Here is a 144,179-nt window from a genome sequence, read left to right on the forward strand (position 1 = left end):
AACACATTTTGGAATGGTTTGGCAATATTTTATTAAGGATTTTTACATCTATGTTAATCAGGCATATTGGTCTGAAGTTTTCTTTTAATGTGTCTGTCTTAATTTGATGTCAGGGATCTGTACACTTGGTAAAAATGGGAGTTCATCACCCACTTGAATCAAATGTATGAAATATGATATGTCAAGAGCATTGTAATGTTTTGAACAATAATAAAAAAGTAATATTGGCTTCATAGAGTGAAATTGGAAGTGTTCCTTTTTTTCTATTTTATAGAACAATTTGAGCAGGAGTAGCATTAGTTTTTCTTTAAAGGTCTGGTAGAACTCAGGTAAGAATACATCTGGTCTTAGGTTTTCCTCTTTTGAAAGAATTTTAATTGCTGTTTTAATTTCATTACTTGATATTGATCCATTTAGTTTTTTTTATCTTCATGGTTCAATTTGAACAGGTCATATGTATCTAGAAATTTGGCAATATATTCTTGATTTTCCAGATTAGTGGAGTATAATCTTGTTAAGATAGGTTCAAATGATCCTCTGTATTTCAGAATCTTCTATGGTTACATCTCCTTTTGTTGATTTGAGCTCTCTCTCTCTCTCTCTCTCTCTCTCTCTCTCTCTCTTTATCTATTTATTTTTGGTTAGGTTGGCCAAGAAGTTTTTTAACTTATTTATCTTTTTGAAGACTAACTCTTCATTGCATTGATCCTATTTTTTATTCTTTTTTACTCTCAATTACATTTGATTTTGGCTCTAATATTAATTATTTCCAGTCTTCGACTGATTTTGAAGTTAGTTTGTTCTTTTTCTGAGCTCCTTAGATGGAGTACAAGCTTATTTATTTTGGATCTCTATGGGATATATATATATATATATATATATATATATATATATATATTTTTTTTTTTTTTTTTTTTTTTTGATACCTGAGATTGAATCTAGGAGCCCTTAAACACTAAATCACATCCCTGAATCTTTAATAATTTATTCTGAGATAGGGTCTCAATAAGTTGCTTAGCATCTCAGTAAGTTGCTGAGTTAGGTGTTGAACTTGCTATTGTACAGCAAGGTGGTGCATTCCTGTAATGTAGGCACCCAATGCTGTAAATTTTCCTCTCAGAACTGCTTTTATAGTGTACCACAGATTTTGATAGGTTATATCTCTGTTGTTATTTGTTTCTAAGAATTTCTTGATTTCTGTCCTCATTTCTTCTCTGAACAATTCTTCACTTAAAAGACTTGTTCAAGTTCCATGTTTTTATGTGGTATTATTTATTTATTATTTATTTATTTTTGCTGTTGATTTATAATTTTATTCCATTATGATCTGTTAGCATTCATGTGAGGGTATCATTTTTTTTAACATGGTAAGGTTTACTTTGTGACAGAGAACATGGTCTATGTGGAAAAAATTCCTTGAGCTGATGAGAAGAAGGCAAATTCAGCTGTTTTGGGGCTGAAATATTCTGAAGATGTTTGTCAGATTCATTTGACTTATAGTATTATTTAGTTGAGGATAACTTTATTGATTTTATGTTTTCATGACCTCTCTATTGGTGATAAGGGTTTAGTGAAGTCACCCAGTGTTACTCTGTTGGGATCTATCTGGAAGTTAATAACATGGAGTATATTTTTTAATACTTTTTAGTTGTAGATAGACATAATGCCTTCATTTTATTTTTATATGGTGCTGAGGAACAAACCCAGTGTCTCCCACATGTGAGGCAAGCATCCCGGCCATAACATGGAGTATATTTTATTGAATTTGGGGAACAAATATTTACTTTTGTTGTATCTTCTTATTGAACTGTTCCCTTTACTGGGATATAGTGGCCTTCTTTGTCTCTTTTGATTATTTTTTGCCTGAAATCTGCTTTGTCAGATATGAGGACAGCTACTCATACTTATTTTCTGTGTGTGTGTGTGTGTGTGTGTGTGTGTGTGTGTGTGTGTTCTTTTATCTTCAGCCTATGGATGTCTTTTTCTATGAGTTTCTTGCAAACAGCATATAGATGGATCTTGTTTTTTGATCCATTCTTTGAAATTAGGACTTTTAATTTGGAATTTGATACCATTAACATTCCGTATTGATAGGATGTTTGTGGTTTCCTGCCATTTTAATATTTTCATATATTTAATATTGTCTTGATTTTCATTTATTGTATTATTCTTCTGTTGGTCTTCCTTCAATTGAGAGCTTTTAGATTTGTTTTTGAGTTCCTCTGTGTGCAATTTATCTTTGAGTATTCTTCATAGTGTTGGCTTGGTGGTCATTAATTCTTCTAGTTTATTTCTGTCATGGAAAGCTGATATTTTCCCCTCAAATTTAAAACATAATTTTTTTCCTGGATATACTAATCTTGCTGGCAGTTTTTTTTTTTTTCTTTTAGAGGTTGAAATACCTTATTCCTGATCCTCCTTGATTTTAGAGTCTGAACTGAGAAATGAGAAGGAGCCTTATTGGTTTACTTATAAATGTGAACTGATGCTTTTCTCTTGCAGCTTTTAATATTCTTTCCTTATTTTGTATGTTAGGCAATTGATTATGATATGTCTTGGATAGCTTCTCATTTTAATAGATCTATCTAGGGTCCTATAAAGCCTCCTGATTGTTGATGTCTTTCTTATTTCTTATATAAGAAAAAATTTCTGTAACTATCTCAATGAAAATATTTTTATGTCTTTATCTTATATCTCTATTTTCTTCAATCCTAATGATTCTCAGGTTTTGTCTCTTGATATTGTCACAGAATTCTTATACATTCTGATGTTCTGTAATTTTTCCCTTTATTACATCCTGTGTACTCAAGAACATATACCTGTTTTCAGTGCCTGAAGCTCTGTCTTCAAGGGCTGATGTTCTATTTCCTATGCAATATCATCTGTCAGTGAAGATTTCAAGTGAATTTTAAATTTGACTGTGTCTTTTACTTCTTGGAATTCTGATTGGTTTTTTTTTTTTTTTTTTTTTTTTACTGTTTCTATTTCTTTATTGAAGTGATTTTTCAGGTCTTGTATTTGCTGCCTTAATTCATTCATTAGACCTGTTTTAGTTAATAAAACATTTGATTGATCAGCATTTTTTAAAAAATAATCTTTCTCCAGACTATCATCCACATCAGTATCTGTGAAATTCTTTGTTGAAGGGTTGTGAATTGGTGGGGGGTGAAGTATTTGCCTGTTTCCTCATGTTTTCAGAGGTTTTAGACTCATAATTAATTGAGATAGATTCCTCTTCTTCTTTTTTACATGTGTTCTTACATGTAATTATCTTATTTGTTCTGGGACTTCTCTCTGTTTTTGATGTATGAGTAGTTATCAAGGAAGAGGACCAGAAGTCCTTGTCTGATTATCCCTCCTTTGGTCCTTGTTGGTTTAGGATTTTTGTCTCCTCAATTCTTTGAGTTGGAGTAAAGTTAGTGCTCAAGTGGGGTTAGATTGTGTGTGGAAAGAGCTGTGAGCATTTCTCAACTACATGATCTCTACGCAGAGATCTTGAAGGGTTCTAATCTCTCTCCAGCCCTTCTTAAAGTGAGAGGAGATAGGAATGACACTAATGTCAGCAACAGATGTACAACCTTAAGATAAATGTCCGGTGTCTATATTGACATTTATAACATTAATTGCCACCTATGTTAAAATGGTGGAATCAGCATTTAGCAACAATTCTAACAACAACAACAAAAAAAAGTGAACTGGATTAGACATTCAGCATCAGTTGTCTACTATGTTTTACACTATATTAATAATCACAACAACTTAAATGGGATTGGAATAACAGTTTATATAATCTCTATTATTAAGTGAAATTACAGTTTCTTAAGAAAAGGAAAATAGGTAGAAGGGCAAGAAAGTTTGAAGTGTTTTAAAAAGTGACCCTAAGAGAAGCAGGGGAGAGCAAGGATCAGCTTTAAGGAAGAAAAATAAGTTAACTGAAATGAGTGAATAAAAAAGAAAGAAAGAAAGAAAAAAGAAGAGGAAGGAATAGGAAATTTTAAATATTCTTGGGGAAAAAAAAGAGGATATAGAGGGCCTACGGGTAAATGAACCAGTAAATGTAAGATTGAAACTACACACACACACACACACACACACACACCTCTCTGCACAGTGAGAGCATACACAACCATACAACATGTACACAGAATCATGCATAATGAAAAAAGTAAATAATAACATAATAAAAATGATAAATAACATAATAAAAATGATGTTTGAAAAAAGTTAATACTTAATATTTCAATAGTGGAAAAAAAGGAATATGGAGGAAAAAAGAATAACAAGACAAGAAAAAATAATGAGGGATAAAAGGCTTGTTTCCGCTATGATGGTCAAATCTTTTCTCAGGGATGAATTTTCAGTCTTTATATTTATTTTTGGTTCTGAAGTTTTGGTCATTGTCCTTGTGTTCCTTTCCTGGTTGCCAGTCAGGTATAGACCCTCAGCTTCCAATCTCCCAGTATAGGATGGGATAGACTAGAGAGTGTTCATAAATTGTTTAATCTGGGTATCCACACTATGGTGCAAATGTGCTTGTGTGGAACACTACACGTTTTCTCAATAACTCTTATATGGTGCCAGCTATTGTTGGATTTTTCTTCCTTTATATCCAGAGGGTGAATAGTTTGGGTAAAATGATCTATGTGCCTGTTTCAGTCTCTCAGGTTCAGGAATTCTCTGGGAATCCTGCTGTGAACTGCTCATAACTTCCTTTCTAGTTCCCAGTCCTTTCTTACTCTTTTCTCAGCCGTGGGAACTGAGCGTGGAGAGCTTTCAACTTCTGGGAAACTTTTCCTCACCTCACAGGTGTTCCATGCTGAAAGAGGGCTACAAAGGCCTCAGTGGGTAGGGGTTACCTGCCATGATCACAGAGGGCTTGCCACTCCCTTAGATGGCTTTCACTGCAATGGACTATTTTGCATTTGTTTTCACTGAGATGCTTACCCTATCAACTCTGTGTTTATTAAATCAGTCTTTCTCTCTAAACCACAGGTATCACTTTGCCAATTTTTCCTTATTTTTTAATTTCTTTATTGACTGCCCTGTTTTGTCTGTGTTCCTCACTCTGCTTCTCTGGCAGCCTGAACTATCACATCTCTAAGGTATTATCTGTTATGTTCATGTTACTGACTCTCTGAAGTACTATGAAAAGAAATGTTTTAAAGTATAATTCAGTATTATATTTCAGTGATGTTCCTTTGTTACTCACCTGACTGAGGATACTTTTCCTATTTTATAAGCCTTATTTTGAGGAGCTGCTAGACCTTGCTTTCTTACTCTACTCTCCCTCCGTTTGGGGAAGTTTTTATGATCAATTAATTATAGTGAGTTTTCAATAGTTTAATTATTGTGCTTTATGCTTTTTTTTTAAATCAGTGTTGGTTCAGAAATCAGTTGTATTATCATGGGCTATCTAAATAAGACTATCTAAATTCTTTAAAATAATATTGTGATTAATTGGTTGAGATTATGGGAAGTAAATTGAATTCTAATTCTTTTTAAATGTAATATCACATATAAAGTTAACCTTAGTGACTATATAATTTTAGAATTATGTTTGATTATAGTATTATATATTAGTATTATATATTTGATAATAGTCTTGTGAAATGCAAGAATATGCTAATCATTTTTAAACTAGTATTACTCCATTCTGTTACCAAGAGGTTAGGAAATTATAAGTAGTTTGATGTCTCTAGAAAATTTAGTCCTGTAATCAGTAACATAAAAAATGAAACTTGCTTTTTTTTTTTTTCAGAACTAAGCTTTGGCAGATTTTCAAAGCTGGAGGCAAAGTACTTATGAGAATGCCATATGCACTCTGACAATCACTACTTTACTATGTAACAACATGTGAACATGGTAGAAATGACAGGAAAAAATGCTGAATAAAATGCATTTGTAATGTCTTGGTGTCTATGCCAATATTTCAGGTACTAGGTTAGGAATATTTGTGTATTTCAACATGGTAGATTTGAGAAGACAAATGGATGTGATTGTTCAATATGGAAGGGTATTAGATGTAGTTAATTTAAAATTTATCCAACATATAATTAGTTGATCACTAATTATTAGCAATAGTAAAGAGAAAAACAGAATAAAACTTATTTTACAAAGACAACCAGAATGAAAGGAGATACTCTGTAGATAAGATTATATATTAATCAATGATTTTCTCCATTTTCTCCTTCCACTATCCTTAATCTTCAAAGATCTTTAGCAGTCTATGCTCATTTTCTTGGAAAAATTTCAATACAGAAGATAGGGTAAAATCTAAGAGCCTTCTTATGTATGAGACTTCAGACCTCTGTTGAAAAGTGTTTGAATGATGCTAGAATCCAGGTGTAAATATGCTCCATCAGAGTATGCATTCAGTTCATTCAACTACACACAAATTACTCAGCAAGATGATCATGACTACCTAAATATGTTACAGAAAATACATCACTTTTATTACATATCTTTAAGCATTTGGGAAACTAAAAGGCTGCTTTTCTCTGTTATTTAAAATAGCAGTAATAATGACATTAATAAAACACTAATATTTATTGATCAATTATGCATAAATTTGTACCTAGTAAACTGATCTTGAAACCAGAGTACTCTTATTCAGATTCCAGCTCTCTCTATTACATACCATGTAAACTTAGGAAAATTATGTACCTCTGTTCTTCAGTGGTATGATTCCTAAAATGCAGATAATAACATCTATCTCCCATAATTTTTTATGAGGATTTAATATTTTCAAGGCATTTAAAATGGTGCCTATTATATAGTAGATGTGGCATAAGAGACAATTTAACATCACACTGTTTCAGGAACTTCTCTTATTTCTTTTTAAAACTTTTATATTGGTGTCTATTAATTATACACAATGGTAGGCCTCAATGTGATTTATTCATATATGATTAATTAATATTTATGATAATCATGAAGGTATGATCAAAGCTCCTATTTTATATTATAAACTGAGGCACACATAGATTAAGAAACTTGCAAAACTCCACAGAAGATATGGGCAGCAAGACACTTAAGCTAGTTGGTTAATAAATTTTAATAACTCTATTGGTTTTATTATTTTTTATTTCAAATGTGAGTTTTCTCTAACAGAAATCACAAGTTTTATTACTAGTCAAAAAAACTGTACATTTTTCACATCCAGTTCTAGATCCTTCTAGTGTAAATAAGCAAATAAAGGGAAATGAATCCTATAGAAGCAAAATAAATTTATTTCAAGATGGTAGTGGAACCAGAAAATAATATACTTTCATTTTTATTTGAGACAGAGTCTCACTGAACTGCCCAGTTTGGCTTTCAACTCACAATCATTCCTCCTCAACTCCCAAGTAGCTGGAACTATAGGCAACTGACTCTAAGTCATAATGCGAAAACAATACAAATTATGGGGATATTTAGTAATGTTCTATAATAGCTTTTCCACTCCATCTGAAAGAGGGGAAATGAAGCATTATTATTCTAATGAAAACAAATTTGTCTTTTGGATAAAAGAAGTTCCTTAGTTGTTTAGTTTGCTATAGTATATAGGAAGATAAACCTATGGTTCTGGTTTTTATGTTTTGAAATGAAGGCACATCATTCTGACTTACCCATAACCTTAGAATCCCCCCCCAAAAAAATGCTTATAAGGAAAAAAGAGATATTCTCTATCTTTATATTAATTTCCTATTCTCAAAGAGCATTATTCATGGATAAAAATGAAAATAATTTTCTACAATTCAATAAGTCTTCCTCCAAAGACGATGCATGTAACCATTAAATTACACTAAGATACTAAATGCTTCTTGGTGTAATTCTTACACAAATATTTTATTACAAGAAATGTTTAGAGAATTTAAAATTGACCATATCACAAATTTTTAGCCTGTCTTCTAGGATAAGGAATGTTATTCTTAATGTACCTTGCTTGAAGTACAATTAAAAAATAGAAATTATTGCATCTCTTTCCCACAAGAAAAAATAATTATTTATTGATAGTTTTGGAGGATTTTGTGCTGTATGAATGAAATTTTTTACAGAAGGCCAGATATAACTCAGAGAAATAAAACATTGATTTTAGATATGTGGTTTGAGATATAATTTACCATTCAGCCATTAAATAGTTATATCCCCCGAAACTGATAGAGAGAACTTTTGTATTTGATACACAGAACCCAATGTTGTGATTTTCTTTAAAAAAAAAAAAAGGATTGGAGATGTAGTTTAGGTTCTACTAGATAATGAAGATAAGGCCATCACAAGGGAATTAATGTCTTTAAGAAAGAAGAACAAGTATTAGATATTTCTTTTGCATGTGAAAGTACAAGAAGCCAACCATATGTGAACTAGGGAGACAAATCTCACCATTTACTAAATTTGCTGGCACCTTGATACTGAACTTCCTAAGACATGGAACAGTGAAAAATAAATGTATTTTATTTTAAACCTATGGTACTTAGCTATGGTAGCCTAAACTCTTTCTCCGCCGCCCCCCCCCCATCCTCCTCCTCATCATCTTTACCCTGCAACCTGCACTGTCTTCATGAAAGAAGGTTTGAGTCCTGAGAAACCACTAGGGAATTTTAAATTAAAGAGACAAGACTCTAATTACCTTTAAAACCAGCTCCAGGATGGCTCCTCCTAGTTCCAACCTTAAGCTACCTATTATGGTAGCAAGGTTTACTGAAGAGGCTAGCGAGAGAGAGAGAGAGAACATGCCAGAGAGAGAGAACATGGACATTAATTGGGGAACAAAAAATTCTGGGGTAAATCCCATCCAATGAAGATTAAGGGGGGCAGCATCCCAAGGTCAGGAGCAACAATTAGGTCTTCGGGATAGTGACCAGACACGCCCCTGCACAGACAAGCCCTGGGACCTGGAGAAGGGTGGGGAAAGCTCTGACACATCTGTGCCTAAGTGCCTCTTGCCCAGCCAGGGAGGTAACTCAAATCACCTGCGAATCATCATCATCATCATCATCATCATCATCATCATCACCACCACCATAGATGCAAAGACTTCTAACTCTAACTACCTAGAATTAGACCAACCTTCACAGCCTGAGAGAACAATTTTCCACAAGATATCCACAGATACTCACTTCAGACATGAGTTACAAGTTAGGGAGTCCTATGCTCACCCACACCTCTGATCAGGTGGCTAAAATTTATAAGATATTTACCACTCGCTCAGGTTTGCAAATTCACTAGAATAATCTAGAGCACTCTGGAAAATTTTATACAGTTAAATAACCCATTTCCAATATTTAGTAATTTTTTTGAATTTTTTGAAATATTTACATATATAATAAATTTTGTTGATGATGAATGAATGTTTAAACAGGAAATTTGGTTTATGTATACCTTAGACATGTCATCTGGAGGAAATTATACACAATATTATTACTCCTGTACTCTGATGACAACCATCACACAAAGTCAGACATGAAGATTAACTATTGTAGCAGTTTGTAGGAGCTCAAAGTTTTTGAATTTTGGAAGATTCTGCATTTTCTATTTTCTGATTAGAGATGTTCAATCTGTACTTACATTACTGAAATAAAAACTAGAACCAGTAAAGGAAAGAAACATAGAGCAAGGTCTGACAGTGTGTCAAAATGAAGCTTCTGTCTTCCTCAGGGATGTATTATCCTCCAAAAAATTGATGTGTGACAATACACAGAATATAGCCAACCAAGGAAGCTCACTTGGTTTTCAATTTTCATACTCATCATTGACCTTTTTTTTTTTAGCCTGATTGATTGAATCTTGGCTACATGATCATGCTCAATCTCCATCTTCCCTCCCTCTCTGGAGGTAAACTAGGCATCACATATTTGAAAGCCCTAATCCTTTAGTCTTAAGGTTGGTCTTTCTCATGAACCTATACTCTATTTACTTCATTAGTATAAATTAGCTAAATGACCCAATAAGTCATCTTTTCTTGTTGGTCCTTTAGATATAAATGACAATGGGAGTGTATTTTGACATATTATACATACACAGAGTATAACTTATTCTAATTATGGTCACTTTCTTGTGGTTGTATTATGATGTGGAGTTTCGTTGGTCTTGTATTGACACAACCATAGGAAGGTTATATCTGATTCATTGACCCATCTTTCCCATTCCCACCCATCTCCCTTCCTTATATTCCCCTTGTCTAATCTGGTGAATATCTCCCTGACTCTTGTCAGACAGCATCCCCATATCATAGAGAACATTAAGCTTTTAGGTTTTGGGGATTGGCCTATTTCGATTAGCATAATATTCTTCAGTTCCATCCATTACTGGCAAATGCCATAATTTAATTCTTCTTTATGGCTGAGTAATATTAAATTGTGTATATATTTCACATTTTCTTAATTCATTCATCTGTTGAAGGCCATCTAGGCTGGCAAATAGGGATAGTTTGAGCTCTTTTTTTCCTATTTGTATCCCTTTCATTGCTGTCCCCTCCACCCACCCATTGTTATGGTTAGGGTTTGAAGATCACGTCAAGCAGAAGTGTTTCTTCCTATCTTTAGAGGGAATGAAATATTTTATTAAGTATATCTTATAGTATAGGCTTAGTGGTTATATATTGTACATTCTTTTTTGGAAGTGGGTAGCAGGAATTGAATTCAAGGGCTTTCAACCTCTGTGCCACATTCCCAACCTGTTTTTGTATTTTATTTAGAGACAAGTTCTCACTGAATTGCTTACCACCTCAATTTGCTGAGGTGAGCTTTGAACTGGAGATCCTCCTGCCTCAACCTGCTGAGCCGCTGAGATTACAGGCTTGCTCCAACATGCCTGGCAAATTATGCATTCTTTTTTTTTTTTTTTTAAAGAGAGAGTGAGAGAGGAGAGAGAGAGAGAGAATTTTAATATTTATTTTTTAGTTATCAGTGGATACAACATCTTTGTATGTAGTGCTGAGGATCGAACCCGGGCCGCACGCATGCCAGGCAAGCGCGCTACCGCTTGAGCCACATTCCCAGCCCCAAATTATGCATTCTTTTACTTTGCATTTTGAAGACTTCTAACAATTTTTAAATTTGGCCTTTTAATGCTATTCCAATCTGGTCATGTTTTTTAACATTTTATTTATTATCAATATTAATTTCAAGATTATATACTTTGTCGTCAAGGCCTGAAAATTTAGATTCGAAGTAGTTTTATCTACTGGTGATTTTTTTTAATTGAATTTTTATTTTATTTATTGAGACATTAATTTCCAGGATTTTCATTTGGTTCTGTTTTAGAATATGTAGTATTTACTGAAATTATCTTTCACTTCCCATGTTTTCTCTCTAAGCAAATTCCTTACATCTTCTTTTCTTCACTGAGCATTTTAGCTATGAACTTTCCAAATTTCTTCTCTATCATTTCCTCCATTTTGGTGTCAATGGGATCAGTTGATGAAGGTTGGTGGGATGTTTGATGTGGTTAGTTCCCTTTTTTTTTTTTCAAAATATTTGTATATATATCCATTTATTTTACTCAAGGTACTACTTAGTGAGCTTCATTCTTTTAGGAATCCTAGGCCTGGTGATTATTCAGGCATTGATGTGTTCACTCTATATTACTGTCCTACCCAATATCAGTACACCTTTTAGAGAAGACATTAAACCCTGTTTACTACAATCAATTTGGAGAAAAGCCACATAATAATTCACTTTAGGTAAAAAAAAAATATTGATAGCATTCTCTATAGCTCCTGTAATCCAGGTGTAAACTTGTAGTAATATTTTGGAATAGGGTAAAAAACTAAGTACTAAAGATGGTAAAATTGACACTAAAAGGGGAGAAGAAAACAATTAGAAGAGAAAAGAAAGAAAGATAGGGAAGAATAATAGAAACTAAGGTAAAAAGAATAAAAAGGATGACTTGATCATGGGGCCAGGGGCTTGCAGCATTGTCAGTAATGTGAGAGGGAAAAGAGGGACTAAGAGCAATAAGTGTTAATGTGAAGTAGGAAAAGTTAGAAGGCTTAAAACATTATAAGAAATAAAATTAATGCTTTAAAACATTATAAGAACTACAATCAGATGGGTTGAACACACAATATCAAATACCACTATCAAACCAAAATGAAGAATAATATATGTACAGTCAAAGTTGATGTTAGAGCTATTTAAAGTAAACCATGCAAAGGTAGAGAAAATTCTTTTGACTTTTCCTTGTTTGGATTTCGTCTGGATTTGGGACCTTTAGAAGATGTCTATCACTTTAGCTTTGGATCATTCCCAGAGGTGCTAGGGAACAGGATCCACTCTTCTGGTTGCTTGCTATGCCATCCCCACTAACTTGTTCTCATTTGCTGACCCAGGGACCTGACTGGTGGGTCTGCTGCTTTTTATATTGTGTAAAGTAGCACAGGATGCAGGGTTCAGGGCTGTTGCTCTGACTGCAGTGGAACACCTGCATAGTGTCTTTTTAAAGGTGCATACAGTATGGTGGCTGTCTTCAGGAATAGGACCTGTAATTGTGGACTCTCCAAGGGTAGTCTGTGATGCAGAAGCATCCCCCTAACTGATGAATACTGCAGGGACACTGTTCCTGTGACTGAAAATGCTACAGCTGCTTTGCCTGTGTCTTAGCTTTTACTGTGTGGGGAAAAGTGCATGGAGTACTGCATACATGGCACACATTAAGGGTATATAAGTGGCAGGCCACTCCCCTTGTGCTAGGTGTGTGAGCAGCAGGCCGCTTACCCCTTAGGTACAGCTCTGGGGGTGAGGCCATGTGTTGCAGTGTCTGTGCTTGCTCCATCATGCACTCCTTGATTGGTTGCTGCAAGAACAGTTAGCAGACATTGCATTGGTGGCTGCCTGTAATCTGCTTAGCTACTGCCTGAGTAAATATACATCGTAACTGTGCAGTAAAATTAGACCTGCTTCCTGCTTGGTCTCCTGAGGTCTTGATTAGGGACTCCACAGCCATATTCTCCTATACCCTGTTCTGTGGACCTCCTCGCTGGATGAGAGAGAGCCCATGCATTACTGCTTATGTTTTTGAATGTTGGCACCATTCCCTTTCAATGCCTGGAACAAAGAGAGTTGCCCTCCCCTCATTTGAATTCTTATTATCCAAAGACATGAAATGTGGGTGTCCATTTCCATTTCTGCCTGAGCTCCTGTATAGACTGTATGGAGTCCTGGCATATGGTTAGTACTTCCTAGGAGTGAGTAACTCTCCAACACTCTCCTTGTTCATGGTGTCAGAGAGAAGATTCCAGCAACTTTGAACCAGCCAGGATCTCTCTACAAGTTCCTTCTAGACAAATTATTGAGACATCCCACTGCAGAGGTATTTCCTCTGATTTTATCTGTTGCTATCTGAAGGTGGGGAGAAGTTGTATTGATTTGATTATCTTCTAGGGAGGCTATCTAGCTGTGGACTCTACAAAATGGGGTGCCATGCCTGGCATAGCCTTTATTCTACAATTTGGGTTAAACTGCTTGATTTCCTTCACTGATTTTGCTTTTCCTGTTGCATTTTAATTTCATCTGCTTTTCTTTCCATCAGTTGTTGAAGAAGTAAATTTATGTGATTTTTCTTTCTTTCTGTTTTTGTTGCCTCTTCCCCTCCATCCCCCACCCCACACCCCACCATCCACAAACCCCACCCAGGTTCAAGGTTAAGGAATAGTGTCCTTATTTTTCACTCTACTAAACAAGTTCAAGTCTTTCTAAGTCTCAGACTTTCCAATATTGCATTTCAGAGGATTTACTCTGTCACCTACCTCTGGTCAGCTGTTCTTTCATTGCTTCCTTTCTGGGGTCACTGCCTCCTGACACTCCATCCTATTCCTTTCAAAATAATATAAAGTATTTACTAAGTATAGGATATATCATCTTTTTTATTCCAAAATAATTCTTTAAATTTTTTTATTAGCTAGCGCTTTACACGTGAAGAAACTAAAGTTCAGAATAATTATATTAATGACAATGAAATCATGAAATGGTATAACTGGCATTGTTCATAACAATCTAAACATAATAATGACCATAAAGGAAGAAAAATTACTTGGATTATAGAATACAAATGAATAGTGTTAAATATTCTATTTGGGATATTTAATAGGTGAAAATTATAAGCATAAGTATATATGACACAATAGATAATATACTAGTTTCATTAGCATGACTTATGTAAATGACTGTAAAACTAATTATTGTTGAGAAGAACAGCAAGAGAGGTAAATTATTAGTTAAAAACTAAAGAATTGAATATGTTTATTTCAGTCACAGAAGAGCTAGACAATTTTAGGAATTTTCTACAGAAGTAATAGTTAAAACTATTGGGAGTAGAAATATTTACTAGTGGCTATGTATTTTACTAACATAACATAAACACAGAGTTTACACATACATACACACACACACACACACACACTCACATAGTCTATGTATATCTTTTATCTATCCTATAGATAGATACAGCACATCAAGAAGAGAGCAAAGATTTAAAACAAATTCTGTATGATTTATAATGTTTTTAAAATTGTGAATGGATTTTAAAACATGATGAAAAGACATAATATGAGAAATAGAACTTCATAATTCTAAAATTTTTAAGCATAGTTCATTTCCCTTAAAATGAACTACTCAATTCACTATAAATTCTTACAATGAGTATACATATTAAATGACTATATAGTAGGATACAGAGACTGGCCCAATTTAAGGAAAAATAATCCCAATCTAAAAGAGATAATAATATTCCCTAAAATATTTTAAAACTGGGAATGTGCAAATTTCTTAGAAGCCTAGTACTGTTTTACTCTCCAAACACATTTCCAGATTTAAAATAATTTACATATGCAATTCTTTTTTATACTAGAATCCAGAGGATAGAAAAATAGCAATTGTGATCTCAGCATATATATATCATAACTTTCTTTATAAATAAAGATAATTCCATTAGAGAAATTTGGAATAGTCTTTATGTTTTTAAAAAGCATATCTTAATTTCTAAGTATACTTGCACATCTAAGTATACAAGCATTATGACCACAACATAGTATTTTGAGATATTCTCATGTCATGAAATTTCAAAATGTTGAGACTTTTTTGATGCTATCTATAGTTTTATCTATCTAGTAGAACCTCAGTCTTTATGTATTTTTAAAGTATTTATGGTAATTTTATGAAAAACTTAAAATGGATTTAGTAAATAAATAAAAATATTTAAAATGATTTCATTATCCATTGTGTTACTATTATTTTGTTTGACTTGAATTAGCAAATATTTGGTGGTCTGCAGAAAAGAACATTTAAATTTAACTTGATATCTAATGGCATTTAAGAGAATATGTCTCTTAAGCCTTTCCATTTAATTCCATAATTTTCACAAGTGTGTTTATATGTGACTTATATTCTACTATGATAATCTTAGGCTATTTATCTGTGAATGGCTGTATTACAGGCATATACAACAAAATGGACTAAATTATTATATTAACATTTTATAAATGAAATTTGACATCTCTGGAAATATTGCTCATTTACAAAGCTTGAAAATTTTATTTTTTTTCTTAGTTCTGTGTTTCTAGGTGCTACTTGCAATGTGTCATAAGCATTAAGCAAAAGCCCCATTTTTTACTTTCCTTCCTCCAGCATACTGGCTAGAAGTGATCCATTCTGCCATAATATTCAATGAATTTTTCATGAGATTCTTAAGAGCAAAGCTATTAAGTACAGCAGTGGGCAAAAAGTCAGATTTGTTAATAGAAGTTTTTTTTTTCTTTCTTTCTTTCTTTCTTTTTTTCCTGAGTGCTTTTGGAAAAAGCCAATGTTCTTTCTAAAGTTCTGGGTCACTTAAGATGGTTTCAACAACTAAAGGTTAGTACACCTGACTTCTTTTCATTGGTAGATGTAGTTATTTTTTAAAGAAATGGCTAAAAATATTTCATAAGAACTTTTTGGAAATACTCTAAACTTTTAAAGAATTATAAAAAGAACTCTATAGGAGTCCTCTATAAAGTTCATCCACATACTCAATAGTATAGGCTACTTAACATACCATTTAATAGATTAAGTAACTGAGTATATAAATTAAATTTAATATATCAGCTCTGCTACATTAGCTGATTAGCCTCCCAGTATGTCTCAAACATGTAGATATGATTATGGTTATAGTTTTAAAAAGTTTTCATTATGGCAAATCTCATTTATCAATGATTTTGGCATTCCATTTGTTAAATAAAATGTTAGAAGAACAATTTCCTCAAACAGCATATACTGTATAAAATATTATTTAAAAGCAAAGAAGAAATATAATTGGCATTTTTAAAAATCATATTAATTTTTGTCATCATGATAGGATTTATCTTAATGAATTTCTACTGTATGTTCAAGTCATCTAATATATTATTTTGATCATGTGATAAAAAGGTACTTCAGTTCTTTAGCTGGCATTTTTTATTTGTTCTTCTTAGATACCAAATACACAAGAGTGTATTTTAACATATTATACATACATGGTGAATAACCTATTCCAATTAGGATCCCATATTTGCAGTTGTATATGATACAGAGTTTCACTCATTGTATTCATATATGGACATAAAAAAGTTAAGTCCAATTCATTCTACTGTTTTTTCTAGTCCCATTATTCACCTTTGCCTAATCTAATGAACTCCTATTTTCCTAGTCCACCTTATTGTGTCAGCATCCACATATCAGAGAGAACATTCAGCCTTTGGTTTTATGGCATTGGCTTATTTTACTTAGCATGACGGTCTCCATTTTAATTGCTATTGTAATGTGCGAAGAAAATATGTAGTAATAAAATCTTTCTTATTTTGTTGTTTCAAACTTATAATTCTATATTTTAAACATATGTAATATTAATCGAGAAAAATATTTAGAGATTTATATATAACATGTAGCTTCGAGATTAGACTTTGTAATTGACTTGACATTATAATGCTCAGTGGATGATGTCAACAAGATAGTGTAACAGGAAATTCTACAGCTGTATCACCTCCATGAAAACACTGATTCAACAATAATATATGGAGAAGTTCTATTTGTGAGAAATCCAGGACACAATTGTAATGCTTCTTCATCTAGGTGATACAAAAGCTAATCACATTGAAGCCTATAAGAAAAATATAAGGCCTCCTCTATCTATACTCCTTATTTCCAATATGGCACCACATCATTGAGAGGGAAAAAGGGACAAAGTAAAATAAAAGACAGCAAATAATGAATGAAATAGGAAGAGTAAATTCTTTCCTATTTGCATTTACTTTAAGTATCAATGTGTTAAATTCTCCTATCAAAATACATCAAGTGGTGGTTGAAAGAATTAAAAAAAATAACAAGATAAAATTATATACTGTACACATTGGATTCAGACTTAAGGGCATTTTCAGTGGTAAAGTAAAAAGTTGAAGAAGATATTCCATACAAATGGTAATGAAGAGAGAAGATGGTTATACCTAATCAGAAAAAAAATTAACTCTAAGATGAAAACTGTCATGAGAGATAAATAAGGTCCCTTTCTAATGATAATAGGGTCAACTTGAAAAGAATGTAAGTATAAACATATAGCTTCCCAACATCAGAGCACCAAAATATATGAAAAAGACAATGGTATTACAGAAGGGAGAATTAGATACCAATGCTAATAAGAGACTACAGCAATCTGTTTATAATAATGGAGAAAACATCCAAACAGAAAATCTATAGGGAAATGTGAGGTTGAACAATACTATACATCAAATGAAACTAATAGCCATATAGAGAACATTACAAGTAACAGAAACAGAATATTCATCTTTCCAAGTGCACATGAAACATCACTCAAGAGAGATTATACAGGTGTTAACAAATTTCAGAAGACTGAAATGATATCAAATATATTTTCTGGCCACAGTGGAATTAAAACTGGAAATCAGTATCAAAAAGGCAACTGGAAAATTCAGAGATATGTAGAAATTTGAAAAATACTCCTGAAGAAGAAAAATTTCTTTCTCTAATAGGAGAAAGAAAAGAGAAAGGTCAAAAACAGTACAAGAAAACCATAGACCAATGTTCCTTATGAAGACACATTAATATAATCCTCAATCAATCAGCAAACTAAATTCACAAAGTATAATACAAAATAACCAAGTGGAATTTGCCCCTGGATGGCAAGAATAATTCTCCATATGCAAGCCAATTAATATGATATACAACATTAGCAGAATCAAAGAGAAAAATCCCATGATCAGCTTAATAGAGGCTGAAAAAGCATCTGAAAGAATTTAACACATTTTCATCATAAAAACTTCCAGTAAACTAGATATGAAAGGATATCATGTCAACATAACAGAAGCCATATCTGAAAAGTCCACAACTCATACTCATTGGGGAAAATTTGAAAGTTTTTTTTTTTTTTCTGAGATCACAACAAAGACAGAATACTCTTTCTTTCCACTTCTACTCAGCATATGACTAGAAATCAACATCAGATCAATTAGGAAACAAAGAATAAAATTTATTCAAATTGGAAAGTAAGAAGTAAAATCATCTCTGCTTGCAGATGCCATAAACACATATATCAAAAATCCTTAAGAGTTCTTAAAATAATTAATAAATTTAATAAGTTTCCAGATAAAACAATGAATATAAAAAAAATCAGCTGTGTTTCAATACACTAACAATGAAATATTCAAGAAGGAAATTAAGAAAATGATTTTATTTAAAATAGTATCAGAAATAGTGCTGAGGTTTAGCTCAGTAGTAGAGCAATTGCCTTGAAAATGTGAGACCCTTGGTTCAATCCTCAGCACCAAATAAAAATACAGTAGATGGGGTAGAGAGAGAAGATGGGAAGGGAAGGGAGTGGAGAGGGGATAGTAGAGGATAGGAAAGGCAACAGAATACAACAGATACTAGTATGGCAATATGTAAAAACGTGGATGCGTAACCGATGTGATTCTGCAATCTGTATACCGGGTAAAAATGGGAGTTCATAACCCACTTGAATCAAATGTATGAAATATGATATGTCAAGAACTATGTAATGTTTTGAACAACTAATAATTAAAATAATAAATTAAATAAATAAATAAAAATAAATATATTGTGTTCATCTATAAGTAAAAAAATTAAAGTATCAAAAATAATAAAATAGGAATAAACTTAACTGAGGAGATGGAAGCCTTTGGACTTGAAAATTATCAACATTCATGAAAGAAATTAAAGAAGACTCAATTAATACAAAGATATCCTGTACTCATAAATTGGAAAAGTTTATGCTATTAAAATTGCAAAGTTTTCTGTAGATTCAATGCAAACCATACAAAATTCCCAAAATATTTTCTATGAAAATAGGAAATATATTTCTAAAATTTTTAAGAAATACAAAGGACTCTAAATACACACAACAATATTAAAAAGAAAAAACCATGCTAGTAGCATTACATAATCTGATTTCAAAGTTATAGTACTACAAATACAGTGTAAAAATTTTATGAATCCACTATAATTAAAATATATAAGTGGAAATACAGGCTAATGGAACTGAATACAAACCTCATTAATAAAGCTATGCATATATCGTCATCTAATTTCTCAGTAGGGTGCCAACAATACACAATGGGAAAATGAGACTATCTTCCACTAATGGTGTTGTGAAAACTAAACACAAGCAAACAAATGACATTAGGTTCTATTCTTACATCCTACAAAGAAATCAACTACAAGTGGACTGAAAAAATTAGATATAAATCCTGCAAATACAAAATTCTTATTATCTGGTTCTAAGAGAAAACTTCAGGACATTGGTTTTGGTAATGATTTCTTGCATAGGACATCAAAAGTACAAATAAAAACCAACCAAACAAACAAAAGCCAGAAAGAGATAAGTGAAACTATATCCAACTAAAAAGCTCTCTATAGGAAATGAAACATTTAAATGGCAACATATGAAATGGTAGAAAAGATTTACAAATCATACATTTTATTAGAAATTAAAATCTAAAACATAAAAAATACAACTCAATTACAAAAAAAAAAAAATAGCCCAAATTAAATTCGAAAAATATCTGAATAGACATTTCTCCAGAGGAGATATACAAATTGCCAACAGGTATATAAAACAATGGCCAACCGCATTAATTTCTAGGGACATAAATATTGAAACAACCATGAGATATAACCACACTAGTGTTAAAATTACCAATAAAACAAATGTAATAAATGTTGTTGAAGATGTGGAGTAAGAAAACCCTTCTATAATATTGGTGAGAATGTAAAATGTTGCAGACACTAGAGAAAATAGTATGGAGGTCCTCAAAAAGTTAAAAATAGAACTACATGTTATTCAGTAATCCAACTTCTGGATATTTGTCCTAAAGTATTGAAATGAGGATGTCAAAGAAATATAAAAATTTCCCTCTTCACTGCAATAGTATTCACAATATTCAAGATGTTAAACTACATATGTCTCTCAAAGATTAATGGATAAAGAATAACTGCCATATACATATATTGGAATATTATTTAGCCTTTCAAAAGAGGGAAAACGTGCAATCTGCAGCAAAGTGTATGAACATTGACAACAATATTCTAAATAATATAAGGCAGCCACATAACAAATGCTGTATTAGTCCACTTACAATCATTTACTGATCTGTTTTGCATTACTATATCAAAATAAGTGAGGAAGGCTAACTTTATAAAGATCTATATTTAACTCAGAATTTTGGAGGTTCAAGGACATGGTGTAGGCATTGCTTGACCTGTTAAGATTCTTCTGGGGTGCATCATAACATGGTATAAGTACATACATAAGAAGAACACCACATAACAAAACATGAAGCCAGAGTGAATGGATGTGGTCAGGTTTAGGATTTTCTGACAGTCCTTTCACCAGAACTAATCAGATTCCGATGAAAAATAATTTGATCACTTCCAGGGGCATATATTTGATTGAAAAAAAGGGATTTCCAATAGGACCCATCTGTTAAAGCAGCCTAATGTTAATGTACAAGAAATCAAGCTCTCAATACATGAACTTTGAGGAAACAAACTGCATCTAAGCCATAGCAATGAGGTATTAAAAATGGACAATTTCATAGAAGCTATTATTCAAAAAAAATGTTCTAAATGATGTACTGTCTTACATCATTACTATAGCTAATATTTTATCCTACACTTAAAAAATTAATGAGGACATGTATCTCATATTAAATGTTATTAATATAATAAGAAAAATTTAGAGAGGGAAACTTAATTTGTTTTATTATTTGATACATTATAATAAATTCATTTATAATTTGGGATTAAGCAGAATTCTACAGCTATTACTTAAAAAAAAACTTTTTTTAATAAAGAGGAGTACTATAATATAATTGTTTGTGGCTTATCCAAACAGTATCCAATTGTGCTTTGAGTCAATGGAAGAGATTTCTAAAGTGTGTAACATTAAGATTAAAGGGTTGAAGGATATAAAACATAGAGTCATGGTTTCCTTATGAGTTCCCCCAAAGCTCATGAAACAATGTAGCAATGTTCAGAGGTGAAATGATTATATTATGAGAATTGTAACCTATTCAGTGGATTAGTTCATTTACTGGATTAAGAATTTGAAAGGACTAGGTGATAATTGTAGGTGATTAGGGTGTGACTAGAAGTAGGTCACTGGGGGTGTGCCTACGATGTTCAAATTTTTTCTCTGGTTCCTCTCTGCTCTCTCTGCTTCCCAGCTGCAATTAGTGTAACAATTTTCTTCCACCATGCTTTTCCATCATGATGTTCTACATTGCATGGGGCCTAGAGAGGTGGAGTTGGCTGACCTCAGGTTTAGGTTTCTGAAACTTTAAGTCCAAATTAAACTTTTCTTCCTCTAAGTTGTTCTTTTTAGGTATTTTGATCACAGTGACAAAAAGCTGACTACACAGATACTGGTACCAAGAAGTGGGGTTCTTTGACAAACCTGACAATGTGATTCATAAGGCTTTGGAATTGGTTTGATGGAGAAGTTTGGAAAAATTTGGAGATGCAGAATAGAGAAGCTGTAGAAGGTTGTAAGCAGATATTAATGGGAAATTCTGGTGGGAACTCCAAAGAACAGTATGCCAATAGGAATGCAGAGAATAAAGACTGTTCACATGGGGTTTCAGAAAGGAAGGAGGACTTTACTGGTAACTGGACTGGAGATTATATGTGTTACATTTTGGCAAAGAATTTGTCTAAAATTTACCCATGTCCTGAACTTTCTATGAGGCTGAATTTAAAGGTAATGAACTAATCAATAAAGTGGAGAACATTTCAAGGCAATACAGCATCCAGTCAGAAGCATGAATATTGCTGGTTAGAACTGGATAGGAATCAAAGAAGAAAAATTTGAAAAATGTTGAAGTTGTCCAGAGAAGAATTACAAATAAAATTAGGGCTAAGGAATGATCAGTTGCTGAGATTAGTATCATTAAAAAGAAGTTAAGTGCATTGCACAGAGATAATATATAGGAAAGATGTCTTGAGGGCATCTTGGGAATAGGCAGGACCACACCTATACAGGGTCTGAAAATGAAAACTCACTAACAGAACTTGGGGTTACCCTGAATGTAAAGAGAAGCCCTAGGAAGTTTTTACCCCACGCTTCATTTCACCATGCTCAACCACCCAGGCATTCAGAGACTACTACAGACATGGATCATGGAGACTCAGATGATGTTCAAGCTGATGGCAGACTTTGATATCATATTATACCCTTGTACTGGTTTTAAAAGATGCAGAGCTCTGGAGTTGGTATGTTCACAGAAGTTGCTACTGAGACTTCAAAGAAAGGTCTGGGAGTTCAGGCAAAGTACATTACAGTCAGAAGCCCTATGGGCATCTCCTGATAGAGTGATGCATGAAGCTGTGTGAAGGAAGTTGACATTGTAGTGGAGACCCTAGGACTAAGAATTGCCAGAAACATGGAATTTCTGTTGAGGAAAGCTACTGGCTGAGGAGAGATACAGCCTAAGAGAAAGATTATGTGGGATACAACAAATAAGGGCAAAGGAAAGGGACCATCCAAGCCATTTTGGAGCTCTCATCTTTATGTCTTTATACTAACTATATATAACTTGGCTGTGATTTTTACAGAGTCTCACAACCAAGAGTTTCTGCAGTGATTCTTAGAGAAGAATTTGGACTTAGACTTTTGGGTAAACGCAAGACCAGAACACTCCCTATAGACGTCTTCCTGATGGACTAATACAATTTACAATGTGAGATGGACATGATATTTTGGGGTTCATGAATGTACTGTTATGGTTTGTATATGTGGTGTCCTTAAAATCTCATCAGACAATGTAGTAGTGTCCAGCGGTGAAATGATCAGATAATGGGAACTGAATACTAACTCACGGCTTAATCCATTTAATGTGTTAATAATTTGAAAACTATACTGTATTGGATGAAACTTGTTAACAGATAGGATGTAGCTGGAAGAAGTAGATCCCTGGGGGCATGTCTTTGGGATTAATATTTTATTCCCAGTACCAAAATTCCTTTCTCTTCTTTTGGGCTGTCCTAAACCTAGCAGCTTTCCTCCACCATGCATTTCCCTTATGATGTTCTGAGATGTTCCATTGTGCTCAAAACTCCTCTATGTTTTTCTTGTCAGGTATTTTAGTCACATTGACAAAAAACTAACACACACATGTAGGAAATTTACAAAAGTAAAAACTTTCCTGTCTCAAAAACTTTCTTATTATTGCCCATTTCTAGCGGTTTAGATAAAATTCTTATTATCTGAAAATAAATAGGAAGAGACTGATTATGGGATTAAAATTAGTACAAACTTTGTTTCAGGGAAATTTGGCAATCTCCATCCAAATTAATAACTAATACAAATAATTCTAATAAGCCATGTACATATTAGCATAATTCTAAAATATCCAAACTAATTTAAATTATTTTCTTGTCTGTTGAAAGTCAAACTAAATGAATAAAATTGGAGTAATATAAATGGGCCGATTGTAAATGAAGTCTTCAATCTAAAGTAGAAATTAACAAAAAAAAAAATAATAATTGGAATTAGTTTAGAAGTAACGGGAAAAAGAAAAACAAGTCTCTGCCATTAATTAATTAGAAGTTGTTCTTATACTATGAATAAATGACAAGAAAGAGCGAGATATGATTGCATGAAAATAGTTAATACCAATATAGATAGAGGAAAAACACAGTTTAATGCTCCCAGTATCACCTTTAATAGTTGCAATGCTTGCTTCCTACTGCTTTTTAATGATATAAGCCTACACACTAATACTTACACAGCCCTCAATGAAGTTACAATATAGTAGTATTAATCTTTATATTTAATTGTTTAATGAATTTTTAAAAATGATTCTACTATTATAGTTCATTTTATGCTCAAATAACATACTGTGAGATGAAGATTCCAAAACTTCATCAAATTAAAATGTTTAGTGGTATTTTAAAGAGGAGGTATTTTAGGAAGTACCATGATCAACATGGGTGTTTAATTACCTGTAATTTATAACTATCATGAAATTCATACTTTAAGCAAACATAAGTTATGCCTTCAAATATGTTTAGTAATATTTATCTTCTATGTTACTAATATAAAAAGTATTAGAAGTTGATAATATATGTAAAAACTACAAATAAAACAATTTATTTTTTAGTTACAGGAATAAAGGGATGTCAAGTCACATTATGACAATATAAGGCTTATTGGATTTTAATGATTATTAGCATCCTTCTTTCTCATGAAAAAGCTATGTATATCATTTGATTACCATGTATTTTAAAGATAAATTGCTATTTTTGATAAGCTGAAGAAATAACTGTTTTGTATTTATTAGAATTTGCTATTGAAAACCAGAAAGAGATTTGTGTTTCAAGTGGTCCTTAGTTTTACTGATTAGGTAGCATTTCTCTTCATGGTGTTAGGCTAAGGTGCCTACTGGCATTTTATCCTATCATTGATACTACAAAAAATAATATTGAGACCAGATATACTGATATTATTAAGAAAAGTTTTAAATATCAAATGCTATTTTATTTTCTCTGTCTACGTTGTGAAATGATGAAGGAGATTTAATCTACCTTTTTTACTTAATCCAAACTTCATTGGAAGGTTTCTTTCATGTGTAAACAGAAGGAATAACCACTATTCATGTAAAATATTACACATAGAATGTTCCTTCAGTTCCATATTATTTATACAAAGTATCAACTTGGCTACCAATTCTATTTGTTCACAAAAGAAGTAGTTCTATTTATAAATATCAATATGAAATCAATTTGGTTAATCAATTTTACATAATAAGTTAATTCCTGCTGTATGCTAGATCCTTAATATTGCCTGAAAAACAAAATGAGAAAAATGTTCCTCAATTTTGAAGCTTAGTGTTTTACAAATTAACCATTATTAATTAAATAATTATATGCAATTGAATCACTATTATATAGAGTATGGACTAAAAAGGTATTAATTTTATTGGATACTATAAAGGAGTTAATTATATGCAGAGATCAGATGTTTAGGCAAATGAGGGTATGATTTTATTCCAGTCCAAAGGAAACCAAACATGAAATTTGTGAAGTTTGAGTAAACATTAGAATTCCCCCAAACTATGAAAAATTGTATGATTGAAATGGAGAGTTTCAGGTTGAGAGATGCAAACATTATATGAGAATATCAGATCATTTGACAGTCCAGTACCCAAGATCATCATCAGCAAGTCAGAGAGGAAGAAAATTATATACTTAAAACAATATATTTAAATATTCTATCTATCAATCAATGCCTCTAGGTTTTCAGTGTTTCAATTTTACATACACACATTCCATTTGGGAATAGTCGTTATTCCTTAACAATTAGCTTCTTCTAAAAGTTGTGATTTAGTTATGTCATTAATTTTCTCATTTTTAAAAAATTTCCTTATAAACATGGGATTATGTATTCAAATTTAATATTGAAATAAAAGTATTATCAAGGATACTTCATATTTATCAGCAGTTTTATGCAAAGGTTCATATGATTCTATTTATTAAAATACATTGTTGTTAGTTCTGAAAATACAATTGAATCCTCTTTCTATAAAAGTTTTTTATAAAATAATAATAATTTTTCAAAATAGTCTGTGTTGATTTCTGTAGCTAACAAAGATGTTTTTATTTCAGCATATCCTCAATGTTTTTAACATTTGTTTCCTCATTCTGCCATTGGTAATTATTTTTCTATATCCAATGAACTAATTAGCATATGTGTTGTACTTCAAATTACCACATATTTTGTGTATATATAGTGTCTGTTCACTCAGTTATCTAATATAGCACAATTAACTTTAAAATGGTTGAGAATCATGCTTGTTATGTAAATATATTCAGTAATAGAAACATTTTACTATGAAAGTCCTATGAAAAGTTTTGCTTTCAAGTACAATGGTATTATATACTGCTTTATTCTCTCTCATTCAATGATTGGGTTAAACATTGTGATAATGAAATTTTAAAACATAAAGAACAAACTAAATTTTTTAGAACAGTGTACATAATCCATTTGGGGGTACATTTTTTATATTTCTTAACTCTACATATCAGTGTAGCAAATGCTATGGATGCTCTAGATATTCACTGGTTTTACTATTTCAGACATGTTTCACCAAATTCCAATGTTTTTATCCTCTTACTTTGCCTTGTAAAGCCCACTCAGCATGCATGAATGGCAGAAACACTGTGAAGGTCACCTCCAAACAATGACTAGTAGAATTTGTTAAAGTCTTAGCTCCCTGACCCATCCAATAGCAATAGTGTGACTCAATGAGGGTACAATTTTTTTCCCCAGAGTTCTCCAGAAGGGTGGAGTTTCACCTGCACACATGGTTAAATTACTTGATAACATATGTTATCTTATATACGGTTCTTTTTTTCAAACCTTCTCCACTCCTCTGCTTTCCTTGAAGAAGGTGGGGGTACTTCTAACATAAACTATCTGTATTCAAAACTTTGTTATAGAATCTGCTTCTTTGGAAATTCAAACTAAAGTAATCACTGCAATTATATTTTAATCTGCCTTTTAATTTGAATACTGTGGATACTCATTAGTTCTGTTTCATGTAAAATGTCATTTCTTTTGTTCTTGCCTGTTTAATATTAGTCTTGGAAGCACTGCTTTCTCATAAACACATTTTCTCATTAGCCTTCCCATTTTCTACTAGAAAGGTTATAATTTATATGTCTTTTGCCAAATATATGATTTCATATTTAGTCCCATATTTTAGCCTAAGTAATAAACAATTTACATTATAATTACAGGCAAATTATAGGGGATAATGCTAAGGAGACTGCCTTTCGAGTGAGACAAGAAAGGTTTAATCCCCAATTTTTCCACCCCCTTCTTGTTATAAGACTTTGGCAAATCATCTACCTACAGCAAATGTTAGTTTCCCAATCTTTAAAATTAAAAAAAAAAAAGAAAGAAAGTGAATCTCCAGGATACTTGGTCAAGAGAATGCCTTTTTTTTTTTTTAATCTTATAAGATTTGACACTTTGAAGAGGGAAAAATTCAGAAAGTAGCATTATTCAAAGATCCAATTGTTGGAAGAAAGATAATGGAAGAAAAGTTATAAAACAGTAATATTTTTTATTTCTTTACTCACTAATTTTCTCCTATTGACTCTAGTTTCCTTAGTCAGATTTCCATCAAATTCACCATATTCCAACCACCTTTGTTTCCTCAAACTCTTCATTTGGCAATACATTCCTCTTTTTGCAGATAATATTTTTCATATTTAACTAAGCAAATATTAGCCACAAATTATCTCCTATTTTTGTGCCTCCACATAGATATTCAGGTGCCTCAACAAATATTTTTCCTTCATTTAAATCACACTGAAATGATTGAACCCCATTTTATACAGCATCTTCCTGGATTCTCATTACCATTTCTTTTATCTATCTACGCTTTATTTCATGGACTATAGCTTCTACTTCTCTCTCTAAATTGAAATTTCTATTCAATATTTCAACATTATTCTTAAATATCTCCATTTGTAGTGCCAAACTAACACTCTTGAGATTGAGGGTTCTCTGAAATAAAAATAAAAGGGTTTATTGAAATACTACAGATGCAAGAAAAGCACTAGGACCTGAGAGGAGTTCAACCACTACTAGAAAGAAGTCTACAAGTAGTTGGAAATACATTCCTGAAATTAAGAGTGAAGAACATTTTTGTACAAAAATCTGGGAAAAGTGACTTAATAGTTCATAGAAGAAAAGTACCTGCTGTTTCTGGATTGATGGGTTCTAGTGTTTTAAAATTTCATACACAACCAGGAGACCACAGCATCTGGGATCCTTTGTCAAGGATTTTAAGTCATATTCAGTCATATTTTTAACACATATTTAGGAATGTAGAAGATTCTTTTACTGGTTTTTGTTTGTAGATGTTAACAGATTAACTTCCCTGTTCTCTTCACCCTTGACCCTATGCCTTTGTAATTAAATTTAGAATATTCATTATTTTCTTCTATATGAATAATACCAGTCACAAAAGTGTGTGTGTGTGTGTGTGTGTGTGTGTGTATACATATATATATATATATATATATATATATATATATATATATATGTTTGTGTATGTGTGTATTCTTGAACTTCACATTCCCCTTTATCTACCACTTAACTTTTTTTTTAAGGGAAAAGTTTTGGAAAGAGTAATCTACATTCACCACTAATATGTCCAAATCACGAGTCATACAGTGACTAAATCTCATTTTCCACTTATTATCTATCTGTAATCTGTTCCCCATCCACATTCCATTAACCCAGGTTTCAACAATATCATTAATATTTATTACATAGAGTCTCTGCCACATTTAACATTATTTATAGTCTTCAGACTTAAAAGAAAGGTTTTTCTTGTTTCTATGACAGTAAATACTAAATTTCTTTGACATTCTTGACTTTTCTTTCTAAAATCATTTATATTTACATTCCTCTTTCCAAAACAGACATAAAATCCTGTTTTAGAACTTTCCTTTACCATATCCTCATTTTCTTTATATTTGAAATCTTATATTCAACCTTTCTACTTCCACTCTTTTCTCTCTTTTATACAGAAAAAAAAAATTCACAAAATTATTCCATTTCACAAGTTAACTAAGAGAAAAAATTGAAAAACATTGTGATTTATACCACAGAAAGACTTAGTTAGCAGGTTCCCAGTTAAAAAGTGTACCCAAAGATGTTATAATATTGTAATCAGCATGTTATTTTTCCAATTCAATAAGATGCATTAGATGAGAATTTTATGATATTAAAAAAAATTAAAAGAAGTATTAAATTTATAAGTAGGAGGTTTCCTGATATTTGTGTAATTAATTATTTCACCATATCTCCATGGAAGCATTTTATGGAAAAGTAGTCTCCAAATATACTTTTGATAATAGTTCTATTTACCAACGAATATATACCTTCCAAAATTATTTTATTAAAAACAGTTTTCTTTTCTTGATTTGTAAATAACAGCAATATTGTTTTCTATGGTCTTTGGATTTTGTTTTTTAAAAAATACTACTTAAAATATGAAGATAAGTTTTATTTGATTAATTTATCTTTCTCAAAATTTTATAGAGCATGGTAACTTATTTGAAAATTGTGAGAGAGTAGATGACAAAAATATGTATAGGTCAATTGCTTCTGTTTTTCTATTAATCAACCATAAATAATTTCAACTTAAATTCCTAAAATGTCTAATCACTATTCAATACAGCCAGCATAGAATAGAATATTTGTTATATCGTGATTTTTTTCTCAAGGATAATAGGCAAAAAATAATTATAGCTCAGTATCATTGAAATATGTACATTTTAATATTTTATACTAGTATTCATTGCTCAATTTATTTATCTTTGCTTTCAAAGTTTCATTGAAAATGGTGCATGTTTTCCATGTGCACCAACTTGAATTTAGATTAGTCACATTTATTTTCAAAAAGAGAAGAATTGCTGTGAGGCTTGTATACTCTGTTGTTGAATTTCATATACAGTTTTCTTTTGCCTTAATATTATATTACATTTCTACAAAATTACTGAAAATAATTAGAAAATATTAGGTTTATCTACTCTCCTTTTTTTTTCTGACAGCACAAAATTATTTTATACTTCTTCAGAATGATTGTTTTATAATCAACCATATTGTTTAGTTAAAACTTTAACTAAACCTTGTTCTCTGTAGAACATTTTATTATCCAGGCAGTCATAGATACATAAATATTAAGATTATTTCAAAAGTTGAATTATTTCTGTTATTAAGTAAAATAGTGATTCCTTTTCCTATCCTTATTAAATTGGGAAATATAAAGATGAAGAAAATGTAACAGACCTGTAAATAAACAAGAAAGAAAGAAAAAACTTCAAGCTATATGCAAGTGCTATTGTATCGGAAGAAAAACAGCATTCTTAGTGCATACTGTCTAACTCAAATTTTTGGAAAATAACACCAAAATATCAAATTATATCTTTCCCAGAAAAATATGGAATGATATCATTGATTCAGATTATTTTCACAGTATTTTATATTATAGCACTGTATATATTCCTTAAAATGAGATCTTTGAATTACCACTCTATAATTGTTTAATGATTATTTAAACAAGTTTCAAACCTGTTTAGATATATGGACACAGCAATCTCTCCTTTACAAACACTTCCAATCTGATAGTAAGACTCTTCCAACTTGGGATCAGAATTTTATAACAGTATATTTTGTGCAGTTGTAAAATTTTAGTTATTTTATAACTAATTTCATTGCAACAACTTCTGTTAATTATGAAGTCTCTGGGCTAGTTAAAAATTCATCCTAACACATTCATAACATGCAGAACAATAAAAAAAATCCATATATGTATATGATTATAGTGGTAATATAAGTTAATTATCTCTATTTATTAATATTAATATGAAAGTTTATTAGAAGATACTTTAGCAGACACTTAATAAAATCCACTAAGCTTTACCACTTATCCCCTTTATTGGAAAAAGGTTTATGGTTTTATTGGAAAGTATGGAAAAATATAATTATATTGTGACTAGTTCCATCATGTAGAATAGATTTTGGTGATCATCCAAGTAAGTTTCCATTATGTCTTACCCATGTTAATGACATTGAACATAAAGCCTATCAGGTGATGGAGACAGGTATTAGAACTTGAAAGAAAAAGCCAACTTCACTACCCATGCATGCCTTATATAAGATTACAGAAATAATTTATATTTATTTTCTTGGAAAATAAATATGCACTGATACGCAATAGTTCTATCTTCAAATTCAACTAGTGATAAATTTTTAAATTAATCTTCAGATAGTAGTGAATACACTCCAGCCAATAAAATTGAAACAAATTATTAAAATTAGAGTTATTTCAGGCATCTTTAGCTGTCCTGTCAATTGACTCAAGTAAGTGGCTTGTGAAACCTAATGAGGTTGGAGATTTGAGAGGGTGAGTAGCATAAATAATGTTCATACTCGGAAGTTTTTTGTTTGGAACTGTCCAGAGTACAAAAGGTCAGAAGACAGGGTGTCAGGGGAGTGCTCAAAAGTTTAATAATTTCATTCATTGGAAAATAAGTTGTTTTATCCTGATAGTTTAACTATAGCCATTTCTCACATTTCTTATTCAGTCTATTCCTTTTGTATCTATCTAGACAATATAATATATCTATTTATAGAAAGTTGATAGTTTCTATATTATTGTCCACTAAATATGTGAAGGATCACATACAATATTATCTTCCTTGTTATAGAGACTTAGTCTATAAAGCTTAGAGAGTATTATTTCTAATAGACGATGACAAAGAAAGGAAGTTCTATCTCTAAAGTTTGCATTTGAGCATAGTTACAAAGGTAAGGAAAATCTTTGGAGATTTATTTCAAATGACAGATAGCACTACATTGGCAACCGTTGATCAACTTTGATTGAGAGCTGTGGAGGGGCATGTGTGACAGTGTGAGCTGATGAATAAATAAGAAATGTGGGAATCTTTACTGCCAGGTTATTTCCTATGTGTCTCCCTGAAATGAACAAATTTCAACTAAATGTTAATATTAGCAAAATTATAAAGTTTTAGAATAACCTAATTTTAATTAGGAAACAATCATAGCTTCTTTTATTTATTTTCTGTTATTTTACATGAAACATTAAAATCATTCAATAAAATAATAAAAAGAATGATAATATTTCTGTCAATACTTTTGAGATGACAGAAATTGATAAATTTTAAGTGTCAGTATTCTAAAAATGAGATGTGGTGTAGCTCTTTCTAAGCAGAAGTTGTGTTTGGACTGTCAAGACTTAAGAGGCAGTGCCACAAATAGTGACAGGCCCTGCAGGCTGGGGATAGAGTTATTACTCAAAGGACAAACCATGTCTGTAATTAGTTCATTCTCCCTGCATCCCATCATAGTCCTATTCATGGAAAACAGTGGCATGAGGAGGAGTACGACATTCCTGTATGACAGATACAAGATGGAAAGTTGGGTGAGTTGTGTGCATCAGCATCAATGGGCAACGTGCTTTGTTAATATCTAAACTTCCACAGTGATGCTCATCTATTTCTTCATATAATTTTAAACTGATCATTTTAATTTTATAAATTTTTAATATATCAGGCCTTTTTTTCCATGAAGGCATCATAAACAGCTAGTTCAATGATTTATACATTTTTTTGTGAAAGGTGATATCTTTTGTATTTTTTATTACATAACTTCCTTTTAAAGAAGAATTCCTGTTTTATGTGAAATATATTTAACCCTTTTAGAAACTTTCCATTTTTCTCTTAAAATTGTAAAGGAAATCAGATGCCCAGTTCTTTTAGATATTTGGAATAAAGAATCACTGAAAAGCAAACTAAAAATGAGTTTTACCATTACATATTTTTTTCTTCTTTGGAAGTTAGAAATGATCCTTTTTAAAAACACTATCAAATTAATTTGAAGTAATACAATGTATAGTTATTTTATTTTAAATACTATACAGAAATTCAAGTTCTTTTTTTTAACCTATCACACTTTATTCCTTAGATGTATAATAGAACAACAACTACCTACCTTGCCCTATGGCATAGAGTAAATCAATACTATCCACTGGGATGGCCATGTTTTATCATGAAGAACTTGTAGTTTCCAAGAAATGCTTTTACATGTTTTAGAAATAATCTAACTTATCCTTAGAAATTATTAACCGATGGGAAAATATTTTATTATTTTCCTAATAAAAAACAAAGCTGGAGTGTTGACATAATTATTTGAGCCAAGTGTGAAATAGGATAGTCAAGCGATTATTCACACCTTTGCAAGCAAATGTTGTAGCTGAACAATTTTTAAAATGTATTTAGTTCAAGATGACAACTAAGAATAAATGATAGCCACCTTCAAATGTTGCTTGTGGGATTTGTAAATATGTTTACAATTTCTAAAGAATAATTTGAAAATGTGAATCAAATGCATTAAGGTATGCATATGTTTTGCCTGAAAAATTAATATACAAAAGCTTCCTAGTGAAAAAGGTATTCATAACGCTATAGTTTAAATAATATTAATCTTGGCATTACTTACATTAACAAGAGATTTATAAATAATGCTCAACAATACTAGTTTAGAAAGTGAATTGAACTTATTGTTTGCCAACTCAATATCAAAATGTGTTATAGAGTTAATTGTATTTAAGTGGTAGGATATAAAGTTGATTTAATAAACTTAATTACAACACTCTATATAAAACTATATAAAACATGTTTGTATTTTGTTAATGCATATGCAGAGAAAGTTTATCAATCATAAATATGCGAAACCTTTTAAATTGTTGAATTTTTTTGGTAGTAAGAGTGGTTCATTTTTAGGTTTTGATTTATTTTCTATCTAATCTTGGTTTTGTAGATTTGGGGGACTACAAATTGAACCCAGGATCCTTTATCACTGAGCTGCTAAGTTATTCACAATCATTTTTTTTTTTTTTTTTGAGACAGGCTCTCACTAAGTTGCTTAGGGTCTAAATTGCTGAGGCTGGCCTTGAGCTTTTAATCCTCTTCCCTCAGCCTCCCAAATCACTGGGATTACAGTGTGGGCCACCATTCCCAGATCTTATTATTCGTTTTTCTAAGATGAATTATATGAGACATTTTTTTTTCAAAAATTTAATAATGAACTATCAAAGGCAGACAAATTTTATAAATAAAAGAGGATTATTTAGCTCAAGTTTTGTATGCTGAAAGTTCAAATAGCATGGTATAGGTTCTTGAAAAAGCCCTCCTTTGGCTGCATCCTCTCATTGCAGATAACAATGGTCAGAGCAGATGTCAGAGGGAGAAATCACATCTCAGAAACAGAAAGCCAGAGAGGCAGGATTTCCAAAATCCCTTCAGAAGGCAGGTCCCCTATGACATGTGGACATCTCATAGTCTCTACCTCTTAAAAGTTCCATATCACCTCTACACCACCAAAGTGAAGACCAACTTCTCTGTTCATGTGTTTTGGACACATGTATATAAAAATATATTATGGTAAAAAATTATAAATTGCAAAATCTTGATAGATTTTAACATTGGATAGATGAACTAAAATATGTAAGAGTGATGAACATGTTATATATCATTATTGTAATATTATATTATTATACTTTAAATATTATAACACATATGTGATATATTAGGAAAGGTATGGTTTGTTGCTATGCCATCGAAACTATCTAGGAGATTTGGGGAAGTAGAATTCCTCTTGAAATTATTACATAGAGGAAATGAGTACAAATAATATGTCCAAAATTATGTTTTAATCTCTAGACAAAATAATATCCTGAAAGTATTTCTATTTACTTGAAGATTTCCGTCATCAGTTTCAGAAAAAAATAAAGATAAACACATACCATAAGCTCATTAGAATAGCCTGGATAAGTATGTATTTTTATATTTAAGGGAACAAATGATCTATATTATTAAAAATTATATAATTAAATGAACATTTATTATATGGTATATTTTGTGGATATCATTAGCAGGAGTCCATAAACCAAAAAACATTATAGAATATATTGGGATATATTAGTTCCCCAAATCATCAATAAATTATTTATTAATTTTGTGTAAATTTACTAACATATCTCTCAAGCTTACTAAAATCACTCTCATTTGGATAAAACAGTGAAGATATAAGAGTGATTATTCCACTGTCTCCAAAAATGTCAAGTGCAAAATATCATCAAATTTACATATTCATCATTTAAACATGTATAATTAAAATATATTTATTTTTATTGTGCCAAAAGTTTATTTTGAAAATTAATATTTTAAAAAATAAATAGAAGAAATTTTCATTTTTACTTAATGACTTTTTTTGACACTTTTAAAGTAAAGTTAACCTCAATATATGCAACAAAAATAAAATATTTTTACTATGGTAAAATTCAAATGACGCAAGATTTGCCATTTTAAACATGTTTAAGTGCACACATTTATGGGACTAAGAACATTTGTGTTATACACTATTTGCCCTGTTATGATTCGCTTATTTCACTTAGCAGAATGTCTTTAAGATTCATCTTTGTTGTAGTATAGGTCAGGATTTCTTTTCAAGATAAATTAATATTCCATTGTGTGTATATATCACATTTTATTGATCCATTAATTCATCAATTGATATTCAAGTTGCTTCTGCATTTTGGGCTATTACTGTGCTGTGAACAATAATATTCAAATATCTGCTGGAAACTTTGCTTTCATTTCCATTGAGTATGTATCCAAAAGTGAAAATATTGGATCATATGATCATTCCATAAATCAGTATTTGAGGAATCATACTGTTTTCCATAGAGCTGCATCATTTTGTATTTAAACCAACAATTCACAAAACATCTAATTTTTTTTCACATATTCTCCAAATTCTGTTTTCTTTCTTTCATCTTTCATTCTCTTTTTTATATCAGACATATTATTGGGTATAAATTTATATCTCATCATGATAAAAATATTTTAAAAATTAATCAAATAAAGTCCATTTCCCAGGATACAAGTTAATGCTATTCTTTTTTCTTAAATAAATTAATTACTATATCTAGAGACTTGGTAATTATACTAATATATCTTTTCTATCAACAGAATTCCTTGTGGTTGATAAAATTTTTTTCCTGTACATTGTTATAATACGATTTTTCCCCTTTACCATGAAAACTATTCCTTGGCTTCTCTGCAAACTCTAGTTACTCTTTTAAATATGATTCCTAACTTCTATGTTTCTAAGATATCATAAGCATTTATCTTTTGTTGTGTAACACCAACTATGCATTGTTGGTGTATAAATTGTTGGTGTATAAAACTTTAATTGTCTCATACCCAAAGACCTTCATTGGCTGATCAAATAATCTAGATTATTCTTTGTGTGTAACTGCTCTATACTGAATAATTTCTGACCCATTGTTGACATTAAAAGGCATTTTAAGTGCATATAAATCTTTGTTTATGCAACTTGTGAGTTTTGCTTATGTCCAGTGGCAAAAGATAAACCTTCTCAAGGTTCAAGAAAGGAAGGGCAGAATTTATGTTTTAAAAAATAAGGCAATTTTAAATATGAACTATGGTGTTCATTTTCTGGAGACCAAGATTGGTAGCTAGTTGTATCTTAACTAATACATTAGTTGTATGTAGAGGAAAGCAAAAAAAAAAAAAAAAAAAAAAAAAATGATGGTCTGTGATTGGATTGACCAGGTGGATGGCAATCCCTTTCAGGATGTTATGTAAATAATATACCTAAATCAGTTAAGCAGATTTGGATACATAAACTAAGGATTAATGATAGTCTATATTTTGCTATAACCAAATATTGAATACATAGTGCTTTCCTAAATCTAACAGTGGTTTTACATCAAGAAAATTAATATGTTCAAACTAAACTTACATGAGTTTAAGACAAGAAGCTTTTTCACAACTGTAACCCTTTAGATCAAAATAACTTAAAATCCTACAAAACATGCTATTTTGCTTTTCAAAAATAGTTTAAAAATTTCTCCTCATAACTAATCTGTATTTTCTATCATGTGGGTAGTTGATAATCTCATGAGTCAAGATTTTTAAAATGTCATAGTGTACTTTTATAAATGCCTTATATAAAACACCTTTATAAAATACCTTCTATTAAAGAAATTCTTAGAATGGACATTATCTTTTCATTATGTTTTGTGTTCCAGGAAAAGTGTAGATTATGAGTGCACTTATGTGCCAAAGCAGTAAACTCATATTTGGTTTGTGAAGTATCCCAAGTTATCCTATCTCTTTTCAAACATAGTTAATGGAATTTAGAAAAGATGAGTAAAGAAGAGCATTTGAGAGTGACATCATAAGACTAGTGAAATCACTAAAAATCTAATATAAATTATCCTGATAAAGAATTTGTACAATTCATCTAGACTATGGACATGCATTAATAATCATCTTTTTAAACCACTGGCAAATGACTTTCCCCACACAGGAAAATTTTGTGTTATTTCAAAGAGAATAATGGTAATCATCAACCAGGACCTTAACATAAAACAAATGACACTCTCAAATTGTACAACTTGAGGAACATTAATGAAGAGATTTTTATTAAATGGATGGTGTTGGGATAACACATGATATAATGTAGTAGCTCATGGTAACAACTAGCAGTGTGCAATAACATTCCCTGTATCTTAAGAAGCAAGTAGAGGGCACAGTTATGTGAGCAGAGGAGAGAAGCATTAAAGATTGCCTGGAAGAGCTGTGCCAAATTAAACATTGGTTTGAGGATTACAATACTAAGGTGGGTTTTAAATGGATTACTCAGAAGTAAACATATCAATCTTATTACATTTTCTATATATGATCTGTTGGGGCTTTCCATTGTCCAAGTCCATCTGGAAACCAGGCTAGAGACCCATATATGAAAGAAACAAGATAGTGTTAGACCTGAAGAACAGGGTACAGTGGGACAAGGATGTACCCAACTTGTGGATCCATTGCCTGTAAAGTGAACAAAGGTTTCTCATTACATTGAATGTATATTACTCACTTAACTGAATGTTAAATTATAATTATGGAACATAAGGAAAATGCAAGAATACAAATTAAAGTTCTATCTTCAAAGTGCTTGCGCTTCTTCTGGTATACACATAAATTCTTTGTCAGCATGAGAAAAATGGAAAAACTTGACAGAATGTTGTTGTCTATTCAATATAAAAAGTGTTTCATCTTATTTTTGTTTCTAACAAATTTTTTCTCTTCAACTATTCTGCTGGATTTCAGAATGTGATTGGTTCCAAAAAACTTTAAATTAAATTTGAATGTATCCTATTTTAAAAGTTTAAGCCAGTCCAAAAAAGAATTTTTTTCTTTCAATATTCAGTCAAATTAGAATATCAATTGATGAATTAATGGATCAATAAAATGTGATATATACACACAATGGAATATTAATTTATCTTGAAAATTGTGAATTATTGCTACATAAACCCAGATATTATATTTTATCTCTCATCATTTCAGAAGTGGGAAGACACTTATGATGTTGTATAGTTTGTATTTATAATACATTTTTTCAAATAAGCATGCAATTTATGAAAATTTATGATATAATTGATTTGAAAATTAGATATCATCATAATTATAATAAAACAAATACTTGAAATAAATCATTTTATCTACCTTTCCCAAAGTAGAGCTAAAATAATGGTCATACAATGAAAAATAATTGAAACAATGAATTGAAAATCTTATTTGAACCCTTAAAATTAGGACAACTGCTGGAAGCCCATTTTGGAGCTGACCAGGTACTACCTAATTCCCTTTTTCTGACACATCATTCCTGATCAGTTCCTTCTCCCAGATTCAAAGACAGTATAAATTCATATCATCCCTAATTATTATTTACTTGCACTTAAATCTGTGATTTTTCTCAGTTATTTTTTTGTCTTCTAATCCCAAATTATATTTTGGAGGTTTATTTTTATGACTATTTTAAACTAGAAAGCTTATATAAATTATTCAGTGTGTTTGAATTTTTTAAAGGATATCTTTTTAAACATATATTTTAAGTATTATGAGCCAAAACTTAATAGGAAAAATATAAATGGCCCATGGCATATCTTTTCTAACTAAATATTTTTATATGAAATTAGTGCTAACATGTGCTAAAGCGTGAATGAAAAAACTAGGAAATAACCTGTAGTCATTATCAAATTGTTTCCTTTTGGAAACAATTTGGTAGTGGTTTAAAAGGTGCTAATTGGAACTTATGCTACATATGGCCTTCTCTCTATTTACTACAATTACATAATACTGTCATATTTTTCTAATATTTATATTTCCAGTAATTCAATGAGATTCAAAGTGAAAATCTATAGCATTTTTATTTTGCTGTTATAACCTCTTTTACTTTAACACTTCTTCTCTTTCAAAGACTTGAATTAATGGACAATGAGACTCTTGAAAATGTTGCTCTTGAATTAACTAAAGTACAATTATACCTATTCTTATCTTATATAATAAAGAATAAAAATGAACTAAAATATGTACTCTTACCTACTCTTCTGGTATTTTTATCTCTATAGTATTGCACATTTTCTTCACACAATCATTTTTAAAACAGTGAGAGTAATGCTTTATATACAACTTCATATCCAATGATTTACTATTAACTATATTTTAAAGATAAATACTCAGAAATTATTTTTAAGATAGATACCCTGTATATATACCATATATATATATAACCTGTATATATATATATACATATACATACATATACCCTGTATATAAATGTATATATGGTGTGCATATATGTGTGTGTGTGTATATATATATATATATATATATATATATATATATATGGTGTGTGTATATATGTATATATATGGTGTGTGTGTATATATATATATATATATATATGGTGTGTGTGCATATATATATATATACATATATGTATATATATGATGTTGAAAGAATTTAAGGCATTTTAAATATTTAAGCAGTGATTTCAAATTTGACTAAATTTCCTTAAATATTATAAATTTCAATATAAATTTGAATGTTTGATCTAGTACCATGTATATAAAAAACTTTGGCCAAAAATATTGAGAAAATGTTTTGGTCAATTTTTTTCACTGTGACCAAAATACCTGATAAATATAACTCAAAGGAGAAAACTTTGTTTGGAGTTTATGGTTTCAAATTTTCAGACTATGGTTGACTGACTCCATTGCTTGAGTTCAAGGTAAGGCGGGGAATCATGGTGAAAGTTGTGGGGGAGGAAAGTTGCTCAGCTCATGGCATCCAGGAAGAGAGGAGAGGAAGGGAGGGAGGGAGAGGGGGTGGGGAGGAGGAGGATGGAGAAAGGAGGAGGAGGAGGAGGAACAACAACAACTAAAAGAAGAAGAAGGAGGAGGAGGAGGGAGGGAGGGAAAGAGAAAGAGAAAAAGAGACTGAGGCAGCATTTAGCACTTAAGATGCCAGGGACAAAATGCAGCTCCCACAGTCACACTCCCAGAGGCCTACTTCCTCCATCCACATCCTAAGAGTCTACAGTTATCACCTAATACAATTGTCCTTTCAAATTAATTCAAGAAAGTCCAGGGTTTTATCTAGTATGTGAAAGCTAGAAAGAAAAAAGGAATAAAAGAAAGGGTGGGGGAATGGAAATCTCATGAAAATCAAAGGGAGATCAGTAAGAGGAGAAGAAAAATGGGGAGAGTGGGGAAAGTGCTAGAGGGTGATACTGGCCAAACGGCATGCATGTATGAATATGTAACACACACACACACAAATAATTCCCATTATTATGTACAACTATAATGGATCAATACAAAAATATGGAAAGAAGCCAGGAGCGGTGGTGCATGCCTGTAATCCTAGCAACTTGAGAGGCTGGGGCAGGAAGATCAAGAGTTCGAAGGAACTTAGAGAGGCTGTAAGAAAATTAGTGAGACACTGCCTCAAAACAATTGAAAGGGATGGGGATGTAACTCTGTGATTAAGTGCCCCTGGGTTCAATCTTCAGTACCAAAACAAAACAAAGTTTTATAGAGAGAAAAATTATTAATCCATCAAATGAATCCACTGATTTGGTTATAGCACTCATGTTTTTGTGAGCACTTGGGGAAGATCTCATCTCCAAACCATAAGATAAAATATACAAAAACTGTATTAAAAGTGTTATTATATGAATCAGTACTTGAACATATATATATAAAATAAGCAAATATATATATAAACATATATATATATAATAAGCAAATATATATATATATATATATATATTTGCTTATTTTTTACTATACTCACATAGTATATTACATATAGTTTGTACATGGAATGTCCTGAAATCCATGTGTAATCACGTATTGTAATCATACAATATGCATTTGTTAGTGAACTTTCCATCAGCATAACAAAATACTTGATATAATTAATTCATTAAAAAGGGGATTTATTTTGACTCACAATTTTAGATTTTCCATTTCATGATTGGGTAAACACACTGTTTTTAGACTTCTTGTAGGAGTGGTGAATGGCAATGTAGGTGAGTGTTTAATGGTATAAACTCCTCATTTTATTAGCCAGAATCAAGAAAAGAGTGTCCTCCTGCAACAAGGGTACGTGGGAGACAGGCAGGACCAGCCTGTCGTCTCCAAGGGGCTGAGCGAGAGGGTAAGTGTCATGGCCCAGTCCCTACCCAAGATTGGGAACAAACCACACTGAGCCCGGAGTTGTGTCAGCCTTGAAAGCGCAGAAAATCTCAATATTTATTGCATCTCAGGTGATTTTTATAGCAGAGTAAAGAGGAAGTAGTGGGAGCCAATAGGGAACAAGCACGTCCCTGTTACAGGGGACATATTCTAATTTAATCCTGTTATGCATACGGAAGCCATACCCAGCTTTCCTGTGGTCATGTATACAGAAGCCATACCCAGAGAGACTATGAGGCCACTTTTCTTAACGCCCAATAATGGCTACAGCCCCAAAGAAGGCACAGACAAGTCCCAACAAAGGAAGAAGGATTTGAAATTTCACAAATCCACAATGAGCATTTACCTGAATGATCTAAGGATTTCCCACAAGGTTACTCCTCTTAATGGATCTACCAGTTCCCCAGTAGCACCACACTACTAATAGAAGCCAAGTCTTTAACTCATGAATTGGGTAACATTTAACATACAAACTATAGCATTATTTTTTTTTTTCACTTCTTATAATCACTTTCGCCTAAGTAATATTACTGAGCTCTTTCCATGTTATAGAAAATATCAATAATTTGTGTTTTTACATTGTGTGCATAACCTATTATATGACTAAGGTAAAATTAATACATATTAATTAATACTAATTAATATAGTAGTATTAATATAGTATTATTAATGTAGTATATTTAATATATTTTTAATCATTATAGTATCTTTATATGGTTGCAAATTTCTGTTAAAAAACTCATTTTAATCAGCTGGATCTATGATATATTCTCAAATTAAGGACATAAAGTTTGAAGTCAACATATCCAGATATCCTTTTATTTTTCATTTCATGAGAATGCTAACTCCCTAGAAAGTATGTGGATATTTTTCCAGGCTTAAGGTTCCAGAGTGATTTTGGATGTTGAGTAGTGAAAAGTATGTGTCATTATCAGCACATGGTGCACAAGGAACACACACTAAATATCCTGAAGCACATAGTCCTTTTCCACAAAACAAATAAAAAACCCCCACTATTATCTCCATTGTTAACAGTGCCCTCTTTTGAGAAACATCCAATCATTAATGATGACACTATTGGACATCATTTTCAGTATCTCCTGTTTTGAGCTATAGATTTTATTAACTCATACAGAGTTCTCTGTATCAACATTTTGACATTCAGTTAGGTAGGAAGATATATCAGAGTAGACAGTTACAGATAATGTTTATACATTAAAATCTTAGTTAAATCAAATAAATTATACATTAAAACAATGTACTCTGTTTATATTTCATAATTTTCAATTTTCATTCTTTGATGCTGGAATTGAACCTAGGAGCACTTACCATTAGCTACATCTCTATTTTTTATTTTAAGACAGAGTCTCACTAAGGTGCTGAGGTAAGTGGCTGAGGCTGGCCTAAAACTTATGATGCTTCTGTCTCAGTTTTCCAAATATCTCAGTTACACCATAGCATCTGAGTAATTTTTCACTACTTGATATTATGGACACACTTTTTTCTTGATTTACCAGTTAAATAAATTTATTTTTCCATCATTAATTATCAAGTTGTCAATTTTTACTAAATAGTGTTCCTTATAAATTACTCTAATGGTCTTTTCACTTCCATTCATGACTGGAATCATTATTGTTCTTTGGAACCGGAATTATTTTCATATCTGTATTATTTTTTTTCTTCCTTCAACATGGAATTCTCTACTTTCCAAATATTTTTGCTTTTATTTAAAAATATATGTACTAAAGAGAAAAAATATGGATGTTAGCTTTCATATTAGATTGTTTTGTGTCTGGATGAGTCTTTTCCTCATTGACCATGATTTTGAGATACTTTAAATTATATTTATTTTATGCATAGTTCAGGAGTATCTATCATTTTCGAACTTGAATTTATCAAATTATTTTTGAAATATTTTGTTTGTGTGTCTCTTTAATGTATTTGTAAGACACTAGGCCCATTTTAAGTATTTAACTCCTTATTCTTATTCATTTATTTATTTACTTATTTGTTACAGACTATTGAACCCAGGTGTGCACAACCACTGAGCCACATTCCCAACCCATTTTATTTTTTCATTTGAGACAGGGTTGCTGAAGGTCTTTCTAAGTTGTGGAGACTGGCTTTGAACTTGTGATCCTCCTACCTTAGCCTCCCAAGTTGCTGAAACTACAGGCATGAGCCACCCCATCTAGCTCCCTCATTCATATTTAAAGGCAATTGTTCCCAATTATAATTACTACTTGTCTTATTCTTTAGGTACTTTATTAACATTATAACATGAGAAATTACTTCCAAATCAACTTGCTTTTTAAATAAGAAATGTTGCCTTTTAGGTTATGTTGATAAAGTGTTTATATTTTCATGAAACTGGTTCAGTCATTCTATTCTCTGTATAATATTCTCTTAAGAAGTATGACAATGTGAAAAAAATCTAAATTTGTATGTATTTTATAGTCTTCATTTAAGAATCTATAGACTAGGCTACCAATATGCTGATTATTAGAGATAAAGATATGGTAAAAAACATCTAGTTTTCACAATTTAGCTTATGGACTGTGAACACAATTGTGTATTATTGAAATAATATTTAGGAGGAGAGTTCCTAAAAGGTGGAGACAAATTCATTTACTGTCATCATTGCAGGCATCATTTTTTGAGTTTTAACTGGCTTTAAGTATATTTAATCATATACTTAAAATAGTCAATTGAGTTATTATTTTGTTAGCACTTAGACCTGAAAACATTTTAATAGTATTCAATAAAAATCACCTACAATCTCAGGGAATAAATTATGTCTCAGAGATATTAAATTGGGTCAATGTTTTGGAAGACAACACTGGTAGAGAGTAGACTTTAGAATCCAGTACTTAATTCCTTGGTTCCATCTACTTCCTAAACACCATCTAAGTTTGTTAAATGGTTTGGGGATTTTTTTTTCCCTTAACTAAACTGAGAAACTTATGTATAAAAACAGATTTTATTGCTTTACATGACTGAATTCTGCTCCTTTAGAACGTGAAGTCAAGATGGTGATAAATTAAGAACTAGTTCACTGAAACAAAAACACTTTACTATCTTTCAAATAAACTATAATGGTGAAATAAATTTTAATACAGTCAAGTTCAAAACCCCAAATTTTCTGGACACAGAAAATATAGCAAGAAAGGACTAATACCCTCTGACTCAGTGCCTGAAAATAAATCAAGCACATAACTCAAAACATATTTTCATAGAATAATACAAACATAATCTCCAATAGTTTTTGTATAAGAAAATATGCCAGTAGTTTCATTTGAGACTTATTTCAAATTAATAAAAAAAAGTTAACGTTAGATACCTCACACAAAACCCTTGTTATTAATTTATCTTCATTCCATATGGAGTTTTTTGATGATGTTAGTTCCCTTTTTAAAAGCATTTTTCACAAACTACATTAGAATGCAGTATTTATATATCTCTTTATTTGGGGTTACATTATAAAACTATATCACATGCTGCATAAGATATATATTAGAGTTATAATTAATTAAATTTCTTGATGGTTTGCTTTACTGGCATTATTTAAGGGCAAAGAAATGAATTAAGTTCTTTCACTTGGTCTTTTAAATATCTAGGATTCTATTATTTCATTCACCTTATTAAGACGTTCATTTTAAGTATTTCCTAATTATCAGTGCATCATCTTAACTAAAAACCCTTCCAGCTTACCAATCTACCACTTTTGAATTACCTGAAGCTAAATTATAGAGGGGAATGGATTGTATGGTCATATATTAAGTGCTGAAATCCTTTTCATTATATAACTCCAGAATTGATTGTTAAAGCCTGACAAGGATAATAAACATCCCTAATTACCAAGAAGCACTGTCTCCACAAGCTTCTACTCTTTTTTTTAAAGGCATTTATGTGCTTTTTCAGGCAGATAGATTTGCTCTGCCTCTTAGCCTGACATAAATTATTTTTATATCAATCTTTCAGAAAAGAGGTTGTCCTCTGAGTGATAGCTATGGGGAATATAGTACCTCTGGGAAAAGAAAATTAATTTGTCTCATTATTTTCTATATCTCACTATTCCCTAAGCTGCAATACAGCTCAGAAACTTATAGTGGAAGTCTAAGCCCCAACAGTTAAGTTTCATGAGCAGATATCATTAAAGAGCAAAACTCCTTAAAATAAGGTTAGCTGTTGGGAATTGAAAGCAAAGAAAAGAATAAAGGAATCCAACTAGGATAGATATTTAATCCAGCTTCATTAGTTTTACTATGACACAATTATATTACCTTGTTATTTGGCTAGAAATTGCAAAATATTAGACACCTCATTAGGGAAATAGAATGTACTACTACCTTTTTTGGCAGAAGGAGGTACATTTTTCAACTTGAAAAGCAAAAAGATCTCCACAAATCATAATATTTTATAAAAATATAAAAAAATTGTTTATTTAAATTGACCAGCATGCTTTCCTTAACTCATGCATTTATATTTTTTATTCATGTTAGATTTTTCATGGGGTAGTTTAATACAACAGACATGAACCTCTGAAAAAATAAGCTTAATAAAATAAAAAATAAAAATGCTATAAAAATTAAACTTTGGAAAAAATATCCTTGCTACACTGACATTAATTGATGCCCTTTATGTTTTTTATAAATATGAAATTATTTACTGAAAACAGATAATAATTTTCACCCATTAACATATTTAAATTGCCAAAATTCCATATGTTGGGTTAAGGTATATGTATTTAATGATAGTTACTTCTTCAATAAGCTTATAATAAAGAGCAGACAAAAATATTTTATTTTTTGTTTTAGTTAGATTTTTCGCTGCTGCAATTAAAAGATCAAACCAAAACAAATGTAGAGGAAAGGTTTATTTTAGAGCTTATAGCTTGAGAAGTCTTAGTCCATAGAAGTTCATCTTCATTCCTTGGGGCTCTAGATGAGGCAGAGCATCATGGCAGAAGAGTATGGCAGAGGGAAGCAGCTTACAGAGCCATCCGGAAACAGGGAGAAAGAGATCTCCACTTGCCAGACACAAAATACATACCCCATAGACACGCCCACAATGAACCATTTCCTCCAGCCACACACCATCTGTTCTCCAGTTACCACTCAGTTAATCCCATCAGGGATCAATTCACTGGTTAAGTAAAGGCTATGACCCAAACACTACTCCAAACCTTCTTGCATTGTCTCACACATGAGCTTTTTGGGGAAGACCTCAGATCCAAATCATAACATTTTTATAGAAAATAATTTTAACATTAGTTGCAAATGTAAAACTAAAAGACACAAGGGAAAATAATAGTCATATCTTCCTTGATTAGTAAGAAAATGTACAAAAGTGAGGTTTCTTTTGAGTTAATATCATCAAAATGAGTTAACATTTTCAGATGGAAATTATGTGGAAGAACATAGGCAAATTATCCAGTGTGGCATGTTCAAGAAGTACCACATGTTTAATATTAGAAAAAGAGTGAAATAATGGTGGATAAGAAGACAGAACAAAAGACTTGAACTGTTTTATTATAAAAATTCTAGGAAATGAGAAGCTAGTGAAGTATTTCAAAGGTGTGTCCAACAATCTCTTTTTCTTATTTGCAATGACACTCTAAAAACTTAAGTACAAACAATAGATATGGAAATGGGAAGCTATAAACATTAAAGCCAATTCAAGGCCCCCAATACTTCCAACAAGTGAGCATGTACTCTTGGCATTTGTTTTGCCTCTGTTTTCTCTCTGAGCATGAGATTGTATGCATCAGATTATTTATAGCATTATTACATAAAAAATAGGGGATCATATGTTTAAAATATAATTTCCCTGCTATGATATAAGGGCATGCTTTTATCCTGTGGTATCTTTGTGCAATGCTTATTACATTATAGATACAGAATATAAATTTCTTGATTATATGAATGAATGAAAATGGAAAATGGTCCCTTCTAATAAATATTTACAATTTAATCAAAGTAGTATGGTTCAGAATAATTTTCAAGGTAAAAGTATGAGAAGCATATCAGATGTTTCTTAAGATTTCTTTAGAAAAAAGCAATGGTGTCCCTCACGGAGAAGTATATTTTGAGTGAAATTGCTCAGGCAGACTCCAGTATGAAAAATAAAGACACTTGTGAAACAAAAAGAGAAAGCTAGGTGTACACAGTGGCCCACACCTGTAATCCCAGCAACTTTAGAAACTGAGTAAGAAGAATCACAAGTTCAAGGCCAACCTCATTAATATAGTAAGGACTTAAGAAGCTTAGTGAGACCCTGTCTGAAAAATAAAATAAAATAGTAAAAAAATAAAAAGGACTGGGGATGCAGCTCAAAGGTAAAGTGTCCCTAAGTTCGATCCCAAGTATTGAAGAAAATAGAGATAGAGATAACACTGAAGGGACTAATGATTCATGGTCAGAGATTTAGAAAGAGTTTTGAAGAAAAAAAGACATATCTGGCTGGCGCAGTATCACACACCTGTAATTTCAGTGGCTCAGGTGGCTGATGCAGGATAGCAGGATAGCGAGTTCAAAGCCAGTCTCAGCAACAGTGAGACCTTGTCTCTAAATAAAATACAAAAGCAGGCTGGGGATATGGATCAGTGGTTCAGTGCCCTGAGTATAATCCTTAGTATCTCCCCCCAAAAACATATCTAACAATGATAGATGTTTAAGAAATCAATTCTTTCAAATTAGAAATAGACTGAGTAATGACCATTTTATTTTGTAATCAGGTAATTTTAATGAGAAAAAGATCTCCCAAACAACTGTGGGGAGAGGAAAATAGGTAGTGAAGGAAATACCAGACCACCTATTCTAGAAACTAAGTTTTGAAACATGGGGCAAGTATCAATTAGCTTTTCTCTTTTTGTAAATATTATAGTACATAAAGCGTGGGTATTTTTAGTGGATATGTCCTAAATAATTTCAAGATGGGAACAATATACACATAGAGAAGAAAATAAGAAATGCTGAGAGATGGAATTGTGACAGTATTGGAAACAATGTTTTTTTCTTAGACCTAGATATATCTCTGAAACCCTTTCCTGGAGTTGTTCATCATGTCTTATGATTAGGTGTACCTTTGTAAGAGTGCTTTTTTCCTATGTGATATTTTATTTTTCAGATTTTGTCTGTTACAAATTGAAGAACTCTAGTAGATTACTGTCAGAAGGTATTTGGAATATTAGATCAATTTCCCGATGTCTTCCAAAACCTTCCTGAAAATTGACCAAAGAGTACCTGTTCAAAAATATGTAGTAATAGGAAGATTATTTATTCTTGAGGCATTGTATTAATTTGAGAAACAATTTAATTGCTAAAAGAGGCAACCTACCAGTTCCTCATATTTTGTAAAAATCTACCAATTTGGCTTTTTCGTAGGAATAGTTTCAGCATTCACTGCTAACAGTTATTCTATGTGGTACTTATATATGTAATTGTTATTATTCACTAAAATATTACATAAAGTCTAATTCCTTATGGCATATAGTATTTTTAAAATATATGAAAAGGCTTTATATAAAAATGGTGGAATAAACAAAAGAAAGAACAGTATATATAATTTCTCATTCACTTTTGTTTTATGTATGTAATTAATTCCATGTAATTAGCAAAGACTCTAACTCAGATAAAATTGTTCAGTAAACTTTTGAAATTAATATTATTTTTCTTGGTATAACAACTCTGAATAAACAATAATAAACCTTCTCTCTGTTTCTTTCCAGTCTTACTAAAATGCTTCCTATCATTACTGTCTAATTTCAGAAACAGCACACTTTTAATTCTATAACATAAGTAAACATCTGTACACACATATATCACATATTTCATATTTATTTGTGCACATTCTGATGTCATTTTTAGATTGTGAAATCTACTAGACAATATAAAATATAAGATAAACCTTTAGAAACATTAACTGCATCCTTTTGAATGTATTTCAGTTAAGATTGAATAGAATGAAAGAATCTAAACAAGATTGGTAAGAAGATGAATTAAATGTGGAAAATCGATGTAGAATGTTCTCATGCCATCAAGAGTCAGGAGAGAGTGATTGATCTACAGCTTGAAGTAATTACGATAGCATTACTTAACCAATATGAATGAGGATTCAATACTGGGGAGAATTTTTAGCATCCTGTCCTTGAAGTTAGGATATAATGACTAGAACACAATAGTACTCAATTAGCTGCTTACTTTCTATACATTACTTCTTTTCTTCTAAGTAGAAGAGACTCTATAATCAATCTTCTGCTTAGTTTCTTATACTACTTTGTATGTTGATTCATTGTTCTGAAATTACTGAACTTAGCATATACAATGATTATCAGTACACAAAAAAATGAGAAACAGCATTAATGAGGAAGCTCACAATTCATTTATATATTTTTTCAGATTAAACTTTTAAGTGGCTTAGAATGTTTCTAAATTAAATTAACATATAATTAATGAAGGTGTTTTTAATTATTTTTTCATTATGGAAAATGCTATACTATTCTTATATAGATGATTGCTTCATCTTGTATACTTATATAAATGATTAATCTATTTTAATTCAAGTGAAAGTACCATGATTCTGCATTTTTTAAAAAAATGTGTATATTTAGTATTTTTCATTCTAGTTGAAGACTGAACATTTTCTATATTCTATTTTTTCTGGTTTGCAACATTTTTTTCTTCATCTATTTAGGAAAAATATATGGCAAAATAGAAAAAAAAATGAAATATAAAGATTTTCTTCATCTATGGAGGAAAAATGTTATGACATTTGAGAACAGGGGAATCATAGTTAATTTATGGGTTTTAGAGTAAACCATGAGTTGGCAGAGTTATGGTTTACAGTTAAGAATATTACAGGTTACTTTGTCTGATACCTGCATCCTTTCAATGACCAACATGTTCTTACAATACATCAGCAGACATCAGGCACATAGGAAAGTAATTTTCCCTAAGTCTTCTAAAAGACATTGTTCACTGAGTTGGTTATTTGTTGAGATACTCACACAGTCCTCTGTACAATTATTCTAATTACTTTTAAGAAAAAATGCAGAAGGTTCATAACAGATATTTCTTTATGTTGTATTATAGCCTAGGAGAAATTTAAATAAATAATTTCTTGAAGATACAACCAACATGTTACTTTTTCCAAGCCATCAGAAGGAAGGTTTAAGGGAAATTTTTTTAAAATAGAAAACCTTTCCTTATTGAAAGAATCTAAACAAGATTGGTAAGAAGATGAATTAAATGTGGAAAATCAATGTTGAATGTTCTCATGCCATCAAGAGTCAGGAGAAAGTGATTGATCTACAGTTTGGAGTAATGACGATAGCATTACTCACTCACCAATAGAAATGACGATTCAATACTGGGGAGAATTTTTAGCATCCTTATTGGGGTGTTTAATAATCATCACACTTCAAAATATTCTAAGATAGTAGGGTGTCTGGTTTACAGTGAAATTGTCATAATCAAAAAGTTAAAGAATTTCTTTATCTTAAAAAAAGCTAATGACAAATATCATCAAAGCTTAACAATAATGTGTAATATAGACATAAACCTCTCAAATTTTATCAGAGAACGTAGAGATCAAAATAATTGACCTAATGAGAAGACATAAAATAAAATATTATATTATTTAACTAATTTTGGCTGACTTGTCTGGCTAAATGATAAAGTATGATAATCCCTTAACGTACAGAGCATGATGTCAATTAATATTTGGCATAACTCACTGATTTATGAGCAACTACTATATGCAGAGAAGCACTTCACTAAGCACTCTCCATCAAACACCAAGAGTAATTGATAAAGGACATTAAAATGTGTTTTAGTCTATTCTGTGATGTTCTGGAAAAGATCAACAGCTTTTCAATTTGGCACATGTAGAATGAGCAAGTGTCAAAAGAAAGGTAAATTCGAGGAGGACCTTACAAATACTGCAGATATGAGTACCAGTAGAGACAACAGTCAGATAAATAATAGGCTACACGTGGCATTAATAGTGGTTGAGAGACACCACTTATAATTTGATACTAATAGATGACAATCATGGCCCCTTAAATGCTAGAGAACACTATTCAAGATAGAAAATTTAGTTTAATTAGCCATAAATGTTCTATATTAAAGATATTCTTGTGTTTTTATATCTTTGGGTATCAAGTAGGGCATTTGTAAAGCTCTATTAAAATACTATCATCCACATAATTACTAAATACCAGTGGCAGTAGAAAGTAAATTTGTTCACTAAAGATAAGAATTTTCTTTTAATAATTCCTTTCTAGAGTTTATTTTTCAAGGTTTAATAGAAACCAAGACATTTGTGGGCTGAGGCAAGAAATAAATTACATTTTCTAAGTTCTGTTGAAGGAGAAGGCAAGAGGGAAGCATGTTTTCAAATATTTTATATTAGATTTCTTGCTGTATAAAAATGAATAAATAGCTCAATATTGAATTAATTAATTGTAGAAAGTTGATTTTAAATCCCAAACTGCATAGCATAAATTTCTTGCTGGAGATATTTTTTCATTCATTTTAGAAAAGAAATCTAACTATTTTATCACATTTGGGATTTGGATATTTTAAGTAAAGTGGATTTTTCTCATATTCTCTGGTTTCATGGGTCAATAATGTTATCCTTTACCCTTTAAAAATAATCTCTGGTGTAATAACAACCATCTTATGGAGAAGATTATGTAGGGTTTTGGTGAAGGAAATGAAGTATGGGGATTTAAAACTGACAATTTCCTGACTTTGAATTAATAGGTTTCACAAAATTCGGACAGGGTTTAGAAGTGAGGCAGACTTTGTGTGGAGTAACTTTTGTAACAATGATAGACAGATATTTCATTTAGAAAAACAAACTCAATATTCTGAATATGATTACAATAAATATTTTAGCACTAACAATGAACAGACAGGATTCACTGTAAGATGAGGAATGTATTATTATCATATTGGTTTTGATATTGAGCTTTTATATCTGAGAAATGTATTTTTTAAAATATATATATTTTAGTTGTAGATGGACACAATGCTTTTATTTACTTATTTTTATGTGATGCTGAACATCAAACCCAGTGCCTCACATGTGCTAGGCAAGCACTCTGACACTGAGCTACAACCTCTTAAGAAATGTATTTTTTAATTGCATAAAGTTTGAAACAAAAATAAGCATACCATTTGGGAGGGTAAAACATATTACAAATAACAATTAACATGCTGGTCATTGTTAAATTTTGACCATATTAAAAGACAATGTGTAGGGGCACAAATTTTGCAACCAGGATGCCTAGATTAGATCCCAAGATCTAGCACTTCCTAATAATATCATATGGAGCAAGTTATTAAAACTTTGCATGTTGTATTTTTTCATCTGTAAAATGGAGCTAAATTTATCACATGAGGGATAACATAGAGGAATAAATAAAAGTAAAAGAAAAAATATAGAGACAGGATAATTACCAATGTGTAATGGTTTGAGAAAAAGAAAAGATACAGGAAATAGGAGATCATATGAACAACAAAAGATACAAGCATGTTAAGTGGAATATAACATATTAGGTGAAACTATAAGAAAAATCCAACCAAATTAAAATTGAGTTGGGTTTTTGACTTCCTAAGTTAACAAGGAAACATTTCTAAAGTTATTTAGGGGGAAGTTTGAAATAATGGTAAACAACATATGAACCACTCAGTTTTATTCGAACTGAAGTTAATTATTACAATAAGTAGAATACTGAAAACAAATATTAAATGTTCCTAATATTACCTAAGTTTATTGTATATATCTTTTAGCCCATATGATATAACACTATTATGACACATCATCAGATTATACTGTTTCAAGATTAGCCAATTATGTTTTTTTAAACAAACAGAAGTTCCTCATAGAGAAAAATGAGTTTTAATAATGTACATAGAGTCAAGTACACATTCCATAAAATAGGAAATTAAAGAAAAGGAAAGTATCTTGCAAAACTTTCCTTAAGTTTACAGTCAAATTTTACTCTCTGCCATATAAATAGCAGCCATCTCCTTGCACTACAAACCTGTCACATCTCATAAACTTGGCTGAGTGAATTGAGTAGATGGGAAACCTCCAAGGAAACATCCCTTGCTGCAGTAAGTGGGATCAGTGATTCAGGAGAGTTCACTTGTAAATACTTTTGCAAAGTCCTAACTGTATTGGTAGGAATCAGGATACTGAAGGTGCTATTAAATGAGTTTCTGCCTCTATTTTAGTATTTAAAGCTGTTCTGAGATATTTCTCAATATAACTATAAAATTAATAGTTTTCCAGCTAAATTCCAGTCCAAAAATAAATAAATTAAAATCTCACACAACCACTCTAAATCCTCCCTAAACTTAAAAGTGAATAAAAACTTTTAAGGACTTTTCTCTTAATGCTTGTCAGTACTTCATGGATGTCTGACACTGGAGCAAGCAAGCAAGATGTTTAACTACACGGTGATATTGTACTTACAAAAATGTCTACAGAATTTGGGACACACACAAGTTTTATTCCAGACCTCCAAATAAAAATGTAAAAGGAAAAAAAAAAAATGTAAAATTTATGATGATGCTTCTCTATCTGAGCAGGTTGTAAAGCATAAGGAAGCCAAGAAAAACAGCAATGATAGGCATTAACCTCCCCAAAAAACACGTTAATAAGCTAATTTTAAAGTCAGGTTTACAAACCTATTTGAGATCATGGCATGACAAGTAACTCAAAAGTGTTAAAAAAAAGCCAGGTATAGGTAAATAGTGAGTAGTGGGACCAAAGAGCCTAATAAATTATGCCCAACTACCAATATTCATATTCATGTTATTTTTAACATTTTACTGGTCAAATAAAACAAGTTTGCAGCTGATTCTGGCTCAAAAGGCACTAGTTTAAAACCTTTGCTTTCAAATTCTCTTATGTAAATTTTCTCTTCTTGTCTCTTGTCATGCCTTTTTCTATTTACGTTATCATGTCCTTATGCAAGCTCATCTAATCACAATAATAACTTATATTTTGTATATGCCAACCACCAAGTTCATATTTCCAATGAGACCATGAGATTGTTCATTTTTCTACCATTCTTCATTTAAGGAAATGAGCAGTAAGCCATCTAAAATTAGTCAGTAAGTAAGTGGTATATGGCTATGATTATCTCTTGGTATAATTAAATGACTGCATATTTATTTTGCTGTCATAGAAGGAGCCAATGTTCCTATAATGATGACAAGGATCAAGAATCTCTTCTAAACATAGTGCAAAGGCTAAGTAAAAATAAATAAATAAAAAGAAGACAGAAAGGGAAAAGTACATATGATTGAGAAATAATCACATAGGTGTTTTTTTTAACATTTATTTTTTTAGTTCTTGGCGGACACAACATCATTGTTTGTATGTGGTGCTGAGGATCCAACCCGGGCCGCACGCATGCCAGGCGAGCGCGCTACCACTTGATCCACATCCCCAGCCCCAATATAATTTTTTTTAATATTTATTTAGTTAGTTAGTTTTCAGTGGACACAACATCTTTATTTTATTTTTATGTGGTGCTGAGGATCGAACCCAACGCCCCGAGCATGCCAGGCGAGTGCGCTACCGCTTGAGCAACATCCCCAGCCCATCACATAGGTTTTGATTTAAACAGAGCTGGACTCAGTATGCCAGTTGTGTAGCTCTTTCCAAGTTCCTTACATATTTTAAACTTAAGCTTTCTTATCAATTTTTAAGATCTCTGGGTTAGTTTGCAATAGTTATGTTTTTAAAATAATGATGATTTCTTAATGTTGTAAGTAGGAGAAATAAAATCTGGTCTAGTGTGTATAAAAAATACATTTCATTGTGATGTGAGTATTAATTACCATTGCTCCTAGTGGATGAAATAATTTCCTATAGTAGCAAAACCAAAAATAATAAAAATAAACTCATCTTCAGTAAGCCACCCTACAAGCTCAAATATCGACTTAATAGTCTTAAGCAATAAACTAAGATAATAGAGCATATTTCATACATTCATTTGAAAAGTCAATTAAATGATATATTAGTATAACATATGTAGAATATATTATATCACGTGATGGCACTTGGTAAATGACAGATATATTCCTTCTGAACATGGTTTCAAAAGCTCAGAAATCATTAGGAGATAAATTTTATTAAAAAAAGTAAAAGATAAATTTTCAGTTAAGAAATAATTTTGTAAAATAAGAATTATAAATTATCCATCTTTTTCCTATCCTAAAAATGTGGCCAATTTATTGATTCAATATTGAGAAGCATTTTAGGAACACAAGTTTAAATTAAGATATTTGTAGTTTTTGACTCTTACTTGCCTTCTATAAACTATGTAACTTTGAGCAAATTCCTTGAGTTTTACTTAGCTGTGAAATAAGAATAGTAAAAGTATATATTTCAGATGGTAGTTTTTTTGGTATCTAGTTTGATAATATATATTTAAGGAAAGACCTTATGTGCCTGGCACATAGTAAATGCTCACCAACACTTAAGAGCTTCCTCTTCCTCCTTTTCTTCTCTAGCTCCTCCTTTTCTCTGAACTTCCTCATCTTCTCTCTCCCTCCTTTCCATTTCCTCCACCCTTTCTTTTCATTTACTTTCTTATTAATATTTTCCATCTCCTCCTTGTTCTTCCTCTGACTCTTCCACTTCCTCCTCTTCTTCAATTCTGTGGATTCTGTTACTGTAATGAAGACTGGAAATAAACACAATTATTGGTATTGTTATTATATTTGAAGATAAAAGTGTTATCTTGTTGAATAAAAGTTGTTCTTATGATATTTATGCGCTTAAATGTCTAAAAAAAGGAAGATTCTTTTTTATCTTGCAGGTATAAGACTTCCTTGAAATTTAATAAGCTCCAAAAATCAAAACTTTTCTAATAGTGTTTGAGACAAAGGAGTATTTTGGTGGTGATGATAGTGATGTTAATGCTGATGAAGATACTGGTTGTAGTGATGGTGGTATGACAGTGATGGAAATTTAAGAATATGGTAATGATTTCTTTGACTAAATCCTGGAGTGGATGTAAAAAATATTTAGTCAAATTGGCATTCTCTCTTTTGTCTCAATGGTTCATACAATTGCTTGAGAAAGTATAATATATTATTAATAACTGCATGTGGTTTACAATTTCACTGTTCCTCAATTTAGCAGGATGAATTGTTTCACTTTTCTATGCCTTGTTAATAACTAATTGCAGAAATTAACAGCTCAAAAATCACAGAATTTTTGCAATTGAAAATACATCATGATTTATCATATATGACCTTTGGAAAATATAGCATGATGGCACTAGTGGAATAGTAAAAATTATATTTTGAATCAAATATTTTATTACATGCTAAAGGCAGTATCTAGAATCACATACTGTAAAATGATAAACAAATGTGGTTTTAGTAATATTCTTATTCTTACCTGAAATTGTTCTCTGTAAAAGATCTGGGAAGATTCCAAATGCCACCATCATCTAGTCTGATATCCCCTGATATTCTCTCTTAAAAACTTACAACATAGAGGTTATACAAGATGATCAAATCTTCAGATTCACTTTGTTCCTCCAGAGCCTGTACAATAATAAAAAGAAGACAAAGATAGCATGAACTGAATGTAATTATGAATTCAAATATAAATATCACCTCTTACCAAGCCTAACCATACACATTTATAATGAAAAAAATAAGACCACTTTAGCAAGATTCGTCATACAAACAAATGTTATAATAAAATGAAACAGAAGTTTTCAGCAAATATTAGAAAGGAAATGTAAATATTATGAAAAATATGTCAATACATATATGTCAATGCATAAATAAACTACGTGTAAAGCACAATGATGAAAAATATAAATTGATATAACTGACTTACAAAGAAGAGAAAGTGAATGAACTTAAAATCATTCAGTGAATAGACTTAATAGTTGGGATTCTATCTTCAAAGAAGCACCCAAGAGTTTGTAGGAATGTCCTAAAGATGTTCAATAAAGCCATAATTGCAATCTTACCTTATTCTTTCAGGGCTTAGGGAAGTAAGCACTCTCCTGCTATTTCTATTAAAGCCTACTACCAAAACCATGCAAAGATTTACTTCTTGAAGTAGTTTTGGATTAGAGGATTTATTCTTAGAGTCAGAAAAAGGTTTAGGAGCAAAAGGCCAAAGTTTGAATTTTGGATCTATTACTTTTTAAGTGAGATTGAACAAATACTTTTTTTCTATATTTACTATATTTGCAATTGTATTACAAGATACTTAAGTAAATCCATATTTAATAAAGGTATTCTTTGGTATGTGATATTATGTGATCCCAACATCTCTATTGCAATTATTGAAAGAATAATAAGACTATAGAGATTTTTCATGACAGGGACAAGCCAAGATATGTAGAATACAGGGATTTCCAAAAGCCCTAAGAGATGAAAAATCTGAGACTGGTAATATAGATCAGCGGTAGAGTATGTGCTTAGTATGTGGGAGGCCTTGGGTTCAATCCCTAGCACCCCCTCCAAAAATTAAAAAAAAATAAAAGTTCAAAAGATCTATGAACAAAAACAGCTTGAAATTTGCTTTTGCCAATGATCCTAGAAGATGAAAAAGATCTTTGAACCTTGGAGACTCATGGTGAGTACAGTAAAAATGTGTTTCCTGGTAATAAAAAAAAATTAACCAAATTTGAAGAAGACTAAGAATATTACAGAATTCAGAAAAAAATGAAATTATTTTATATAAGTCAATGACATGAAAATATCATACTGACACAAGTATTGAGATACAGATAGTCAGAATTCAGTAAGTGCAGAGTTCTCTATGATTATTCAGGTAGAAATAAAAGTCATTTCAGAAAATAATTTTTACTCACTATGGTTAAAACATACCACCTTATGGAACAAATTCAAATATGAACAATTCATTTTCATGCAATACCATATGTCTAAAGTAGGAAGGAAAAAATATTTACAGGGGAGAAAAAAAAGATAAAACCCTTAAAGAAATCTTGGCTAACTGAAGTATAGGCTGCTGCATTGACAAATATAAAAATAAATTATCAAGTGGCTGAAAGCATATTATTCTGAGTTGAAAATTTAATAATAAAGAATACAGGGACCAAATTCAAGTTAAATTTTTCATTTTGTAGATATATATTTATATTTACAGATTTGCCTATATATGTGTTTATATGTAATATATACTTTTGCATAATTTGACCACTAGATATTATACAATAAAATGATTATAATTATTTTCAGTGATCTTTATATGGTTTCCTGAAAATCTATATTAACTTTTCCTAATGTTTTTTAATAGAGTAGAATTTACTACTGCAACTGGAGTTTCTGTCAACAGTATTTAGGGTACAATTAATGTCCCCCAGTCAATCCCAAGAATTCAAGCACTGTAGCTTTGAAATTGCAGGAAATAATATATTAAAATCCAGCCTACTTCTTATTCAAGGCCTTCAATCCCACCTGACTGTGATAAGAAATCATTCATACAGTTCTCAGTGGAAATGGGTAAAATCTAGCTCCAAACTGTCTTGATGTATTATCTATGCAAAACAGTTGTTGACAAATGAGAAGAGTTGGTCTTGATGAGTTATATGAATGGAATAATTGAAGAGAACTGCCTTCCCAGAGTTATACACAGTGGGAAAATTTCAAAGTCTTTCAATTGGGTAATCTCAGATCTCTGTCACCTCTCAGACATAACATGGTGTACTTTTGTGAATTGGCAAACATGCAGTCCTTTACACTAGGACACCACTCACAAGGCACATGGTATTCAAGAAGATAGGAGCCTGAGTTTATAGCAGTAAATTATTTGGCTCATAGAAGAGTTTTTTTTTTCTGAAGTATTAAGCTTCTCCCAGTAATATGACAAAAATCTTTGGTTCTGTGATGTATTTGTGAATGTTAAAACCAAACTATCTCAGAAAAAAGCAAATCCCTCAGCTTGTTATTCATTCAAGTGGTACTGACATCTATGCTTGGACTGGAAGCAAAAATTCTTGCCAGGACTTAAATCAAATCAAACATATAAAAATTTCCCATGGTTGATGAGGAATCATTCATTTCTTTATTTTCAAATATATTACTTCTCTTTTTCCAACAGAGATTTATTACTTTTCTACTACTTCTTTTTCCAGGAAAGGAAATTCTCTGGGAACCCTATGTTGCTAAGGAAGGTGATCTTTAGAGATCACTAAGTGATTACTTTTTTCTCTCCATACTATGATGTCATAGAATAAAATATAGGATATGTGATTTTGTTAGTGAGTTTTTTTGTCGCTGTCACCAAAATATTTGACAAGAACAACTTAAATAAAGAAGATTTATTTTGGGGTTCTGATGTTCAGTCTATGGTCAGTAGACTCCAAGGCAGAAATGACATGAATTGTAGGAAGGCATGGTGTAGGAAAATTTCTCAGCTCATAGCAGTCAGGAAGAAGAGAAAGAGCAGGAGAAGGAGAGAAAGAAGGGAAAGGGGAGGCACATGGGGAGGGGCAGAGGGAGGGAGAGATGGAGAGAAAGAGAGAAAGTGGTGGGGGAGTTGTAAGGGTCTGGGGACAAATACCCTCAGCTCTGCCCTCATTGCTCATTACCTACTTCCTCCAGCCATAGAGTACCTGACTATAGTTTTCACCACCTCCCAAGGCCACTCAAACTATTAATCCATCAAATGGATTCATCTACTGATGAGATCAGAGCTCTCATGATCCAACCATTTTATCTCTGAACATTACTGTATTGTCTAACACATTCAAGATCCAAACTATAACAGTGATACAACAGGATATGGAGTAACAAATACAAAGCAGGTACTTCAGGATTATCCTGGAGCATTGAGAGAATACAACACAGAGAACAAATTCATGTTTAGCCAAAATAACATAAACACCTTGAGAGCTTTTACATAGTGAAAAATGGGGATGGTCTTTTCTTAACTACTTCTTGAATCTTGGAAGCAACTGCTTTCAGAAATCAATAAAAAAAAGTTTAGTTGTGCTTTTACATTATATATTTTAATATTAGTAAAGAACATTTTATCATGTGCATAGAATTATATAATACTTAAAAATAAAGTTGATAACTAATACCTTAATTATTTCATTGTAAAAGAATGTTACTTTGAGATTATGAAGAAGTGTAAATATACAGGAGAGGACTTAATTTGAGCCTAAAATGTCATTTACATCATATCTGAATATTTATAACAGATACATATTTATATAACTTTATTTCATTAAGCATTTAAACATTATGACTCCAAACATATACAAAACTATAAAGGACAGTAGGATAAATCTCCATGAAATTTTTCCCCAGTTTCAACAATTATCAACTAATGGTCAAATTTGTTTAAACTATGTGATTTTTTCACCTGAAATATCTGATGACCTGATTTAGAGGACTTCCAAATGCTGATTTACATGAGAAATTTTGAACATATTTCTGGGGGAAAATATAGACAGGCAAAATTTGGTATTAATTCTTCTTTTCCCAAATATGCCCCTACCCACCCCACTACCTTAATCTCAAAATTGATATCTGAATTTTATGGACAATAGGTACTATAAGCAATAGAAATTTTTGTATGAATTTTACTGAGATATGAGAGCATAAAGAACACCATATTTTTCATATCAATGTATTTTAAATGCTATTGAAATATATTATTGTGACATAAAATCCAATCATTATAAGTGTAAAATTTCATGCTGTTAAAAAAGTTAATTTATAGAGTAATACAATCACCAACACAATCTAGTTTTAGCACTTTTCTATCACACAACATTTTTTCTTCTTTTTTTTTTTAGTTAATCCTACTTAACATTCCCACCCCCAGGAAATGAACAACATATACGGTATCTGTATACACTTGTTTTTTCTGGATAATTCACACAAAATGGAATTTTATATGTAGTCATTTTCATCAAATTATTTTCATTTAGCATAATTTTTGATCTGCATCCATGCTTTTCCATGTATCAGAAATAGAGTTCCTTTTGGTGTTCAATATTATTCTACTTTATGAATATATCATTTTTAAATTCAGTTAGCATTTGAGTTATTTCAAGCTTTTAATATTATGAATAATGCTGCTAAAAATTGTTCATGTTTTTGTGTAGACATGTTTTCATTTCCACTCATAGGAGAAGAATTGCTGGGTCATATATAAGTTTGGTTTACTTATTTAAGACATTTTCAATCTGTTTCTCCAGGTAAGTTTTACATATTACTTTCTTACCAACATTTAATGATTGACACAATTTCTTCATTTTTTTCAATATTTTGCAGTGTCCATCTTTTTACAATGTGAATTTTACTTGGTATGCAGTGGTATCTCATTGAGGTTTCAAATTGCTTTCCATAGTGATTAGTGATACCAGTCATCACTTCATGTGCCTATTTCCTATTCATATATGATCTTATGGCTTACATAGAAATGTCTATGGAAATATTTTAACTATTTTAATTGAACTTCTTTGATTTTATTTAAGAATTCTATGAGTTTTGATACTGTGAATGATATTGCTTTATTTCATTTGTGTGAATTATTTATTTGGGAGACATTTGTGTCAAGCAACATGGTTAAAAGAACAAGCAAAGGAGGGAATTTATCACAATAACTCAGATAATGTGGGTTTGGAAGCAGCTGATAAAATTTACATCAGGGCTAGAAGCAATTTGGTCATGAAATAGCTTCCCAGTGGTTTCTTTGGCAGGCAACATCAATGAAAGAATTATACTTATTAAAAAATTGGATAGTATGCATGATTATATTTCCTGAGGCCTCTGAAAGACATTTGGGCCAGGGACTGAGCTCTTAACTTAGACAACAGGGAGAAAGTCCCAGGATACACATTTTTTACCATTAATATCATTATGCTTGTTCTCAGGTCCTTAAAATTAATGGAGATCACTAAAATTCACATAATAGAAGTGGCCTACATGGTTTATAAGAAAAATAAAAATCTCCGAATTAAAGAAATGTTTCAGAATTAAAAATAAATATTTTTGGTATTAGCAAATAAAATGTTAGATTGGATAAATAATACCTATTTAAATTAGAAGAATCAAACAAATTAATTATTTGAATAAATTTAAAAGACTAAGTTTGGAATATATGAGTAAGATAATATTTAAAAAAGGTTTCTGTGCTAGTATACTTCAGGTTTAACATACAGACTTGTTTCTGTGCTAGTATACTTCAGGTTTAACATACAGACTTGTTTCTCAGGTGATATTATAGTTGAATCAATAAGAGAATTTAATTTTTCTGAAAAAGTTACGTGATCAATAAAATCTATACAGTTTCAGCAAATTTAAAGAGAAAATAAATTAACAGTAAACACTGGGCTCACATCACTGACCTACTAAAATTTGTGGATATCATAGGGAGAAAGCATTCGCTATCCTTGTCTAATTACATCACAGGCAGAGAATTTGGGTACCTTCATAACAAAAGTATCTAAGTAATTATATCCATTATCTAAGAAAGAAAACCAGTTTAAAAATATGATAAATAAATTTCTGGAAACCAATGACATCAAGTGTAAGAATTTAAACTTAAACCTGTGATTGAATTCAGTTCCCTTATTCTTTCCAATAAACTAAAACCAAATTTTCAAGTAAATTAAATCTTAACAAATATGAAGTTATGAATATGCATATTCCCCATTCATATCTAACAGTGGGTTCATTATTTAAACATCTAATTAAATAAATTCTAGTCACTGGGTATAGATGATGAAAAATGGATATTACCTGTATGCTACAAATAAAGACGCATTTTAAAGAAATAATTACATAAAATTATATAATTATTAATACTAATAAATATCAAGACATATCTATTTCAAAGGAAAATAGCCTTACAGAATATTTAGTTTATATGATGATTAGTAGAAAATCTAAAGAAATTATGAAAGGATATATTATCATTTGGGATTCAGTATGGGGGAAAAACGTTGACTAGATGATTAGAGAAAAGAAGGACATCATGGAAAGGAAATTCTTGTGTCTACAGACTATCTTGCATGATTAGAGAACTAGCTTTAGTGATCAAAGTCAGATAAAGCCCCCTGTGAGATTGAGTGTTACAGAGAAAATGACTTCCTGCTATCCCCAAGCTGCTGTAGCATCAGCAGTGACCTTGGACCTTCCACATTACTGCTACGCCAATGCACCTGTCATGCATGTGAATTAGATCTGATGATGCAGCTGCTGTCATCCACTTTGGAATGATTTTGAAGGTTTTCTAGTTTTTGTGTTAATATTTTATATGGTTACTGGGCAGACAGAAAATTTTGCCTGTCGTTATTCTATAGGAAAACTAAGAATTTTGGTTCCTGGCATTTTCCTTCTCAAATACTACTTGAGTAGTTCCATGCACAATTTGATAGTGTAATATTTCAAAATTTTTTCATTTTGAAGACTATCCAATTTTTATTACCATTTCTTCTTTAACCCATAGGTTCTTTAGGAATATACATTCTATTTTTCAAATACATTGAGTTTCTATAACTATCTTTGATGTTGATGTTATTGTTTTGCTGTCTTCTTAGATTATTTTGTTTTGTTTGGAGGAGGTCTATAATATATAGCATCTAAAAATTATGTGACTTGAGATATTATATCCTATAATATCAACATTTTGTATTTGTACTAACTATAAATGATATAAATGTTCATTCTGAAAGCATGAAATGCAGTATTCTGTGTATATCCCTGAGATTTGCAATTTCATTATTCAAATCCTTTACCATCAAGCTACTCTTTACTAAAGAATGATATGTAAATATGTAAAAAAATTCCACTGCAATTATAAAGCTATTCATTTGTCTTGGCAATCATCTCAAATATTTTTCAAATATTATAAGCCTGATTTATTTTATATATTCCAAGTTAATTTGTTCAGAATTGTTGGTGCAAGACAATTGCAATTTCTATCAATGTGTTCTGATAAAAGCTTTTCTGTTAAAAATTATTTGCACCTAAATACAGATATTATGACAAGAAGTTAAATTATGAATGCATTGCATATCTGCTCCCAATTCATTCTTCTTGCCTTCCTTGTGAAAATATATTTCATTTATATATATATATATATATATATATATATATATATATATATATATATATATTTTTTTTTTTTTTTTTTTTTTTTTCCTCTTCGCCAGCTAGCACTTTGGTAAGCTTGGATTACACAGACCCTAAAGCAATGTGGTAGGAGGAGAGGGTTTGCTCACTTGGCAGGTTTCTACAGCATCTGCCGCATTCTGGATAGTCCCTCGCTGACTCCTGTAGTGCACATGGTTTCTCCAGGACCTAGATTCTGCTAACCAGATTCTGATTAGTAGTCACTAAATGGGCAAGGTTTTCCCCCACAATCTACTTTCAGTAGTTATATATAAGATACTAGAGTTTCTTGTGCCTTTCCTTGTACTCCAGAGGATAGATTCTTAGCAAGTTCCATTACTGCAGTGTAGGGAGCCAGCGACCACACCCTAAAAATGGCGTCGGTCTCCTTCTTCCGCTTTCTTGGCAGTTGGAGTTGTTGAAGTAAACAACTCCTTGTAAGGCTGTAGAGCTGAGCTCTGACTTGTTTCCGCTTTCGTGTACCAATCAGTTTTTCCCACGTGGCACAAGTGCGTTGGCTGGGCGAGGGATTTAAGCTAGTGCAGACTGGGAGAGAGAGAGTTTTTTCGCCATGCTTCAAGGGTCCTGAATAAACTGCTGAAAGAAGAATCCTGTGTCATGTCTTCCTTGCTGGCGAGGGGACATGACACTGCAGCACCATAGAGACTTACTTCTTTGATATCTAATAAACTGTGCCTGTGACATCTCCAACAGTGTGAAGATTTCAGCAGTGGGTTACAGGGAGATTTACCATGGAGGAATTATCAGGTCTATTTTTCCTATTAGTAGTTATTATTACTTACACCTAATTCTTTATCTTTAGAATTCTATTTACCTCTTATTTTCTAATTCCTTTTAAACCAAATCTTTCTTATTGTTAATAATTTTTAATATTTTTTATTTTTCAAATTATTGTGTGATTTTTTTTTTTCTGATTGAACAAACACTAAAATACCTGGGTATTGGTCAGCATGGGATTCTATAACCAAATACTACAGACTGGACTTCTTAAGTAGGAGAAATTTATTTCCTCGTAGTTCACTGGGATGGAAGATCAGATTTGAGATCTGTTAGAGCTGAAGTTTGAGTACAATTTGCTAGCATGGATGATTCTGGTGAAGGGTCAATTTCTGGCTTTTGGACAGGCACATTCTCTCTGTGTGTCCTCATATAGTGAAGAGATAGCTCTAGTGACTCCTCCTTTTCATTTAAGTTTCAGGGCTCCATTATGACCTGGTTTAATCTTAATCACCTCCTTAAAGTATTACCTCCATTACAAACCTTTGATAGGGGACACAATTCTGTTTATTGTACCATTTTTCTTTTGATTTTTATTTGCCTGTTATAAGATTTTTAAATAATTTACCTTATAAATTTCTATATTTCATTTATTTTAAGAGCTAAAATTTATACAGTCTACCAGAAGATGTTTTCATGTGTTTAGTTATTGGTGGATAGTGCAAATGTCCCTAGCTACTTTTCTATAGGGATTATTTTCAGCCTAATTTTTAAACTAATATTTTAAAAAAATTATTTACTTTTGGTTGTCACTTAGGTGCCCTTCAACTAGGGTCCTCCTTTGACTAAATTGTAAGGTTAGGGTTCAGAACCATAGTAGTAATTTCTGTTCATCACCAGGATATGTGGTTTTACTTGAGAAGCCTCGGGAGATGATTATTAAGAGTTAAAGAATGATTATCTCTATGGAACAAGAACTTGTTCCAATTTAAACAATCAGTGTGCCCTTTTCAGATGCCTTTTAGGAATCTGGATTTAAATATGGAGACTTAAAAATAAAAATAAAAACATGTCCTTTTATTGTGTTCTTTGCCTCCTTTCCTACAAATAATTCACTAAAGTTTACATTATTTAATTTTTTAATTTGTTCTAATCAGTTATATGTGACAGAGTACATTTATGCACTTTGATACGTAACACATAAATGGAGTATAATTACTGATTTTTCTGATTGTACATGCTGTAGAATCACATCAGTCGTACAGTCACATATGTACACAAAGTAATAATGTATTTTATTCTTACCCCCTCTCCTCCCTTCAATCCCCTTTACCTAATTTAAAGTAACTCTATTCTTCCCAGCATCCCTATCCTGCCTTATTGTAAATAAGCATCCACATATCAGAGAAAACATTTGGCCTTTGTTTTTTTGAGATTGGCTTATTTTGCTTAGCATGATATTCTCCAATGCCATTCATTGAAGGGCAAATGCCATAATTCCATTCTTCTTTAAATCTGAATAATATTCCATCATATATTCATATGTATGTATATATTCTATATGAGTGTGTGTGTGTGTGTGTGTGTGTGTATCATTTTCTTTATCCATTCATCTGCTGAAGGGCACCTAGATTGGTTCCATAGTTTAGCAATTGTGAGGTCAGCTGCTATGAACATTAGTGTGGCTGCATCACAGTGATATGCTGATTTTAAGTCCTTTGGGTACACAACCAGGAGTGGGGAAGTGGGATAAAATGGTGCTTCTGTTCTAAATATTCTGAGGAATCTCCATACCGCTTTCCACAATGCTTGCACCAATTTGAATTTCCACCAGCAATGTATAAGTGTATGTTTTTCTCCCACATCATCGCCAACATTTATTTTTGCTTGTATTCCTGATAATTGCCATTCTTACTTGATGAGATGAAATCTTGGAGTAGTTTTGATTTGCATTTCTGTAATTGCTAGATTAGAAAATGTTGAAAATTTTATCATATGATTGTTGATCAATTGTATTTCTTCTTCTGTGAAATGTCTGTTAAGTTCCTTAGCCCATTTGTTGATTGGGATATTGTTTTTTGTGTGTGTGTTACGTATTTGAGTTTTTTATATATCCTGGAGAATAATGCTTTATCGGAATTGCTTATGGTAAAGATTTTCTCCCAATCTCTAGGCTCTCTCCTCATATTATTAATTCTTTCCTTTGCTGAGAAGAAGCTTTTTAATTTGGATTCATCCCATTTACTGATTCTTGATTTTACTTCTTGCACTCTAGGAGCCTTCTTATGATGTCAGATCCTAGGCCAACATGGTGCAGATTTGGGCCTATGTTTTCCTCTATTAGGCACACAGTTTTTGTTCTAGTGCCTAAGTCTTTGATCCACTTTAAGTTGAATTTCATGCAGAGTAAGAGATATTTCATTTCATTTTATTACATATGATATTTCATTTCATTTTATTACATATTCCAATTTTTCCAGCACCATTTGTTGAATAGGCAATCTTTTCTCCAGTGAATGATTTTGGAGATTTTGTTTAGTACAGGATAAAAATATTTATGTGTAAAAATGGGAGTTCATAACCCACTTGAATCAAATGTATGAAATATGATATGTCAAGAACTATGTAATGTTTTGAACAACTAATAATAAAAATTTTAAAAAATAAAAAAGAAAAAAAAAGAATACAAACAACAATAAAATATCTATGTGGGTTTCTATCTGTGTTTTCTATTCTGTACCATTGGTCTACATGTCTATTTTGGTATCCATACCATGCTGTTTTTGTTACTATAGTTCTGTAGTATAGTCTAATGTCCGGTATTGTGATGCCTCCTGCTTCACTCTTCTTGCTAAGGTTTACTTTGGCTAATCTTGATCTCTTATCTTTCCAAATAATTTTATGATTGCCTTTTCTAGTTCTATGAAGAATGTCATTGGGGTTTTAAAAGTAATTGCATTAAATCTGTATAGCAGTATTGGTAGTATGGCCATTTTGACATTATTAAATTTGCCTATGGAGAAGCATGGGAGTCTTTCCATCTTCTATGGTCTTTTTAAATTTTTTTCTGTAGTATTCTGTAGTTTGAATTGTAGATATCTTTTACGTCTTTTGATAGATTGATTCCAAAGTATATTTTTTAAGGCAATTGTAAATGATGTAGTTTTCCTTATTACTCTCTCAAGTGGATTCATCACTGATGTATAGAAACACATTTGATTTATGATTGTTGAATTCATATTTTGTTTCTTTTCTGAATTCATTTATTAGTATTAGAAATATTCTGGTGGAATTTTTTGAATCTTCTATATAAAGAATCATGTCATCAGCAAATAGTGATAGTTTGATTTCTTTTTTACCTATTATATTCCTTTAATTTATTTCTTCTGTCTAATTGCTCTGGTAAGAGTTTCAAGGATGATGTTAAATAAAAGTTGTGAAGGAGGGCATCATTTTCTTGTTCAAGTTTTTATAGGGAATGCTTTCAATTTTTCTCCATTTAGAATTATGTTGACCTTGGGTTTAGCATATATAGACTTTTTGATATTGAGGTATGTTCCTATTATCTCTAGTTTTTCTAGTATCTTGAACATGAGGGATTCTGTATTTTGTCAAATACTTTTTCTGCATATATTGAGATGATTGTATGATTTTTGTTTTTAAGTCTATTGATATGATGAATTATATTTATTGATTTCCATATGTTGAACCAACATTAAATCCTTGGGATGAACCCTACTTGATCATGATGCCCAATCTTTTTTAATATGATTTGTATACAATTTTCCATAATTTTGATAATTTTTGCATCCATGTTTACAAGGAACATTGTTCTGACATATTCTTTCTTTGATGTGTCTTTGTCTGGTTTTGGTATGAGGGTATTATTAGTCTCATAGAATGAATTTGGAAGGGTTCCCTCCTTATTTATTTCATGGACTACTTTGAGGAGTATTGATGTTAATTCTTTTTTAAAGTCTTGTAGAACTAAATTGAGAATCCATCTGGTTCTAGGCTTTTCTTGATTGGTAGGTGTTTGATGGCATTTTCTGATCCATTACTTGAAATTGATCTAAATCGTGTATATCTTAATGGTTCACTTTAGGTATATCATATGCCTCTAGAAATTTGTCAACATCTTTGATATTTTCTATTTTATTGAAGTATGAATTTTCAAAATAGTTTCTAATTATCTTATTTCACTCATGTCTGTTGTGATATTTCATTTTTAATCAGGTATTTTTGTAATTTGAGGTTTCTTTCTTTTTTTCTTTGTTAGCATGGCTAAGGGTTTATATATTTTATTTATTTTTTCAAAGAAACAACTTTTTGTTTTTTCAATATTTTTAGTTGTTTATTTCAATTTCATTGATTTTAGGTCTAATTTTGATTTTTTCTTTTTTTCTACTGTTTTTGGTGTTGATTTGTTCTTCTTCTAGGACTTTTATATGTAATATTAGGTCATACATTCTATACCACCAGAGAATGGAAGGTGTTCCCAAAGGTATTACTGTTTTTGAATTATACCAATTAACATTTTTCTAGAAATGATTAACCTTTTAGGAATTCCCTTTGTTTTCCATTCAGTCATCTATCCATTAAAATAAAATCTTTAAAAATATTTACCACATATTTTTAAAATGCTATGCCAAAATGAATTTCTCTGATTGCATTTTCCATATATTATTCACTTCTTATTCTCTACAAATCATTTGTATCTTACTATTTCCTCTACACTTCTGCCATCATGTGTTTAATACCATTTCATCTTTAATATTTCTGAAGTCTATTACTATTTTAAAGCATAAACATTTTGGACAAATCTAGCTAAATTTTTTACCTAATATCTTTAAATAAATATGAAATTTTAGACCCTGTAAATATTTTCAAATGCTAGATTATGATTACTTTAGGTATAAATCATATGTTTCATATTTATATGAACCATATATAGGATCAGTAACTTTTCTTAAATGCTCATTAAGCAACTATGAACCTGAAGGACTATGTGTTTTCTCCCCAAGGTTGCATTCTGAATAATCAAAACAATGCAGTGAGTCTCTCATAATTACCCATGGAACAAATAATTTTTAAATGTTCCTTTATAAATATAATTAAACAAGTAGATTGAAGGAAAACTTTCTATATTCTTTTATAGTCTCTTATTATTGTGTCTTCTGATATATCCCTTGTAATATTAAATCTTTTGAAGTAAATTAGTAATTTATAAAGTAAAATCAAAGAACATTAAACCTGGGTGTATGTGAGGTATCTAGTTCAACCTTGTCATTTTACAATTGAGAAAATAGAGACGATGGAATTTGAATACTATTCAATTATATCCAGGCTGGTGGTCTGAAAATCTTCAAATATACATTTTTCCATGTGTTTAAATTGTAATCATTTTTGTAGTTATGTTTTATTCTATCTATATTTTATGCTTCAACAATCTGCTGAATGCATGTTACCTAGTCCTCCCAACATTCCTTTAGTTTGGTAGCCTATTGGTATAAAGCAATAATAGTGCCATAGAAGACAGAAACATTGTATAGGGTTTTTATGGTTAATCTGGAAGAAATAACTGGGACATTTCTTTCTGCCAAAATGTTTTTAAGCTTTGCATCTTAGTTTTATTATTTAATTTTAATTCTCTCTCCCTTCAATTGTAATGTCTGCCCTAGTCTCTACTATATCCTTTGACTCTGCTTTATATTAAGTAAATTCTTCTACCAATGCTCTTTTCATCTACTTGAATTTGCCTTGGCAAGGCCTATATTTACTAGGCTTCAACTATTAATAGACTACAAAATAAAATTCAGTGAATTCCAAAAGTAAACTATTCTTTCAACTCAACTCTTCCCTTTCCTGGCTTTGTAATTTCTATCTCTGATAATGGTATGAAATTACAAATTCTCATCAATTATCTAAATCCCTTGATAGTCTCCATGTTTTCCTTTGCAATTCATTATTCTATAATTATTGGTTATCAACTATTAAAAACAATAACTTTTACCATTAATCATGATACCATCATAGTTACAGAGTAATTTCCTACATAAATTAAAACCTTCCTCTAGAAATATAATGTTTCATGTCTTTCGTATTTCTAATTTATGATATATTTACTGTAAAAAAATAAAAAACATAATTATAAATTATTGTAGACCTTATACTTTATGGAACTTGAATATCATGTAGCATTAAAACCCATGTTTGTTATACATAGAAGGCAAGAAATATGTTACAGAGAACTTTTAAAAACAAAGCTTCCAAAATTACATATAAGAGGAAGTGAGGGGAAAGGGGGAAAAAAAAAAAAAAACAAGGGCGAGAAATGAATTACAGTAGATGGGGTAGCGAGAGAAGAGGGGAGGGGAGGGGAGGGGGGATAGTAGAGGATAGGAAGGGCAACAGAATACAACAGACACTAGTATGGCAATATGTAAAAATGTGGATGTGTAACCAATGTGATTCTGCAATCTGTATAAGGGGTGAAAATGGGAGTTCATAACCCACTTGAATCAAATGTATGAAATATGATATGTCAAGAGCTATGTAATGTTTTGAACAACTAATAATAAAAATTTTAAAAAAAGAAAAAAAAAGATACAAGAATGAATATGAATTTCCATATGATCAAAACATTAAAACTCAAGTTAATTTTTTAATAATTATGTTTGGAATTTTTGCTGTTGCAAAAAAATAATAAATCTATATAAAGCTTTTATATATCTAGCTACTTTTTTGTTTTAACAAAAACAAAAGAAAAGAAAACATGGTTTTCTTCCCTCTATTACTATATATTTACTAATTATCATTTATTATAATAAATAATGAATTAAACTTTCAAAAATATTTATGAACAATAAAGACTTACCAGCAGGACATTTATTCTGCACACATCTGAATAAGACCTTTCCTGAAGATTAAAATATTTAGGAATTATTTACAGTTTCTACATTTTAGGTTTCCCCAGAACCTTATCTGAGATGAAAACTGTCTACTACCTCTATTGCTTGCCTAAGTTTTAGGAATTTTCCCTAACCTAAACTCTTCAGGAATTTCATCTTAAAATTTATTTATAACTGATGGGTTTATATATCTGTTCATATCAAATTTATATAAAAATACCACCATTTTTTACACTGCTTCAATTATTATTAGTAATTCAGGTAAAATCTAATAATAATCTTATTTTCTCACTTTCTTCCTGGGTATTTCTGTTAAACCACATAAATTTAAAAGTATGAGTTCATGAGATAGGTCTTTAACCATATAAATAACTTAATCAGTCAGATTTTAATCATGTTTTAAGCTTTCCATTCTAGTTTTATTATTTAAAACTCTAATAGAATATGGCAGCAATTTCTTTCTTTAGGACATTCTGAGTAACAATGAGAATAAAAGAAAACAAACATATCTGAAAAAGGAAACATGTGGCTAACAAAAATACAAACACAGTATTTCTTTAAGTGATACTAAAGTATCTAAATTAAAAATCTTGATAAGACTCATGGAAAATCATAAAGGTGAAGCCAGTTAAACTGTCTAAAGAATAAATATCATCCTTTGAAGTTATCAAAAATTTGAATTAAACATATTACCCCAGAATAAGAGGTAGACATATTGCATAAATTTTATGCAAATATATCTAAGACAAAACAATATCTGACAAAACCCATATTAATCAATATTCATTTGGGAGACATAGTAATTTAGATAGAGAAAGATTGAAGAATTATTAGCTATAACAGAGCTGGAACTTTAAAGGTAAAGTGGAATTTTTAAAACTGTCTTTGGACTGAGGAATACTTCCCAAAGAAGGAGGATCCATTCTCAATCTGGAATTCAAGTTCTGAATATTTGGTTGTAGCCCACTGAATGGTAGAGAAGTTCTCTGGACTGCTTAGGACAGTGGTTGACAGTTATATACTATATCTAGTAAAAATGAAGTGTGATAATAGGAAATGTGAAAAGGAATAAGTTTATTGTCACTTATGTTCAGTGGTTGTGTGGCAAAGGACAAATCAATTATAAGAATATATGAACATAATTTTATTATTACAGTTAAACATCAACTTAAACAATTATATTAAATAAAATTGGAAGTAAGAGAGAAGAAGCATGGAGATGAAAATAAAAATTAATTAATATTTGAATATTTTTCAAACAAAGCCTAAAATATAATTTTAGGAAGTATCTATTTCTATATAATATGGAAATATTTTATAATTTAATTGAAAAAATAAATTCCTTCATTATCATTTTTTTGTTTTGTTTTTTCACTGCTTCTGTGACCAAAAACCCTGACAAGCACAAATATAGAGAAGTTTATTTGTGGCTCACGATTTGGGAGGTCTTATTGCATGCATGCCCAACTCCATTGCTTTGGACCCAAGGTGAGGCAGAACATCATGGTGGAAGACTATGGTAGAGAAAAACTCTTTAGTACCTGGCACAAAGGAAACAGAGTCATAGAGCTTTGCTCACCAGGGATAAAATGTAAAGCCCAAAGGCACACCCCCAGTGACCAACTTCCTCCAGCCACACCTACCTGACTACAGTTATAACTCATTTAATCCTTATAAGTGGATTAATGGACTAATTAGTTTAAGTCTCTCCAAACCCAATCATTTCACCTATAAATTTCTTGTATTTTCTCACACATGAACTTTAGGTTACACCTCATATCTAAACCCTAACATGATCATATTTAAATGGATGCAGTGTATCATCACTAAGTGGAGGTATATCTCTGTCTTTAAGAGATTGCTTCATCCCACTACATGACCATCATCTTCTGAGCGATTAAATGAAGATATTCATAAATTCTATACTTTATATTAATTGCCATGCTTCCTTTGCTGTGAAGAAGTTTCTTTCTTGATATGACTTAATATAGGATTCATGTTAGTGAATGCACTTTATATTCTTTTCTCTAATATTTATGATAGAAGATAAATAATTTTTAATTCTCTTAAAATGACAATCACTTTTACCAAGATTATAAGGGGCAACCTAAGAGTGTGTTATGTTTTTTTTCCCAGAATAAGTCTTCCAACTCAGCAACATATTCCCTAAACAATTATTTTTTCTCTTATACAATTTTATATTCCATCTTACTTGAATCATCTCTTTCAAAGCTTCTGTTAGTAAATATTTTTCTATGATGCCATGTCCTTGAATATATAATTATTTTCTTCCTTTACAAAGACCAACACTTAAGCATCTATTATATTATCTTTTTACCCAGTTATTGATGGCTGGGAAGAAATTGGCGGATAGATCTTGAAAATCATAGGTTTTTCCTCTAGTACAGATGTTGTACATCATCATCATTGAGCAAACAGGAAATATTATTCATTATTCTCTCTTTGTCTATTAATATTGATCCCCAGGGTTAAAAAAAATCTAAGAATTCTCAATAATATCAATCCTGATTTTTTAATTCCAAGACTTACATTCCTAATTCTTTTCAAAGTCTAATTTTCCTGAAGAAGATCTATCAGGATTATTAATTCAATCTGTTTTAAAGACTATTTCTCCTATAATTAGATCTTGGGTATTAGATTTTCTGCTCTCTGTCTCCAGAAAAATTTTATAACTTTATACTTCCAGGGAGACTTTCTTTCACACAGTCATTTATATTACTGAAGAAAAATTATTTTTCAGCCTAAAGACCAGCAACAAACATCTGATACTCTAGTCCTTAAAATTAATAAATATACTCAAGTGTCTAATATAATGGTGATAACATTTATCTTTATTGAGATTTCTTCCCCATTTTTCCATCCATAAAATACATATTAATTGCTTTACAAACTTATGCCAGGAGCTATCAATGTTGCATTTGCTGCCAAGGTGAGATTTTTCTCTGCCAGATGGTTGGCGAGTGATCCAACTCAAAATCCCAATGTAGAGGCTGCTTCCTGAATGAATTTCTAGTATTAATTGTTGCAGTTTACTTGAGTGGGTAACAGTCTTTGAGACTTTAGATATCAGTGCAGATTAAATATCAGTGAGTAATCTCAGGAATAATGAGGAATAACCTGAATGAAACAAAGGAAAAGGAATTGAATGTAGAAGTTGAACTGCAGTGCACATGCAACAGAAACCTTAGCCTATTACTACACTCTGGAGCTTGAATGAGCTTCAGAGTTTTCCCATGTGAAAGAGTGAAGTTTTTGTCTATCCATATCAAAGAATCATTGATATGACAGGCTGCTGTTAAGAGGTGTTAAACTTGGATTTTAGTCGTCATTCTACAGAAGGAATGCTGACCTCAAAAGAGATTACTACATTAAACACAATGATAGTTAATACATATTCATACAGTAATATACTTATAGATAATGTCAAGTGCAATGAAGAAATCTTTGCTGTTTAGCAGAACTCCAAGTGTTTTGACTCCTCTTCCACAATGTAGAGGCATTAGAAAAACTCAAACATCTTCATAGTCAGAATCCAGGCGATACATGTACTCTCATCCTCTTACATTAGGTGGGGGCATATAACTGAGTTATTGACAGTGGATTGAGCATACAAGTGTGGAATGCCACTTTTCAGTCAGAGACAATTTCTGCACAGTCCCTCATGCTTTCTTTCTCACAATGATGGTGAAAAGTACGTTGCTAGTTGATCTAAGAAGGTATGTGTTTTAAAAAAGTAAAGCTCCATCAGCTATACCTGAGAATACATTCTGAAAAATAAATTCTCTTCCCTTTTTGCCCTAGTGAAAATTGGATTCCATATCAGTGAGAAATATTTTTTTAGTGTATTCAGTTTCTGATATTGATAGGAATGTGTTTTAGTCAGCTTTTTCATGGCTGTGACCAAAAGATCTAATAAAAGCAATTAGAGGAGAAAACATTTATTTTGGGGTTCATATTTTCAGAAATCTCATTCCACAGATGGCTAATTTCATTTCTCAGGACCTGAGGTGATGCATAACATCACAGCCAAAGCATATGACAGAAAAAAGTAGTGGAAACATAGCACCAGGAGAGAGAGAGAGAGAGAGAGAGAGAGAGAGAGAGAGAGAGAGAGTTAGTTAGAGTTTTTTTCTCACCAAGGACAAATATATACCTCAAAGGCATGCCCCACAATTACCCACCTCCATTGGCAACACCCTATCTACCTGTAGTCACCACTCAGTTAATCCCTATAGCTATCAATGCACTGATTAGTTAAGGTTCTCATAATCCAATCATTTTACCTCAACTTCTTTCACATGAGATTTTGGGGACACAACTGAACCATAACATTCCACTCATGGTCTCCAAAAGCTCATGCCTATCTCACAATGCAAAAAAAAAAAAAAATTTAGTCCATTTTCAAGACTTGCCATAGTCTCAACAGTTTTAGTATTGCCCAAAAGTTCAAGCCCAAAGTCTCCTCTGAGACTCAACGCAAACTCTTGATGTTAGCCCCTGTAAAAATCAAAAGCAAATTACATATATGCAATAGGTAAAGGCACATAAAAAACATATCCATGTGAAGAAATAGGGGCATAGAAAGAAGGAATGGAACCAAAGTAAGATCAAAGTCCATTTGGGCAAACAAATCATATAGCTCCACCTCCAGCATCTGGGGTACATGATGTTGTCTCCAAAGGGCTTACATAGCTCTGCCCACATGGTTTTATTGATTGCTTCCTACAGGGACTCTCTCATGACTTGTCTCTGCTCAATTCTTTTAGCTTTCCTATACAAATGTTCCACTGTTATGGCATTTCTTATTTTGAGGGGTCTTCAATGCAGCCTGGGCTTCCTTCTCACATCTCTATGAATCACCCTCTCAGGGACTGCCTAAAGGGAATATGACTCTGCTTCACTTTGTCTGGATTCACAGGCCTTCTTCCAGCATCCTGAATTCCTGCAGAATTAGCACCATGTGGTTACGACCAAATTTTCCACCATCTTGAGTAGTAGCCAAGCCTCCAGGGACCATGACGGCAGCAGCTTCTGAGTGCCAGGACAGCTACATCTGTTTTTTTTTTTTTTTCCAGTTGTCAATGGATCTTTTATTTTATTTATTTATATGTGATGCTGAGAATCAAACCCAGGGCCCCACACATGCCAGGCAAGCGCTCTACCATTGAACCAAAACTCCAGTCCATACTTTACACTCTTGAGCCTGAGATGAATGTGGTCATTCCAATTTCTAAGATGCCCTTGTCTTCTTGCCTTTGGGCAAGGTATTTAGAGTTTCTTTAGCGGGTCTAATGTTTTTAATAACCATAGCTTCCTTAGCCTCAGTTTTACTTGCATTTTTCTGAAAAACACTGCAAATTTTTCAATCTTTCTGCTTTGCTTGTGTTCCTGATCATCACTATAAACATGGGTAAAATCAGCCATCAGTACCCTGCTAATGCCTGAATGTTGTGCTACCTATACATTTCTTGCACCGGATTAATTAGTCCATCACATTTAAATTGAGCATCACACAAAGTATGAAGATATGGGCAAAATTTAGACAACTTTTTAGCCAGAATGTAACATGAATGGCCTTTAGTCCAATTTCCAATATAGTCCTCTTTCTCCTATGAAACTTCTTGAGCAGAGTCTTGACTGAGCATGGTCCTATAGGCATACTGGTTTTTTGCACTACCCCAGAATTCCCTATTAAGCTATACGTAAAACATTCTAAATCTTTTTCAGCTTGCCTCTCTAAAGTTTTCAAAATTCCTCCCCCAAATTCTAAAAGGTTTCAAAAGCTTCAGAATCCCATGTTCGGATGTGTCACAGCAACAACCCTATTTCTTTGTACCAATTTTGGCTTTAGTCAGCTTTTTTGCTGCCGTGACTAAAAGACCTACCAAAGACAATTAGAGGAGGAAAAGCTTATTTGCGGGCTGATTGTTTCAGAGGTCTCAGTCTATAGACTGCCAATTCCATTTCTTATGGCCTAAGGTGAGGCAGAACATCATGGCAGAAGGGTGCTGCAGAGAAAAACAGTGGGAACATGGCACCAGGAAGCAGAGAGAGAGAGAGAGTTCTCCTCTTACCAAGTACAAATATATATGGTATAGGCATGTCCCTCCCATGACCTACCACCTCCAGCCACACCTAACCTGTCTACAATTACCATCCAGTTAATCTCTAGAGAGGGATTAATATGCTGAGTAAGTTAAGGCTCTTGTAACCTAATCACTTTACCTCTAAACTTTCTTGCATTGTCTTAGACATGAGCTTTTAGGGGAAACCTCATATTTAAACTGTAACATATATGTTGAAGCAATTGGCATTACATCAAGATTCTAATTTTGTCTTGGAGTTTGTACTATTTCTGGCATTGTATGATGTCAAGTATACAGAAGTGGATACAAATGTACACAAAGCTAAAGAGAGATGAAACCTGGACCTACAGAACAGTATTGTGTATAAATAATGAGTAAAACAAGAGAAAATCGATTTAGTAATATGAAAGGAAGAAGGAAGGAGTTTATTTTAGAAACATAATGAGTCAACAAAGAAGACTGAGAAGGTACTAACAGTGATTTAGGAGTGAAGCCAGGTATGATTATGGTTGTTATGACTTGAATATGAGTGTTTCCCAAAAGCTCATATGTGAGATGATATAAGAAATTCAGAGGCAAAATGATTAGATGATGAAAGTTGTAACTCAGTCAATGGATTAACCACTGCTAGAGATTACCTGGGTAGTAACTGAAGGCAGGTAAAATGTTACTGGAGGAGATAGATCACTGGGACATGCCTTTGGGATTCATACTTTTTCCCTGATGAGCAGAGTATTATTTTCTCTCTCTTCTTCCATATGCCATGTTCTGAGCTGCCTTCCTTTGCCATACCTGTCTTTCATAATGTTCTGCCTTCCCATGGGCCCAGAGTAATGGAGTGAGTGAGCCATCTATAAACTGAGAACTCTGAACCTAAGATCCAAATAACCTTTCTATACTTTAAAATTGTTCTTTTTGGGTGTTTTGGTCACAACACTGAAAAATCTGACTCTTTTTTTAAAGAGAGAGAAAGAAAGAGGGAGGGAGGGAGAGAGAGAGAGAGAGAGAGAGAGAGAGAGAGAGAGAGAGAATTTTTTTGATATTTATTTTTTAGTTTTCAGTGGACACAACATCTTTATAATATTTTTATGTGGTGCTGAGGATTGAACCCAGAGCCCCGTGCATGCCGGGTGAGCACGTTACGTTACAGCTTGAGCACATCTCCAGCCCAAAGCTGACTTTTAACAGTGGTGTAGCTAAAGTCAAGGAAAAAATAACCCACTTGAATTGAATGTATGAAATATGATATTTCAAGAGTTTTTTAATGTTTTGAATAACCAATAAAAAAATATTTTATATTGAGTAAGTCAAGTAATATATAGAGGTCAGTTTATGTGACAAATACAATTTTTACATTATATTTGTACTATTGTACTTGGCAACTTTAGAGCATATAGGTTTTTTCAAAAAGTAGTTATTATAGAGTTTTTATGTTTGAAGTCTATCCTACTTTTTTTATGGCAGAAAATTGAGATAACAAAAATGAGTGAGTATAGATAATGCTCACAAGTACTACTTCTGTTAACTAGTGTAAAAAATAATCAATTAAAATAAAAATGTGGGGACGGCTAGTTTGTTATTTTTAAGATGTAAAACATACTATGTGTTTATATACTGATGGGAATGATGCCCTAGCGTACAAGGAACAGCATGATGGCTTAGAAAAGAAAGGGGTAACTACATAAGGAAAAGCCTGAAGTAGGAAAAAGAAATGGGATCTAATGTAAAAGTAATTGCTATGACCTTTATAAAAAAAGCATTTTCTTTCTTTTGACAGGTAGAAATGAATAATATGGATAAATACATAGACATGTTAGAAAGAATTGGTTAGAAGTAGCCAAGATAATTTTCAAGAGATTGAAAGAATGTGAAATATCAATCCAGGAAAGAGTAAAACAAACTTTCCAGAAATATCTACATAAAAGCAGAAAAGACTGAAAAACCACTTGGAATCCAGTGGTGAATTCAGAATTAGCAAGTTTCACAGTCAAGTTTTTACTTTTACAGTCAATAAACGGGAAGAGATGAATTCACTCAGGGTAGAAAAATGTCTGGATGAGCTCATGACAGAGAGATACCCAGTGCTTTAAGCATAATGCAAAGAAGAAATTATTGAAATTGTTGTTCTGTAGATTTGAACACAGATGAGTATAAAGAAGAGGAAATGTAAAAAATAAAATGAGGGAATGTTAAAAAATGTAAAGGTCCAGATGGGGTCAGAAATGGTTGAACTTCAAGTTGTATTGTGAATGATCTGATACACAAAAGGGTGGCAATGAAAAGTGCATGCTTTAAAATAAGATATTTTAGATGTGGTGCAAATAAAATGGAGTATATTAAAGAATTGGCACAGAGAAGAATATATCTAAGGAGGCAAACTGAAAACAGAAAAGTCAGCTAAGACTCCTTTTGTCCTACAACTATGCCAATTAAATTGTGAACTATTAATGATAATACAAATATACACAGGAATGTGTATGCTTTCTCCTGGTATTACTAATGATACTCCTATACCAAACAGACAAGTGAAATTTTTGTAATAGTGAGATTTTGAGATTTAAAATAAAGAAAAAAAGTAAAAAGGACAACAGCTGCATAAATTCTCTTGCAGTAACTCAAACTTTATATCCCAATAAATACAGGCTTTCAAAGAGTTCTCATGATATTGATTTTAGGGTCATTCTGCTCTTGGAATACAAAGCATACCAGGTCACATAGCTATGCCCTATAGGTTTTCTCACAAGCTGCAATGGCAAACACCATTCTCTTTTCTTAGTAGTTCAAATATGACAATAATTAACTTTGTTTGTGTATTCAGTACATCTTATTAATGTGAAAGGATCAATATATGATGCTGGGATTTATAATGCACTCACTGGGACAGAGAGCTCAAAATAGTCACTACTTATCCTAGTCTTTGGCAAAGTTACAATATGTGTATTGAATTTAATAAGCTTAGAAAACAAATTATATGTGTTTCAACATATCACTTGTGTTGTCAGAAATTAAGGAAAAAAGAGGTCTACCTTGGGTGAAATACTCAGCGAAATTTTATAAAACACATCAACTCTTTTGTTTGACTATCACAAATAAATCCAATAATATCATTTAGTATTGTTATGTTAACTAATGAAAAATTCAGTTTTATGTTTTTAAAAATTATGTTGAAGGAAATGTAAGAGCCTCCATAAAACATATGATACATGATGGGAAATGGGGGAAAGCAGGTTAGTGGAGAAATTGAGTTTTATGGGTAGAGAAATATATAAAGTAAAAAATCAATTATTCTATTTTTCCTTTTATTTTTCTTAATGGTTTTCTTTCAGTTTTTAAATTTATTGCATATGGAAAGAAATTAAAAAAAACAAACAAAAAAAGACTACCTTTCAACATCTCAGGTAATGAATGATGATTAATGGCTGCAAATCACATTTAACACGCATGCCCCCAATGACATTAGTTCTTTTACACAGAAGACCTGTTTCCATATCCTGTAATTGTGTCATTATTATAATTATTTTTTTGTGCTATGAAAGAGTCTCATCTGAAACTGGAAAATGCTTCAAAATAGAGATTCACTACTTTAATAAATAAAAATTAGTAATAAGAAGGTAAAAAAGAATAGAAATTCACATGTTCAATGACTTGGTTAAGCCACAGTAAGTTTTGTCTCTTATTTTTATCTCATAGGACAAAAGGATGGTAAATCAAATCCACACCAACAAAAGCATTCAATTTCAGCAAGTAATTAAAAAAATTCCCTAGCTAGTATAAAATGCTTCTTTAGGGAAGTGACTTTCCAAACTGCAAGAAGGAGTAGTATCACAGAGAGGCCATAGAGATTTCGCTGCTAGTTGTAAAATAAACAGATCCTTATAGAATGGATATATTTTTACACACTACTGTGCTTATAATGAGATTGAATTCAACTTCTCACGTACTAATTGTATTAAACTGTGTACATAAAAGTGATGGAATGGGAGTGATTTGGGGATTAGACAAAGCAATCAAAGGTTTGGAAGAATGATGTGAAATTAATATGGGATGTTTTGTGGCTTTTTGTTTTAAGTTCCTCTATGTGTATTTCTCTACAGATACAGGGCTCCATTTATTGTTGTTGTTTTTTTTTTAATTCTCTTTGAAGAGGAGCAGAAATAATAGTCTTTTGAATGAAAGTGGAGTTGAAATAAATCTGGAGTCATGATATATTTGTTTTGGTTCCTGTAAGGTTTTATTTGTTTTGATTTTGTTGAATTTTGGTTTGGATGTGTTTGGTTTTTATTTTCATGGGAAAATTTTCAATTCAAATATATAAGCAAAATAATAATTTGGAAGGTATGGTTTAATAAAATAAGAACCTCATTCACCTAAAATCTATTACCCACAAAAAGTAATAGACAATAATCAATTTTTCTCATTAGTTCACATTAATGAAAAAATCACATAAATATTCTAAATTACTAGTTAATACATTTTCAAATGGATTTGAAAGTCATTTGGATATAAACAATATTTACTAAATAAAATAATAGAATTATGTGAAAAGGCTATGAGATTTGGTCAGAGAAAATGCCCTTTGCTTTAAATCATCTAATATTTAACATCTGTGCAATAGTAAACCAACTGAAAATATTCATAATATGCAATGATTTTTTTTGTTTATAGTCCTAGTAACTATTTAAATTATTGCTTAATATCTTAGGGATGGATAAGAATAAACTTAATGCTAAGATACCAAGGTGAGTATGCATGTCCTCTCAGCCTACCATTTCTCCAAAAATTATTGTTTATCTAAATGTATTTACTAGTAAATACAATTAAAATGAAACTACCAATTACTCAAGTTCAAGAACCAGGAACATCTATTGAATATTCATACTTAGTAGTACTTCAAGAAAGCTTTAGAGCACAAAGTAAAATTAATTCACATAGTGAATTCACATGCACACACACACACACACACACACACATACACACACATTTTCCCTTAGGTTAAAAAATAAAGTTAAAATCACTCCTGTGGTTTGACTATTTGTCCCCTCTGAAATTCACATTGAAATTTGGCTGTTGTTGTGATGGTATTAGGAGATAGTCTTGGGGAAGTGATAAGGCCACAGTGCTGAATCTTCATGGGTAAGAGTAATGTTATTATAAAGGAGTAAGTTTCACCCTCTGGCTCTCTGTCCTTCCATTTTCCACTCTGTAATGATGTAACAAGAAGACCATCACCGTATCTTATACCTAAACCTTGAACTTCCCAGACTCCAGTCTATGTTATTCTATCCATAACACCATAAAATGGTCTCAAGCAGATGTAAGTTAGAAGAGAAATAACATTTTATAAAAGTGCATAGCATGCATAATCCAAGTATTAAAATTTGTTATTCAGAAATAGCCAACTGTTTTTCCTATAACAATTTAAAAGTTTCATAAGATATTTACACACATTGCAGCTATTTTTATGCTTATTTGTAAATGAGAATGCTTAAAATCCTTTATTTCACTTTGACCTTTCATGTTCTAATTAAGTGTTTTAATTTTTCAGGTCAGTACAATATTCTACATATATGACCAAAAATGTGATGTACATACAATTCCATTATTACACTGGATACATGGTAAATGCAGATTTTTTGTATTTCTCTTCATTGTTTCACTAGTAAAAATGGTGAAAGAGCACAAAATATAAAGAATTAATTTAGCTTTCCATTTTAATTAGGCATAGCTACCTGATTAGATATTAGGTCTGTATTTAAACCTTGGTAACCTAGATTCAGAATTATTATGATTAGGGCATAATTAGCTACTAAAATCAATTAAGTCATTTAAATTTATCAATTTTGTTGCTAAAATTGTTGCATAATTAATCCTAATATTATTCATTATAACTCATCATTAGCCGTCTAGAAACTCTATAGATGAAAACTAAAATAATTCTGAAAAGCACTGTGCAAGCAGAATCACTATCACATTTGTATTGATTACCTACTCCTTCTATGACTAATAATGTAGAAGTAATAGCAATAAATTTAACTTAAACTTTGTATATTATATATTACTAGTTTCTAGAATCTTTTCAGTCATTTGACAAAATGCATTGCATATTAGATGACCTAATTTAATACAGTTTAAAAACAGCATTACATTCAGATTGCTTTTCCTGTCAGCATGAAAAATAATAGTATCGTTGAAGTAAAATATCTCAAGATAAGCATACAACCCTATAAAATATATTAGCAATATAATTAAATTAAGGGTATACAAAGCACAAAGAAATCATCATACTGATTTTATTTTATAAACGCAAGCTATTCATAGTATTAATTTTTAGTATTTATTAAATCTTGTTTAGAAACTAAATTTGGTTGGAAAATATTTAATAATGACTCTAATGGGAAAAGCCTTTCCAATAAATGTTTGAATAAATAGATACCTACCTACATGCAAATAAATAAATTTAGGCCCTCGTTTCAAAGTGTGTGTATGTATGTGTGTGTGTATGTGTGCATGCATATGTATAAATGGCCTTAAAATGAAAACGTAAATATAAGACCTGAAACTTATAAGTACTGGAAGAAAATACAGATGAAAAATTCACTTTTTGCACAAGCAAAACAATATACAAAAACAAATGGTATTATAAAAAATGAAAAAAAATTCCACAAAACAAAGAAAATAATCAAAAGTGAAGAGACAATGCAGAGAACATTAGAAAATATTTTAAAACCATAAAGTTAATAAAAGATTAATGTCCAAATTATGTAAGAAACATAATAGCAAGAAAACAAATAACCTAATTTAAAAATGGTCAAAGGTCAGACTTCAGTGTTGAACATCCATCATTTCAGTACTTGGCAGGCTGAGGCAGGAGAGTTGCTTGAGCCCAGGAGTTTGAAGCCAGTCTGGACAACATAGTCTCAAAATAAATAAATAAAAATAAAAATGGGCAAAGAACCTGAATAAAAAGTCCTCAAATGAAAACATATAAGTGGTCAATAGGTATGTGAAAATGCTTAGCATTGCTAATCATCAGGGAAAATTAAGTTAAAAATACTATGAAGGATCATATCACACTTATAATAAGAGCCTTTATCAAAAAGACAAAAGAGCCCCTGCAAGGTGGTGCAAAGACTCTATACCAAAATAAATTTTAAAAATGATGATGGTGTAGCTGAGTGGTAGAGCACTTGCTCACTCCTGTGTTTCATCCCCACTAGTAACCTGCAGGGGATTGATTCACTGATTGGGCTAAGGCTCTCATAATCCAACCATTTCTCCTCCCTGCATTGTTTCACACAAGAGCTTTTGAGAGACACCTCACATCCAAACTACAACATTCGATCCCTGGCCCCAAAAGGTAATGGCCATATCACAATGTAAAATATATTTAATCCATTTCCAAGAGTCCCAATACTCTCAGCAGTTCCAAGACTGCTCAAAATTTCAAGTTCCAAAGTCTCCTCTGCTAACCAGGGCAAGCTCTCATTGTGAGCTCCTATAAAAATCAAAAGCAATTTACTAGTATCCAATATACAAAAGGACAGGGTACACATTTTCATTCAGAAAAATGGGGGCATAGAAAAAGGAATAGGACCAAATTAAGACTTAAATCTAGCTGGATAAACAAGTCCTAAAGCTTAATGTTTAGCATCCAGGGCATATAGCATGGTGATGTTGTCTCTAAAGGACTTGTGTTGCTCCATCTCTGTGTCCTTGTTGGTTGCAACCCAAGTGGCCTTTCTGTTGGCTTGTTTCAGCTCAATTCCTGCAGCTTTCCTTAGGATGATAGTCCATGTTACTGCATTTCTTAATCTCAGGAGGTCTCCACAGCAGTTTCAGCTTCCTCCTCACATCTCCACACTTTACCTTCCACACTTTTTCCTGCCTGCAGGAATTCCAAACCTGCTGCACTTTTCTGGCCTCCCAGGCCTTTCTTTGAAATCTTGGTGGAAGCCTCCATAAATCCCTAATTCTAGCATCCTACATTTCTGTAGAACTAGCACCACATGGTTGATGGAAAGGTCTGTTGCCATCTAGTGCCATATTAAAGCCCCCAGGGAACCTAGCTGCAGCAGCCTCTGAGTGTCTGGATGGCAAAGTATGTTGAAAAACCTTCCTAGCCCCCTTTGTGCATTTTTACTTTTACACAGTTGAGCCTAAGATGCCCTCAAGTCGTTTTGTTATTGTCCTTGGGCAAAGTCATTAGCATTTCTTTAGTGCCAGTAATATCTTTACATTATAACAAATGCAACTTCCTTATCCCCATTTTTATTCCTGCCTTTCAAGTCCAAGTTTTTCATATCCTTCTGCTCTGCTTTTTGTTCCTGAATATAAAAATAAAATTGTCTAAAAGCCACCAGCAATATCCATGCCACCTGTGGAATGTTATGCTCTCTAGAAATTTCTTCCATCAGATTAAGAAGTCCACAGCTTTTAAAATCACCTTCACAGAAAGTATCAGGACATGGACAAAATGCAGACAACTTCTCAACCAGAATATAACACAAATGGCCTCTAGCCCAATTACCAATAGTGTCTTCCTTTTTCTCTAAAACCTCACACGCCCTATCTTCACTGACCACAGTTCTATTGGCACAAGCTCTATTAAGCTCCATTTGCAACAACATAAAAGCATTTCCAGCTTGCACTAGTACCATCTCAAAATTCCTCCAAACAATTCCAATAAACTCCAAAGTCTTCTGAACCACATGGTTAGGTTAGTCACAGCAAGGAGCTCATTTTTCACATCAATTTCTGTTTTAGTCAGCTCTTTTTTTTTCTTTTCTTTTCTTTTTCTAATGTGACTAAAAGACCTGTCAAGAACAACTTTAGAGGAAGAAAATTTTATTTGGGGGCTCATGGCTTCAGAGGTCTCAATGCTTAAACAGCTGGCTCCATCCCTTAGGGCTTGAAGTGAGGCTGAACAGCATAGCAAAAGAATATGGTGGAGTGAGCAGCCCACATGATGATCAGTAAGCAGAGAGAGAGAGAGAGAGAGAGAGAGAGAGACTCCATTTGTCAGATACAAAATATATACCTCAGAAGCATGTTTCCAATGATGCACCTCCTCTAGCTACACCCTACCCACCTTCAGGTTCTACTCAGTTAATCCCATAATGAGATTAATTCACTGACTGGGTTAAGGCTTTTATAATCCTATCATTTCTCCTTCTTGCAGTTTCACAAGTGAGCTTTTGGGGAACACCTTAAATCCAAACAATAAAATATGTATATGTCCAAAGGTAATGAAATCAGTATGCTGAAACAACTCCACTCCAATGTTTATTGCAGCATTACTTACAATAATGGATACAGAATCAGTTTTCATTAACAGATGAATGGATAAAAAATGTAGCATACATAAGTAATGAAATTCAATTTAGTCTTCAAAGAAAGTGAAATCCCCACATTGGTGAAAACATAGGTGAACCTAGGGGATACTAAGTGAAAAAAAAACAGGTACAGAAAAATATAAATATTACATGATTTTATTTATATGTAAAATCTAATAAAGCTGAACTCACAGAAGTTGAGAGAAGATTGATGGTTACTAGGAGGTAGAGAATAGAGGGATGGGAAAATGTTCAAAGAATACAATGTTTAATTAAAGATTCAAGAGGTCTTCTGTACAATAAGATAACTAACATCAATATAGTATAATAATTTTCCTTCTATTGCTACATTTATAATATTTAATAAAATGGATGTTACATTTGTCAAATTGGATTTTATTTTCCTATTCATTTATTTTTATATCAGTTTTTGCATTTTTACATTGAGTATGATATTTATATTTCTGTAAATATTCTGAACATTTTACTCTGTAAGTTACTGCTAACTTATTAATATCCTTTACTATTGTTTCTTACACGTGCCAAGTGTGGCACCACAGGCCTGTAATCCCAGTGACTGGAAAGGCTGCAGCTAGCATTGGCAATTTAGAAAGACTAATACAAAACAAACAAAACCTAACTAGGAAAGGGGCAGGGAATGTAGCTCAATGGTAGAATCAGTGTTCAATTTTACAGTACTTTGGGGGGAAGGCGAATCTTCTCAAGTGAAACCTGAGCAATATTTATTCAAATTCTTTTATCCCTATTACTGATATAGCATCTTTCTTAGCTTATAATTTGGGTCAAAATACCCTATACTCTTACACATAATGTTTAATTCTTTTTATGTAAATTTTTTTAATTTATATATGACAGTAGAACGCATTTCAATGCTTATTACATATAGAGCACAATTTTTCATAGCTCTGCTTGTATACATAGTATAGTCACACCAATTCGTGTCTTCATACATGTACTTTGGATAGTAACGATCATCACATTCCACCAACATTAATTACCCCATGCCCCCTCTCTTCCTCTCCAATCCCTCTGCCCTATCTAGAGTTCATCTATTCCTCCCATGCTCCCGCTCCCTATCCCACTATGAATCAGCCTCCTTATATCAGAGAAAACATTCAGCAATTGGTTTTTTTTAGATTGGCTAACTTCACTTAACATTATCTTCTCTAACTCCATCCAATGACGTGCAAATGCCATGATTTTACTCTCTTTTTTGCTGAGTAATATTCCATTGTGTATATATGTCACATTTTTTGTTATGCATTAATCTATTAAAAGGCATCTAGGTTGGTTCCACAGTTTAGCTATCGTGAATAAACATGAATTTGACTGTGTCCCTGTACAATGCTCTTTTTTAAGTCCTTTGGATATAGACGGAGGAGAGGGACAACTGGGTCAAATTGTTGTTCCATTTCCAATTTTCCAAGAAATGTCCATATTGCTTTCCATATTGGCTGCATCAATTCACAGTTCCACCAGCAGTGTATTTGTGTACCCTTTACCCAGATCCTCACCAACACTTATTGTTGTATGCACGATAGCTGCCATTCTGACTGAAGTAAGATGAAATCTTAGAGTGGTTTTCATTTGCATTTCTAATTGCTAGTGATGATGAACATTTTTTCATGTATTTGTTAATTGATTGTACATCATCCTCTAAGTAGTGTATCTTCACATCCTTGGCCCATTTATTGATTGGGTTATTTGTTTTTTTGTGTTTAGTTTTTTGAGTTCTTTATATACCCTAGTGATTATTGTTCTATCTGATGTGTGAAGAGTAAAGATTTGCTCCCAAGATGTAGGCTCTCTATTCACCTCACAGATTTTTCCTTTTGTTGAAAAAAAAGCTTTTAAGTTTGAGTCCATCACATTTATTGATTCTTGATTTTAATTCTTGTGTCACAGGAGTTTTATTAAGGAAGATGGGGCTTAATCCCGCATGATGGAGATTAGGGCCTACCTTTTATTCTATGAAACTCAGTCTCCTGGTTGTATTCCTAAGTCATTGATCCATTTTGAGTTGAGTTTTTTGCATGGTGAGAGTTAGGGGTGTAATTTCATTTTGTTGCATATGGATTTCCAGTTTTCCCAGGACCATTTTTTGAAGAGCTATCTTGTCTCCAATGCATGTTTTTGCCAACTTTGTCTAATATAAGATAATTGTAATTTTGTGGGTTAGTCTCTGTGTCCTCTATTCTGTACCATTGGTCGACCAATCTGTTCTAGTGCCATCATCATGCTATTTTTGTTATTATTGCTCTGTAGTATAGTTTAAGTTCTGGTATAGTGATGTCACCTGCTTCACTCTTCCTGCTAAGGATTGCTTCAGCCATTCTGGGTCTCTTATTTTTCCAGATGAATTTCATGATTGCTTTTTCTATTTCTATAAGGAATGCCATTGGAATTTTGATCAGAATTGCATTAAATCTGTACGGTACTTTCAGAAGTATGGTCTTTTGATAATATTAATTCTGCCTATCCAAGAGCAATGTAGAGCTTTCCATCTTCTAAGGTCTTTTTTGATTTCTTTCTTTAGCATTCTATAATTTTCATTATATAAATCTTTCACCTCTTTCATTAAGTTAATTCCCAAATTTCTTTTTTGAGGCTATTGAGAATGGGGTAGTTTTCCTCATTTCCCTTTCTGAGGATTTGTCACTGATATACAGAAATGCCTTTGATTTATAGGTGTTGATTTTATATCCTGCTGCTACTTTGCTGAATTTATTTACTAGTTCTAGGAGTTTCTTGGAGGAACTCTTAGGGTCTTCCTGGTATAGAATCATATCATCAGCAAATAATGCCAATTTGAGTTCTTCTTTTCCTATGTATATCTGTTTAATTTCTTTCATCTGTCTAATTGCTCTGACCAGTTTTTCAAGAACTATCTAAAATAGAAGTGGTGAAAGAGGGCATCCCTCTCTTGTTCCAGTTTTTAGAGGGAATGCCTTCAATTTTTCTCCTTTTAGAATGATGTTGGCCTGGGGCTTAGCATAAATAGCTTTATGATGTTGAGATATGTTCCTGTTATCCCAAGTTTTTCTAGTGTTTTAAACATAAAGGGGCTCTGTATTTTATCAAGCGTTTTTTCTGTGTCTATTGAGATGATCATATGATTCTTATCTTTAAGTCTATTAATGTTATGAATTACATTTATGATTTCTGTATGTTGAACTAACCTTGCGTCACTGGGTGATTATGGTGCACAATCTTTTTGTTATGTTTTTGCATTCGATTTGCCAGAATTTTATTGAGAATTTTTGCATCTATGTTCATTACAGATATTGGTCTAAAATTTTCTTTTTTTGATGTGTCTTTGTCTGGTTTTGAAATCAGAGTGATATTGGCCTCATAGAATAAGTTTCAAAGGGCTGCCTTTTTTCCTATTTTCTGAAATAAGTTGGAGAGTATTGGTATTAGTTCTTATTTAAAAATCTTGTTGAACTTGGCTGTGTATCCATCTGGTCCTGGCCTTTTCTTGGTTGGTAGACTTTTGATGACATCTGCTATTTTGTTACTTGAAATTGATCTGTTTAAATTGTGTGTATCATCCTGATTCAATTTGAGCAATTCATATGACTCTATAAATTTGTTGATGCCCTTAATATTTTCTATTTTATTGGAGTACAGATTTTCAAAATAATTTCTAATTATCTTGTGTATTTCTGTAGTGTCTTTTTCATAGGATATGCTAGTGATTTGAGTTTTCTCTCTCCTTCTCTTTGTTAGCATGGCTAAGGGTCTATTAATTTTATTTATTTATTCAAAGAACCAACTTTCTTTCTGTCAATTATTTCTTTTGTTTCAATTTAATTAATAAGAGTTATTATTTTAATTATTTCATGTCATTTGCTGCTTTTGGTTTTGATTTGTTCTTCTTTTTCTAAGGCTTTGAGGTGTAATGTTAAGTCATTTACTTGTTGACTTTTCCTTCTTTTAAGGAATGAACTTTATGCGATGATCTTTCCTCTTAGAACTGCTTTCATAGTGTCCAAGAGATTTCAATATGTTGAATCTGTGTTCTCATTCATCTCTAGAAACTTTTTAATCTTCTTCTAGACATCTTCTGTAACCCATTGTTCATTCAGCAGCATATTATTTAGTCTCCAGTTGTTGCAGTGGATTTTATTTCTAATTTTATCATTGATTTCTAATTACATTCATTTATGATCTGATAGAATGCAGGGTAGTATCTCTACTTAATTATATTTACTAAGAGTTGCTTTGTGGCGTAATATATAATCTGTTTTAGAGAAGGATCCATGTGCTGCTGAGAAGAAAGTATATTCTCTCATTGAAGGTTGCAATGTTCTATGTATGTCAGTTAAGTCTAAGTTATTAATAGTATTATTGAGTTCTATAGTTTCTTTGTTCAGATTTTGTTTGGAAGATCTATCTAGTCATGAAAGAGGTGTGTTAAAGTCACTCAAAATTATTGTGTTGTGGTCTATTTGACTCTTGAACTTGAGAAGAGTTTGTTTGGTGAACATAGCTGCTCCATTGTTTGGGGCATATATATTTATAATTGTTAAGTCTTATTGGTGCATGATTCCTTTGAGCAGTATATAATGTCTTTCACTATTTTTTTTTGATTGACTTTAGTTTGAAGTCTACTTTATTTGCTATGAGGGTGGAAACCCCTGCTTTCTTCTACAGTGCATGTGAGTGGTATGATTTTTCCCAACACTTCACCTTCAGTCTGTGAATGTCTTTTTCTATGAGATGTGTCTCTTAGAGGCAGCATATTGTTGGGTCTTATTTTTTTCCAATATGCTAGTCTGTTGAGTTTAGGCCATTAATATTCAGGGTTATAATTGAGTCATGGCTTGTATTACCAGCCATTTTTTTTTATTTTTGGTATTTAATGTTACTTGGTTTCTCCTCTGATTAGATTTTCCTTTAGTGTACTCCCACCCTCTGCTGATTTTCATCATTATTTTTTATTTTCTCTTCTTGGAATATTTTACTGAGGGTGTTCTGTAGTGCAGGCTTTCTAGTTGTAATTTTTTATCATGGAAGGTTTTTATTTTAAAGTTTAGTTTTGCTGGATATAAGATTCTTGGTTGGCATCTATTTTCTTTCAGAGCTTGGTATATATTCCATGATCTTCTGGCTTTGAGGGTCTGGGTTGAAAAATCTGCTGAGATAGGAATTGATCTTTCCCTATATGTGATATGATCTCCTTCTCTTCAGGCTTTTAAGATTCTATCCTTATTTTGTATGCTAGGCATTTTCATTATAATGTGCCATGATGTAATCTGTTGTAATTTTGTAGATTTGATGTCCTGTAAGCCTCTTGTATTTGGTTTTCCATTTATTCTTCATGCTTGGGAAAATTTCTGATATTATCTCATTGAACATATTGTGCATTCCTTTGGTTTGAAACTCAGTGACTTCCTCTATCCCAAAAACTCTTAGATTTGATCTTTTGATGTTGTCCCATAATTCTTGGATTTTTTTTCATTTTTTCTAACTTTCTTCACTGTGTAATCAACTTTATTTTGCAGATTATAAACTTTGTCTTCATTATCTAGCCTTTTTTCTTTCAAGTTATCTAGTCTGTTGGTTATGCTTTCTATTGAGATTTTTATTTGATTTATTGTATCTTTCATTTCAAGGATTTCTGACTGGTTTTTCTTCAGGGTCTCTATCTCTCTTTTGAAGTAATCATTTGCTACCTATATTTGCTCTCTTATCTCATTGTGGAGTGATCAATTTTTGCTTGTATTTGCTCATTTAGGTCATTCTTTAATTCACAGATCATTTTAATTATGAACCTTCTGAACTTTCTCTCAAGACATTTCTCAAGACATTTCATCAACTTCACTGTCCATTTGTTCTGTTATTAATAGTGTCCTGGTTTAAGTTTGGGGCACTTTACTCCCTTGTTTTTTCATGTTGTCTATATGTCTTCTTTTCTTGCATTGTGGATCTGAGATATTACAGTTTCTTTCCTATATTCTTGTATTACCTATGCAGATTGTCTGTACCTCACCTTGATGTTTGGCTTCCAGACCCTTCTGGTGTACTTCAATAGATACTACTGCATCCTGGGTCTGGGATCTGAATAAGTTGTAGTGGGTGGATTTGGGCCACTGGGCTTGACCTCCTGTGGTAATCTGCTGGTAGGAAGATGAGGTCCTGCACCAAAGGCTAGGCTCTGGTGGTGTCTGCCCTGCTGGGGGAGGAGTGAACCAGGCCTACTGAGATCCTGGATCCCACATGGGCTGGTGTGGGCTGGTCTTAATCTTTTATTCTATATTCATTCTTTTCAACAGAATAATTTTATTAATATTTATTAAATCATAATATTCATCTGCTAAGAATCATCTAAAAAACTTTTCTTACACTTTTATTTGTTTTAATGTGTATCTGTAGGCTACAAAACTCCATATGTTCTCTTTTCTTAGGTCTATAAAATTATTTCCTACAATTCTTCCTCTTTTATCTATTTATACTATAATGTAAGCTCTATAAGATCAGAAAGATTTATCTGTTTTCTTCACTGCTAAATCATTAAAACTTAAAAGAAAATGTTGCATCTTTTTAAAACAACAGAAAAGTATGTCAAATAAGGCAAATTTTCTTATAATTTTAATGTTTCACATAATAATTTCTACCAATTTAAAATTTCAAAGATGACTATTTTTCACTTTGTTTAAAATTTCAACCATGTATATGCTTATATATAAACTATTTTTTATCATAAAATGGTCTTAAAGTATATAATTATATAAAAAATTATATTAATTTTATTTATACACCCAGTACCCAGAATTAATATAATTTAATATTTGTGTTGTCAATTTGTTATATCTTTAATTTAATTTTATCAACACCTTAGAGAAGTTTTTAGCAATCTGTTATCAAGCAAGTGTTGTTTTCAGGAATGTAAGAAGTAATACTAGTAAGAAAATTGCCTACACTAGCAAAATAATTGTGGTCATTATTTTCTTCTGTTATAGAACCTAGTGATATTAATCACATCAAGGCCAATAAAACATTTTCATTTTGACCTTTACTTTCAAGGCCTTACTTTAGAACTCATGAAATGTTCTGAAACAATGTTTTTGAACAGGTAGATTTAAAAGCTACTAATAGGAAAACTGGCTATGGAAATTATAAAATAGTGTACATACTGAAAAATATGGTCTTGATCATGGCTAAATATAGACAGTTTTATATTTTGATAAATAGAACAAGTACTATACGTGGAGATTTTTAAATCTTATTTCTCCAAATATGAGAGTTTTTCTTTATGTTATATTTAATCAGTGTAAAAATGGTAATGCTTCTGTGATTTAAGCTGGCCTTAGTTTTTAAAAAAATCTCCATATATTGCATTTGTTGAAAATAATTTAACTATTGAAATACCTTTACTGAATAGAACTGACAGTAAAAAAGTTCCTCTTGCAAAATTTAGTAATTAATTTTTTAATCAAACCGGGATAAAAAATGTTAATTTTTGGTATAAACTTATATCTTGCTAAAATTTGGTCAATTTTTCAGAAATTGATCATCCTAGCTACATATCATTATAATAGCTGTTTGGTCCTACAGCATGATTCTGTTCAGTACAGTAATATACTTTCATCCTTCTCTTGAATTTTTAATTCATATGTGAAAAGTAGTAAGAAATAAAATCTTACAAATACTATGAATAATGAATATGCTAAAATTTAGTCTTAATTTATTTATATATCACTCTTGTTCTCATGTTTCTATATTCCATGTAAAAATGATAATTAAAACAAAAATGTTTATTATATAAATTCAGTAGGATATATATTTTTAAATAACTGGATTATTAAAAGTATTCCTTACCACTTAAGTTAGAATGCTATGTTTACTTGACAAGTGGTAGACAAAATGCATCTTAAAATGAGATTTTTATTGAAATATGTGACCCATTAGCCAATAAACTTATCTGACCAGAATCTGTTTTATATATGTACACAGTAAAATTAATATGTGAAATGAAGTGTATTTCACCACATACTTGTTGCCAATTCATTAACATATACGTGTGAGAATTTTGCACATCCTAATCTTGCACTAAAGACAGTTCAGTAATAAGTAACTTTTAAATAATAATGGCACATTAAAAAAAAAAAAACCTTCACATAGTGATCACAACACACTTTTTTTACAGAAACAATTGGCATAAAATGTGCAAAAATTATGCAATAAACTATGGTAGTTTTAAAAACATGTAATTCTTCCCATGGCAAGTTTTTAACATAGACTGAACTTTAAAAAAATGCAATCAAAACCATTCTCTTTTATTAACTTATAGGACTAACACAAACCATTGTTGTTTATGTTTGTTTTGATTTTGTTGTCATTGTTGCTTTGTTTTGTTTTACTGTTTGAAATTAACAAAGTGGTCATGGGGAAGACAAAATTCCAAATGCAACCTAACCTGAATGTTTTTAAACATTGCATTGGAAATAACAATAAAACAAATTACTTCTGATTGAATTTTCTAGTAGTTCTCAGCCTAACAGTTATTCTATTGCTGACAAAAAGTCAATGCCAGTCCATAAAGTCCTGCTCAATATTATCACAACACAGAGAGAATAATTTGGGGTAGGAAATTAAATCCAATATTTTAAAGAATTGGGGAAGAATTGCAAGTTCCTTATTCCAAATTTATACAAAAGATTTTAGAAAAATAGAAATGAAATATATCTAGAGATATACACTTTGTACTTACACAAATAAACTTGACACAATTACAGAGACACTATGAAGTTTCTGAAATATTTGATTAAAAAAATTTTCATATAGATCAATAGAATTCAGAAAAAATGACCAAAAATATCATAACTAAAGCAAACTATATTGATTTTTTTCTTTTTATTTATTTATGTTATACATATTATTTGCACATATTCATGAAGTGTAGTGTGATATTTCAACAAGTGCATATAGTGTGTCCTAATTCAATCAGAATAATTAGCATTTTCTTTAAATTTATTTACATAGAATTTTTTTTTTTTTACTGGTATACATTTTATATATACTTTTTTACTGGGATACATTTCTATATATTCATAGTTTTTAAAACTTATACTATCAGAGGAACATAATTTGTTCATTAAATATCATATATAATTATAAATATATTTATTATATTATTGCAGTATCAAAAAACTAATAATCGTCCGATTGACATTGGGTAGTTTTTTCTTGAGTTTAGAACTTTTTAGCAAGTTTGGCATTTTTTTGGTAAAGGGTCGTATAGTAAATCTTGTTTCCAGGTGTAGTAGTATCTCTCCTCAACTACTGATTTGTTCACCTGAGCTGATAATATTGTAACTACTGAACTCTTCTGCCATAGCAGCCACAGGCAACATATAAATTAATAAGCCTGACTGCTTTGGTGCAATAAATCTTTTTTTGTGAGGGTTTTAATTTTTTATTAACATACTATTTTTACATATTCATGAAGTATAGTGTGATATTTCTACACATACATATAGTGTGTCCTAATTCAATCAGGATAATAAGTATTTCCTCTTTCTTTTATATATATATGTTTTTATACTGTCTTTTGTATTCCAATACCCCTTCCCTTCCCTTCATTCATCTTTGTCTAATCCAATGAAATTCTATTCTTCCTTCCTATTATTGTGTGTTAACATTTGAATGTCAGAAAGAGCATTTGGCCTTTGGTTTTTGGGGATTACCTTATTTCACTGAGGATGACAAGTCCAGGTCCATCCATTTATTTGCTGGCAAAAATCATAAATTCATTTTTTGACTGAGTATTATTCCATTGTGAATATATACCCCACATTTTCTTTAGCCATACATCTGTTGAACAGAACCTTGATTGGTTCCATAGTTTTACCATTGTGAATTGAACTGCTGTAAACATTGATGTGGCTGAGTCACTTTAACATGCTGATTTAAAATCCTTTAGGAACTCACTTCCTCAATAAGATTCTTAAAGTGTAAGAAGTAAAATCAAAAAAATAATAAATGGGATAGTATCAAACTAAAAATCTTCTTCACAACCAAGGAAACAAATCAAAGACATGAGGAAGATCTTACAGAATAGGAAAAATTATGTTTACGCCTGCACCTTAGAGAAAACATTAGTCTCCAGGATATATAAAAAATTTCAAAAATAAATAAATAAGTAACACCAAAAAACCAAATGGGCAAAAAACTTAACAGGTGCTACTAGTTCCACAGCTCTGCCACCAGCCCATAGTTCAGTCAGCTATGCTAGCTAGGACTTTGCTGCTGGGCTTGCCCAGCCTAGCACACAGCTTCACTGCCAGACTATAAGGCCCATGACACAGCCCCAATCCACCTGGCCCATGCCAGCTAGGCCCAACAGAAGTAAGCAGCTGCTTTGCCAACCAGCTGCAGCCCAGGCTGCCTGGTCTATCACTTCACAGCCAAGCCCACCTGTGCCAGTCAGCCACTTCACAACTCAGCCCACCCAGCTCATCATTTAGCTGCCTGGCCCACCCACCATTGTTAAGGTCTATAAACAAGTCAGATTGGCACCTGTTATTTTGCCAGAGAAATGTTAGAGTCTGTAAACAAGTCTGGATGGTGCCTGGCAAAATGCCAGAGGGAGTGGTTTGTGAAGTAATGCCAGGGAGCCATTAGGTGTGGAGATTCCTTATTGGTTGACTGCTGTATCTATTTTATGCTAATTAGATAAGCTGTGTAAAATGTATAAATATCGCTCAGATCCTACAATAAACGGCTTCCACTCCTGCTGTATCAACATACACAAGTTGCTCGTCACCCCCTGGTTATTTTGTTGCAGCTGGACTGCGGCACACCATAGGTGTGCTAGGCCTGCCAAACAAGCTACTACACCACCTGACCCAACCAGCTGCTTTGCCACCTGGAAGCAAGACAGCTTGTGCCACTTCAGCACCAGGACTAACTGACCTAGCCATCTGCTTTACCACCTGACCTGCACCCTGGCCAGCTCACACCTATCTCCCAAAAAGGGAAGTTGGGAAGACTTAAACCCCAACCTTCAACTCAGTGAATAACACCAAAAAATGAAGTACTCAACAGCTGATTGTCCATATTCTCACATGTTCATATCTCAAGAATAAATTAAAAGAAAGTCAGATAGGCACAGACTGTGAACACATATACTCATTATTTTGTTCACCCTAGTGGAAATGACTGCTTAATTTCTTAACTTTTCACCATGATTTTTCCTTTTATCTCCCTCCCCTCCCCGTTCTTGTTTTGTTTTCTTTTGCTTTCTTTATTGGGGCAACAGGAAGATAACAGGGATTTAGCTCAGGGGCACTAAACCACTCAGCCACATTCCCAGCCCTATTTTGAATTTTATTTAGAGACAGGGTATCACTGAAATGCTTAGTGTTTCTCCATTGCTGAGGCTGGTTTTGAACTCACAATCCTCCTGTATCAGCCTCAAGAACTGCTGTGATTACAAGTGTGTGCCACCATAGCCAGCAATTTTGTTTTGTTTTGTTTTTGTTTTGTTTGAATGTGTATTGATAGTTTCAGTCTCTTGTTCATATACACATTTGTTTCTCTCTCCTCATTTCAAGATTTTTTTTGAAGTTGTTATTTTCTCAAGCTCTGTGTTTGAAGGGTTAGAATTTTTGATTAGAATATTTTGATTCTGTCTTGTATATTCCTTGACACTACTCTGTCTTCTTTGCCTCCCTCTCTCTTTTTTCTATAGTCGACAGCCATATTTTATTCTCTCCTCCTTTACATTCTTACTTCTATTGTTTTTGATTAACAACATACTCTAAGAAACCACTACATCTACTCATTCACCTTTTGAAATTGCAAACACTTTTCTATCTTCCTATCTCTTATTCTTTCCTCATACTCAAATCTATACTTAAATCATCTTAATGCTAATTGATGCATATAATATCTACCACTACCATCAATGTCACAGCAATAATTAATACAGTGGAAGTAATAGATAAAACCTATTGTTTGATTTTATGCCAGACATAATCTATGATTATTTACTTTTTTTCTGATAAGTATTGCTTATACTGCTATTTCTGCATATTTACCATTGAACACTATAAATATTAAAATAGGAACCAAGTACCCAGTATACTACTACATATTGTTTACATAGATTTTTGCTATTATTGCATTCCCCCACTGCTTCAGATCCATCCAGAGATATGGGTAGACCAATAATAATAATTAAAAAACCAAGGGAATAACCCATCCCAAACAACACAGAATATCTTAAACAACAGACTTCATTGAAACCACAGTGAAGAAAGTGTCAGAGTTGGAATTCAGTAAATTCATAGTTAAAGTGATCAATGATGTAAACAATGATATAATAAATGAAATCAGGGAGAAGATACAAGAAGTAAAAGATTGCTTTTATAAAGAGATAGAGATCATAAAGAAGAATCAGTTGGAAATCCTCAAAATAATGGAATCAATAAACCAAATAAAAAATTAATTGGAAAGCATCACAAACAGACTAGAAAACTTGGAAAAAAAATTTCAGATACTGAAAAGCAAAATATAGAATCTTGAAAATAAAGTTGACCATGAAGAAAAGATGTTAAGAGACCATGAACAGAACTTTGAATAAATATGAGATAACATGAAAAGACAAAGTTTTTGATTTATCAGGAGAGATGAAGGCTTGGAGATTCAAATCAAAGAAATGCATGGCATTTTCAATGAAATAATATTACAGAATTTCCCCAAACATAAGAATAAAATGAAAAATTAAATACAGGAGGTATACAGCAAATTACAAAAGACCCACACTAAGGCACATTGTTATAAAAATGTCAGCATACATAATAAAGATAGCCTTTAAAGATTGCCAGAGAAATATGACAGGCCTTATTTAAAGGAAAACCAATCCAGATCTCAGATGAATTCTCAACTTAGACCCTGAAAGCTAGGAGGTCTTAGAATGCCAACCAAGAATACTATATATCCTGAAAATTAAGCTTCAGAAATGACAATAAAATAAAAACTTTCCATGATAAACAAAAGTTAAAAGCATTCACAACTAGAAAGCCTACACTACAAAACATACTTAATAAGATATTTCATGAAGAAGGGATGAAAAATAAAGTGAAAACCAGCAAAGGGAGCAAATATGCTAGAAGAATAGCCAATCAAATGAGAAACTAATTCAAATTAAAAATCCATAAATAACTCAAAAATACAGGAAATAAAAATCATATCTCAATAATAATGTTGAATGTAAATGTATTAAAATCATCAACCAGAAGATATAGATTGGAAGATTATATTAATAAGGAAGACCCAACTACATGCTGTTTCCAAGAGATTCACCTCATAGGCAAAGACATTCACAAACTGAAGGTAAAAGGATGGAAAAAAATCATTTATATCATTCACATGAATCTTGTAAATAAGTTGTTTCTTTAAATCATGTAATTTATTGAAAAAAAATATATATATATGCCTTATTTTGACCCTATTTAAAAATGACAGCAAAAAATGATAGAATTTTTGGTTGGACATCATCCATTTTTAGTGTTTTAAATCAACATGTGATTTGTTCACTAATTAGTGGTACCATGGATTGAACTCAGGAGCCCTTGATCACTGAGCCACATCTCCAGCCCTATTTTGTATTTTATTTGGAGACAGTGTCTCACTGAGTTGCTTACCACCTCACTTTTGCTGAGAGTGGCTTTGAACTCTTGATCCTCCTGCCTCAGCCTCCTGAGCTGCTAGGATTATAGGAATGCACCACTGCACCCAGCTTCATTGTAGATTTTTTCATTCCCGTTTGTCAAATTCAGTAAACTTTTATTCAGCCCCCACCCATTACTATGTGTTAGCATTAACACATCAGAGAGAATATGCACCTTTAGTGTTTTGGGATTGCCTTATTTCACTTAGTTTGAAATTCTTCTGTTCCATTTATTTACCAAAAAATTCCATAATAAGAAGGGGATTCTATACAAAGATAAAGCCAAGGTTAATCAAAAGGGGGAAAAAAAGGCCATTTCATACTGTTTAAGATAATTATACATCAACAAGACATAGCAATCTAAAGCATTTATGCCCCAAACAATGGAACATTTGCATATATCAAACAAACCCTTCTCAAATTCAAGAATCAAATAGAACACAACACAATAATACTGTATGACATTAACATGCCTATTTCATCATTGGATAGATCTTTATAGCTTAATAAATAAGCTATAAAACTAAAATGCAATTAAAATTTAGACTTCACAGACATATATAAAATATTACATCCATAAATGACTGAATACATTTTTATCTCAGCAGCACATAAATTTCTTCCTTCTTTGGAAGGAAGGAACCCTTCCAAACTCATTCTGTGAAGCTAGTATCAGCCTGATAACAAACCCAGAAAAAGAAACATGAAGGAAAGAAAAATTCAGACCAATATCCTTGATGAGTATGGATGCAAAAATCCTTTTGCTCTACCGTTCTATTAGAATGAGACATCTCTATTTTCAGATTAGTATACCTTAATAAAAAGAATTTTTATTTTATTTTCCTCTGTTACTTGCTGTTGTCACAGGAGAAAAATTCTGCTCAATGAGAAATAAGTATGTGTCTCATAGCCATTTTCGTGTGTCTTTACTATCACATGCATTATGTCTTTTTATCTTTACCTCCTTTCTCTTCCTTTTTTCCTTTTTTCTCATTTTTCTCCCCCTCCTCCACCTCCTCTTTCTACTCTTTTTCTTCCTTGTCTTCCATTTCTTCACCTTTCATCCCCCGCTCTTCCTTTTATTCTTCTTTACCCTTTTCCTTTTCCTTCACCTCCACCTCCACCTCCATTTTAGCTTCCTTTCTCTTAATGTTTTAAAGATACCCACAATTAAACTATATCATGACTAAGAAATAAGACAGTTTGAGACCCCTGGTACCGAAGCCAGAAGATCTTTCTCCCTCCAGAGTAAATTGTCTTGTAATTTTTTAGATGATCTTTTCTTTGCTTTATGATTTAGACTTGTTTTTGATAATTTCAATGTTGACATAGATTGATATTGTATAAATTATCCTTTACTTGAATTTTTCACTAATATTACTTCTATCGTATCTATTTGTGTTATGAAATGAAACTCTTTTTTATTTTTGGTATTATTTATTCAATGTATATGGCACAGTTTATCTACTTTACTACAAGTGAAAATACTTTTGTCTTATTTCTTTTTTTAATTTTAATATTATAAATGTTGCTATGGAAATAATTCTTTTATATATTCCTAGATTTTTAAAAAATACAAGATTTCTACTCTCATAAATGGAATTGCGAATTGAATAGAAAATGTAAAACTCAGAGTGATTTTACTTATTTCAATTGAAATTCATTTGCAAATAATTTTTTTTATCAGATACTGCAGTTTCTTACTAATATTTGATGTCATTTCCAATTTGAAGTTCTGATAATATGGCAGATGAGTAAACTTAATTTTTTATATTCTTATTATAAAAATCTTGGCCAACATTATAAGTTTATGAGCAAATTTATTGCTTTTTTATAGAGAATACACTTTAAAGTACTCCTTTGCTTTTCTCTTGTTTTTCATTTTTTACTTTTTTGTATTAATTAGTGTAATCTATATATTCTTGGCTATATTTTTTCATATTTATGTTTTGCAAAGTATTTTCCCATCTATACTATGTCATATTTTCTGTTGTCTTTTGAAAAAAGAAGTCATTAGATTTAATGCATTTTTGTTATTGTTCTTTTCTTTTCTTTGATACTTGAGATTGAAATTAGGGGCACTTGGCCATAGAGCCACATCCCCAGGCCTATGTTTTATTTTATTTAGAGACAGTGTTTCATTGTGTAGCATAACACCTGGCTTTTGTTAAGGCTAGATTTTAACTTGAAATCCTTCTGCCTAAGCCTCCTGAGCTGCTGGAATTACGGGTGTATGCCACTGCACCTGGCTAATGCAGTTTTTAATCAGTGTTTTCATTATGACTTATGATTTTTATCTAATTTAATTTAAAATGTATAACTCTGGACAAGATTATGGACATGTCCTGTCTTATAATGACTTAAAAGTTCTATAATTCCCCTCGTGTACCTAGAATATATGTGAATATCTACATGTGTGTTTTTATATACACATATATGCCAGGTTTGAGACAGAGATCTATTTTCATTTATTCCTAAAATATTATCCAATTGTCTGTTTAACTTACTAAAATTTTATTTTTTTCTCACAGTGTATAATACTTCTACTGTCTTCTGTGTAGCAAAATTGCAAATGTTATCAATTTGCTAAACCAGTAACACAGGATTATATATTCTCAAATTTTGCACAGGACATAGCTAAGAACATATTCATATTTGACCATTAAATAAATAGCAGAACTGAGTAATTGTAAAAAATCTTGAAAGATAAAAATATTTTTATCTGTCCCTTCATAAAAAATTGCTTACCCTTGCCATAGAAAATAAATTATCAAATGCTAATGTCATTTCTCTTCCAAGCAAGACAAAGTTACAAAAAACAGATATAGACAACTTCTGAAAACTATTAAACTCAGAAAAATGGGTTAAATATAGTTTTCACTGCACTAGACATTGGGAATGAAAGAATAATTATCCCTTAGAGATAAAAAAACAAGTGAGATAAATCCTATCCCTATAGCAGATTACTTCCTAGAAACACTTTTCAAAAAGTAAAGCAGATGGAGCTAATTCTGGCCAGATTTCAAAAATTTTTCCCCTAATTTTATGAAAAATATCATGGCTACTTTGATAAGGAAATGCATTGAATCTTTGTAATACTTTTGGTAGTATGGCCATTTTGGCAATATTAATTCTGCCTATCCAGGAACATTGAAGGTCTTTCCATATTCTAAGGTATTCTTTAATTTATTTCTTCAGTGTTCTATAGTTTTCACAGTCAAGCTCTTTGACCTCATTGGTTAGGTTTATTCCCAAGTATTTCTTTTTCTTACTTTAGTCTAGCTTCCACATATCAGAAAAAAACATACAATACTTGACTTCCAGAGCGTTATATTCTCCTGTTCTATCCATATATAATTCACTCTTCTTTATGACTAAAACTTTATCGTGTATGTATACCATATTTTCTTTATATATTCAATGGTTAATGGGAACTCTGACTAAAATATATTTGGAAGAAAAATAGGCCCAGAATAGCCAATACAATTTTGAGCAAGAAAAGTAAAACTGGAGTCATCACAATACCTGATCTCAAATTATACTACTGAGAGATTGTGACAAAAAAGCATGGTATTGGCATCAAAATAGACATGAAGATCAATGGAATAAAATAGAAAATATAGTCACAAACTAACATAGTTACAGTGTCTACCACTTAACAAAAGTGTCAAAATTTTTTTTTGCAAAAAAAAAAAAAAAGCCGTTTAACAGCTGGTGCTAAGAAAACTCTATCCACACACAGATAAATGAAACTAGATCCCTCTCTCACCCTGCACAAAATCCAAATCAAAGGGAACCAAGACATTGAATTAGATGAGAAATTGCAACTGCTAGAAGAAAACATAAGGATAACACTCCAATATGTTGGCACATGACCCAACTTCCTTAACAAAACACCTAAAGCTAAGGAAATAAAGTGAAGAATCAGTAAGTAGAATGAAATTAAATTAAAAATACTGTGTAGAGCAAAGAGAAGAGCATGAAGAGAGAGAGAGCTTACTGAATGGGAGAAAATCTTTGCCATCTACTGCTGACAGGGAATTAATATTAAACAAATGAAAAACTTCTCCAAAATAAGAAATATAGATGGCCCACAGATGAGAAAATGTTCAAAACCTCTAGCAATCATGGAAAGGCATATAAAAAACAAACTTATCTTAGTCCTGTTAGAATATCAATAATCAAAAATACAAGTAATAATAAATTGATGGCAAAGATATAGGGAAAAAGATTCACTCATACAATGTTGGTGGGACAGCAAATTTCTACAACTAGAAAATTTCTACAAAAAAATTCTACAGAAGCAGGATGGAGATTCCTCAAAAGATTAGAAACAGAACCAAGATATAAACTGTTGGGAGCTGCCTTGGATGAACGAGCCTTTAAGTCCTGATGCCCTAGGAGCACTGAACAATAATAGTGTTCCACAGTAACATGGGCATTACCCAAACAGCTCAGATAACAAGAAATGATTCCAGGTGCATCATCACCCACTGGGGTTGAGTTAAACTCACCCTATCCTTTATAATCCTACCCGTTTGCTGTTTGTGGGGATAGAATGTTCCATGGAACCTCCCCTTGTATGTTCCCCATATAAGAATAAAGAATTCCAGTGGCTCATTTTTTTCCCATGTGACCTGTAAGATCAAAGATCCTTCAGAGATTTTAAAAAGGTACTTCTGTGTGTTTGTGTGCTTTTTTTGTCATTTTCTTAAGTTATTGGAATAGTCAGATTTTGTGAACTTAGGTTGCCAGATAGGATAGATGGCAATAATAAACCAGCTATTCCACTCCTTGGTATTTGTCTAAAAGAACTACAATCAGCATGCTGTAGTGATAAAGCACATCAATTTTTATACCAGTGCAATTCCCAATAGCCAAGTTGAGAAGATAAAATCAATTATTTGCACTATCATGTTTATTGCAGCACTGTTCACTATTCAGTAGCCAAGATACAGAATCTACTTAATATACATGAGTGTCCATCAAAAAATTAATGGATAAGGACAATATAGTATATATAAAAAATAAATCTTATCATTTGTTAACACATGGCTGAGCCGAGAAGACATTATCTTAAGAGAAATAAGGAAGATAAAGAAAAACCAAAATTGCATGATCTTATTTATATGGAATATAAAGAAGTTGATTTCATTGAAATATAGAGAATAATAATATCACAGGCAAGAGGGGTAATAGAAAAGGTGAGTGAATGAAGACAAAGTTACATTAGATAAGAGAAATAAGTTTTGTTATTCAATTGCACAGAACAGCGACTATAGTTAACCATAATATATTGTGTATTCCAAAATAACTAGAAGAAAGGACTTGAAATGTGCCATCATTATGAAATGATAAGTGAGGTGATAGTAAGGATAATTACCATAATTTGACCATTGCTCTAATTACGTATGTACTGAAACCTCATCCTGTAACACATTAAGTTGTATAACTACAAGACAAATCAATATATATAGATTTGCAGCAGTGGGGAGGCTTGGGGATCAAACCCAAGGCTTTGTGCAGAGTGGGCAAGTGCTCTACCATTGAATTATGTTCTCAGCTCAGAAAATGACAGAATTTTAAAAAACCTAGCCTGAAATGTGTCACAATTTTAATGCTTATGAGCTATAAAAACACATATTCAAAACATCATAATATAAATCAATCTCCTGGTGTCTAAATAAATTTAATAATCTAATTTAATTCAAAATAAGTATTAATATATACTTAATCAGTATCTTATAGTCCATATACTTAACAATGGTAAATCATATTTTCTAATAATATTCACTAATTGAGGTCACTCTTTGTTGGAGTAGCCCTATTTATTTAGTATAACATGTGAAATTTTACTATTTTAAATACAAAATTGAAAATTTATGCTTATATTATAATGACAGGATTTTAAAGCTGTTTTTGAACACAAAAGAGATGACAAAAGCCATCAACTCATTATGTTTAATTTCAACTATGAAATTAAATTTTGTGGAAAATAAGAGCAAAACAAAAAGATGTTTTCTTTTTTACAATGAGTTTATGCACTGTCTTATATTATTATCCTCAAAATACATCCCCCCTTGTTACCAATGAAAGAGAACTAGTAATATTTGATACACAGGCAGAAATTCTTTTACATATATGAGAGTTAACAATCTAAATTTTGTAAAAAACATTTTTCATGAAACTTTAATCTAAATATTATAAAATGGAGAAAAATGTTTTTCTTAAGTGAACACTGAAAGCCCTCATACATATTTTATATAATAAAAATCACTGGTCAAATCCTGAAATTTTAGGTTAAATCAGGAAAGAGAGAACAAATTCATTAATAGTCTATTTGTGAACTTTTTCGATCTAAATTTTCTGTGTCATGAAAAAAGTACTTAAGAAAAGCCATTACATTATCTAAACTAGGTTTTCTAGAGAACAATAAAGTATTTAAAAAATTTAATCTACAATTTAGAAATTTGATATACAATTCAAAAAATTTTAAAAAATGTACTTAGGTTTCTTTGTTTTTCTAAAGAGATTTTTTTTTGCATCAATAGAAATGTGTTGAATTTTTTTTAAGTTTCAAAAACAGTATACCAGAAAAAAAATAAATGAAATACTAATGAATGTAAAAAGTCTTTCAAATAACTCTTAGTTTTCAAATACATTGATTAGGATATTTTAAGCTTAGGTTTTTATTTAATTATAGCATTTTACTTGTATGCTTATGTTTGAGATATGTATACCTTCTTTACCAGTTAATGCCATTATACCTGTTAATTTTCAATCACCACTGTTCAAGGAAGTATTAGAATTGTTCTTAATTAAAAAAAATTTTTCAAATCACAATGAATACATTGAAGACTATATTGCTTCTTTTAACTGAAGATAAGTTTGCACTAAAGAAAATGTTATAAAATCACAAGAAAAAATATAAATAAACAAGTAATAAAAGGAGGTAGAATTTAGAAAAAAAAATGTTTAAGAATAATGAGATTAAAATAATCAGCAAATTATTAAACCCACATGTAATTAAAATTAAAAACACCCATATGTAATTATTGAGTTTTGACTTTGCCCATCTCCTCTCATTTGACACTTTTCTGCTTCTGGATATTTGCATTACTCACATACAGCAGACTGTAAATCTAGTGTCACTACAGGGTATAGAATGTTTACTGTTCTATCCCAATGCCTACTTTTTCTATTCAGATAAACTCTACTTTTTCATATTTTTTATTGGTTGTTCAAAACATTACAATGCTCTTGACATATTTTTAACCTCTTCCTTCTATTGTATCAAAACCAACAAAAATATTATTTGCATGATTTAGATAAAATAATTATAACAAGTAGACTTACTATATCACATTTTGTTATTATTTGCCATATGTTTTAACCTCTTAGGAAAGGTTGATAACAGATTCATGTTATGTTCAAAAACGTTTTGTGTGAGTTGACTTTGTATTGGATGTTATACTAGGCATATCATTCCAATCAAATGCAAGAACTTAGAGATCACTTCAATAAAAATGACTAAATTTAAAAAGAACACTGTATGAGCAACCAGACACCAGTCAAGAAAAGATGAAATGTTCAAGATTGTATGATTAGTTCATGTTGAGTTTGCAAATGGAATCTGCTTTTTTTTTATTCAATTAGAATTCATAATGTACCTAATGATTTATTTTCCAGTGCCTTAGACCACAATTTCTTTTTCTAATAATTTACAATAATTGTTCCAAATGTTTCACAACCTGTATTGTAATTTTAGTGAGTTCAGAGCAAAAAACAGGAACAAAATGGGGAGGAGGGAGAATAAGAATTGGAATGTTACCCTTTTCCTCATCCCTTTAATTTTTCTGCTGATTACTTTCTACCCTTTATTGAAAAGGAAAAAAATCCCATTTCAACATCATTTTCCTTTAGTACCTCTCTGTGCCAATCTGATTGTACTAACTCTGCTAATATTCCTCAATAAAGTAATAGACTTCAACTTGGCAGTTGTGATCCAGAGATTGTTCTGGTTAGTTTCAAAAACAATCAGAAAAATGTGGGTTTGACAGAGCAGTTGCCCCAAACTTGACATCTATGAGAGTTACAAATAGAAATGATTATTATTTACAAAGTTGCTACCGAGTATCATGTTAAACACATTAATTCACTGAAAGTCTGTCAAGGCCCTGAAGAAATAAGATGTAAATGTATTTACTTAAGGCTATAATGTTTACAGATTAGATATTATTGCTCTTTATTATTTTTCACTTTCAGTTTCATGCTCTCAGTATGTTTTTATCAGAGACACTGACTTATAATAAAAATTATGAAGGAGACAAAACATATTCAGGGTAATAGGGCCATAGAATTTGAGTTTTTTGCCAGAGGCAAGAGTCCAGTGTAAAGGTGTTGTATTCAATGGGCAATAAGAAATAAGAGTTTGCATTTTATTTCATCTGAATCATTCCTTAATTTCTGTGTGTGTGTGTGTGTGCGTGTGTGTGTGTGTGTGTGTGTGTGAGAGAGAGAGAGAGAGAGAGAGAGAGAGAGGTGTGATGTCCATAAGGATACAAAGACAATAAAGATACAGTGAGAAACTGAACAACATGAGATCATCTGTTAAATGATTTAACATAATCTATGTTTCCCCAAGTTAAGAGAATATAAAATATTTTAAACAGTAAAAATAGATAGTGTGGTATAAAAGGATGCAATTTTCACTAATAACTACCCAATCCTTAATTTACAAAAATTGCTAGATTGACAAAGGGGTACTTAATTCTACCATACACAGAAGTAAAGCCAAATCAGATAAAAATATAAGTAATTAGAGAAGACTAGCCAGGTAAGATCAAGACAAGCTTGCAACCTAGAAACTTCTATAACTATCTTTGACTAAGTGTTTTATCTGTATCTTAAGAAAGTTTTAATAGATAAAGTAAAAAATTGCCATATTATTGCATGATGATGTGCATACTTTTACAAGAAATTGAATCTACCCAATATAAGATGTTAGACAACTCTCATAAAGATAGCCTGTAAAAAAAAAAAAAAAAAAAAAAAAAAAAAAAAAGATGTCATTTAACGTTGCAGGTTGTTATAGTTTAGACATGAGATATTCTCCCCAAAGCTCATGTGTGAGACAATGCAAGAAAGTTTAAGAGCAAAATGATCAGATTTATGAGTCTTAAATTAATCAGTTCATTACTTTCTGGGTGTCTCCTTCACTTCCTGGTGACTATGTCCTGAGCCACTTGCTTCCATCACACTCTTCTGCTAGGACACAGCAAAATGGATTCTGTGGTCTATGGAATGGGACCTCCAAAACTGTGAGGCCCAAGAAAACTTTTCCTCCTCTAAAATTGTTCTCCTCAGGTCTTTTCATCATAGTGGGCAAAAAAGCTGACTGAAACAAAGGGCGTTTCAGCTTTTACAGAAGTTAAAGTTTAAATTTATCTCTTCAATGATCATATTTTTAAGAAAATAAAAAGATGTGTCAAAAAAGTAGTGCACATAAAGAAGTTGTTTTCCTGGACATGGTGTCACATGTCTGTAATGAATCCAGCTTAGGAGGCTGAGGTAGGAGGATCTCAAATTCAAAGCCAGCCTCAGCAAAAGCAAGGTTCTAAGCAATTCAGTGAGAACCTGTCTCTAAATAAAATACAAAATGTGGCTTTGTGGTTGAGAGACCCTGAATTAGACCCTGAGTTCAATCCCTGGCACCAAAAAAAAAAAAAAAAATAGTTCTGACAATGGAAGAAACATGATCAAATAAACTGATATTATCTAGATTTTAGTCAAATATGTATTTGTCTATGTTAACTAAAACATGATTAACAAATAATATCATAAGATAAATTCTGTAATTTAAAATTAATTTCATTCTATCTACTTTAACCATGTTAAAGAAAAACAAAAAACAAAAACCAACTCAACAGTTTGTGAAAGAAACTTAATAAACTCTAATAGCACTTTTGGCTAATATTAATTCCCTGTTTGCATAGTGTTTTAATCAGCTTTTTCACTGCTGAATGAAAGACCCAACCAGAACAACTGTAAAGGAAGAAAGGTTTATTTAGGGGCTCACATTTTCAGAGATCTGAGTCCATAAGTGGCTGGTTCAATTCCTCAGGGATCAAGGTGAGGCAGGACATCATGGCAGAAGAGCATGGCAAAGGGAAGCTGCTCACGTGATGATCAGTAAGCAGAGAGAGAAAGCCTCCATTTGCCACATACAAATATATACCCCAAAGCCACACCCACCTGACTTCAGTTACCACTCAATTAATCCCATCCGTTGACTATTTAAGTCTCTCAAAACCCAATCATTTCCCATTTAAACCCTCTTGCATTGTCTCACACATGAGCTTTTGGGGGTCACCTCATATACAAACCATAACAAATAGACTTTGTAAAAAAGCAAAATATTGTCATCCTTTATAGGGCTGCAGCATTTGGTGTGTTGTAAACTACACAAATTGTTATGAAGTAAACTAAGATGTATATTTATCTTAATGTTTAAGCTGTATTTTATAATTTACTATAGTTATAATAGTAAATGCATTCTGTGCCTGCTTAGTTTTTATTTTGTGTTGCCTGTCTAGTTTTGAGCCTATTCTCTTTAACAGGAAGAAACATGTTCTAGATTATTCATTGGTTGAAAGATCACAACTGGATCATGATTTAACCCCATACTGCAATTTTTACTTATTATAAATATTTCCTCTGTACATTTCCAAGCATAGTATTTGCAAAGTCTTCAAAAGAAAAATTAAAACTAAGATGCCAGTTTCAGTCACAGATTCTTTCCACACCCATTTTATGTTACTTCTATACTTTTGTTCCTAATATAACAGTAAGAACAGTAAGAACAATATGAGCCTATTTTAAAAGCTGGATAGTGTAGCTAACTTTGTTTTTTCTTGTACCTGGCATTGAACTCAGGGTTCTTAGCACTGTCTATCCCTTTTTTATGTTTTATTTTGAGACAGGATCTCACTAAATTGCTTACTGTCTTGCTAAGTTGCTAAGGCTGGCTTTGACCTTGTGATTCTCCTGCTTCAGCTTTCCAAGCCTCTGCAACTACAGGAGTGCTCCACTGGTGTGTGGCTAACATTTTTATGAAACACAAAGAGTATTTAATTCCTAATCAACAAGATTAATTTTGAAAGCCAAATAAAGATCTAATGAAGGACAAAAAGTACTAAAAAAAACTGACTATAATTAATATCATGTTTTTTTTCTTATCACATTCAAAATATTCAAAATTTTATTTCTCTGTAAATATTAATAGGTTGCAACATTTTTCATTTTCTATAGATTATAATCTTTCTATTGTTTAGTGGTTCTCTAATTTAAGTATATTAGAATCAGAAAATTACATATGAATAATTATAATCATTTCTAGCAGTGGATGAGGGCCAGAAAATAAATGAAAACAATGTTGAAGAATATTACTTTAAGATAAAAATATCACTTTCCTAAAAATATAATTAGGAAAAAACTTTAAATGTTACATTTTTCAATCTCTCCACAACTTTGCAGCTTATATCACTTAGCAGCTTATGAATGATTCTTTCGAGATCTATCACTGTGATGGATGAATCAAGTGAACAAAACACTGGAATAAGATAGTAGATAAGTACTTCCTTAGCTGTGGCTAAATGAAAGAAAAAAAAAACAGAAAAATTTATGTATTCAAACATTAATGAAATAGCCCTTTAGGAAGAAAATATTCTCTTGAATAGCCATTTCCAGAAAGATAAAAAGCCTGGAGTTGAGAAAGTCAGACACAATCTCACAATTCTTGCTAGTAATATGGAGTTTAAATTAAGGATTGCAAGTCATTCTCAAAAATCCAAGAGTATTATATAATACATTTAGATGTAATCAAACAAGGAGTTCTGGCTGTCATTCCCTTATTTATGAAATGTTCCCCAGTTTATATTCAGTGTCAACACACCTAACAAAAAGACACAAACTTCTATGAAATAGAAATTAATTTTCATTTTACCTAAAATAATCCAATAAAAGATAATTCAAAACTAATTCCAGCAGAACAAATGTCCCATTGACAATTACTTTTGATACCTGCTACCAAAATCTAAACAAATATACTTTATTTAGTACATTAAATGTTGGTAAATATATTGAAGCCATAGTTCTTAATTATTTGCTAAGTTTTTGTTAGAGACTCTTTTCATATTGTCCTATGCACTTTCATTTGGAATTGAAGATAATGCTAAATTTCAACTAAAAGTAAATAAATATTCCAAGTTTTTCTCCTCGGTTTTCTTTTCAAACATTTAAAAATTAGAGAGGTATGCAATTATGAGTATTATGAAAGTAGTAAAATAATAAAATGTTGTAGTATTATATACACTCTTTTTGGAAACTAGTTTAAGAACCTCTCAGCTAAAAAAAAAATTATCAAGCATAAATGTCAACAAACTTTTTCCTGTAAAGGGCTGGATATTAAACATTCAGACTTCACAAGCCATAGTGTCTCCATCAAACAACTCATCTCTGTAGTGAATATATTAGTCATCTTTTTTTGCTCTTGTAACTAAAAGATCTGACCAGAACAATTGTAGAGGAGATAAAGTTTGTTTGAGGACTCATAGTTTCAAAGGTCTTAGTGCATAGAAGTTGGGCTCTATTCCTCAGGTCTCAAGGTGAGGCAGAACATCATGGCATAAGAGTGTGGCAGACGATTGCAGCTCAACTGATGATCAGAAAGCAGAGAAAGAGAGATCTCCACTTGCCAGATACAAATATAGCCTAAAGTCATGCCCCCAATGTCCCACCTCCTCCAGCCAGACCCCACCTGCCTTCAGTTACCATTAGGTTAATCCCATCAAGGGATAAATGAACTGATTGGGTTAAGATGCTCACAACCCAATAACTTCTCTGAATCTTCCTAAATTGTCTCACAGGTGAGCTTTTGGGGGACACCTCATATCTAAACTGTTAACAGTGAGAAAGCAGACATAAACAGTATATAATTGAATGGATGAAGCTGTGTTCCAATAAAACTTTATTTATTTATTCATTCATTTATTTTTTATTGATTTTTTTTAAAAAAATAAATGACAATGGAGTGCATTACAATTCTTATTACACGTTTACAGCACAATTTTTCATATCTCTGGTTGTATATATATTATGTTAATTTGCCAGTGCCTGATGTAAAGTCTATAAATGACAACTTAGATCTGGAGTCATTAACATGATTTCTGAATTAATGAACTTTCTAATCTTTATACTTATTAAATATTAAAAATCAGTGGTTGTTTCAAGTTTTATGTTTATGTATAATGATTTCAAGAAAATACATTTAAAAACTAAGAGGATAGAAATTAGTTAATTTAATCAACATCTCTTTATTACCTTAACGTAAGTAAAATTATGTCCTTACTATGTATTTTTAGCAGTAAAAATAAAAATATAATGATTATTTTCTTCCATATTGTTTCTTTAAAATGCATACTGATTTACATAATGTGAAGATCTTGAATTTGAAATTGAAAACAGAGATTTGTTAGAATTGAAAAACTGTGCTAACATGATAAATTATCTGAATTCATATTTCTATAGAATGTGGTTTATAACACTTAAATCTTAGAGATCTTATGAGAATACTAAAATAATACAACTTTTGAGTTTAACATATTATTATTTGTTAATTTATTGATCATTTTGCACATGGAATATATCTTAGGAATGATTGGCCCTAACCCTATAATATGAAAGGACTGTGGCTGACTCAAGATCACAAATTTTAAATTATCCATTATATTCTGTGATGGCAATATATCCATTGATTTCAATAACAACTTTGATTATGTTTAAAAATCCCTAAAATTAGATAAAATCATTGTGCATTCAAGATATAGAAATTATTACTATGTAGTATTTTCATTTAATATCCAAATGAGCTATTTAAAAATAATACACAGTTTGAGTAGTATGATAGTTTCTTTGGCTCTGTCCTTCCTAAATAATTGCTATATAGTTAAGTTTTTAAAAGATCTGAAATGCAATTTCTGTACCAACACAGAGAAGCTTTGGTTGTAGCAATTTAATCTTGATAGTTTTATGAGTCAAATGAATAATCTACTGCTATATTTTATTCTAAAATTTAGAATCCTGGAAGACTGAAATAATCCATCTTTCCAAATCATTTTTTTACATTAAATTCATAAATTTTGGATGCATTTGCTCCATGAGAAAGGAATAAAGGTTTCTGCCCAGTATCATTTCCTGCTAAAAGTTAAAGATTATAATATCAATTTATCAAAATGTCATTCCTAAAATAGAAAAAGTTTATGTGGTTTAATTATGCTCCTGTTATTTCACCATACATTTTATTTTTCATCTATTAATTTATAGGCCAATGATAAAGTCAGTGAAATGAGCGCCACCATGCTGGAGTCTCTAACATTACATCAAAACTGGCACAGAATCCTTAAAGGTTAAAACACTCTTCTAGGATTACAAATTCTGAACTATAGAAGTTGTCTGTTTAAAGAGAATAGTTTGTCATTGGTAGAATGTTTTCACTATGACACAGAAATATGAAAATGAAACATGACAAAATATGTGTTTATAAATGGATAATATAAGTAGATATGCTTCTACATGAAAAAGAATATAATTGTGGGACATGTCAAACAGAGTTCAGAGTCTTTCTGGGCTAATATAAATGTTTTAACTATTAAATGTAGGTACAATTATTTCAAAACACCGGTAGGATAGCTTAATGCAGAATTTTCACACACACAAAAAACTTTTAGCTGTATTAAGAAGATGTTATAACTGAATTACTTCTGCAAAACTTGAAAGTATTTTCAAATCTTGTGAACAATTCACAACTACTCTTTGTTCCAAAAAACTAATAGTTTTAGTCTAGATATATTGTCCCATAGGACATAAAAAAGAGATTGAATAAAAATTTTCAGCTATTTTTGATCAGTGCAAAAAGCAACCCCACAAAATAATTTTTGAATATAACTTTTTCATTGAGTGATTTCTCTTGTGTACCTGTAATCAAATATTTTATCTGCATGTAAAAATAACTTTGATAAATATAACAAAAAGCTGATAATATGTCTCAATATTTAAGGATTATGGGACTTCAAAAAATTTGTTTATTAATCCAGTTATCAAGTTATTTATTTTACAAGAATATTTGGATTGTTTTGTGCTCTTTATGAAGAGCAATTATATTAACATCTAACTACAGAGTCAGTTTAATGTAAATTAGATGATATAAATATATGAGTACACATAGTAATTTTTCAGTATATGTCATCTGAACACAAATCTTCTGCTTTGTAAATATTGACAATAGATAAAAGAAAGGAAACCCAGGAAACAAACTACAAGCACACATACATGAAAGTAGAACAAATGCATTTTCAGTTTTCTAAGTAAACACTGATACATCATTCTGAGGATTTTATAGTGTAGTTGAAATTGATTAGTATAATGGCAAAGTATTTTGTAAATAGACAATTTGTTTCACATTGTCAGTGTTAACTGTGTCTCTGCATAAAATATTTTGGAATACAAAAGATTTTGATGATGTAATCAAATTGATAAAAACATTGTAGCTCTTTTCCAACTAAAAGGTAAAAATATACTAAAAGAAGCTTTATGACTATATTAAATATGAAACTCTGAAGACAGCCTTCAGAAGACATTTCCGGTCAACTTTGTTAGAGACCCCCAAGAGTGCTGTAAGTTAGGTTAGTTCAATAAGTTCAGAAGTTTACCTCATCATCCAAATAAAAATGATAGGACTCTCTCTTACTTTCATTGGTTTTTCAGGCAATGATTTCCTTCACTTTTCCTTAACCCACCCATGCAAAATTGCCCTCTCTTCAAAGTGAATCAAAATTGAGCACACACAGATGTGCCACAGGGTACTTCTTAGTTGGTAGTATTTAGTATTTTGAGGGAGAATTTTGCACCTTTGTTGAATCAGAAAAGGGAGTAATCATCTGGCACTAATTGAAACAAAGCCTACACTACAGAGAAAATAAAAATGAACTTGTCTTTTCCATTGCAGAGTTGAATATTTACATTGCTCTTTCATCAGCAAAAACACACACCTCGCACCTGCTGTGTTTTCTTTTTCTGTTGAACCTCTACCTAATTAACAACCATTAAGATTCACACCTGCGGTGGCTTTAGCCTTTGCCTACTGCTCAGAGTAATGTTTTTTAACCCTTCCTTTTGCCTATGTTACAAGAATGATCACTTTGCTCAACCTGTTTAGTCTTTCAAAGAGAGCTGTTCTCAGTATTTGCTTGCATTCAAAGTCACTCTTGAATTCACCACAGCTGAGAACTCTGAAGAGGAGATTGTTTTTTCTGGAATAAGACATGAACAGGTGGTATTTCCACCTGCTGCAAGTCTTTCAATTTTTGTTGGCTCAAAATTGTTCTTGGACCTGGTATTTGAAATGTTCTCTTACATTAGAAACAGCAGAGAAAAAGAAAACAGGCCATGGCTTATTTTGTTACTAATAGTCTCATTACAGACATTCTCTAGTTGGTAATTGCTGGCATATTGAAATAAATGGGTGCATTGCTTTCTGGACTGGGTGTGGGAGGAAATAAACCAAAGAAATTGGAACATAGACTGGCTACTTTATTTTGAACATTAAAGAAAGATTTAGCCAATCAAATTGAGTAACTTATTTTCCTCATGGGAAAGTTTGCAAAAGTCTCTTTGTAGCTGCCAATGAAAACACTTCTGGACAGAGAAGGTTTTGTTGAAATTTTCACTGCAATTTCTTCTACACAGAATTAAGCACTTAGTCACTATCTAATTTAGGTTGTATCTGTTCTGTTTCTTAGTTTATTTAATGTTTTGGTATTTCTTGTCTAGTGGAATAGGAAAAAATGGCCCCAAAATATGAATACTACATATCTGAAAAATTTACAGGCACAGGAAACATTATGTTTATCCAATCTGCAATAAAAGTTGCAGCATTTTTGTTCTGAACAAAAATAAAAACATACTGGTAAATATGGTTTTTGTATTTCTCCATTATGCTCTAACAGTTTTAACTAAACTGCAGTGTAAATATCAACACCTAAAAGTGCTATTCATGTATCCATTTATAGGGTTATTCACTATATGATTGCTTTTATCTATTGCTTTCATCTATTATCTATTATCCGATTGTTTTTATCTATTTTATATTTATATAAATCCATATTTCATAATGTAGCTTATATATCCATATGACATATAGATAGTTATGAATATTGATATAAGCAAATGAATACATTATATATTAAATATATGCATTCATCTAAAACTATTGATTAAAAATGTATAAATTAAAATCCAGGGCTGGAGATGTAGCTCAGTGATAGAGTGCTGGCCTATCCTGTGTAAGGCACTTGTTGATCCCCAGCATCATAATCGCCTCTTCAGAATTCTCAGCTGTGGTGAATACAAGAGTGACTTTGAATGCAAGCAAATAATGATGTTTAATATAATAATAATGATAATAATAATAATTCTTAAGTGAATTGCTAAATTACCTAATTGATTTATATAATAAATAATTTCACATTTTCCAGGATTCCTGACATTTGAAAAGACATTCAATAAATGCTAAACTCCTTCCTTGATTTTCTCTTCTAAAATATATGTTACTGCCTACTAAATATTGCCTTCTCCAAAACTTAAAACAATCTATGTAGAAGGGATAATCATCCTGTCTTTCATATTGGAAAATCAAAGCATGTAGGTATGTCTGAGTCTGAATGAGAAGTTCAACAACAGACTTTCATGATTATACCTCTGACTGTTAGTCATGTTCATCTTCCAGGATATTATTGTCTCTCAATTTTTAAAGGATATCTTCAAGTTTTTGGAAGACACAGGGAATATAGTAGTACTTTTACAAGAAATATTCACTTTTTTTTCAAAAGTTTAAGTTCTAAGTAGAAAGGGACTGCAAAAGTATAATATCAGGGAGAAAACATAGCAAAGTTTTTCAACAGATATGTTTGGAAAATAAGAGTTAATTTCACAAGCTCAGCCATAAATTTAATGATTTAAATAACAAGGATGAGAGTAGTAGGGGGGAAAAAAAGCCTAGTCTTGGTCAGTTGGTTGAGGATTGATGATGGAACTTTGAGGCATTTTTGTTTTTTTTTAATTTCCTTCTATTGTATCACAATCCTCTTCTTGGCTTATCCTACTCTCATCTCACTTCCCTAGACTCTGGTGCAGTTATCCTATTCTGTCAAATATTTGTTAACTCTTTAAGTATTTCTCAGGGTTTATTTTATTCTCATATGTCCTCATTCTTAAATTTACCATAATGAAGAAAGACATAATGAGAAAGACACAGACCGATTTAGAATAGAGGGAACAGACTGGGCAGTTAAGAAACAATTTCCAGTAACTTCCAAAATTGGCCCATGATTTTCTTTTACGTTATCTTTTAAAATTCTTAATGTATGTTTGTGTGTGTATTTACACATAAATACATGTAATTGGTTACACGTAATCCCATGTTTATTGGAAAGAGGGAAGGGGAATCTGATGTGAAATAGGAGGTTCATCATGCCTACTGTGCTGTAATAGGTATGTTATCTGATCCAAAAGGCTCATGTCTTCTACCAGGATTCCACAAACTGCAGCAAAATTCGAGAAACTGGTTACCTAACAATAATTTAGATTAAAAGTATAGTAAAATCTTATAACTTCATGGTTTGGGGCAGCCATGATGTAATTAATTTTTGTATGTATTTGTGAATTTCTCTTTTTTATCTTTCTTACTTCTATAGCCTTGTCCTCATATAGTGAATAGCAATGGGCAGCTAATTAATAAATATTTGTTGACTTACTGGAAACATAGAAGAAAAAACAAAATTAGAAAAGATGAGGGAAAGTTGATATGTTGGTATTGAATGTGATCCCATTTTTCTATTTGGAAAGTGCAGTTACAGGACTCTTTAAAGATCTTTAATACCCATGTAATAGATTTTAGTTTTAAAGAAATTTTTTTTTTATTTATTGAAGTAGAAAATCACCACTACTACTATATTGTTTAGCAAACCAAAAAGTTTCTAAATACTACATACATGTCGTTATTTCATATTATTCTTTTTATCATGTTTATTCCTCAGGTACAGTATAAGCATTGTAGTTGGGAAGATGTAAAGTAAAAATACTATGAGACTTCATCTTTGGAGATAAATTTTTATGAAGAAGATAATAGAGTTATCCTGGATTTCTTAGGTGAAATAAAACATTGCTTTAAGTTATCAGTTAAGAAGTCAGAAAGTAGGTGAAGTCATGTAAAGTAGATGATTAAGGCAAATTTTAGCCTATTTTGCCTTCAGCTTAGAACAAGTGTGACAAAACAAGGGAGTTGTATATTGATTTAATTGATGCTTTTGATTTAATTGATGCTTTCAGTGAATGTTTCAGTGTTTCATGGATTCTATACTTTCCTTATCTTCTCACAATTAATGATAATTTATAAAATTGAAAACAAAAGCAAAGAAAGAAGATAATCTCCAAAGGGCCAGATTTAACTAAATGATATTAAAAAAAAAAAAAAAGTTACTCTGTTAGTGAGACTATTGGGTTACAAAAAGAAAACTTCCCCTCACTGAGGCTTTGAAGATTTTTTCCAGTGACGTGAAGAAACATGAAAAAGTACCACATTTGATAAACTTTGACTTTCTGCTCTTTACCAAGTTCACACACACAGAATGCTAGTGAACAATTCCTAATGATCGTTTTTCCTCCATTTCAGCATCTTTCTCATACTAAAATTGTATGAAAGACACAAGAACCACTGTCAATCAGAGGGTTCAGAATTTAGAGACACTTTGTGATATATCTTTGAGTAGTATAGTTTCCATGAAAACTTAGCATGATAGCTATCAAGATACCAGTAATTATTAGTTGGAAATTCAAGGCTGCCATGATAGTTTCATAATGAGAGGGATGATGACAGCCAGGGATCTGTGAAAGAATCAAAAAAGAAGAGAAAACGATCATCTAATTAACCATTCTGAGGAGGAAATTAATGGTCTTAGTGACTAGGGAAAAATGATCTTAGAGGAAAATACGTATCATGTTCTCAATACTTAGAGTTATTTTAAAAGATTTGGAAGATGGTATTACTCTAATGCATGCAACAACTGATAATAAGATTAAGAAAAAATATTACCATTCCATTCTAAATTCAAATTCATTATATCCTGGCAAAAATTATGATATTTTTTTAAATCGCTTAATTTTAAAATGATTCAATATAAACCCCGTGAAAAACAATAATTTATGATAATTTATATTTTATAATCATTTGTTTATTTTTTTAAATTTTTGTATGTGTCTGATCTTTTTTCTTGAGATTTCCAGGTAATATTGCTAAGGTAGTAATTTGGATAAATTTCATGTCATTTACAGGTGAACAAATAAAAATATCTACTTTTAATAATCAGAAATTAGTCATACTTCCAAAATTTTTCCTTTATTATCATTACTTTTACCTTCTTAAATCTGTGTATAGTCTACTCCAAATTTTTGAACTCTTGGTCCAGTTGCTATTTATTCTTAAGTTATTGTTCCACAAATAGGATGAAATTAACATGAAGAAATCCACCTTGCTCTTGCTTTAAATTTGGCTTTGGCATAGAATTGTACTCAAGAACATCCAGTTCAATAACGCAAAGTAATTCAAACCATTAGACTTTACTTTTCCTGGCATACTTTGGGCCATATTCATTTATTAAAAGAGCCTGTCATTTATGATCATGTTTATGTACATGGTTACTCATCATCAGTTGTCCTTCCCCTGCAATCTATTTGCTTCAGAGAAGAACAGACCAAGACTCACTCACTACTGTTAACACAGGATACCGTTATATCTTGACACCACTAACTTTACAAATTAACTGACTGTTCATATTTCAATAGGTAATAGGTTTACATGTGAAACTTGAAAATAAAATTTAACATTTTTTGCACATCTTCAGCTTTATTTTTATCTAATTTTTTATCAAGAAAGAAACATATTCAAGTTGAAGAAACTGTCATGCTGAAATTATCTCAGGCTTTGAGATTTGCTCATCTACCCTTTGAGAATTGTATAGCTCTGAACATCAGGTAACTAATGAGCTTAGGGCAATGTAGGCAATAATCTCTTTTCCCTTAATACCTACACTATAGAATACAAGAATGTAAATGGCAAGTAATCAACTTCTGCTTATGGATGTCACTGATATATGTTAATACAAAAAATTTAAATAAGACATGCTTTCTTCCTAACAAATAGCAATCTATTACATAATAGTTTTACTCAACAATAAAGAGATCTTACATCTTTTTTTTTTCAGAATAAATACATGGCATGCATATAGGACATCCAAGGCAGAAAATTGCTATGTCCCATTTTATATCTGTAACATACAGGATTCTTAATTTAACAACTTGTTCCAGACTGGAGGGTAAAGATATGAGTTCAATCTGGAAATACTAGGAAAAAAAGATTTACCCAGCATCTTTGAGTGTACAAAATAATTTATCCAGTTAGAAAGACTACTTACAAACTATGTAAAAGGAGTCAAAATAAAGTCAAAATATTCACACATTCCCTGTCTTTCCTGAATTATCTTCTACTCTTCATTGAAAATTTTAGTTTCTCTTTTTAACACAGCTGTGATTTTACATTTAGGCAAAATTCTAATGTCCTCTATTTATGTCTTTCAATATGGAAGGAAGGACATCTATTTTGACTGTTCTGAAGCATTCCAAGGTACAAGAGCAATAGTAATTGCTCACAAACAAAAGTTACTGCTCTGAACTCAGTTTCTAAACTACCTTTATTCCTAGTCTCAATTACCTAAATATCTTTTTTTTAGTGTCATTCATTCCAACTCAACTATTGACCTGATCACTGAGGAAAATGTGCTGTTATGCACAATCCATATCTTGGATATTGTTTCCAATATTTACAGGTTTACTAGACAGTGAAAGCAACTCTTTTAAAGGATTCTCCATCAGTTACAGAATTGGGTGCCAGTCCGAGCAGACTTTCCTGTCTTCTGCTAAAGCTTTTGTAGCTCTATTGTAATTTAATCCACAATTTGACATCCTTTTAATTCCATAAACTATTATATTTAATTCTTGTCACAAAAATATTAGGTACAACACAAATAAATGTTCTTATAATCCATACAATTAAATAATCAGAAACTTATATTTGAGGGGAATTTTTGATTAAAGTCTTTTTTGCTAATACAGCTGAGTAAAAAACTATAAAGTAAATCACACTAAATCTACACTTCTGTAAAAGGGATGGATAATATTCAAGTATTGTTTGATCAACTAAAAAAATTTAAAAAGCATAGTGATTTGCCAATTGCTTTTAGAAAAAATGTACAATGAACTTAAAATTCTGTTTATTCTCATAAGAAAATAATATTGAGATTATATAACTTCATGAAAATCAGTGGCTTCTTAGTAAAGTTAGTATCCTCATCTAAAAATTTGTATTAGATGCCTTTCTTTTCTACTCCAACGTACTGCTCATCTCAACAGTGGAAAGCAAAGAAAACAAGTAACAGTTGTTCTCCATGACTGAAGACAGGGAAAATATTAAGGTGCATTTGAATATATATGAATTAAATTGATAATAATATATATCAGGAGACACCTCTCTCCCATTTCAAGCTTTTTCCTTTATACTTTTTTGTTAATGAATTTGAAAATCTCTGATCCACTTTTACTTTTAAAAATGTATATCTTGTTTAACATTCAGATAGAGTTAAAACATGATCTAAAGAGAATACATCTATATTTAGGTGGAAATAGTCTACTAATTTTCAAATATTTTTAGAACAAAATTCAATACATACTGTACTTTTATGATGTTATTTCCATAAAGGAAATTCCTGCATTAAATCTAAGCCTCAGAAAACATGTTCTGCTAATTTGTGTACACAGATCTTATTTTCATATAAGTATAAATGTATATCCTAAGTTTATGTTATATTCCAGTTTTGAAAATTATTTCTAAAAATTAAATTATTAAAGACAATAGAATGTTAATAACATTTTATAGTTTTGCAAACAATTATAAAAGAAGTAAAACCATTTTCCTTATAATTCACTGTACTTAAAATTTATGAACTGATATACTTATAAACACTGGCTCAGCATCCAAAAAAGAAAAAGTATGATTAATACTGTATCTTTGCAGTCTATCAAGTGCATCAAACAAATGAATATCTACGAATAATCCACACAACGGACATTTGATATATTTGTCAAATGTTAGTACATACTGCTAATGGCCTATGGAAAATAAAAATTAGTTTTTATTTGGGAATAATTATGTTTAATACATATGCTATAAAAGTGATTATTTTGGTTTTTTAAATTTTACTTCTGAGGAGTAAAATTTTATTATTTTAAAAATATGTTTAAATGTATCCATTGTATTCATGTCCTAAAATGGTAACTTAACACGTTTGAATTGGTTAATATTATTCTAATTCTTAATTAGAATAGTATTGTTTTAAGGCATTTGAAATAATTAGAATAATATTAATTTTAAGGCAGTTACTATAAATTTACAGTAAGAAAAAAAAAAGGATTAACACAAACTAAGTATTTTAATTGCAAAGAAAAACATCTCAATAAAAATTTGTTGGCAACCAATTTAACCTGAGCTCTACTTAAACTACCTTCAAAGGAATACAAAGTTTACAGTAATATAAACATGCTCATTCATGCAGAACATCAAGTGTCAAAGGAAAAGGCTAATAGTTTCATAAGCAACTTTAACAAGAACACTACATAATAAATACCATGAGGACTGACAGTTCTAATCAGTTTGTAGGTAACCTTCAAACTTGCAAGTACAGATTTGAAGATTAGGATCCTGTATTCTGCTAGTTATTATAAAATAATCAACTGATCATTTACAGAAATATCTGATTTAATACTTATACTTAGTTGAGTCATCTCAAAAGGTGACAGATCACATAGTTTAATTATTTATATTACTATATTATAAATTGATAAATATTTAAAATATTTTATCAGAAAGAAACGTACTTTTACAGTTATAATCCCATTTAAGTTCATATTCTGATTAATATTTGTACAAGCATTAACAACAAAAAGAAACTACATTTTAAAGGAGAAAATAGTGCTTTATACCATAGTCTGGTTACTTTAACTTAAATGGGGAAAAGTACTCTGTTATCAGGCCAATTTGCAAACCCTCTGAGGATCACAAAGTGCTCAGTTATAAATAGCATGTCTTGAGTACAAATCATTGTCAAACCAAATGTTTTTTGTACTATGACAGAATAATGGCCTTTCTACCGTCAATCTGCAGTAAGTGTAATCGAGCTTGACCTCAGGAAGTCTTTTAACTCTGTCCCACATGGCATACTCATCAACAAGCCAGGAAAACAGGGTTTAGGTTGTGCTATTGCTGACTTGATGTGAAAGTCACTGGAGTGTGGTACTCATGAAGTTGTTATTGATGGTTCATGCTTGACCAGAATGTATGGAATGGAATAAGGGAAGGACTGGTTTGTATTTGAACAAGCTGTAGTTGTAGAACATGAAAATCTAAATCTTAAATAATTTCCAATATATATAAATTGTAACTTGCCCTATTTACTAACTTCTCTCACTATTTATAATTGGGAAGGGTAACTATTAAAAGTTCTCTTGATACCTTTAACATGTTTTATATATTTTAAAAATATATATTTTTATCTTTAATTGACATATAGCAATTGTGCATAGCTATTGGGTACAACATACCTTTTCAATACATATATAAAACACATAATGGTCAGATCATGATGGTTTACACAACTATTTCTTTATACTTAGAACATCCAAATTTTCTCAACTAGCTTTTGGAAATAATTGTGTCAACTATATTAAACTGTGCTATAATGTGAAACATTATAAGCCATTTTTCCTGTCCAACTTCACCCTTCTCTATATATTCTCTCTCCCCCACATTCTTCCTAGGCTATGTCAATCACTAATCTATTTTCAAGTTGTATGAGAAAGCATTTTAATTTTTTTTATGTAAAGTGTGACAATGCATTGGTTTTCTTTCTGTGCCTAATTACTTTTACATTATGTCTTCTAGTTTTACCCATGTTGTTGCAAACGAAAAAATTTCATTCATATATATATATATATATATATATATATATATATATATATCATTTAATTTATTCATTTGACAATGGACATTTAGGTTGACTTGATTCCATATATTTGCTACTGTAGTGCTGTAATAAATAAGTAAGTACAGATGTCTTTCCATATACTAGTTTCATTTCCTTTATACTGTATTGGGGGTGCTAGATTAGAACTAGAGTTCTATTTCAATTTTTTGAGGAAATTTCATACTGTTTTCATAAGGTTGTGCTAATTTGAATTCAAATCAACAATATGTGAGAGTGTCCTTTCTCTTCATCTTTGCTTTTGTGATTTTTCATCTTCTTCATAATACCCATCCAAACTGGAGTGATATATTCCATTGTGATTCTTATTGCATTTAATGGAGGTTAATGATGTTGAATATTTTTATATATACTTGTAGGTTATTTGTGTATGTTCTTTTGAGAAAAGTCTACTCAGGACATGTACCCCATTTTTGGTTGGAGTATTTGTGTTTAGTCTCAGTTATTTTAATTACTAACATATTCTTCATGTCAATCTCCTACTTGATAAATAGTTCACAGATATTTTCTCCCATTCTATAGATTGTCTCTTCACTCTGTTGATTGTTTCCTTTGGTGTTATTTTGTATGTTTGTATGTGTGTGTATGTGTGTATGTGTGTGTGTGTAAAATAGAATATTATATATACATATATGTAATAGAAAATTTCTAAGGAATGAAAAGAAGCTATCATGATTGTGTTAGTCAGCTTTTCATTCATGTTATAATATACCTTAGATAATCAACTTAAAATTAGCTTATTTTGACTTACAGGACTGGTGGTTTCATAGCTGATTAACCTTATAGGTTGGGGACCTGTGGTAAGACAGAATATCATGGCAGGAGCATGGGGCAGAAGAAGCAGCTCACTTCAGAGCAGCCAGGAAACCAAAGAGAAGAAAAAAGAAAGTCTGAGGCCCCAGTATCCCCTTAGGGCATGCTTCCAATGGCCTGATCCAATCTTTTCAAGTTTCCATTTTATCACAATAGTCCCAGGCCGCAGTCCGGCTGGCTGGGCAAACTAACCGGGGGGGGGGGGGGGGGGGGGGGGGGGGGGGGGGGGGGGGGGTGGACACTACGAACAACTTGTGTACGTTGATACAGCAGGAATGGGAGCCATTTATTGTAGGACAGGAGCAATATTTATACATTCCACACAGCTTATCTTAATTAGCATAAACTAGATACAGCAGTCAACCAATAAGGAATCTCCACACTTGATGGCTCGCTGGCCTTACTTTACAAACCACTCCCTCTGGCATTTTGCTAGGCGCCATCCAGACTTGTTTACAGACCCTAACATTTCTCAGGCAAAATGCCAGGCACCATCCTGACTTGTTTACAGACCTTAACAGTCCCACATTATGGGAGCTAAGCTTTTACTATATCATCCTGTGGAGGGCATTTCATATCAAAAATATAGTAATAACAAAACTCTTAGTGAGTAAGTAATTAGCTTTTGTATGCACAACATGAAACACAAGTCCTTACACACAAATGCACACACAGAGAGCAAAACGTTCACAGTAACATTTCACTTCTGAACACAAATGAAATATTTTTATAAACTATGTGCTTAAAATATAAGTGAATAATGCTGCAGTGTGTAAGCCATAGAAGTAACATGATTCTGTTGGATTTAACTTCATCCTGAAGGAATAGAAAATTATCAAATACACAGAAAAGAAAAACATGGTATTTAAAGGATTGGTTTTTAGACAAATCTCCAGCAATCTCAAAGTTCCTAGAAGCAATGCTAAGATAGGTACACGGAGAAAAACTATCATAGCTCAACATATATTAAGGCTAATATTCCTTGAAACTCACAGAGTACTATCCTTGCACGCTCTATCATATTGAAGTGATATAGAGAAAAGATATAAAATGGGAGCTCAATATTTATTATATTACACAAACACAATTTAAGTACATGAAAAACTTTTGAAGTACTCTAAGAAAGGTTCAAGTGATAGCAAATGTTGGACTAAATTTAGAGTTCATGCCCAACAATTTTTTAAATTCTATATAAAAAAAGTTTTGACTTTTTCTAATGGAGTGTAACTTGCTTAATTCCAAGTCCATTTAAGAACAATTTATATAATTACAGGAATATACATACACTTGTGAAATACTCTTAAAAGTTTTGTGAAACCTCAGCTTCTGTAAAGTCATAGGTCAACTAACCCCACAAATGTATCAATGTGAGAAGAGTTAATGACAATAATAATAACTGAAACAACAATAGCTATTCCTTAACAAGTGCTCACTGTATGAGAAGCATTGAAAGACTGAGTTACATCCTACAACAGTTGTATGAGAAAACCAGGGAAAAGTGTTTAAAGAAGCTTTCTTGCTCAGAAACACAATTCATAAATAGTGGAACCAAGATATGCACTTAAGTCTACACTCATCAAATAGCATGCTTGCACAGAAGCTGAAACAAATTGTCTATGTCATATTGTTATAATAATTAATAATTATGATAAATTTAAATGTCACTATCTACTTCCATAAACTTTCTAACTTCCTACAGATGAGTGATGACATCTGGATTTAAGGGATAATATCTAGCTAGAATTGATGTAGGTGAAACAAAAGATATTCAGGCCAGTGAACAAGAACTTTCAATTAACACAGGAAGTTATAACAGTAATCATGACCCAATTGGGACTTGCAATTTAGACAATAAAATTGGACCAAAAAAGGAAGACATATAAGTATACATATCAATTACTATTAATATACACTTTATTTTGGGGACATGAACAATATTCTGTCATGTACAGAAATGGGGATTACATCACTATACTTGAAAAAAGAAATAGCAAAGAAATCAAAGTACTTTTAAAGTAGGCACAAATTTATTAATGTAAAAATTTATGAAAAGTTACAATAATGTATCACAGATACAACTTAAGAGTTTTATCAATGGTTTCAAAACCAACTACTAAATTCAATCGTTCTTCGGGCTTATTCATTTATTTTTTGTCTACTCTCATTGAAAGAGAAGTTGAAGAAATGAATGTCATTATTCTTTAATGAAAGCATGTCTTTGAAACAACAAAATAGAATCCCTACACTAGGATTCCATCAATTCCAAATAGAGTTCCTAACAAAGGCTGGTTGTTCTGAGAACACTTCATGTTTTCAACAAGATTTGAGCTTTCAGAAGTTTCACTAATGGTATGCTGAAGTCTCAAGTGACCAATCTCACTTACAACCTCAGATGATCCTGTCTCTTGTGATCTTTCCAAATGTAAGGTTTTGTTCTCAAATCCATATTCCCTTTAAAGTAAATTTCAAACAACTAACTTCAAATCATGTTTATGCTGTAGTTTCACTAGTATTAAATCTTAATTAAAGTGGAAAATAGTTCAAAAATGCTTAATAATAATTTCAAATAATAATAAACAAAAATATTAATTTTCATTTCTTCTAAATTTTAAATGTAAGATTTTATTTCATGCCATTAATTCCCATTGGCATTATAACAGTATGATTTTTTGCATGCAATCTTTTTTCTACTGTTTTCTAAACAGAAGGGGAATTACAGACACATGGTATTTATGGTCATAATTTATTTGATACACATGCATATAGATATATAATGTCTACATACATTATGTGATCAAAATAAACTTTTTTAATAAGATGAGGACTGAGGATGTAGATCAGTAGTAGAACATTTACCTAGCATATATAAGACCTTGGGTAAAGTCCCAAAACTGCAAAAAAAAAAAAAAATAGTAATGTAGGCAATGATCAAGGTAACATAATTGTTTAAAGAAGGAGGTCTTTATTCAAATTCTTATGAAATGAAGTTTGTGTTTTCAACATTCTGGAGACTTCATTGGAGAATTATGTATTTAGTGAGGACCAATAAAAAATCATTCAAAGAATGATTTGAATGAAAGAACAAGCACATTTTATAAGCCATTAGATAGACTTGAGGGGAAAGTACAAAAAGCATTTTACTATTGTCTTTACGTTGATATCTCTGCCTGGATGAGTCTTAGAAGTATTATAATTCACTTTTACACATTTACATACATATAACCCCAAAAGAGTATTGACACAGTGCTTTATCACAGTTTGAAATTAAAATGAATTTTTAAAACACTGTCATTGTCTTTAACATTAAAATTATTATACTTTGTGAAAAAAACTGCACAAACCAATATAAGACAAGGAGAGAAATCAAAATATATAACATGAGTCAGATGCAGTGCAGGCTGAAGTAGGAGTATCACAAGTTTGAGGCCAGTTTCCTTATTCTTCAACTTAATGAGACCCTGTCCCAAAATTGAAAATCAAAGGAGCTAGGGATATAGCTCAGTGGTAGAATATTCCTGGGTTCAGTTCCCAGTATTGAAAAAAGTATGACTGATATATGTATAAAATATACAAAATATGTGTATGAAATATAAAATGTCTGATATATATATATATATATATATGAAATATATATTTCATTGTGATATTCATATATGTGAGTAAAGTCATTTGATGATGTACTAATTAAATAGTCAAACCAAAATTAAAAACAAAACTTTCTAGGATCATATTATCAGATAATAAGACTTAAATATAATTCATCAACATTTTATATAAAATAAAAGACACAAACAGTGAAATTCTTTAAATAAACCCAAATATAAAGAACATTTCAATGTTAACAAAGTCACTAAGCTAAGTTAATGCAGGAATGATGGATTTTTCAATTAGTGTTGCTGGAACAACTAGCTTTCCCTATGCACAAAAAACACCAAATAAATCTCTACAGTTATCTCAAAACATATTAAAAATGAACTTAAAATCACAAGTTTATATGTGAAGTCTATACTTGTGAAATTTTAGAACATCAGTGTGAACTTCAGCCAGGTAAGATTTCTTACAGATAATAATTGTCTGGTATTTTTAAAATTTCTAAATAAGACTTCATTAAAATTAAGACTGATTATTCAGAAGATATAACAAGGAAAATTAAAAGATAATCCATAGGCTAAGTGAAAATATTAGGAAAACATGTGTGATAAAAGACTGAGATCCAGTTTCCACACAAAGAACTCTTACAAATAATAAACAAGAAAACCAAATCCTTATAAATTAGCAAAAGATATTCATGGTCACTTCAAAAGTTATTAAATACTGAACAAATGAATAAAAGTAAAATGCAATTTTCTTTTAGGTCATATGAATGAAGGCCCAATTGGAAGCTGAAAAATGATCAAATAATTAAAGATTTAAGATCTTATCAACTAAAGCATATCAAAGTTGTAAAATGATCAAATGAAGAAAACAAACAATATTCTAATCTCTTAAAGGTGATACTTTCATGAGTGTCATATACTTGAACTTAGAGAGATATGTAAGTAGAATGGAAACAGAAACTGTCAATGTACCATGGATAAGCAAACAAATAAAAAGAAAAGAGGAAGCAAGCAAAGAAGTTATCTATAATGTTATTACAGGAGAAAATTACACAGAGAATCACATTCACTTGTATTTCCATGAAAGTACTAAAATATATACAGTGGACTTTCCTTCTTAGCAGTAGTTATATTCTACAAAGTCACCATAAATCCTGAATTAATTAGTATTTAACAAGTGTTCTCAGGAGAAATATATAATCATGTTTCTATGAACCTCTACTCACAACATTTTTGTGAGCTAATCAACACATAAACCTATTTTATGTGTGTTTCTCTTTAAGATTTCTAATTTAACACACTTTCTTGAGGTATTAATGTTGAACTCATGACCAACAACTCTATGGCTCATTCCTGAGCAAAGCTTATCTAAGATACAATTTATTCTTAAGACACATCATTATCTAGAAAGCCCTTCAACATTATGATTGGGGTAATTTTAAACAAGTAAATCACTAAACAAAAAGCAAACAACTCTTAAATCCTGGCACATTGGCATTAGATAAGACAACAAAAGCAACTCATTTACAGTATAAGAGCTGAAATGAGAAAACAAGAGTGTTATTCTATCTTTTCTGAGAATATGCACATCTTGTGACTCAAATTTTGATTTGGGTACTACAAATGCATTATAGTGAGTTCATAAATTCAGAGAGAAAGAATTTGTTAATAATGGGATCAACTGTATTTACAAATTCTTAAGAAAATATATATTAAGAGATATCTGACAGATGGAGCATTTTTGTTTGTTTATTTCACAGTCATGATTTCAAGTCCAAGAAAAATAATAGAAAAAAAATTATTATTACTCAAGTGCTATAGTTTGAATAGTTTGAATGATTCCCTCACAAATTCAGGTGTTGTCAATGTGTTAGTATTAAAAAAGGTGGGGCTTTTAAGAGACAATTTGATGAAAATGACTCCCTCCCCATGAATGAGATCAAGGCACTTATAAAAGACTTCATACAGAACTCAGCTAGCTAGCATTTCTACATTTTTAAAATCTGAATTTCATCAAGAAAACCTCATCAGACACCAAAAGCTGGTTTCCTAATATCAACCTTTTTAACCTTCAGAACCATAAGAAATAAATTTTTGTTATTTAAATTATCCAGTCTCAAGTATTCTTTTTGTAGCAGCACAAGAGGGTCTAATATATCAAGTTAAGTGTCATTAATATTTATGGCACTTTTCTATACTGCTAAGAAAAATAATCAACTTAATTGATCACTTAACAAATGTGATTTTTAAACAAAATGCTATTTCTATCTTGTAATAATGTGGCATGTAAAAATATGGTCATGGAATATAATTGTATTTTTCTTCATAGAATTTCTTGAGATTAATACTGATAACAATTGAACTATCGTATGTTTGACTACTGATAGAAAATTTGACACCTGTCTGCCTAGACCACCAAAACATAAATCTTTTAGGACTAATTTATATAAGTAAGCTGTATTTTTTTTCATTTGTAATCTTCCATGTATAGTTTAAAATAGGGTGATACAATGTATAGCATGAGCCACTAGTGATGTAGTTAATAGACTCAATGAAAAAAATAGCCTTCATTGTGTTTTGTGGCAATTTTTATACCTTAAATGAATTCATTACATAGACTAAGCAAGTTACCTTCATACATATGAAGTTACCTTCATAGTGACCTCATCATCAACAAATATATTTTATATTTATTAACAAATATTCCCAACTAGCCCCCCCCCCAAAAAAAGATGCACTATGGAATATTATGTTACTTATAGATCAAATAAAAAATCTAAAGTTCAAGAATTAAACATTAATTATATTATCCATTAAAAATATTCTTTAAATCATCAGTGCCTAATCTTTTGTATTATTCTCACAATTCTAATTTTGACCCATTGTCAATCCCTGTTAATTATAATACTGATGAAGAAGATAGTATAAAAACATATATGTTAAATTACTGCTGAGTCTTTTACTTAAATTAAAAATGAACTTGATGAAAATATCATCAAAATTCTTTAAGTTTAGAACTTTAGTGGTTATCTTACTAATTATTTTTAAAACTAATGTTTTAAAATGTATTTATGAGGAACCATAAAAACCAAAAAGATTCTAATCCTTAAATCCTTAATGGTAATATATAGAAGAATGTGTTGATGAGTGTCATATATATGAACTTACAAAGATGTGCAAGTAGAAAGGAAACAGAAACTGTCAATATACCATAGATAAGAGAAACAAATACAAAAGAAAAGAGGAAACCAGCAAAGAAGTTATCTATAATATGTTATTACAGGGTAAAATTACACAGAGAATCACATTCACTTGTATTTCCACTAAAATTGGGGACATGAACATAGGATAAAGTTACAATAATGTATCACAGATACAACTTAAGAGTTTTATCTATGGTATTATGTTTTAAAACACATAGTAAACATTGTGTGTTTTACAAATAATGTTTTTAAACACACAATATTTATTTTCAACCAACATTCTTCAAGTCTCTATTAATTCATTCCTCTTTTCCATTAAGGGAAATATAAAGGCTTGGAAATATAAGGGATATGTAAATTCTCTGCCTTTGCTGGTAGAATATAACACACAAAATCTTCAGACTAGTAGATTACTAATGAAATCACACATCCTCAATTCCTTAGAAAACTAGTTAATTAACTTGTAAAGACTGGTTTTGGGAAATAAATGTAAGTACTTAATTACAGAAAAAAACATTTAATAGCTTCAATTTCAGCATTACAGATATTTCCATGATATGTCAAACCTCTTTGTCCAGTCATTAAATGTGCTTTTGTATCTATTAACAAGTATTACCAAATAGGCCCCAAACAATAGAGTCAGTATGGAATATTATTTCACTGAGCAACTAATCTCATTTAATCAGTTGATTCAGGCAAGGCAGTTAGCTCTGTTCCTTCAAGTCATTTTAAGTTTTAAACATATAGAGATACAGACATGAAAAATTCTTGGAGCATTTTGGCATTATAAATAACTGAGGCCTCAAGTGATATTCACTTTTAAAAACAATTATAATCTGTTACTTTAGAGAAAATATCATTTATTTTTATTTTAGAGTATGTTTTTGAGAAACAATGCAGGTATGAAATAAAATTATAATAAGTGATCTAATAGGAAATAATAAGTTAATATTTTAAACTTGCTTTGTTCTCTTAGATTGTTAATGTACTTTAGATGCCAAGAACAACAATTTTATTTAATTTAAGCTTTTGAAAATAGAAGAACAGAAATGTGTTACAAAGTACTTGCATACACAGAAGTCAGTACTAAAAATATATTTTATTTCCATTCATGTTGTATTTCATTATGTGTTCTGGCTGAATTCATTAAAAGTGTTATTGTCTGGCTTCATTGATCTAAGAATGAATATAAATACATGGCTTACTAATGACCTATGGTAATATAATTTATTTTTGTAAGAACTAGGACATTATTTTTCCATTTTATTTATTTATTTTTTCTATATGTTTTGCTACCACTGTTTCCATATAAATTATACTTTCTATGAAAAAAGACACTGAATCTCTTAATCTTATAAGGAGATCATCCATGATATCACCAAAGATAAAGAAATGGCTTATTCCTTGTACATTTTTCTGCGTCGAAAAAAAAAAAATCACAAAACTTTGTCATTTCAGCACATGGATTATATAACTTGTATCAATTACTATTTTCCAATGCTAGTAAAGATGTATGTTAAGTATGTTCAATTTCTAATAGACATTGGTTGCTGAGCATATTGTTTTGGGTTCCAGAGTGATACTTTAAGGAAATAGTCTATACAAAAGGCCTAAACAAGTATTTTTAGCTTTCTATATTATTTTTATTATTTTTGTTGTTCTTGTGCATCAACCTAAACTTATTAACTCAACTGGAAGAAATAATGTTACAAAATAAAGTTAACTTATATATAGAAATTTCCATAAAGTAAAAACAAACATTGCAAGATTAAAACCATCCATTTCCTATAATACTGAAGGCAAGTACATAATACAGGTTTTAATAAAAATTTTTAAAATGCAAATAAATTTGGTCCATTTTTATTCTTCAAGTTGTTTAATATTAATCAAGTCTATGTATATCTATAGGGAAATTATTGCCAGATCAACTATAACTGGCTGAAAACATTAAGAAATTATTGCAGAAGTAGTCAATATAATAGGGTAAGCGAACTTCTGGGAGAAGTTGAACTCTACTACTAAAAAGGCAGTAAAATACAGGATACAACAGAGTACATTTATGGATTAAAAAAGAAAATTAAGAAATGCAAAATTATTGGAAATGCTTGGGTCCCCACAGTAAGATTATAGAGAGCAGAAGAGGATCAAAGGGATTGGGGGGAGGTGGGAAGGCAGAAGCTTTACACAGTCTGAAATAAATATTTGGTAACATAAAATTATATATTAGAATAAGGTAGTACTTATGCCAATCACACAGACTTACAGAATATAAAGATATTAAAAGCTTTATTATGTTCTGAGAATTCAAATCAAGGATATTTAAAGAGTAAATTAAAATCTTAGTGCAGGTCTAGGCACCAAATCCAAAGAGGATTGGATGAAAGTGACATACTTTTATAAAGAGTCATGTTCCAATAAGTTGATGGTTCAAATTATTATTGTTGTTGTTGTTATTATTATTATTATTATTTTGATTTACAATGGTGTGAAATCAGTATGCCTTCAGTAGAAACCACTAAATTTTGAATTCTGATATTTTCCTGGTCTAGTATATGTATATGATACATACACTGTGATACGGTGCAGCTCCCAGACGCCATGTGAAAGTAAGCAACTCATACTCTACAATGTACTATGTTACTACACTATGATTTTTAATAGGTTATGCGCACATTAAATGCATTTTTAATTGATAATATTTTCAGCTTACAACAGGTTCATCAAGATAATGTAAATTAAGGAGCATCTGTATTTACTCCCATCTCACTGTACTTAAGAAACAAAAAATAGAATGAAAAGAAAATGTTCCATAACAATTTTTTCTACAAGTGTTTTTCAGATATTATTATAAGTATCACATGATATATTGTATGCTGTGTATGTGTGTGTTGTGTGTGTGTGCACGCGTGTTGTTGGGGGGGAAGCAGGAAAAGAAGAGGAAGAGAAGAAAGACATTAATAATTAAATAAAATGAAAAGTAAAATTAGAACATGACTTTGTTAAGAAATGTGTACCTTTATTCATATTGTGAATTTTGTTCAGGAATTATGAATATCAGCAAAGAAAATGAGAAGTGTGTTTTGGGACACCCAAGTAAAGGTTAAGCCAAAATTATATGAGTGAGGAGTTGATGGAGCATGATAATGTGACAAAATCTATGCAAGAATCAGCATTATATTATTTGTTACAATAAACAAGAAAGGTATGTGATAAATAACTGAATAATCAATTCTATGACTAGGAACTACTAAAATTAAATAACTTAGCAATTTAGTGAATATTTAAATAGAAATATTTTTCTATTACATGGAAAATGTCAACTATTATGTTTCAACATTCATTTAGTTATCTACAAAATTTTAATAACATGATAAACAATTCTGAAGCATAGCAGAATATTTTAATTTTTTAAAAAAAAGCATTTTGAGAAACTGCTCAGTGTTGAAAACTTATGTTTTATTACTAAGTAGAAAATTCTAAATGCTTTAATTAAAACCTTAAAGAGCAAGAATATTATATATAATCTATTTAATATATGACTACAACAGCATCTTTGATAAAAATTTCTTTATTTTATATTTCATCCTTTTGAACAGTCCTAAACTTCTAATACTCAAAATGTTATAAATAAAAACATGATTAAAGATGCAAGTTATTTGATTTCAGATAATCCCATGTTTTTTATCAATATGTACCATACAAACCCCCCAAAAACCTGCCTTCCAAAATGTTTTTTTTAACTATTAACAGTAACACAATGTTAGATGTTATCATCTATCATAAGTTTCTAAAACTTCACTGCAAGAAACAGAGGAAAAAAAAAGAAAATATTTTGTTAGAGCACTTTGGCCCATACAATTATATAAACACCAAATTAAAAAATCATGGAAAAAGAAGGTGAAATGGTCAAATTGTGGAACTGCATATTAACATGCCCTAATGTAGGGCATATGATGTAGGGTATGTTGCATCAGAAAAGAGGAAACCTAACTTGCTGGCTGCTACCTGCTTCCCAGTCCTGGGGCCACATATGGCTAAGATAGCGCCTGGCGATTAGCCAGAAGGCATTGCTTGTGAGTTGTGACCAAAAAAATCGGACCAGCTCTAGGATAGACTCAGAACCCTTCTGCCCTCATGGACAGCTCATGTTTCCCATTACTGCCTATAGGATGGGTGTACACGTGAACTCTCCCCACCCTGCTGAACTTTATCCTGATTGGCTCCTGTACATTATATTAGCTGTGTGTGTTTTCTCAATAAATGAGATCCTGCTTTGACGGGTTTCCCTGACACTTCTGATTGTCCTGCAGTGAGGGAGGGCTGGGTTTGGGCTGTCAGTCGGCCCTTTCCTTTATTGGCTTGTCCTGCAGGTCAGGAGGAAATGGGGGGGCGACACCTTAAGTAGTAAGATGTCCAGGAAGTTCACAGATATAAACATGCCAAGTTACCTGGCAGGTTATCAGTAGAATGAGGAGTCTGTCCCTGAACACATCATTTGGTTTGCTTTAATAGTAGTTCAGTAAGACAGAATTACTACATATTCACAGAACTAATCACCCACAAACAATAACAGGGAACTTGATAGAACTTCATGCAAAAACTAAGACATGGGCTGGGGATATAGCTTAGTTGGTAGAGTGCTTAGAGTGCTTGCCTCCCATGCATAAGGTCCTCGGTTCAATTCCAGCACTAACTACAAAAGGAAAAAAAAAAAAAAAAAGAAACCACACAATAAACTTCACATTATCTTCTGGAAAAATGGAAGACAGACTTGAGATGCCCAGAAAGATCATTCTCCATTACAATCTACTAAACATGTAATATAAGAACACAAGTACTTTTTTCTAATGTGCTTTCAGTAAAGTAGAGAAATCTGCTGGAGAAGTCAGTTAAGTATGGAAGGTAAATAACTAGTCTACTGTTCAGATAAAAGTATAAATTCCTAGATTCATGCTTAATTAAGGGTCCAATATGATACTATAAGTTACATTTGTATAGGGCTCTGATACACACTTAACTGAGTGGAATGAGCACTAAAACTTCTCTGAAGATTAATAGACCAAACATTTCTAAAAAAGAAATTCTGCACACAAAGAAAAATATCAATTAAAGGAAAATATCAGGCTGACCTTTGATTTTTCCTCAGTAAAAGTCAATACTAGAGGCCAGTGGAGCTATGCTTAACTTATTCGGAGGGAGAATAGAACCAAATATTATCATCCTAAGCCACAATACTATTACTTAATACTCCCTTATTTTGCTAAATACAGAGGCAAATTAAATGGAAACTTATAAATATTATTTATGTCGATTAACAAAATAGATGCAGAGCGAGTATTATTTAAAATCATAGAATTTCAGAAATACTGATATTTGATATGATAGTGGAACACTCTACTGTTACTTAAAGGATCTAAGTCATTTTAACACAAATAAGAATCCTTCATTTTCAAATAAAGAACAATATCTCAGATTTCCAAGTATAGTATTCCATATTTATCTTAACATTTTAGTTTGCAGGGAAAATAGGACTGAATTTCAGCTAATCTTCCAAGATCTGATATTAAACCTTTTACATAGTCCTGCTTTTCTTAGACTATAAAACCACTGTTTCATTTAAATATTACCTAAAACACACAATTTCCTGAATTCTTATATCAACATCTTTTTCTATTTTTAATGGGATGAATACAATCTCTACTACTGGATATCCTCCTTTGTTGTGGTAATCCAAAAAATTTACCTTTGTTGAACTGCAGGTTCTCCCTCATGGACAGTATCAAGTTTCCACCCCCTTGTATTAACAGAATTATCACAATATTTAAAAAAATATTTCTCACTATTTGTCCCTCTATTTTTAAAAAATTCTATCTGCATACAGATGGATGTTTTGAATATTAACTTAATGTTAATGTTTACATCTGGAAAAATTTAAACATATTTTAACTTTGATACTGAACCTTTTATTATAATATATCATTTTTTAAAAAATAAACAAGATTATCATATTTCCTAAATTAATAATAGTTTACAATGACAATTTTTGAATTCAAATTATTTGTACAAATGACCTTAATTAAAATCTGGGCACACACACACCAGCATATTCTTAATGTTTCCTTTCATTAAAGCCAAATTATTATTTCCATTTATGTCTCCAATAATACTTATTTGATAAGTAATAGGCCAAAATATTGTTCTAAAATTTAACGAATGTTCTTACACTTCAGAGATATTTGTTTAAGTCCCTAAAATTATTTCTCCCCGTTTCATTTATCATTGCTGGTAAGTAGAACTATAAAAATATTCCATTTATTTCTCTGGAGAACTCATGCAAATAGATAATGTAAAAAGGAATATTTCTTTACATTAGGAATGCCATCCTTTCTATGTTTTCCCAGAAAATTTAGAAACATTATTTTATATTATTTTTATTGTTTTAAGACAGGTTCAATTATGGAAATTACCTAAATGATACCATAAGTAACTAAAGGAATAAATGGGGTTTCCAATAAGAAATAGATTTAATATTCAGAGAGTTATCTATACACAAAGGACTCCTTAATTCCCTTCTGCCAGTGTAGTTTTCACATGTGAATCTTCTAGGTAATTTTACAAATATTATTCCAGCTTCTCCTCAGAATACAAATTATGTCCTGGACTTCTGTTTATTACATGAGGAAATGTAAAATCCCTTAGAGCCCTACTGGAATACATTTTTTAGTTTCACACATCCGTGGTAATTGACTAAGCCAAACTTTTCAAAAGTTTAGACCTTTCACATGTGTTGAAACCCATGGTTTTTACACAAAGTAACAAAAAATATTTTTTGCCATTTAACTTGAACATTTATTAGATTCCGTATACTTTCTTCCTATCATTATAAATAGTGCGAATTATTTCAAGTGATTGACTACTTACAATCATCATTTCATTATTTAATTGTGTTTTCTAGAATGATGTTAGGTCTATGTTATACTATACTACTTATTGATTTTCAATATGAAAAGTAAATTTGTGCATGTTAAAATTCAGTACTAAATACTACCTTAATTATGTGAAATGCAAGGTACATTAAAATTCTAAGATAAAGAAAAAAACACTATATTTAATCCTTGCTTGAATTAATATCTAATAGGGAAGATATTAAATTATTGCTAAAAACATGCAGATTTTTAATGTTGTACAGCTTTTGGTACATTACTATAAAAAAGAACTATATATGTGTTATGAGAAAAGGTAAATCAAGGAGGAGGAAGGAAGGAAGGAAGGAAGGAAAAAAGGAAGGGAGTGAGGGAGGGGGAAAGACAGGGAAGAAAGAGAATTTATGAATGTTGTGGCTGGGCTTGTTGGAACAAACCTGGACTTCCAACAACTTGGGAGGCTAGGACAAGGAGTATCACTAGTTCAAAACCAGGCTCAGGAAATTAGGCTTTAAGCAACTCAGCAAGACCCTGTATCAAAATAGAAAATAAAAAGGGCTGGGGATGTGACTGAGTGGTTAAGTACCCCTGAGTTCAATCCCATGTACCAAAAAGAAAAAAAAAGATAAAAAATGTATGAACTTACTCTTTGAAATTTTCCTTGAAACAGGAAGAATTGGTTCTTGCATTAGTGAAATTTAAGTTTATGCAAGTCCTGACTTACGATTTTGTCTCTAATCATAGATGGATTTTCATGTGTCTCTTTTGTTTCTGCACATCTTGTATCAGCTTTAGATCTATATGATCTTTTTAGGGATGTTTGTATAGCAAATAATCATATTGTGTTTTGCTTCAGAGAAGAGAAGATTCTCTTGTATTAACAGAATTATCACTGAGAATAACAGATACAGTATGTTCCTCCCAGACACAGGTCAAACTGGTTTCTTAGTAGCCTGCTTTAAAAGAGTGGGTTTCCTAAACTCATGGTTTCTTAGTTGTGATAGAAACCTACCACTTACAGACTGTCCAATTGAGTCCAACTCTGCATCACTGTTATGAGTTTAGGGAATGAAAACCTGAAGGTCACAATCAATTCCTATCAATTGAACAATCTTTGTTTCTAGGGGAAAAGTGGGGGATATAAAATGAAATATGGGGGAGGGAAGCCAAGGTAACCTTGTAGGTGGGACCCCTTGGGCTAATTCAATGCACTGTTGTTTTATCTACATCTGAATGTGTCCTAGGGATTACTGGGCTATGTGTTTGTATATCCCATTCCATAAGTGCCAGAGGACATTTTCCTGATCCAAGAAAATTAGTAGGTAGAGAAGTGCTAATGCACTGATGTTTGCCACTAATAGATTAGAATTTAGTATGAGTGCCTCTTCGTATTCTGATATCAAAAATTTTCACAAAACTGGTGAGGTCCTGTTGGTCTGCATGTCAGAAGTCTTAGTCTCAATGACCTGACTGCAGCATTGTCACACCTCCTCTGGAAGGAATAACTGATAAACCCTGACAAATTTCTGGTACCTACGGGACAAGTAAACTTTCTTGGGATTATGTGGGTAGATTCACCAAAGCTCAATCCCTTTTCAGAAAAAAAAAAAAAAAAAAAACAGTTTCGCCCTCTATTACCCAGGAGTTCCAGCACCTTATTAAACCCTACATATGAGAAACAACCCAAGTATCTGACTGGTGATTTTGACTACAGTTTCTGGCAAAGGAGGCAGCCATCCACATAAGTGCTTTAGAGTTTTTCAACTTGCATTCTCCCTGATGTGACTACCAGCTAGTACCTTGCTGTTGTGTTCTTTGAAACTGAATATCTGCCCATGGAAGGTATATGATGCTGTGAGCCAGTATTCCCTTTGGATATGAGTCATTCTGTAGTACAATAACTAAAAAGTGGGAGCAACTCAAAAATCCTCAGCAAATGTAAGTGGCATAATTGTGGGACTATTTACATTGGCTACGCATTTGTATTAATAAAGTAAAATAAAGTTTATTCTAAAAAAAATTCAGCAGAGTCAGTTACAGTAGCATTTCACTTTTACATGAAACAAAAATAGACTAACCTCTTGTGTAGTTGCAATTAGATTAAAATCTCTCTTCTCAATTGTTGACAATGTAATATTAGTACTTTGTTTTCTTCTGAGAATGAACACCACATATTTATTTCTTTTACTAGAGTTTTTATCAATGTTGTTGTTCAAACTGAGGTTAATTTATTTTATTCTATGCTATAAATCATATATTTTACTTTTGATAAAAGAGTTGCCCATTTATTTTAATTATGCAGATTAAGTAATATTCATATTTACCATGTACATGTTTTATAGCAGAAAAATGTCTTCAAAACTTTTCTAAATTGTTTTCGGTTTGCAAAACTTTTAATACTAGGAGTTAGTCATTAATATTAAGCTAACATGACTTATCTCTTAAGATTGCCATGAAAGAAACAGAGAAACACACAAATTTAACATAATGCAAGGTACACAGTACACCATAATACTGTTTTTTAGCTATGCTTAATTTCAGTTGTGTATAAAGTTAAAATTAATCAAAAATATTTCACAAAATCATGTACTCATCTAGAATTCAAGAATGTTTTGTTTGTTTCTTATTGGAAATGTCTTCTTTTAGCACATATTCAAAAATATGTACAAGTAATTTTGTAACATCAATAGATAGTGTTTTGCAATTATAACCACAATTCATATTTCTATAGTACTAAATGCATTGTATTAAAT

This window comes from Callospermophilus lateralis, chromosome 12 (assembly GCF_048772815.1).
Source record: "Callospermophilus lateralis isolate mCalLat2 chromosome 12, mCalLat2.hap1, whole genome shotgun sequence".
NCBI classification, from domain to species: domain Eukaryota; kingdom Metazoa; phylum Chordata; class Mammalia; order Rodentia; family Sciuridae; genus Callospermophilus; species Callospermophilus lateralis.